Consider the following 126264-nt stretch of genomic DNA (forward strand, 5'->3'; position numbering starts at 1 on the left):
GATGGTAAGAGCCTGACTCCAGAAAATGAATTTATTTACTGCCTTTAGGCTGTAGAAGGAGAGCTCTTTCTATTTTTACCGCTCTTTAATTGCCTTCAACTAAAAACAATTTTTATGTCAAAGCATATTTTGAGGTGACATATTCTGTTTTTTTTGGTGTGTGTGTGTGTATGTGTATGTATGTGTACATATAAGAACTGGCAATTAAGTTCGCAAACTTGTTGCAACGATGTTGCTAACCTTTTTTGATATCAGAGGGATTATTCATCATGAATTTGTACCAACTGGACAAATAGTGAACCAAGTTTACTATTTGGAAGTGCTGAAAAGGCTGCATGAAAATGTTAGACAACCTGAAATTTTCGCCAACAATTCATGGCTCTTGCATCACGAAAATCCACCAGCTCACACAGCACTGTCTGTGAGGGAGTTTTTAGCCAGTAAACAAATAACTGTATTGGAACACCCTCCCTACTCCCCTGATCTGGCCCCCAGTGACTTCTTTCTTTACCTGAAGATAAAGGAAATATTGAAAGGAAGACATTTTGATGACATTCAGGATGTCAAGGGTAATACAACAGCTTTGAGGGCCATTCTGAAAAAGAGTTCCAAAATTGCTTTGAAGGGTGGGCTGGGCATTGGTGTCAGTGCATAGCTTCCCAAGGGGAGTACTTTGAAGGTGACCATTCAGCAGTGAGGTATGTAGCATTTTTTTAGGATGGGTTCGTGAACTTAATTCTCAGACCTCGTATATTATGAAATTTCAATTTCAATCTCAGATGCACTCTGAAATTGTATATGAAGGAGGATACATCTCCAACTGATGAAAGCTGTTACTTCTGGAAAGAAAATGATTGATCATGAGGTAATTGCTGGGAACTCATTTAAATATTTTCTACTTTCATATTTTATAACTTTTTTATAATCATCAAACTTTTTTTTCTCTATGTAGTAGTTTTCTGTCACAGTTCACTTTCAGGACCATTCAGGTTGCAGACAGATTGGGTTGTGAACTGGGCTAGTGCTTTGAGGGAAAGAATTTATTTTCATTTGAGGGACAGAATTCATTTTCTTCTCATGGTTTCTATGTGACCCTATGGTCACACCTTGGGACTGGTATCCCCAAAGAAGGGGCTAAATTTGTGGCTCACTGTTCACCGAGATTTTAGCTGTGTTCCTCTACTATATGTTCAAATAAAGTGATTGCTAGGCGTGTTTTCTAAGGTGAAGAGTATTGCCACGTGGACTGAAATTCAGACCTTCTCATAATTAAATTGTGAATCAAAAGCAAATCAGAACTAATGAAGGGAATATAAATTAGTGACCTTCAGTCTTCCTCCTGCAACCTCCTCTTCTCCACTTCCATCCCTTCCCTCCCTCTATCTGTGTCCCCTGTTGTGACCCCCGTCGCCCCACCCTGTCACCTTTGGCCATCCCCTAGACGTTATCCTCCCCTCTAAATGACTATATTAGACTTCTATGCTGTTCTCTTCCTCTGTTGTTCTCTTGTTCTATCCAGTGCACTTGAGACATCCATCCTATGGAGCTGCTGTCTGTCCCCTGGCCCCAGAACCCTCAGCCCACCCCATCTTACCTCCCATCACCCCAAAGCCTCCATCGTCCATACCTACCTTTCCCCTTGACCTCTATTTTGTCCCAGCCCATTCCAATGACTTCAGTGCATTTCCGGTGTCCTCAATGTCCAAACACCCTCACATGCACCCACCATGATGTCAGGTGTTCCCAGCTCCCGATAACCCTGAAGCCATTACCCCAAATCCTACAATCCTTGACCCTTTCTCCTGGGCCTGTTATCCCACTGATGCCACTATTCTCCCAGCTCCCTTCTCCTTCCACCCACTTTGTCTCATCATGTCCCACCGTTTATTTCTATTTGGAAAACTAACCCCCCTGGGACTCCATTCACAACCAAGTATCTCCCTTCCATCTCTGTGTTCTCTAAACCTTCATAGGCATTGAGGTTTCTGTGACTTTTACCACCTTGGCAATTCCCCCAATCCCCTTCATTCCCTTGACCTCCTTTACTCCCTTGTCCCCTCAACAACCGATACACCCCACATTCTCAACTTCCATGCACATGATTCCTTTTGTCCCCTTACAGTCTTTTACTTCAAAATGTCCTTTCACTTTGTATGAATTAACATTAGAAATTTCGAGTACATAAGCCTCGATTTCTCCACATAAGAGTAGTTTAATGTATCTGTTTACCTCACAGAATTCTTAAACGAATTCATGCCATAGGGGAGCTTAGAACATTGCCCGCCACATTTGAAGGTCTCCATTGTTCCCTGATTTTTTTTTTTTTTATATTGGGGAAGGGGAACAGGACTTTATTGGGGGAACAGTGTGTACTTCCAGGACTTTTTTTCCAAGTCAAGTTGTTGTCCTTTCAATCTTAGTTGTGGAGGGCGCAGCTCAGCTCCAGGTCCAGTTGCCGTTTCTAGTTGTAGGGGGCATAGCCCACCATCCCTTGCGGGAGTCGAACAAGCAACCTTGTGGTTGAGAAGACGCACTCCAACCAACTGAGCCATCCGGCAGCTCAGTGGCAGCTCAGCGGCAGCTCAGCGGCAGCTCAGCTCAAGGTGCCCTGTTCAATCTTAGTTGCAGGGGGCGCTGCCCACCATCCCTTGCGGGATTCGAGGAATTGAACTGGCAGCCTTGTGGTTGAGAACCCACTGGGCCATGTGGGAATCGAACCGGCAGCCTTCGGAGTTAGGAGCATGGAGCTCTAACCGCCTGAGCCACCGGGCCGGCCCCTGTTCCCTGATTTTTTAATGACTATCTATGATTTTGTAATTCTGTCTTGTTCAATCCAAAGCTGCCCGGGCCTGTGACTTATGTGTTTTCACTTTCTGATCTATGCCTCTGACTACCTCTGTCCATCTCTGTCTCCCTCTGTCAGTTTCTGTCTCTATGTATTGCTCTGTCTCTATCTCTGACACTCTGTCACCTGGCATCTCCAAGGAAGAGGGAGGTTTCTATTACATTGTTCACTCAAGCTTTTACCTCTGGCTCTTTACCATATATTAAATTGAAGGGACAGTCAATTCAAGGGATAGTTTATATAAGTAATGTTTTTGTCTCATGGGCTCAAATTAGAAACCATTCACAATTAAGTTGTGAATGGAATATCGGGATTAATGAATAGAGGAGTGTATCAGTGATCTGCAATCCACCCTTGCAATCTCCATCACCCCTGCCTCCATCTCTTCCTCCATCTCTATCCTCAATTGTGACCTCAGTCTCTCCACACCTGTTATCCCTAGAGATCCAAGAGACCTAAGTCTCTCCCTCCAAAGGACCCTTCTAGGCTTCTGTATCGCTCTCCCATGTCCATCCTGTGCATTTCAGGCTTCCACCCCATGAAACCTTTTCTCCTTATTTCCAGAGCCCTCACCCCAACTCTCCTCTCCTTCTATTGCCCCCAAACTTTTCAACCTTCCTTCTCTCTTGCTCTTTACCCTCTCCCCACTCCAACTATGTTAGCCCATTTCTTGTGTCCCCTATGTCCACTGTCCTATGTCTTGGTCATCAGTTATCCAGTGTCCTCAGTTTCCTCATGACTCTGCACCTATCACCCCCAACCGCACAATCACTGACTCTCTTGCCGCTATCCTCCCAGCTCCCTGGACCCCCTCCAGCCACTTTAACTCACACTTCCTGCTGTGACCCCAGGCTGCATCTTCCCTTCCCACTGCTTGCCTCTGTTTGCAGCACTAAATACCCCCAGGACCGCCATTCACAACCAAGCCTCCCCCTTCCACCCCTGGATCCTTTAACCCTTCACAGGCATTAAGATTTCTTTGTTTTTTCCTTGCCTTTTCACTGCCTTTTATCAGTTAACCCCCCACCACCACCGTCTCTGTTATCCCCTTCATTCCCATGGTTTCCTTCGCCCTCTTAGCCCCTCACCTGACATAGTATCCCTCCCCCATTTGTTAGCTTCCTCGCACACTCTTCCCCCTGTGCCCTAAAACCCACAGGGCATCCCTCAGTGACATTTAATGACCTTGTGCCTGATAGCCCTGTTGTGTGTTGAATTGTGAGTCTCAAATAAATATGATTGTGTCCTAACCCCAGTCCCTGTGATGTAACCTTATTGGGCAGTAGGTTTAATCAAGTTAAACTGAGTAACAATGGATTTGGGTTGGCCCTAATCTGATGACTGGTGTCCTTATGACAACAGGGACATTTGGACACACACAGAACACTGTGTGACAGTGGAAGCAGAGACTGGAATGATGCATCTACACCCCGAGAAGGGGCACAGACTGCCAACAGCCACCAGAAGTTAGAAAGAGGCAAGGAAAGATAAAGTATGGGCCAACCAACACCTTGATTATAGACTTCTAGGAACCTCCATAACTGCAACAGAATAAATTTATGGTGGTCTAGCCACTCAGTTTGTGGTAATTTGTTCCAGAACCCTAGGAAACCTCTCTCTTCCCCTGCCTCCCGTGTTACCCCATGCCCGCAGACTCTCAGCAGCCCCGTCTTATCCTTTTGCTCCCTTTCGCCTGTGCTCTCTTCCTCACTCCCGTTTTCCTCACCCATGCACTGTCCCTACCCAAACTCTCCAACGTTCACACCATGCCTCTAGACCTACAGTAGCGATGTTCACAGTGCCACATAAGTGCTGCTTGTTGTGAAGACAGTCCTTGTGGGGTCCGCTGTGTTGGAAGGAGTATGGGGCTGAAAGAGATCTTGTATGTAGGACTCTAGAGGACGGTCGTGCGGGGCGTCCGGCGGGGTCTCAGCTCCCGCTCCCCACAAGAGAACACAGGATACGGTGAGGCCAAAAAGGAACACCCACGGAGCCATAGATAGGGGAGTCATACCACTATATTCTCACTGGCGGCTGGGTTGGAGACACAGGAGGCAGGAGTCACACTATCCACAACTACTTCTCTCTGTCAACCAACCTCACTTGCTAGCTGCAATCCACCGTACTAACTGCAATCTGCTCTTGCTAGTTCAGCCACCATTTTCTTGCTAGCTCCCAATTTTTCTGCTAGCATAGCCACAGCAGTTATATTAGTGGCCAATGGCTCACTGGTTACAGCTGACGGCCAACTAGCCACAGCTGATGGCCATGCAATCACAGTTGATGGCCATTTACTACCTGAGCCAGCACCTTTCTATGTGAGGCTGAGAGCCTGGAAACTGCTTTCTGGGGCTCTGTCCCCACAAGGACTGTAGTCATTACTATTTTTCACATACAAACACTATGGAGATACATGTCCTCATGTGATGGAGGTTCTTTGAATGTAAATGTGACTGTTTGAACTTGTGTCATTGTGTGTTTCATTATGATTGTGTATGATGTGGGTATGAGTGTGTATGTGGGGTGTTGTTTGCATGTCTGCTTTTGAGTGTGTGACTGAGGGTGTATAGGTGACAGCATGATTACATACATTGTGTATTTTGTGTATTTAATGCTTGAGTGTTAATGCATGTTTATGTTTGTATCTCTCCATGTGTACATGTGGTCTGTATGTATGTGTATACAATATGAGTTGTCCCCAATACACCTATAACCCATGATTTAGAAAATGTGGCATTGGTGGCATTAAATAGTGGATGGGTGTCAAATGTGGATTTGTTGGAAAAGAGAAAGAATTGAAGTCACGTTTTGTATTTGTTTAATAATTACAAAATGATGTCTATGACAAAAACCTGCATGATACTGTGGTAACCATTCCATGCTCTCGATCTGATTAAGTAGAATTAGCCTGATTTTTTTTAAAAAATGGTAAAATCTGCTCATTCAGCCTTCCATTCCTAGTCTTTTGTATGTGAGAGAGAGACTCTTCATAACACTCTCTGTCTTTGTGAATGATTGTTGTGTTTAGAATTCCTATTAATCCAGGAATCAATATTGTTAGATTATAGTTTTCCTCCAAATATCCATATTATTTAATGCCCAAACTAATTTGTATTGAGTTGTGCCAGTGTCAGTTATTGTCATGATTTCATTTTGATTGTTCTATCACTGGAATTCCTTCTTAATTTATCTGATTCCTTTCCTCTGCTCATTAATTAAATTATGATGGAGCCCAGTGGTCTGAAGACTAGAAAAGAACTCCATCTGAATTTTCCAGGGGAGCATAGAATCCAGTGAAATACATGAGTTGCTGCCCGTCCCTCACATGTCAGACCTCAGCATTGTCTGCTCCCCTCATGGGAGAGCTTTTTTCCCTCCAGAGATGATGGAAAAGAAAGTTTCTCCCAAATTAACAGTCTCATTGGAGCTGTGGGACCTCATAATAGAAACTTGTGACTGTTTTTGGGTAATGAGAAACTGAGAATAACGTTCTAAGAAATATTCTTGGCTCCCCAAGCTCGTAACCTCCTTGTGTCTCTTTAGTCTTATGGCACAGGGTTGAATATTTTTGTAATCTCAATATGTAATAACATATATCAATATCATTTGGTCAAACTCATTGTTTTTCTCCGATTTTTGATGCTTAATACATGGAGTCAGGTTTATAATGTTAATACAGAGAGCTATATTAAAGCATGTCTGAAGATTGAGTAAATATCCATTTTGTTCCTGTAGAAATCTAAAAGTCACAAACTCACCATAAACAACAATAAAAACTTTTCTCTGCTCAAATGTCTACTCCAGCTTTCTGTGCTCCAACTTTAATGGCAAGCTTCACCATACACCTACTTTCTCTCATTGAAAACACAAGACTGCACCCCCGAAAATCTATCTCACCCATATAGTCAATTGACATAATCACTAAACAGAGAAAAAAATCACCTACAGATTCCAAAATTTATGCCACTGGATCCAAGCCATTTTGTTTTTTAAATTTTTGATGCTCACTTGGTATCTTTTTTTAAAAATCAGCAAACCATCCTTTTGTGCTCTCCTTTGAAACATTTAAATTCACATAAGGCCATTTTCACATGCACACAATTTAAATATGCCAAGGTCCCTCCTTAGCTCCGTATTTCACAAGAATACCATCTCTAAGGTGGAATGTGCAAAACTTCTAAGTTGGCCCACAGCTTCTTTGTTACCTGAAAGTGACTTTTCCATCTACCTCAACCACAGGCCACTTCATCCTTCCATGGCTTCATTTATTTCCTTCAGTTTCTTCGGTGAGCACCTCAGAGAAGCCTCCTTGTTGATAGATTGTGTCCTAAATTCCCATGTCTAGTTAACTTCTGAAAAGTTTTAATTTGTCATATTGTAAGTTACACACTCAAGTATGTTTCTATGATCTCCACATTGTCTTAGGACCTCATGTTTTATTAATGCCTACCTCTGACCTTTTCCATTAAGGCATTAATCAATTTTTAATTATTCAAATGCATAAGAAGTACATAGCATTTCATTTAAAATTTCGATTCTAGTTTACTTTTAATTATCAAAATTAGTTTGCAGGCAAAGCTCCATGTGACGTGGTCACGCCGTGCCTGTGACATGACTGCTGACAACAGAGCTTAGGACTGAGTGACACGAGGGACTAAATGGTGGATGTTGTGGAAAACACACACTTTACATTTCTCTGCTCATGTTTGGGAATTTGTGTTTCTTATGCAGTCACAGCAGAGTCCAGATAGACTAGAGTTGTGGCTCATGAGAAGAAAGGGGCAGGCAGTTGGGAAACACACAGCAGAGTGGGGATTATTTAAAATACCAATAGAAACCTGAAAGACGTAGGAGAGGGTGTACGATGACACCAAGATGGGTGGTTCGGGTGGCTCTGGTCTCGGGGGACGTTCTGGGGACAACATGAGTCCCGTGAATGTGTTGGACCCTCTGCTGGTGCCTGTGCAGGATGAAGACCGTGGAGCCGCTGGCGCCGAGCATGGGCCCCAAAGAGAAGACATCAGAGAATAAATAGCAGTGCTGCAAACAGACTGGATTTTCTTCTTTAAAGGTAGCAGGACACTACCCTAACGCTTTTTCCCTCATGACATTGCTGCTCAACTTACCAGTCAGGTATTTAGGAAAAATTAAATTTATCCACAAAAAGCATCCAGTTAAGGAACACTGAGGGCTCCACACACTTGCAGGCTCTCACTTTTGGCTCTGCCCACCTGGCGTTCCAGGCTGATGGTGATGGATGGCCTTGAAGACACTCAGGAGGCAGGTGGTGCCCACGGACACAGCCCTGGCCACTCTCTGAACACAGAAAACAAGTTTGCATCCAAAATCATTGAGGAAATCTCTCAGCCTAAAGCCTGCCATCATTTGGGGGACTCCTTTAGAAAGAATGACCAAGGAGTTGGCCATGGTCAGGTGTTGGAGGGTCTAATCCGTGGACCTTAACCTGCATCCTGTGAGCACGGGGGAGACATAGTGGTAAAGAGGAGACCTTCCCCCAGGATTCCAACAAGAGTTTGTAACACAAATGTTATTCCTATTGCCTGACATCTGAAAGCCACTCTGGTCGTTTCCAGACGCCTGATGTTCCTCTTTCAGGGCCTGAGAACCTGCGTGGACATACGAGGTGGTGTTATGTGTGGGCAACTGAAGTCCACTATTTTGCATTTACTACTAGCTCCTCAAAAATATTTACTGCAATTTAGTGTTTCTTTTGTTAAGAGACTTCTAATCCTTGACCAAATGTTTAAATAACATTTATATGAATTACTGGTATGAACACTGCATAGAGCAAGTTTTTAAACCTTTGCAACCCTGTGATATAGGCACTTATGTGATTTTGATTTTTCAGAGGAAAATAAATTAGGCACAGAATATCAGTCCATTTGCCAAATGCACATACTGCTCAGAGCAGAGTGGCTGGGCTTATAGCAAGGACAGTGCTCTGAACCGCTTTGCTACCCTCATGAATCAAGACAGCTGGATTTTCAAATAATTCGGATCCATGTTTAGCTTTGTTCCTTATACCTTGCCATTTTATTTCAGATTGTATAGTATTTTATTATAATTTGTGTTTTCACAAGTTTTTTTTTTCCTGTATAAATATTTATAGGTCAACATCAACTGTGAAGAAAGATTTGGAGTTCTTGGTAAAGTTAGGTGAAGTATTGCCATATAATACTGCAGCAGTCTGTCCCATGACCAACTCGGATCAATGAACACAAGAGCAAGTAAATATTAGGAAAGACTTGTTTGCTTTTCTGCCAGGATCACAAGTATGGTGTCACAATAATTGAACAGTAATTTACCATTACGAAACAATATGTCATACCCTAAGATCCGGTAACATATTACCTGTTCACACCTGAGTTTAGTGAAACTGAACAGGAGGTGAGATTTGTGAAACTTGTGCATGGGATGAAGTTGTAGAGAAATGTGTGTTGAGCTTGGGCTTAATATTAACATGTTTTTAAACCAGAGAAAATATCACATGATGAATTTGAACCTGATAACTGCTGTCTGAAACAAATATGTTACCTTTCATTAAATGCTCTTTTCCTAACTTCAAGAGGGGAAACCACTCTCATCGTAGTCATCAGGCAATGGATGTTCGCAGTAGAGAAACAATTCATGTCTCCTTTAAGGTCATTGGAACTCACAGTTAGAGGAAAAGTATTTCTATTCTGGAAAACTGTCACTGAGACACTGCTTTTGCAAAGGATTATGTGATTCCAGCAAATCCACCCTATTGTTTGTTACAAGTACAGATGTATGACAACCACCCTCAATAATCCTGAAAGGTCATCTGCGATTTCTGTAAGACATACTGAGTAGAAGGTAGCTTTTAGAACTGTGTATGGTGCCAGGTGGGGACTAGACTAATTGGGGGATCACTTTGTAAATTATATAAATGTCTGACCACTATGCTGCACACCTGAGACTAATATAAAATAGTATTGAATGTCAACTGCAATTGAAAAAAAACTATGAAAAATGGATTTAAGCATCTTAAAATCAGGTTTCAGTATCACTTTGATCAAATACCAAAAAACACTGTCAGTAAGAACTGCATTAAATGTCATCAGAAGCCTTCATGGATGCTGCAGGTCTAGAGCCCCATTTCTCTCCACTAGCTCAGCTCGTGCCTGAAGAATTTTCTCCATTCCTTTGTAGCTTTGGGAGTGGAGCTCTTTGCCACCCAGAAGACTTCCTTTTGCTTGATCACTCACCCAGACCCTGATTTGCTTCCTTCCATTGCAGACTGTTCCTCCGCCTGAAACAAAAACACGGATGCCTTCCTGCTGCCAGCCAGTGGACTCAGCGTTCAGGTTGTAACTGCCATTGCCTTGCCTGTGTGGGAGGAAGGCAGCCAGACCCTAAGATAGGGGCTATGATCTGTGACCTCCCCTCCCTTGTGAAGTGCAATTATTTGACCTCTGGTGGCAACGACAGTGCAGGCTTGGGGACCTGGGAATGTTTATGGAAAAAAAAATATCCCAGGTGGTAACAATTGAAAACAGAACCTCTAGTCGGCATCGCTGAAGAGACCACTGCCAAGTTTAGAACAGGCTCCTTTTCCATGATCCCTGGAGGTGGGCAGGGTCTCCTAGAGGAAGCAGGAAGTGCTGAGGTCTGACATGTGATGGATTGGCTTGTTGCCTCACTGAGTTCTGTGTAAAAGTGAATTCTTCATTAATTTGTAGACCACTGAGAGGTACCATTTTATGAACAGAGATGGAGAAACCTGAATGCGCCCGATCTCATCTGATCTCGGAAGCTAAGCAGGGTAGGGCCTGGTTAGTACTTGGATGGGAGATGGAGAACCGGGCAAAGTACTTGATATTCCATGAGACACAAAGAGATGAACATGAAACCACTAATGCATATTAGAAATTATTGGATTCATTTGCACAACTCAAGCCAATGAATTTACGGTTAGATAATGTGGAATTTTTGTAGGAAAATGTAATTGAGCAATACTGACCCCAGTAACGATGGGATTTCTAAACAGAACAGTAGCCATAGAAGAGAGAGAGTTTTAGTCATAAATAAATGAAACCACCACCATCAGAGGGTTTAACAGGCCATGTCTGCCCTTTTGAAGGTATTAGAAAACTCTATTATTTTTACTCAGCTCCAAGAGCATTGAAGAATTACCACAGTCCTCTATACTTGTTGCTGTTTTTGAATTTTATAGAAAGGGCACTCATATTCTTTTGCAATAAATTAAGAAATGTAAAATATGAGTACAAAGCAGTCCTTGATATTTTCAATGAGCAATTCCAAAATTTGATTCTGGTTCACCATCTGCTCATCTTGGTTTTCTAGGTCATGGATAAGAGCTATTATGCTGAACCAATTCTACGTCTGTCGCACACAGACACCCCTGCTTATGCACTCACACACTCAGCCCCCATGTACATGACCCCCTGCACCCCATTGACATGCTTACCACAAACAGCTCACATTCATTCACACATGAACACAAACTCACAATCTGACGTCCTCATGAGCACACTCCACAACCACAGTGCAAGCGTGTTCATATATGGGAGAAAAGCCGTGCCTCCAACCTCATTATGACTGAAAAGTGGGACCTTTGGTACCTTTTATTCTCCTTCCGCCTGCAACAGCCTACCAGGACAGTGTGTGAAACGCGCGTCACTTAAAATGTGCTGTGAACATTGCCTCTTAGGGTGAGGTGTGTGGCAGGAAAGCTGGAGTGTTTGTGGAAGTGTGGATGTGGGTATGAGATAGAGCGGGGTAAGAAACAGCACAGAAAAAGGGGGGCATAATTCAGGGGTGCAGGGAACATAGGGTATGGGGAAATAGAGGGTGCAAGGGGAGGGCAGGGGTTAAAAGCACAGGGGTTAAAAGCCACAGAGGGATAGAGAGATAGACTGAGAGGCACAGTGTTAGAGTGAGAAACTGAGATGGGGTCTGACAGCGAATCAGAGAGATGAAGAGACAGGGGAGTGAGGGAGCAAGTATGTTGGGACTCTCTCCCTGGGTAGGTTAATGGAACCAACTTTGTCCCTGGTGACCATGATCTGAGGAATTGATGACACCTCTGCATCTTACTCTGAGGGTCCAACAATCAGTGTGACACTTCTGGCCTGACACCCCTGGAGGGCAACCCGGTCCCCTCCAGGGCGACCAGGAGATCACTGAGGGAAATGACCAGACATCACTCCCCAGAGGACTCCAATTAGTGCTTTTGACATTTGTACAGATGATGTGAGGAGAGAAAATAAAAATTTTGTAAAATCAGCTTTGAATAAAAGACAGGATAGAACTCAACAGTCCCTTAGAGGATTGGAAGCTGTCATTGGACTTGCATAGTAATGACAGGGTCTGACCCAGGGTAGGACCTGGTAAGTATGGGAAGGAAAAATAGAAAGATGGGAGAGACGAAGAAAAGAAGTTAGTTCTTACGGGGCTAATTTCCTTATTTCCTAGTTATTATCCCAAGACTCTGACTAGAGTCCAATCAGAATTGCCTTTAGAGGGAATTATGGAGAGTCCTTATATAACCCGTGTCAGCAGCTGTCCCCTTTTTTACATGGGACTCTGAGGCTGCCTTGGGAATCCAGCCTGGAGCATTGAGACTGCAGCATGCCACACGAGTCTCCTTCTACAGGCAGGCCACCAGGCCTGCTCCTGCAGTTAAGCCAGAAGGTACAATTGAGCTGGGCTTATCTGCCACCCCACAAGGGCGAGCAGGGGAACACAGGCAGAGGCAGCTGTCTGTATATCTATGCACAATTCGTGCACAAATGTGCACAAGGCACCCTCCCTCCCCTTTACCATCACCATGGCCTTGTCAGTCCCTTCCTCTCCAATACGGTGCCTTCTGGTTTGCACGTGCCATAAATAACGGTATTTGGAGATGAGCACCAGCACCCCTCACTATGCCATCTCCCAAATAGTAAATTTACAGTGTTCAGAACACAGGGCCTTCCTACAATAAAGTTATTCTTCAGTCAGAAAGAAAAGCTCAGGGCCTATAGTTCCAATCCCTTGGCCTTCTCAGATGGGTTCTGTCATTCCCTTCTGGCTCAGTGCCTGGCTGGGCTGTGGCTCCTACTCACCCGGCTATAAAAACTCAGTGCCAAACCAAGTCCCTCACCCTAGTGTGTGGAGCAGATGGGGTATCTACCAGTCAGCCTGCTTTGCCGGCTGCAGTAGCATGGTCGGGATTTTCTGGTGCAATGGGATGGGGTAGAGGACTCGGGCAGCCAAAGTAGCTTAAAATCCAAGGTCAAGGGTGGGAGTGGGCCACCACATGTGTTCCATACTTTGTGTTCCTGCATTAACTTTTTCTCAGCCTCTGCCCTGCTCTAGTGGAAGAACTTCCAGTAACAGGACAGGACTGCCAGGCCATTCTGGCCTTCTTGCTAAATCAAATAGGTTTCTAAAAAGTGTCATTGAGCAACTGAAAGTAAAAATTCAAAGGAAGCTGCATGTATGAGCCTGAGAAAAGGGATTGTGGTTAGAGGGTGTCAGTGGAATCGGGTGACTCGACAGGTAATGAGCTCCCCATCAACAGAAGTATGTAAGGAAAGGCTAGAAAACCATTTATCAGGGAAGACCTCTTCCAAACCTGAGATTATCTGACACTAATTCAATCTCTTCCCTCCTTAATTCCCTTTGCCTTTTTCTTTGCAACTAGCTGCCCCCCACCCTTTTCCATCCTCCCACTATACTGTTTTTGGCTCTTTCCTCCACAGCATGAATTGTACAATTGGCTGTCAGCCTGCAGTTTTCCGTGTTCTCTCATGAAACCCTGATGCTAAGTGGTCACCAACTTTTCCTAATCCTACCTGTCAGGTGTCTCCTGCACCCGCCGCCCCTTCTGCATGTACATTACCACCGCCCTGTTGGGCCCCTCCTCATTGCTGGCTTGGACTAGTGTACTACTTACCTAACTGGTCTCCCGGCTCAGGATCGCCTTTGTAACAATACTTCATCAACTAGAAGATAAGATCTAGACACTGAACTGGGTTTGCGTTTGTCCAGCATGTCTGCCCTCAGCCATTCTCCTCAGCTGTACCTCCTCCTTTCAGTTGCTGGTGTTCAGCTTTCCCCATACAACACGTGGCTTTTCATACTTCTCCCTCCAGCTGGACAACTCCTACTGACCTGTCAATACCCTACTCAAATTCCCCCTCCTCTGTGAAACCATCTGTCCCCTCCTTTACCTTTGGGATTCTTTTTTTTAAAGATTTTATTGGGGAAGGGGAACAGGACTTTATTGGGGAACAGTGTGCACTTCCAGGCCTTTTTTCCAAGTCAAGTTGTCCTTTCAATCTTAGTTGTGGAGGGTGCCGTTCAGCTTCAAGTTGTTGTCCTTTCAGTCTTAGTTGTGGAGGGCGCAACTCAGCTCCAGGTCCAGTTGCCATTTCTAGTTGCAGGGGCCACCATCCCTTGTGGGACTCGAGGAGCTGAACCGGCAACCTTGTGGTTGAGAGCCCACTGGCCCATGTGGGAATCGAACCGGCAGCCTTCGGAGTTAGGAGCATGGAGCTCTAACCGCCTGAGCCACCGGGCCAGCCCCTACCTTTGGGGTTCTTGCCTCTGCAGTCTTGGTACCCATCTTTCCTGGAGGCACTTGTCTCATTTCACTCCAGTGAGCTGCTAAAAGTATTTATCTTCTGCTCTGATCTGTGACTTTCCTGAGCAAAGACTGGCATCCAGCAGAGCTCCATAAATGTCCAGGAATGCGCAGACGGAAAGAAAGATAATAAAAAGGCTGAGTGGCTGCTCTCAAGGAATTTCAACTTAGAATTGAAATCATTTGTTTCCTCTCCTTCCCACATCCTGTATCTTTTGGAAGCAGCAATTTTTTCTGAAAGAAGAAACATGCATCATTTATTTTCATTTTCAAAGATTTCTTTTGCCTTGCTTTTAACATTTAGATTCCTGGCCAGTTATTAACATTTTTCTATAGAGAAAGTAAATCACTGTGGAGGAGGGAGGAACTGATTTTTTAAAATTAGATGATAAACAATTTATGTGAGTGGAAATTAATATTTTTAAAGGGATTGGCCTGGAGAATGGTTAAAGTTAAAGCTATTCATATTCATGACAGCAAGTTCATTAATATTTTAATATTCAAAAAGTTATAAATCAGTTTTGGTGATTGTCCTGTTGTAAGGATTAACAGCATTGGCTAGTATCCTGAGACCGAAGGAGTCTCTATTCCAAATATTCTGACCCAAAATTTGTCTTAAACATTGCATCGCCCCGTATCTTGCACGTACAAGAGTCTTACTGAATAAGAGCCTAACCAAGCCATGGCTGTTCCCTGCTGCTGAAACAGCAAGCTGTGGAATGCAGTTATGGGATGGCGAGCTTCTCCACTTCCTCTGGGCATAGTATTTACTCCCTAGATACCTGCCTTTTCCTCATATCACCAGAGACCTCATATCGTCCCCTGGGTTGCAGGCAAAGCAAGGAGGTTACCCCCTGCAGTCACAAGGCAGAGACTGGGGATGCCCCAGGCCCCGGGGCTGGGGTCGGGGTAACATTTCTCCCCCACAAAGGCAAGTGGATGAGAGACTTGGGACACAGAACCACCCATATCTTGGAAAGGGGCCCTTGTGACAGTTTAGCCTTACAAACAATCACAACCGTAAAACTTGAAACAGCAGAAAGCTTTTCCAAGAGCCTGTATGGGCCAGCAAATGGGCCTTCCCCGTATCACTCATGCCCATGGCACCTTGGCCCAGGGTCACAGGAATCTCAGGCCACTATCCAAAACTGAGCAAAAAACAACTGCCATCTCTGAAATCTCTGCTGCAGTGTTTTGAGAATGTGCAACTGGTGGGTTATAGTCCTAGTTTGTTCACTCTCCTCTCTCCTTCCTTCTTGTATCCATGCTCTCAAAAAAACCCATCCATAAACTAAAGTCTTCCTCCTCTCTCTTTCCCATTTCTGTTTTTCATATTTATCTCATCACCATCTGCCAGAGTCCTCTGCCTTTCTGGGTATGAATGCAGCCATGCTTCTGATAGGGTAGGTAGATAAATAGAAATGAGCAGGAAAAGCCAAGACTTAGCCCCGGTTAGGAAGCCCCTGGCTGCAGCTCTTACTCCTACTTGGGTCAAGACCCCTTGCAGCTGCCCTCACTTAGGGCACCGAAGCCTTGCTAACCCAGCAGGATTCCAGGTTCACACATACCCCGAAATCAAAGATATGTTGTTAGAAGCCAGAGAGAAAGAGAAACCATCCTGCTTCTCAGGACCATTTTTAATGAGCTTCTCATAGAAATTATGGGAAATTAACAGGTTCATTCTTATGCTTATGCTCCAAGAAGCAACCTCGAGAACCAGAGGGACAGGACACCTCAGTAGAGAAAGAGAAAGATAGCTGAGAGGAGGAGGACAAGACAATTCTACCCATAGAGAGAAAAACCCTCACACAATGTAAGGAGGGGCTGCTTCCCTCTGGGGTCAGCCCACTCCAGGTCTCAGAGTGTACTTGCTTTGACTAATCAACTTCCTGTTGTTCTGTGCTGCACAAACTCTGTCTCTTGACTGAATTCTTTCCTTCAAGAAGACAAAGAGCTAGGGTTCAATGTCATTGCAGGTAACACTTCCACTTACAAACCCAGCCCCGTGTATATTATCTAACTAATCCTCTCAATGACCTTGGGAAGGAGGTGTTATCTTTATTGCATGATTACAGATTAGTCACTTGCCAAAGGTCACACACAACACGGTGGCACTGCCATTGGAATACAGGGTCTGTCTGACGCCAGACCCAGTGTCTTCCTCTGTGACTTCCCCGTTTAGGATCCCCACCTGTTTTGTACCTGAAAGGACCCCCATGCCTCCACTCCTGTTGGGTCACCCCTTACAGTCTGGCCCTGCTGCCTATCCAGCCTCCGCCTCCCAGTCCTCCCACCTCTTGAAGAACCACTTGCTATGGGGTTTCCTGACACACCAGCTTTCTCTTACCTCCTGGCCTTTGCATGTGCTGTTCCTTTTATCAGGGATGGTCTTTCCCTAAGCCCTTCACATGCATAACACCTCCTTATCCGCAGCTGAGAAGCCTCTTCCCACCTGTCACTTCCTCCAGGACTGTATGAGCATCCCTCCCACAGAGTCCCCCCACCACACTTGCTGTCTCCTAGTAGGGCTCGAGGCCCTGTGCTGGGACCAGGGGTGATCATATCACTGTCTTAAATAGCACTTGGCAGTTGGGTAGATTAACTGGTGCTGTTTGTAATACTAAAGACCAATCCTTCCTCATCTCTCACCACTTTCTAGCTTCCATCAAGACTTGTGAAAATTTCCCCTAACTCAGTTAGATGTGCATAAATCACCAAGCAAATAATTCTGATTATAAGGAAATCTGGTTAGTGTTAGTGGTTTTCCCATATTCCTTCCTGCTCTGGTTCGGGTCCTGTTTTTTTTTGGTTTTTTTTTTTTGTTTTTTATTGTTGTTGTTCTTATATGTCTTTGAGTGATAGCATTGGAAGTTTCCAAGACTACATTTAATAAACAATTTTTAATTCTTCTCATTGCATGACCAGGAGGGGTGACAAAAAGACTGCAAGTTAATTTTGTAAGCTTCCCTTGGTGTGAACATGTTGTCCAGATTGTTTCTGTATCATTCACTTTCAGAAGTAACTATTCCAACAGAAAATGTGTTGTCACACTGTTCACTGACTTCTGGACATTGTGTCCTTTCGATGTACTGAAAACATTGACTAAAAAGAAAGCTTATAGCACTAACCAGTAGAATGTTGACAGTCAATACAAGTCCAGCACAGCAACTTGTAAGAGACTAATGATGGGTGATTGATCTATGCCCCCATCCAGAGGACACATATTTTTATGTTCCAGCAGAGCCCCCAGTGGGTTCCATGAGGGGAGGGGACGGCACCAGTGTGGGCACACACAGGGAGTTTGTCATTGAGTGTCATGGCTCTCAGTCCTGGCTGCACATTAGAATTGCTTGGGAGCTATTAAAAGATGAGGCCTAAGCCCATCCTTAGAAATTTTTATTTCCTTTTCAGTTGGGAGGCCGCAGCATCAGCATTTTTACCCCTCTCAAGTGTCTTTATTTGTAACCAAGGTTGAGAGCCACTATTCCATTACAGTGTCCCCACCTTGGTGCTGCTGACAGTTGGGGCTGCATCATTCTTTGTTGAGGGGACTGTCCTGTGGACTGGAGGGTGGTTAGCAGCACCCCTAGGCGCTACCCTCCAGATGCCAATAGCAGACTCCCCATATATGAAGCCACAATGTCTCCAGATATTTCCCTAGGTCCCTGGGTGGGGCAGTATCATTTCCCCCCTGCCGCCCCCATTGAGAACCACTGCCCTAGGAGAAGGGATGAGTTCTTAAGTTTTTCTCTTTGTATAAACAGGTCAGCATTTGAGCTGGCACTGAGCACTCACCCCTTGATTTCGTTTCCTTCATCACCATTATTGTGTTCACCCACGGTGAACATCAAGCTGGAGGTTGGAGACACCCTGTCAGCATGTTACATGGAAGAAACCAATGGATTGCTTGTAGCCATGTCTGCCCTGCAGGTCTACTGACTGTGGTCTAAACCAAGGTTTGACAGTCTGGCCATTTCATATACAAATCTGGAATTCTGGCCTCTCTGAAAGTCGGACGATGACTAACATGGTACCTATAAGGTAGCGATTGGCTAGAGACGAGCAGTGGCTGGTTGAATTCATGCGTGTGGGGACAGAAGCCAGTTAAAAACAGGAGAGGAGGAAACAGTGAGTGTAAACAGCTAGAAGAGTGTGGCCGTTAAGCTGTGGTCAGGGGGAGAAGTTTCCTCTCCCAGGCAGGGAGAAAAGTGGCAATTTGAGTTAGTTGCGGAGAAGTCCTGCTTCCTAGTAAAAGCAGATGTGGACCGGTTCACAGGTGTGCATTAAACTGCCAAGTTCCACCTACGGTGTCTTGTACTGTGCTGTGATAAGATGCTCAGGGAGGGATGTGGGAGACCCGGTGTTACCCCAGCAGCACAGGGTCTCCTCCAGGAGAGTGATGAGGGTCTCAGCAGTGGGGCGCTAGGCTGCCCCTCAGAAGGGAGGGCTGGCTCAGCTGGGGAGGCTTCACCCCGTGAGATGTCAGCGCTGGACTGTGAAGAAAAGCCAGAGGTCTCTGGGCAGAGCAGAGCTTCAGCACCTCCCAGGGCTTACAGTAACTGCCCCAGTTACACAGACACCTGCTCTGGGCAGAGGATCCAGCCGTGTCTCTTCAACATCGGCCCCTGGGTGAAGCCCTGTGCAGGGCACAGCCAGAAAAGATGGCCCTGTTGGGCTTTTGGATACCCCTGCAAGCATCCCATGTAGCTTTATGGGATAAGAAAACCCCATCTCTGTGTCCTGTGAGGACAGAAAAGAATGGAGAAGAGGAGGGAGAGCCTGGGAGAACTGTGAGGGGGAGGTTGTTTGACCCTCAGGAGCGGTCACCTCGTGCTGTGCTCTGAAAGCTGAATAGCCCTGCAAAGAAAAGCAATGAATCATTTATGCTTGTTTTCGCTCTGTATTCATTAAAGGCCCTACACTACTATTATTCAACCTTAATTGGCTTGGAGCTCATTGGGCGTGGCAGCCGCTGCCCCTCCCTGTGCCATACGAAGTTCCCTGCGCCTGAGCGAGAGCCGTGCCTGGGAACAGGGGTGGCTGGATGAGAGTCCGGGAAGGTCGGATGGAATACGGTGGCTTTTCTTTGTCTCCTGTGAGATGTATTAACGCACGTGCTCGCTGGGCCTTAGCTCCTCCCGGCGATCACTCTTAGCTCCTTGGCACCTGTTGGCCCTCTGCTTTCTCAGCCACTGGAGAACTTGCTCCTCAGCGCGCCCTCTTGTGGCCCCACAGCGGAACCGCAGCAACAGGCGGTTACCCGACTTCGTTTCATACACTTCCGTGGAGCTATAACAGCATGAAAAAGGACAAGTTGGCAAGTAATAACACTGTGAATTCGGCAATGCTTTATCTTATTGTGGAAGCACGATTTCCTCTCCAATTGCCTGGGGGGCATATTTGTCTGTGGTGCAGCTTACCAAGGGATTCGTGAGCAGGGAATTGAAATGCCCAGGAGACAGGGAATCAGCTCTCATCCTATAAATCAGGGGTGTCCAAACTTTTTTCAACGGTTTTCACCAAGGGCCATATGCGGTAAAATACACAAACACCTGGGCCACTCACTCGAGTTGAAGTACGTATTGCCTCACCTGGTTTATATAAGTAAACTAAATATATTTTTGGAATTTCCTGCAGGCCAATTAACAATGGATTGCTGGCCGCAGTTTTGACACCCCTGCTATAAATATTCCTTTATTTGCAGGTTTGCAACCTCCTTCAAACTATTGTTCACTCCGGCCTAATTAATGGGATGCTGTGGAATGCATAGTTACGCTGTGACAGCTCCAGTGATGGATGGCCTTCGATTTAGAGACTGGAGATGCCCTCCCTCCCCAGTTAAAAGGGCTGAATGCTTCCTTTCAGAGTCTCACCCACTGTGAATGTCTCATGCCGTCCTGCCTGAGGATACGACCCCGGTTCCCAGAAGATGCCCCAATCCCAGTGCCTAGATCTTCCTCAGCTTTCTGTGTGTAATGTGTGTCCACAGAACGATTGGGCCAATGGCAGAGACACCCTCGGTTGTCATCCTATCAGGTAAGCTTATCAGATCCCCCACGGACCTGACAGTCAGCCTCGCGTCCTCCTTCACACCTGGGGTGTGTGGGCAGGTCTCCTGGAGGTCACAACTTTCCACACCATGCAAGTGTGATGAGCCAGCTTCACCAGGCTGATAGGATTCAGTTACATTAAGTGGGGACATCACATCAAAAGATGTGGGTCCTGCCTGCCTCCTACAGAGGCGTGGGTCCCGCCAAGACCACGTGAGGCATTATTGTGAGTGTAATGCAGTGATTGACCTTGTACAAATAGATGGTTGGAGAGCCACCCATAATGTTGTGTTCCCTGTGTCTATGGACCTATCCTGGGGCAGGTGAGGCACCCCAAAGGTGAACTACAGTAGTCCCTCGGTTTTCAGACGTCTCCATTGACGAACATTTCAGTTTACCAATGCTGTAAACCCGGAAGTAAATGTTTCGGTTTTCGAACACGCCTCGGAAGTCGAACATGTCACGCGCCTTCCACTGAGTGCAAGATCTTGAGGCCTAGCTGTCAGCTGTTGAGTCCTGAGCACCAGCGCAACCCGGTGACTGTGTGCAATCAATCTGTGCTCATGTCATCTCAGGAGCCCTCTGCCAATCACCCCTTGCTGTGAGAAATGGATAAAAGCTGCAAAGCCAAGAGAATCATTAACAGAACAACAATAGAGGTGAAGAAGGAAATTATTTTCAAACATGAAAGTGGTGTCTGTGTATATGATCTGGCAACGCAGTTTGGTATTGCCAAATCTATAATTTGTACCATCTTAAAAAATAAAGAAGCCATTAAAGGAGCTAATGTTGCAAGAGGTGTTAAAACACAAGACAAAGAACACAGACAATTGAAGAAGTGAAAAAATTGCTTTTCATATGGATAAATGAAAAGCAGTTGGCTGGTGACAGCACTTCTGAGCACATAATTTGTGAAAAAGTTTTACATTTGCATGCTGACCTCATCAAAACCACCCCTGGAACAAGGGCTGAGAGTGATATTTTCAAGGCAAGTAGAGGGTGGTTTGAAAAGTTGAAGAGGAGAAGTGGCAAACACGATGTGGTGACACATGGGGAAGCTGCCAGTGCCAGCAAAGAAGAGGCGACCAATGTGTTTTGGAATTTAAAGATTATGTAGAGGCAGAGGGTTTCCTTCTCCAACAAGTTTTCAACTGTGATGAGACAGGCCTCTTTTGGAAGAAAATGCCAAAGAGGACCTACCTAACAAAGGAGGAGAATTCATCGCAGGACACAAGCCCATGGAAGACAGGCTACCCCTTCTATTTTGTGGGGATGCAAGTGGGGATTTTAAGTTGAAGCCTTTGTGAGTCTACCATTCTGAGAACCCCAGGGTATTTAAGAAAAACAATGTCATGAAAAGTAAATTGCATGTGATGTGGAGGGCAAACAGCAAAGCTTGAGTAACCAGGCAATTTTTTATTGAGTGGGTTCATGAAGTGTTCGGGTCAAGTGTAAAAATACCTCCAAGACAAAAATCTTCCAATGAAGTGCCTGCTTGTTATGGGTAAAGCTTCAGCTCACCCCCCAGGCTTGGAGGACGAGTTGGTGGAAGAGTTCAGTTTTATCAGTGTAAAGTTTTTGCCCCCCAACACGACTCCTCTCATCCAGCCCAGGGACCAGCAGGTCATATCTAATTTTAAGAAGCTTTACACCAAAGCAGTGTTCCAAAGGTGCTTTGAGGTGACCTCGGACACAGAGCTAACCCTCAGAAAGTTCTGGAAGAATCGTTTCAATATCCTACATCTCCTAGACAAAGCATGGAGGGATGTGTCTCACAGAACAATGAAGTCAGCATGGAAGAAACTGTGGCCAGAAGCTGTCCCTGGACGTGTATTTGAGGATGTTGAAGAGGATGCTCCTATTGTTGAGGACATTGTGTCTCTGGGAAAGTCCATGTGCTTGGAAGTGAGCAGTGATGATGTGGAGGAGTCAGTGAAGGACCACAGGACTGAACTCACCACAGAAGAACTTCAGAACATTCTGACGGAGCAGCAACAGCGGCAACTGAGGAATTGTCTTCGGAGGAGGAGGGAAGAGAAAGTGTTTCTACTGCGCTGATCAAAGAAATGTGTGCAAAATGGGTTGAAGTGCAAATTTTTGTTGAAAAATGTCACCCTGATAAAGCTGCTGTAAGTCATGCCACTAACACTTTCAATGATGATGCTATGTCTCACTTGAGACAAATTTTAAAACATCAGAAAATGCAAGTGTCAATTGAAAAATTTTTAGTGAGGAAAAGATCGAGTGAGTCTAAACCAGGTGTCAGTGGTGTAAAAAAAATCAAGGGAAGGAATGGCAGGAGAAGAGTCACCTACAGTGATTCTGGAAGAGGGCCACAGAACACCTGAGCAACAGTCACCTGTTGTGATTATTGAAGGGGACCCCCCCCCCCCATCCAAACCATGACTATCATCATTGCACGTAAGAAAAAATTACATTTTCATTTTTATCATCTACAGTACTGTTTTTACATTGTGTTTATTATTGCTTTTACAGTGCACTATATTGTGTTTATTACTTTCATTGTGTATCATTTTATGGATCTATGGTATCATTAGATAGTAAAATTCATGCTAAATTGCTGTTTTAGGGGTTGAGTTTGAAGGTCTGGAACAGATTAATCCATTTTGCATTACTTTCTATGGGAAACCGTGCCTCAGTTATCAAAAGTTTCAGAACTCGAACGGTCTTCCAGAACAGATTATGTTAGAAAACCGAGACAGCAGTATACATTAAACTATACTTATGTGGAGAAATTGAGGCATATCTATTTGAAATTTCTAATGTTAATTCATAGTGAAAGGACATTTTGAAGTAAAAGACTGTAAGGGGACAAAAGGAATCATGTGCATGGAAGTTGAGAATGTGGGGTGTATCGGTTGTTGAGGGGACAAGGGAGTAAAGGAGGTCAAGGGAATGAAGGGGATTGGGGGAATTGCCAAGGTGGTAAAAGTCACAGAAACCTCAATGCCTATGAAGGTTTAGAGAACACAGAGATGGAAGGGAGATACTTGGTTGTGAATGGAGTCCCAGGGGGGTTAGTTTTCCAAATAGAAATAAACGGTGGGACATGATGAGACAAAGTGGGTGGAAGGAGAAGGGAGTGGCATCAGTGGGATAACAGGCCCAGGAGAAAGGGTCAAGGATTGTAGGATTTGGGGTAATGGCTTCAGGGTTATCGGGAGCTGGGAACACCTGACATCATGGTGGGTGCATGTGAGGGTGTTTGGACATTGAGGACACCGGAAATGCACTGAAGTCATTGGAATGGGCTGGGACAAAATAGAGGTCAAGGGGAAAGGTAGGTATGGACGATGGAGGCTTTGGGGTGATGGGAGGTAAGATGGGGTGGGCTGAGGGTTCTGGGGCCAGGGGACAGACAGCAGCTCCATAGGATGGATGTCTCAAGTGCACTGGATAGAACAAGAGAACAACAGAGGAAGAGAACAGCATAGAAGTCTAATATAGTCATTTAGAGGGGAGGATAACGTCTAGGGGATGGCCAAAGGTGACAGGGTGGGGCGACGGGGGTCACAACAGGGGACACAGATAGAGGGAGGGAAGGGATGGAAGTGGAGAAGAGGAGGTTGCAGGAGGAAGACTGAAGGTCACTAATTTATATTCCCTTCATTAGTTCTGATTTGCTTTTGATTCACAATTTAATTATGAGAAGGTCTGAATTTCAGTCCACGTGGCAATACTCTTCACCTTAGAAAACACGCCTAGCAATCACTTTATTTGAACATATAGTAGAGGAACACAGCTAAAATCTCGGTGAACAGTGAGCCACAAATTTAGCCCCTTCTTTGGGGATACCAGTCCCAAGGTGTGACCATAGGGTCACATAGAAACCATGAGAAGAAAATGAATTCTGTCCCTCAAATGAAAATAAATTCTTTCCCTCAAAGCACTAGCCCAGTTCACAACCCAATCTGTCTGCAACCTGAATGGTCCTGAAAGTGAACTGTGACAGAAAACTACTACATAGAGAAAAAAAAGTTTGATGATTATAAAAAAGTTATAAAATATGAAAGTAGAAAATATTTAAATGAGTTCCCAGCAATTACCTCATGATCAATCATTTTCTTTCCAGAAGTAACAGCTTTCATCAGTTGGAGATGTATCCTCCTTCATATACAATTTCAGAGTGCATCTGAGATTGAAATTGAAATTTCATAATATACGAGGTCTGAGAATTAAGTTCACGAACCCATCCTAAAAAAATGCTACATACCTCACTGCTGAATGGTCACCTTCAAAGTACTCCCCTTGGGAAGCTATGCACTGACACCAATGCCCAGCCCACCCTTCAAAGCAATTTTGGAACTCTTTTTCAGAATGGCCCTCAAAGCTGTTGTATTACCCTTGACATCCTGAATGTCATCAAAATGTCTTCCTTTCAATATTTCCTTTATCTTCAGGTAAAGAAAGAAGTCACTGGGGGCCAGATCAGGGGAGTAGGGAGGGTGTTCCAATACAGTTATTTGTTTACTGGCTAAAAACTCCCTCACAGACAGTGCTGTGTGAGCTGGTGGATTTTCGTGATGCAAGAGCCATGAATTGTTGGCGAAAATTTCAGGTTGTCTAACATTTTCATGCAGCCTTTTCAGCACTTCCAAATAGTAAACTTGGTTCACTATTTGTCCAGTTGGTACAAATTCATGATGAATAATCCCTCTGATATCAAAAAAGGTTAGCAACATCGTTGCAACAAGTTTGCGAACTTAATTGCCAGTTCTTATATGTACACATACATACACATACACACACACACACCAAAAAAAACAGAATATGTCACCTCAAAATATGCTTTGACATAAAAATTGTTTTTAGTTGAAGGCAATTAAAGAGCGGTAAAAATAGAAAGAGCTCTCCTTCTACAGCCTAAAGGCAGTAAATAAATTCATTTTCTGGAGTCAGGCTCTTACCATCCCAGAGATGGCACCAGAGGAATCTGCAAGCAAAAATGTTAAACTTATCCTTAAAAGGACTACCCAGCTACACTGATCGTAAGGTCCTTTATCTTGACAATTCTTCACAAATTCACTGTTTATCTAAATGGTGTCCTGGTCACTTCTTTGGGTCTTCATCCTCTCGTCAAGACTTCTATGTACATGTAAAAATTTAACAAATTTGTATCCTTTCCTCCTGTTAATTTATCTCATGTCAGTTTCATTCTTAGGCCCAGCCTCAGACCCAAAGAGAGTGACAATTTTCCCCGCCCCACACAAACATTCAAATGGTACGTATTTGATTCACTATTCACACAAATACTATATCAGACTTACTACGAATCAAAATTCTTTTTTAAATCAATGATAACGAAGGCCATGTTTGCATACCACTAGAAATACACCCAATGCATTTGCTAAAACTGGACACTAATTATGAATAAAACACCTAATGGAAACATTGTTTATACACTTAGATTTGAAGGTGCCTGTCTGCCACTATCACACACATCTGGGAATGTGGACTGTTTCTTTGGGTGTAGGTGCATTACCTGGGTGCTTCTGGGATATGAGATTGAGCACCATCGAGAAGGAACAATCTCAGTGTCGGTGGATAATTGAAAACCAGTTGTCGCAAATGGACAGAAAGCCCAAAATTCCACAACTGTGTTCCCGCACATCCCGCGTTTCATTTTGGAGCATTTTTGTCATCTGGCTCCTTTGTGTTTCCCCCAGGGAAAGGGTGGCCTGAGGACACAGATTTCCTTCCTCCCCTTACCCCACTCACATGCGCCCATGACACACCAGCACACTGCCGTCACTTAACCAGAGTTGATCCTTGGTAACCACTCACCACAGCGCATGGCCTAGAAGAGTTTCCCCACCAAATGCTGCCCCTGCACACCGAGGGCTTCCGGCCCACGATACCCCTCCCACAGTCCAAACCTGCAGTCATGTGCTCCTCCATTCCATCCAGCTCTCTGGACCATCAGCATCCAATTCCATCTCAAGCAGGTGCTCCTGAGATCAGAGTTCAGGGAGCTGGGACCAAAACCCGCAGCACAGACCAGACCTCCTTTCAACCTGCATTTTTACTCCCAGGGTTTTTCACACCCTCTCCCATTTCTACCTTTTCCTTTTGCCCAAACATTCACGCATTCACACACTGGAACCCCTCAAGGACCTAAATCCAGCCCCTCGAACAAAGCCCACAACCCGAGAGCAGACTAGGGATTGGGGACAGGCCACCGAGAATCACCATATGTAGTACAGACACATAAGGTGCCCATCAGTCCCAACTATAGATTCACGACTCTTGTGAGGTTCCTATAGTTTTCAATTCAGTACTTTGTTCCGTAGAGGAAAGAGGTCATTATAAGTTACAGAAAATTACTTCCCAAACACTGTTTCCTGACAGCCTCTTGAGAATACTTAGAAGTATTTTCAATTTGCAGATCCTTACTCTACTTCCAAGTACTATTGAATCAAAATAGGGGTGGAGATATGATTTTAAAATGGGGCAACACTATTTATCACCTCAAGAAGGGGAAAACGAAACATCATAAAGTTTCTTCTTTATACCAACAAATCCCTAATTATTCCCTTGAATTTCATGTATCATTTGTGCTGAGTTATATCATAGGATTTGAAGATACTTGAACATATATTAATTATAAGATTGTTGGGTTTTTTTTGCTGAAAATACAAAAGACAGTGTCTGTGACGTGACAGTGCAATACAATGGAAATTTACAGGACACAGGACCCACTGGAAGGAGCTGTGATTTCCCCTGCCTGCACCGGGCCCAGGAACAGTGACCTTTAACCAGTTCCTGTCAGTGCTGACGCGGTCCCCAGACCCATTTTAGGAGCAGCACAGTAGAGAAAGCAGTCACAGCACACCTGAGCCCCTCACACCCCCATCTTATCTCAACACAGCCAACTTCTGTGGAGTTCCCAGCAGTTTACTGTTCATTCCCAGTGAGGACCACAGTCACCGTCCTGAAGGATGACAGGCTTTGCTGGCACTTCCAAGTTTACAGGTTAGTAAAGGCAGGAACGGCTCAGCAAGTCTGTTAGGAAAACATCATGTACGTGTTCATTACGTGTGTTTGAGCATCAAACATGTGCTCATAAGTCAGTTACGGTCACTGTGTTGGGACCCTCCCCATGTTATGTCAGTCAATCCTCATGACACACTGGGGTGGGCACGAGGTGTCCCATAATCACCATGAGCACGTATCCTGGGCCCTGACGTCCTTTTCCTCCTGGACCCTATCAGTGACTTTTAACGATGCCTGTATATTGTAGGAATTAAATAAGACAGATGGCGGCATACAAAAAGGAGGGGTGGATCAGAAGTTCAGATTTTCATTGTTGTGTTGACACTTTCTTTGTAATAGGACAGACAATGTTTAAGCTCAGACGTAAAAGCCAAACAATTTTCCTAACTGGGTGTACCTTTTACACTCCCATCAGCAATACCGGGTCATTTCAACTAGTCTACATCCTCACTAACATTTGGTGTTATAGGATTTTTTGTTTGTTTGTTTTAATTTTAACCATCTTGAAACTAGGAATTGGCCTCTCACTATTGTCTCCGTGGTGTCCAGCAGGAATGGATAAACATGTATATGTGAATACATAGATATGAATATTAGTCAGCCTTCAAGAAAGGACATCCTTGGGGTGGCCAAATAGCTAAGTGGTTTGAGCGCGAGCTCTGAGCAACAAGGTTGCTGGCTCAATGCCCGCATGGGATGGTGGGCTGTGCCCCCTGCAACTAGGATTGAGGACGGCGACGACGTGGAGCTGAGCTGCACCCTCCACATGTAGATTGAAGGACAATGACTTGGAGCTGATGGGCCCTAAAGAAACACACTGTTTCCCAATACGCAAAAAAACACAAACGACTTTTTTTTTAAAGAAAGCACATCCTTCCATTTGGGGCAACATGGGTGAACCTAGAGAACATCATGCTAAGTGGAAGAAGCCAATGCAGAAAGGCAGATACTATATGATCTCACTTATATGTAGCATCTAATAGAGCCAAACTAATAAAGCTGAGTAGAATTGTGATTGCTGGGACCCACTGTGGGGAAGTAGGGGATGTGGGTCAAGTAATACAGGATTCAGTTATGCAGGAGGATTAAGTTCCGGAGACGTAAACTACAGCACTGAATTTGCTGAGAGAGCGCACTTTAGATGTTCTCAATGCACACACAAATCGTAACTATGTGAGTTAATGGGATGTTACTTAGCTAGACTGTTGTAATCATTTAATAATGTACACAAGTATTTACTTTTTTGTAACTTCAACAACTACGTGTTTCCCCAAAAATAAGACCTCACCGGACAATCAGCTGGGGTCTTATATTAATTTTTGCTCCAAAAGCCGCATGAGAGCTGGTTGTCCGGCTAGGTCTTATTTTCCAGGAAACACGGTACTGGATCTGCAGGAATGCAAAGCTGGATGCTGGGTGAATGCTCCTTAATCACAGGATTTAAAGAGAAAGAAAGAAGTCAAAATAGTCTTTTGCTCCCATTAGCCACTATGGGGGTTCCAGACTTGTGAGCACCAGCCCTGAGACAGGAGGTGGAGCCACTCAAAATGTGACCTCCTCTCAGCCCTTCAGTGAGGGGGGACTCCCAGTTTGGGACCAGACCTGAAATTAGCCTCAGCAGGGTGGATCTGGGCGGGGCTATGGAGGGAGATGGCACAAAGCTTCAGATTTCCCTGCCTCTCAGGACTTCCAGATCTGTTTCGCCTAAACCTGCCAAACAGAAACTTAACTCCAAGAGTTAAGTGACTATTTAGTCACTTCCTTGTCTATTTGATCAAATAAAATAAAAAGCAATTTAACATAAACATTCAGTATTTCATGGGACAGTTATAAGAAAAAGGAATTAATTCTTAACAAGGTAATAAAAGACTACTATTAATGATAAAAACTCTTCTGCTTTGGATGCCATTTTCTCTCATTTAAAATTTTCAGTAGCCTCTGTTAATATCACACTTTATTTCACAAAGATGCAATTTCAGATTCTTGGTCATGTTTGGAAGCCTCAAAGTACCATTCAAAACAGGCATTCCACTTAGTTTCACCAATTTTAGTGCAATTATTGTCCAATTAGGCTTTCAGAAAATTGATAGGGGAGTGCCCCCCACTATAGGAATTTTAAGTCTCCTTTTCCTTACTTTCTTAGCTCCCTAGTTCCTGATTTTAATCACCTTTCAAATTAGCTTTTTAATCTAGAACGGAAGAGTGTTTCTAGCCTGAATCATAGGAAGTCTCCTACCCCTGCCTCAGATAACTACCCCGGAACTTGTGATCTGTGTTTATTGTAATCATTATGGCCCAGCTCCTGGGTGAACACCTTAGTGACCGGATTAACCAGATGAAAAGGCCACAGGCTCCATGAACTAAACATAACTTCTATGATACAGCCACCTTGTGTCAATGGCGTTGGGTCCTGCTTTAGGCCTACACTTTTAACTCTGTTTAACCAAAATCTATCTCTCCTCATCTAGGGGCCAATGGAATACAAATGATGCCCCAGCAAGACTTCCAGTACATCCCATCCAAAAAGGTCAATATGGCCTTCCTGGCAGATCACGAGACCCCTTCACTTCATCTAAGATAAGATAAGAGCTCCGTGAATCCCCAATAGGTAGGGAGAACAGCCACATTCAGAAGGAAGCAGATACAGAGGCGAGACCTCCTGCCCCTCAACTTCCCATAGAGATTTATGGGGATCACGCCTCTCAAAGGAAAATGAGGCAGGCAGCTAGAGAGAGGAATGGGGTCTCCAAACATTCCTGCACGTTTAACACGACCTACGGAAAGCGAACACCCAGAAGAGCTCCCCTCCACGCCCAAATCTTTCCCATATCCACTATAGCCATCAACCACTATGTGGAAGCTAAAGGATACTAAATATCTAACTAGATTAGACTGGTTACTCACACCTGTGCCTCACCATAGTCTCATTATACCATTATTATAATATCATACATATACTCAGAAGTTCATTAATTTAATTATAACAGACTGAATTCTGGGAAGGAACATGCACAGTCTGAAAAAGATGAGGTAATTGCCTCCTGCCAATCAAGTGATCCTATACCTAGAGAGGACTAGAGCTTTCTAGAAGAGAAGGAAATAAAAACTCCTAGTCCTCACCAGTCAGAGCCTTTTGAGCCACTCTGTTGCTCGGGCACGCGCCTATCTCTTTGGAGTATACTTTCTCTTCTAATAAACTGTTCTTTCACCAATGTATTTCTGTTTCTTGTTCAAGTCTTTGCCTAAGACGCCAAGAACGTGGACACCACACCGAGTAGGGCCTGCTCTGCGGTAACAAAATGATGCCTGGGAATCTCATATGTTCCTAGAAGTGGCAAACCATTTTCTGAATAACTTTTAGCTAGATCTGTCCATTTAGTTAAATATGAGCATGAAAATGGCACAAAGTCTTTAACCCAGTATTTGGCCTGTGTCCCATGTGGAGGTCGGACGGTCTTAAATATTTAGGTAGCTGAGGTCCCACTTTTCAGAGAATTTTCTCTAGAACAAAGGGCCCGAGAGGGTTTACAAGCGCTCAAGCAACCTGCAGGTCAGATGCCAGCCAGCCTCACTCTAGATCGGTCTGATCACAGAGGACCACGATAATTCAGAAAGAGGTAATGAGCCTGGGAGCTAGCAAGAATAGGTTTCAAGATTAACCACTTAAGATCTGAGTCCCCTGCGGACACTACACCTGCGGTCTGAGAAACACCCAGAGAATTTTTGAAGGAAGCCAACCTTGACAACAGTTCTCAGACTGGGCCAGCCGCAACTGTAAACAACTGCAAGGTGACTAGTCCCCTGCATCCAGCATAAAAAATATAAAAACCCTACATTCCCTTCCCTAGGGGCAGCCATCTTCTTCAATCACTGCCACCATGGGCGTTCTCTCTGTGCCAAACCTTCAATAAAACTTTCTTCGCTTTCCTACTTTTGAGTCTTGTGAATTCCCTCACCTTCTATGAATGGCCAGGGTTGAATTCTATGACGATACAGACCAGGCTTAAGACTAAAAGCCAGTTCTAGGAAAATAACCGACCGGCGGAGAATCCAGGTACAGGCTGAGACGAGCGGCATTCCTCTCAATGAGAAGACAGTCTAACACCGGGACAAACTGACTCCTTTCAGTAGAAATGTTCTCTGAACTTTCAACGGAAAACTAATACCCACTAGGTATTAAAAGGATTCACTGGGGAAAAGGAAAAGGAGAAACGGACAAAGGGCTGCACCCAGCACGTGCACACAGGGCAGCACGTGCATTCCGGTGTGTCTACGACGGAGGGTAGGTAAGGCCGGGCGACAGGAGGTTAGAACCAGCGAGTTCCACTAGGGATGCTCAGGAGCTTCCGAGACCAGCTCCTGCCCCAGGTCTCCCCAATGATCAGTCTCCTTAAAGTCCCAGTTCATCTTTGCCACTGTAAACCCACCTCACGTAATACTTCACTGGCACCTGACAGGCTTACAGGTCAGTAAAGAGTTCGTTTTCTTCTGTTTTTAATTTTTATTGGGGGACAGTGTGTTTTCCCGGGACCCATCAGCTAAACTTCGAGTCCTTGTTTTCAATCTAGCTGTGGAAGGCGCAGCTCACTGACCCACGTGGGCATCAACCAACAACCTCAGTGTCATGAGCACTGCGCTCCAAGCACTCGGCCAACTGGCTGCCCAGTAGAGTTTAAGAGGGAAAAGGAGGTGCAAGGCGGGGCCTGCCGGGTCCAAGGACAGTAAGTTGAGGGCAGGACACAGCCCCCGGGCCATTTCAAACCCCAAAGGAAGCGCCGGTTCCCTACGGACACACCTCAATTTAAAGAGGGAAAAGCTGGCTGCGGAGACCACCGAGTCCATGGCGACCTTAGAGCCCTGAAGGGTTGTGCAACGCAGGTGAAAACGAGAAAACGAAACTCAAGCTCAGCACTGTGAGCTCCGCTGCCGAGCACCCGCTCCCGGGCCTGTGCTCACCACGTCGGCAGGAAAACGACGGAGACTCCGAGGGCGGGGCGAGGCGAGAGGCCCGACCGGCGCACGGACGCAGGGGAAGCGCGAGGGAACCGAAACCGGCGAGTGGGTGGGGCGGCCGTGAAGCCAGAAAGCCCCCCTGCAGGGCCACGACCCGGAGGACGCGTGGGGGGTGGGGCCGGGGCGGAGCGCGAGCAGCAGGGGGCGGGGCCTGCGCGTGACGGGCAGAAAGCGAAATGAAACTGGCCTAACGGCGGGACCTGAGAGGTGCGCGAGCGGCAAGGGGGCGGGATCTGGTGAGAGGCCCGTTCCGCGGCCGGACTGCGAAGAACGAAACCAAAAGCTGGGCCCCGAAAGCGGGCCGAGGAGCGGGCGGCGCTGGGAGTTAGCGTCCCCGCCCTTGGCTACCAAGGTTTCTCTTCGGGTTTTGGAATGTGTCTCGTGCATCCGAGTTGCTTCCTGCCCGCTTTAAGTTACTATGTGTAGCAGTTTTCAGGTAAAAGATAAGAGTTATATTAGACACTTGTGTTGGAGACTAAGATGTTTTCCTAAGTTGAAACTGTTTTAAGTCAAAGGCTATTTTTGCCAGCGGGTTGCACGGACGTCCTGCTGATGCAGCTGCAGCAACTCGGAGGGAATTAGGATCTCCGTGAGCGGGTGGGTGTGGGAAGAAGGGGTGGTATCCAGGAACATTTCCGCAGTTAGAATTCATGTAAGCAGCTTAATTAAACAAGAACTGCAATTGTCTACAGGGATTACGAACTAGAATGTGAAATACAAAACTCTCCCTGGGTAGAACAGGCAATTTCATACTGACACCAACAGAACAGCATTTCCTTTTCTATTCCCCATTCACTATGGAGGCCAAGACTCAACATTTCACACGAGTCCATGTCTATGCAATGTCCAGGAGAGGAAAATCCGTAGCTACACAAAACATAGTAGTGGATTTCAGAAGAGCAGGGGAAGGGGAAATGGGAAGCAACTGCTTCATAGGTAAAGGGTTTCCTATGCAGCTGATAAAAATATATCAGAACTGGGTATGATATTTGTACTACATTCTTTAGTACAATATGAATTTTACTTTATTTAACATGGCCAAGCTTATATTACTTGAATTCCAGTTCAAAACAAATAAAGATATATAAATTCCTTTAACTTATCTAACACGCATCAGTCAGAATACTCACTCTAGCCCACTTAATTTTTGCGTATCACTGATTCTCTCATTTTCTATCAAAATGACTCCCTCCCTGTCCACTGGATGAACTGTGGTTTGCTTCCAGGGATGGTTGATATTCGAGGATGTGGCCATCGAATTCTTTCAGGAGCAGTGAGAATGCCTGGAATCTGCTCAGAGGGCCTTTTTCCAGGTACATGATGTTGGAGAACTGCAGGAACCTGCTTCTCTCTAAAAATCGGTGACTGTTTGTGGGTCTCTGTGTTTTCCTCTGTGAGTCCCTTGGGAGGTCGACTTGCTTGTCTGAGTTCCACATCCCTGTTCCTGAGAGAGTTACTGAAGCTGTTTTGATTCAGGAGGAAAGGCTTCCTCATGGGGCCTATGGACTCTATAGACTTCTCCTCCCAAGTTCTGCGCATTTGACGCTTGATTAGTGCTGGATGTGCAACGTTAGGATCAGGAAAACTTACGGATACTTTTAAGACTGCCTGATTCTGTGTTTTACCCTCGTGCTTTTGATTCAGTAATTGTTGAAGAGAACAGCCCTCTGCAAACTTAACAACCCCTCAGCATTCAGAAGGAAGCAGTCAGTTCAACAATTTCTGAAATGCTTTCCTAGACCCGTCTCTAATATTCTCTCTTCATAGCTGAACAAAGAGGTGGGAATGTGCTCTGGAATAGCATTCTATATCATGTTCCATTTTTCTTTATAAATGGAAATCTCTCTTCTGCTAAATATGATCTGCACTTTGAAATAAGGGGAAAAACCATGGACCTTTAAAGTGAGAGATAAATCAAGGCAGGTGGGAATGAATGGAGCTGTGAACACAAGTAAGAGCACAGACGGGCACAGAGTAAGCCACGCCACTGCTGGTGCGGAAAGTCTCATGAAATGGGAAAGTTCTTGGGAAATAACAGTTTGTTTCTTGGGAGCTCTCAGAGGAAGTCGAACTCAATTAACGCTGCTTTCATGAACGAGTGAATGCTTTTTCCCACACACCCTTACTCAGACACTACTGCCTGCTCTGTCCCCTCTCAACAGGAACACAGTGAGCAGAGAATGTCCTCTCTCGAGAAGCTGCTAGGAGACACTCACTGGGAACGGGTATTTGTGTTGAGTTGGACAGGTGGCTGTAACGTACTCAGATGAGCTTGCTTTCTCAGGCTTTATGCTTCTGGAAATGGGTTCTTGGGAGAGCAACCTCAGTGGTTGTTAAAAAGGTAAATTAAACAGCCTCACCTCAGACCTGGGTGATCTAATGCCTCAAGGCATCTCCTGTGTGGTTTCAGAACTACCATCTCCTGTGTCCCACCCCCAGGGATTTTCAGTTTGTGGTGGGGCCCTGCATCAATGTCTTCATGGAGTAGCCAGGGATATTCTAACGTGAGGCCAGTTCAACACGGGAGGACGCCTGGGACATTTCTGAGAACTGATTACATGGTCTGGGCCTTAGGGAAGTCTCCATGGGGGATCCTGCCCTGCTTATGTTTTGGGTGGGGGACCATCATTTTACCCCCCATGCCCTAGGATGTAGCTAATTTGTAGGTGTCTCTAGCAGTCAAGGGCACCCAAATACTGGGGAGGGGACACTGACATTTTGGCCTCCATGTATGAATTCCAGATGTGCACAGATTTTTTTCAAGCCCAATAGCAGTGGAAGTACAGTGAAACCATGCAGACCCTCACTGGCCATGGGGAGGCCTTTGGCTCACTGGGAATGTGCTAGAAGGTCTCTGGAGCAAAAGGAGAGGCAGTAGAGGGTGTAGGAACAGGATCAGAGTGGGACAGAATATGTTCCTCTGGGACAAGAGAAAGAATTCTGGGCTTTCTAAAAATCATTGCCATTGAAGCAGATTTTCCCAAACCACACTTTAAGGGGGTTTCCTCCTTGACCTTTTAGCTCTCTCACCTGTGTCATCTGCTTTGTTTATTCGCACCTACCAGGGTGGAAGACTAGTGTCTCCTGTCTTCACTTCTCAGGGCTTTTTCCTGTGCTCCAAATATGTGGCCAAGTGTGGATCTGAGACAATGACACTTATTTATTATAAAAAGGAACGTGTCTCTGTGTGGACTCTACAATTTCTACCCAGTATTGTGCTCGGTAGAGAGGACATTATAAAAGGACATAGAAGATTATTGCCCAGTTTCCTAACAGCCCTTTTATGACGCTTAGACAGCATGTTCAATTTACAGATCTGAACTCCACATCTAAGTACTAACATGGACTCAAAAGTAAGGGGGTGGAAATTGGGGTTTATGATGTAGGCAATACTTTATGACACTGAATTTCTATGATTGTCCCTAATGTAAAGTGAAGGATGCAGATAGCCTCACAAAAGGGGAAGGTGAAGGTCAAGATGAAACATCATCAATATTTTACACCAACAAACCCCAAGTAGCTTTCTTCACAGAGGGTCACAAATTCAGTCATGCAAAGCAGACACTCCCAAGAGAAACTGGACAAATAAAAGAAATTGAAACCTGTGTTTCAGTTCTGGAAGGAAGGGTAGGAGTTCTGGAAGGAAGCTCCCCTCACACAGGGAGACAACGTTCCTGCAGTTCTCCCATCACGTCCATGTACAAATCCCACTGAGAGGCCCAGACATTCCTACTGCTCCTAAGGGAATTCTAAGGCCACATCCCTGAATATCAAGTCCCTGAAGTAAATAACACATTGACCAAGTGGCCATGAACACAGTTCATAACTTTACCAACGATGAAAAGACAAGATTAAGAGAAATGGTTCTGACTCAGGTGAGTTACCTGAAATATAAAATTACATTTTTTTCAACACAGTAAAATTCTCTATTATTTTCTCTAACTGAAACACAATGAATGACATGGATGTAAAAACCAAATATAGATAATACACTCTGGGGAAGATAAAATATGTAATTAAGAGTTCAATACAGGCACATATACATTTTTGAGTGTGTATATGCCATGTGGGCAACTCGTGATGGGTTTGAAGCATATTTCTCATAATGTGCACAGCAATGAACTGGAGATCTTACTACACTGCAGGTTCCGTGTAATTCATGGGTAGGGTCTGCATTTCTAACATGCTGGCCATTCACGCTTATGCCTCAGGTATCAGGGTTACACTTTTTACTACGAAAGCAGTAAAACGCATGGGAAGATGTAATGACTGACTTGGAAAGGAAAGGGCTTCACAGCAAGAACAGGTTCTTCTGTAATAGCAACAATGGGGGATCATTCCTTTCTGAACACTGGAGAGCCTGAGACATTATTCTCGCTCTTTCAGATATTAATGCATAAAACTAGAGAAATACTCTAGGAGAGCAATATTATTTTTCTTTAAGAAGAATGTTTGTAGAGGGGTGTCCGGATGGCTCAGTTGGTTAGAGCGCGTGCTCTTAACAGCAAGGTTGCCAGTTTGACTCCCACATGGGATGGTGCACTGCGTCCCCTGCAACTAGATTGAAAACATTGACTGGACTTGGAGCTGAGCTGCGCCCTCCACAGCTAAGATCGAAGGACAACAACTTGACTTGGAGCTGATGAGTTCTGGGGAAAACACACTGTTCCCCAGAAATATACACTGTTCTGCTTCCCCAATAAAATCTTTAAAAAAAAAAAAAAGAATATTTGTCCAATATCCAGTAAATAGTAGAACCTGGGATTTAACCTAGTTTTTCTGACCTAGAGTTTATCTACAAGGAAGAATCATGCAAGGCCAATATTCAGAGAAAATCATCAACAAATAATTATAGCAGATTTTGCAAGTGAAAAGAGTAATGGAAACAACAATGTACCAAAATGGAATGGATCAAGTAACTTTTACATTATATGTGTACACCCATATCTTTAAAAAGTCATGATGTGGGCCGGCCTGGTGGCTCAGGCAGTTGGAGCGCCGTGCTCCTATTGCCAAGGTCGCTGGTTCGATTCCCACATGAGCCAGTGAACTGCGCCTCTACAGCTAAGGTTGTGAACAACAGCTCTCGCTGGAGCAGGGCTGCCCTGAGCAGCTGGAGTTGGCATAAGCTGCTGTGTGCTGCCGTGGGCTACCATGTGCCGCTATGAGTGGCCGGTGGCCAGTGTGAGTGGCCGGCAGCCGGCGAGAGGTGCCCTGAGCTGCCGACCAATGACTGGCAACCGACTGCCTCAGCCGGGGGGGAGTGCAAGGCTCATAATTCCAACATGGGCCTGGGAGCTGTGTCCTACACAACTAGACTGAGAAACAACGGCTTGAACTGGGGGGAGGCAAAAGGGGGGGAGTCATGATGTACTTGGTAAAAATGACGGAAAAATTTTAATGTCACTGAAATTAAATATTTTCAATTAAATATATGCATCTATTTGTGGATGAATTTTTGTGTGTTTAAAAAATACTATGGGGACAAACACGCCCAATGATATAAACTCATATAAAAGCTACTGTTTTTGAGTGCATATGTCACTGAAAGTTTTTTAGTTATCATTGTGCTGGGTTCTAAATTGTGCTGAGTTCTCTCTTAGAATTTGCAGACACTTGAACATCTATTAATTATGACTCTTACTTTCTTCTTCTGAAAACACAACAAAGACATGAAAAAGAGTATGTCAGACATGACTTTGGAATAAAATGGAAACTTACAGAACTGAGGCCTGACTGCCTTACAACCTCCAGTTGAAAAACCAGTATCTGTAGCAAAGGTCAGAGCCTTTGTTTTCCAAAGCAAAATCAAGCAAAGACAAACTCAGAAAGGAGTTTCCAGAGTAAATATCATGGTTTATACAGAACACTCAGTAAATCTCCCAAAATCTTATTAGTGAAAATAGGAAAACTGTTACCATTATAGAGGAAGAATGGGGCATACAGGACCTGAATCAAGTGGATGAAGGTAACACCAGCTGTGAGGGGACAAACTGGTGTGGGCTGCCTGATGCACATGGATGAACCCATCATCTGTCCTGTTATCATTGGGGAAAAGTGAATTATGACATGGATCTAATCACAAGGAAACAGGTGCTTTATGCTTATTTTAAGCCACATGGGACTCCTATATCTGCTAACCTTTAGTTTAGTTTAAATAGTCTTTCCTTAGCATTCTAGACAGTCTTTCTATTGTGTGTATTTGTGCATTTTCTGAATCCTGGTCTCCAGCAGAGCTGAGGGAGCATCCAGATGGAACCTAAACACGAAATGTTCTCCTTCACTGATATCCCAGAATCCAACCCCATCATCCATGCGAATCTTGGCTATCAACACACTCCTATGCCATCCTGTCACAAAGGGAACCCTTTCAATGTTGCAGGTCAGTAGTTGAAGATGTAGGAAGTCAGGATGGAGAAGTGGACAGAAGGTCTGAGACATAGGGAAGAATTAATCTAAAGACCTGGCCTTGACTATCATAAGAAGAAAAAGAGGGAAAAAACATGCTGAAAATATATTGGTTAGCTAGAAACGTCGTAAGAAGTTATGGTTTGCAAGTTCTAAATACATGACATTAATGGGTGTATAAAAACCCTGAATTGAGACACAATACTTGAGAACCCGTCGTTTCTATCTCTTCTTCCTCCTCAGTGACATGGGGAGTCAGGCCTGCACCTTGAGAAGCTGAGTTGAAAGCACCAGCAGAGCCTTCATCTGCTACCACATCCACAGGCAGGACCCTGAAATGCAGAGGCCCCCCTCCCTGTCCTCGGTCACAGGAGAATCAGGGGCAATTATCTCCTACATGGAATCAAACAGAGGGTTCCATCCTGTTGTCAGGTGCCCTCCTTCCCCACACCCACAAATCCTGGTACAGATGGGGAATGTGGGGTGCATGGCCATGCCCACCTTGCAAGCCCATGTAAGGCAGACTTCACCTCCCCTTGGACCAAAGTATGGATTCTAATTATATTTCCTGTGACAGATAAATTAGCATTTGTTAAGCAGAGAGTCTTCAGTTGGATGCTGAGCCCACAGTTCAACAAAAGAGCACAGGGAAACTGAAACAGACAAGCTTCTTATCCTCACAATCCTGCAGGAAGGACACAGCATGCCTGGAAGGGCCACATGGGGAGGCCGAGGCAGGACGCACCAGAGAAGGGCAGGACCCAGGGCACATGCCTTTATTAGGTTTTACAGGACAAGTGATTTGGGGTTCTCCAGCTCAGTCCAAGTTGGTCAATTGAAACGAAAAACAGCAAGGTTTTGGTAAGCTCTGCAGGGATCTATCCAGGGGGTATACAAGGCATAGTCCTTCAGAGGCGGGGGACACTTGCTCACAAGGGCTGCTGGAGAAGTAATAACGGGAACTTACATTCACTTGTGAGTCTGTGACCTGTTGTCTGCACAACAGTGTATGCACTAGTGGAAGGGGCCAGTGTCACTTCAAGACAACTTGGCTACACATCATGGATTCTAAGGCAGCAATATGGTAGTTTAGCTAAACTCTCTACAGCACTAATACTTTATTTTAACCATCGTAATTCTCCAGTAGTAACAATCAGGAAAACAGGGCACAATATGTAAGTTATGGGGAAAATAGCCTCACGTTATTTGCAGATTACGGCCACAGGGAAAAGGGATTCCTAGTGCTGTCCTTCTACTGCATCACCAAACAGTGCACTGATGGTCACACCCATGATTCAGGTGGGAGAGGTCAGCGTTGGTGGCAAGATAACACGTCATTCATTACACATAGGGTTCGTGTATTAAAAGGCATCTGCCTTTATTATAAAAATGTAAGTTCACACATAGTCTAAATAAAGCATGGCAAACCACCTGTAGGGTCCAAGGATAAAATACAGACAAGTGGTTAAGGAGCTTTCTGGTTCTTATATAATGATCTTACAGCTCTGTTTTCCATGGCTCTGCAGACTGAGGTTCACTGCTTAGGAAACATGGATGTATAATTAGGAACTTAGGGATGAGTTGTCTGTAGTTTCTCAGTCATCTCTGAAGAGGTCTTTATTTCAACCACATTAAATAATACTAACTACAAAGACACATCAGAGCTTTAATGAACCGCCACCTATTTTGCTTAAAGGACAAGTGGAAAAACTCAGAATATTAAAATTAGTTAAAATTCAGAATATTCCTGTCTTACACTAATGCGGAGAACGATGTCCTGAACACCTACCTGACAGTGACTTACATCAATGTTCTAAGTCAACCAAACAGCATCTCCACTTAGATTTCTTCCTACATTGTGTATTACAGTGCCCTCAGCCTTCCAGGGAGAAGGCGATCTGAGTGAATCCCACCCAACATACAAGGGCTCTCAGTTCTTTGAGGCAGCAACAATCAACCCATGATTCACACACACACACACTAGGTGCAAAAATATAGTGTCAAGTGACTTCATACTGGAATCACATTAACATTTGCTTTGAAAAACTACCTCATGTAATGCCAATATACAAAAATACAGTGATGGTAATTACACCTGTCCAACATCCATCCCTTTAATAAGTTGAATCAGATTAACAAGGAAGATTTCTAAGTTTTTTAACATTTGCTTATTTATTATAAGTACTCTTACAGTAATCTGTCAAAAGTGTTCTTGACTTACTACATTCTCATATCAATTCTCTGATATTTCAGAGCTGATTTTCGATTAAGCACCTCCCCATATTTTTTTACATCTTTAAAGTCACTTTGTAGCATGAATTTGGTGGGGTATTCTGAAGTATATATTTTCAATGAAGGTCTTTCATCATGTATAAGAAATGAAGAATTTCTCTCCAGTACATATTCTCAGTTATTGAGGGAGGTTGTAGTTCCAGCAATAAGGTTTTACAAATTCTTCACTTTTCAAGTTTCCGTCCATTATGAATTCACATGTGTTGAGTAAACTGTGAACAATGATAAAGGCTTTTCCACATTCTCTACATTTGTAACGCTTTTCTCCAGTATGAATTTTCTCATGTGCAGTAAGATTTGAACGGCGGTAAAAGGCTTTGCCACATTGATCACATTTGTAAGGTTTCTCTCCAGTATGAATTCTCACATGTGTAGTAAGTTCTGAACAGTGAATAAAGGGTTTTCCACATTCTCCACATTTGTAAGGCATCTGTCCCGTATGAATTCTCTGATGCTGAGTAAGACATGAACTCCGAAAGAAGGTTTTACCACATTCTCTACATTGGTAAGGCTTCTCTCCACTATGGATTAGCTCATGACTAGTAAGATGTGAACGCTGATTAAAGGCTTTACCACACTGTTTGCATTTGTAAGGTTTCTCTCCACTATGGGTTATCTCATGTCTAGTAAGATGTGAACGCCGATTAAAGGCTTTACAACACTGTTTGCATTTGTAAGGCTTCTCTCCTGTATGAATTCTCTCATGTACAGTAAGATGTGAATGCCGAGTTAAGGCTTTGCCACATCGCTTACATTTGTAAGGTTTCTCTGCAATATGAGTTTTCTCATGTCTGGTAAGATTTGAACGCCAATTAAAGGCTCTGTCACATTCTCTACATCTGTAAGGCTTCTCTCCAGTATGGATTTTCTTACGTCTCTTTAGACTAGGTAATGGAGTAAAGACTCTCCAACACGGATTACATTTGTAAGGTTCCTCCAAGGTGTCAATATTCTCAAGTTCAGTAAAATTTAAAGATTGGTTCAAAGATTTGTCCCATTCACTACATTTGATTGTCTTCTCTACAGTAGGATGACTCTGATGTATAAGATTTAAGCTTTGATCTAAGACACTCCCACATTTACAATGGTTCTCTGGAAAGTGAGTTCTCTGATGCTTATTAGGGTTTGACCCTTGTTTAAAGTTTTTCCAAGATTCATTGAATTGAAAGCTTCTCTCTCCATTACGTGTACTCTGGTAATCATTGAAGACAGAAAGACCTCTAGTGAGGGCTGCAATTTCATTAAACATGTAAAGTTGTTCCCAATTAATTTATGATACCTATGGAACCATGATGCTTGTATGGAAACCCTCCCACCTTCAAGAAAATAGCAGAATTTGTAATAAGGAGGAATTGTTTCTTGGTGAAAGAATAATGACTCCCTGGTTAAGGGACTGTCAGATGTAGGATATTCAGAATTTCTATCTTCATTTTCAAATCTCAGGTTTTCAGAAATTTTGACTCAATGTTTAATCCAACCCTACATTTTAAATGACTCAAATGATTATTCACACCATGTGTTATGGGACTTGCCAGATATTCCACATTTTCTTACAGAGAATATACACCTTTACAAAACTCTTTTCTATCTTTACATTTAGAAACACGTTGTTCTGCAAATGTAACTGCCTTAAAGTGATGGTTTTCCCAAGATGTCTTATATATTTGATCGCATTTGGCCACAGGGATTTTATTATGATTAACGGTCCCAGTTTCGTTATGTCCATCATAATCTCCCTTCGGCCCTTGATACTCCCCTCACATCCCCACTTTTTCATTAAAGGTAGATACTCAAGGTCACACCTTCGATATCTTACCAGAAGCATTCTGTGGAATGAATCTTCTATGTCCGGTTTTGGCAACAAGCCCTGGGTGTCCGCAGAAGACAGAGCTGAAAGGCAGCAAACAAATGATCACTCTTTCAACAGTCAGGTAAATTCTACCATAAAAATTTAATACTTATTATAGGACTTAGGAAGATGGCACAAGAGCTAGCACCAAAACTTCACTCCTCCATGGTTCAGTACTGATGATTTCACAAGGGAGTTCAGAGTTCACAGCATGCCCAGGAGAGAGTCACATCAAAAAGGAAAGAAAACTTGCTTACATTTACTGATAATAGCTGCTAACCCTCCCTGGCACACCATGACAATATTGTGAGAAACGCCAATTCCCAGTTTCTTCTCAGGAGGGAAACGGCTGAGTATACTGTGTGTCCAAAGGTCTCCCCTCATCACAGCTGCCTGAGGGGGTCATTTATCTTCTGCATCACACCAAGTGCTAAGGGAATGGCAGTGCAATGTGAATGCATTGTGGTGGCCACTAAGAAAAATGGTGAGTAATTGTTCAAACACCACAAAGACTGCAGTACTGAAGACAAACATCAAGAATAGGAAGGTACCACTGCCTCTGAAGAAGAAACGGAAAACATTTTACAGTGGAATATTACGCACAAAAAACACGGAGAACACATATTCCTAGAATAGGATTGACAGGCCTCAGAATTTCAAGTATAGCTGCCTGTTATTTGTGTCCTCCTGTACAAAGCAAGTACAAAGCCTGAGATGGTGACTGTTTCTGCTCCCAAAGCTCAACAAAAGGTCACGAGGCTTACAAAGAACAGAAAAACATGCTACAATCACAGGAAAAACTAAATCTCCACACACTGGCCCTAAATTAACAGAGCTATTAATAACCTGACCAAGAATACAAAATACTTTTTAAAACGTTTTAAGTTACCCCCATGGTAACCGCAATACAATAGCTATACCAGACACACAAAAAGTGAGAAAAAGTCGGAAGCATGTCACTGCCATATAAAAATCAAAGGCACAAAATGGAACAGACTTAAGAGGGGAAAAGTGGGACAAAAGAGCTTTAAAAAAAGTGCAAAAAACAATCTCAAATGGTTATAGTAGTCCCTCCCTCTCGTTAATTAGTTTAAATAAAAACAGATAAAAGTCCCCCAATCAAAAGACATATGTTGGCTGAATGGATTAAAAAATAAAATCCAACATCTTTTGTCTGCAAGAGACTCATTTTAGACGTGAGGATATAGGACATAACTAAAAGGATGGGAAAAGGCATTCCATACAAACGGTTACCAATAAAAAGTACGAGTGGCCATACTAATCAGAGAAATACACAGTAAATGTCAAAAACTGTCACAACCCAAAGAATGATATAACATAATGATAAAAGGGTGAATTCAACATGAAGCTATAACATTTTACTCATGTAAAAATCGGTGCAGCAAAAACAGTATGGAGGTAAAACAAAAAGAAAACAAACAAAAAACAGTATGGAGATTCCTCAAAAAAATTATAAACACAGCTACCATGTGACCCAGTAATTCTACTTCCAGGCATTTATACAAGGAATACCAAAACACAAATTTGAAAAGATATATACACCCATACATCCACTGCAACATTATTTACAATAAACAAGATGTGGAACCATTTTACACGTCCATCGATAGATCAATGGATAAAGAACATGTGATAAATGTCCACAATGGAATGTTTCTCAGCCAAGAGGAAGACGGAAATCCTGCCAGTGGCAACATCAAGGATGAACCTAGAGGGTACCATGCTAAGTGAGGTAAGTCAGACACAGAAAGACCAATACCATACAATTTTGCTGATACGTGGAGTCTAAAAACTAAAAGTGAAAACAACAAAACCAACCAGAGAAAGATTCACAGATACAATTTACCGATAGTGGCTAGAGAAAAGAGGGTCATAAAGGCATAAAAAGGTGAAGGGTATTGAGAGGTATAAATGTCTGATTATGAAATGAGTAAGGCAAAGGATGTAATGTAGCATACAGAATATAGTCAATGATATTGTGATACCTTTGTCAGGTGACACATGGATACTTGACTCAATGTGGTGATCACTTCGTAAGATATGTAAATGAAGAATCACATTGTACGACTGAATCTAATAAAACATTGCATGTCAACTATACTTTAACAATAAAAATAAACAAATACAATGGTTTATCACATTTTGGACCGCAATGAAAATTTTAATATCTTTCAACTGTTTCAATATTTGTAACAATCATGTATTATTTTTATAATGTAACAAACACCAATAATGAAAAACAAATTGAGAAAAAAGGCCATCTTTGATGGCTGTACAATTAAGAACAAATTAAAAGATTTCGTTAGAGTTGACATAACATTGTCAGAAAATTAATACCGTATTTTGCTGTGTATAATGTGCTTCCATGTATAATGCGCACCCATGTTTTTTCGCCCAAACTTTCACGGAAAAAATCTTTTTTTGAATTTTTTAATTCAAATTTTTATTTGTTTACATTTCTGTATTTGTGGGGGGTTTTTTGTATTAAAAAGGAATTTAGCATTTATTTTTTAACATATCATGGTACAAGAAATTTTATGTAACAAATAATTAAAAACACAAGAACAGATACAAGGAACAAGAAAGTTTATGTGCAAATTTACGATATTTACCCATCGTAGAAGGCCTAGAACTCTTCCTCCTTGCAAGTTCATTGTAAGTTCAACAAAACTGATTATCATATTCCAGGGTATCAGTTTGCATATGGACATGGTTATTGATTTCTACACTTACACTTTTAACTCATAAGCATAAATAAATGAAATAAAAACATTTATATATAGAGGGTGCTAAAAAACTGTATACACATTTTAAGAAAGGAAAACTGTATTAAAATTGTAATACTCAACATAGACTGATAACAAAAGATGAATACAAGTCACGTTTGACTTCTGCAATTACAAGAGTTGCTGAAAGTGGTTACCATCAGCATCCAGACACTTCTGATTATGGCAAACTACTGCTTGAGCAATGTTGACCAAAGTGTCCACTTGTATACATTTTTTTGGCACCCCTGGTAGATACGGAATTAGTACTACCCATATATAATATGCATCCTTATTTTTCCTCACAAATTTGGGCAAAAGTGTCATTATACATGGCAAAATACGGTATGTGAACTCTTCTCCATCTAGCACGTGACTCATTATGTGTTTATTCCAGGAATAAACACACAGCTGGAATTATAATTTAAATGTCATTAAATGTAAAGTAAACTTAATTTTATACCTCCAGATTTTTTCCAAGGCAAATTCTTTTTTTTTTTTTTTTTTTTTTTATTGGGGAAGGGGAAGAGGACTTTATTGGGGAACAGTGTGCACTTTCAGGACTTTTCTCCAAGTCAAGTTGTTGTTCTTTCAGTCTTAGTTGTGGAGGTCGCAGCTCAGCTCCAGGTCCAGTTGCCGTTGCTGGTTGCAGGGGGTACAGCCCACCATCCATTGCGGGAGTCGAACCGGCAACCTTGTGGTTGAAGGGCGCACTCCAACCAACTGAGCCATCCGGGAGGCAGCTCAGCTCAAGGTTCCGTGTTCAATCTTAGTTGCAGGGGGCGCTGCCCACCATCCCTTGCGGGACTCGAGGAGTTGAACCAGCAACCTTGTGGTTGGGAGCCCACTGGCCCATGTGGGAATCGAAACAGCAGCCTTCGGAGTTAGGAGCATGGAGCTCTAACCGCCTGAGCCACCGGGCCGGCCCGGCAAATTCTTAAACAAGTTTTTGTTTTTGCAGTCCATAATATTAAGTTCTGATCTCCCATGTTTGAAACCAATTATTAAGGAGCAAAAATGAACACGTCATCCTCATCAAGAGTAGAACATGAGAAGCCACAGACTGGGAAAGAATATTTGCAAAAACATACCTGTAAAGGTCTGCTATACAAAGCATACAAAGAAGTCTTAAAACTGATTGATGAGAAAACTACCAACCTGATTGGAAAATGAGCCAAAGCCCTAAACAGACAGCACACTAGACAAGATACACAGAAGGCAAAGTGATGTATAAAAAGATGCTCCACATCATGTCACCAGGGAAATGCACATGAAAACAACGAGAATGAAACACACAGCAAATTAAACACCACTACACACCTATTAGGAGGGGCCAGAACCCAGAACACGGACGACACCAAGTGCTGGTGAGGACGTGGAGCAGCAGGAACTCTCACTCACTGACGGTGGGAACACAAAATGCTGCAGCCTTTTGGGCAGTTTGCTGGTTTGTTCAAAAGTACACACACACTAACCATACTGGCCAGAGTCCCCACATGCATGTTCATAGCAGCTTTAGTCATAATTTCCAAAACTAGGAAGCAACCAAGATGTCTGTCAAGACCGGAATGAATGGATGAGTGAACGTGGTGCATACAGAGAATGGAATATTATTCATCTATAAAAAAATAAGCTATCAAACCGCGAAAAGACGTGCAGGAAACGTAGACACATATTAAGTGAAAGAAGCCAATCTGAAAAGGACACATGCTCTATGATTCCAGCTATGGCATTATAGAAAATGCAAAATGATGGAGACACTTGAAAAATCACTGGTTGTCAGGGCTTATGGGAGACAGTGATGAACAGGCAGAGCACAGAGAATATTCAGGGTTGTGACACTAGTCTGTATGACACTATAATGGTAGATACATGTCATCGTAAATGTGTCCACACCCACAGAATGGATAGCCCCACTGAACCCCAAGGTGAACTATAAACTCTGGTGGACAATTACATGTCAATGTAGCTACCTCTATGTAACAGAGAAAACACTTCTGGGGCATGGAAAAGGGGAAGGTTTGTTTGTGGGAGGGGCATATGGGAATTCTCTGTAACTGCTACCCAATTTTGCTGTGACGTAAATCTCCTCTTAGCATAAAAGTCAATCTCAGACTTCTGCTTCTCTGAAATATGGGATCTCGGTCCATGGAGTTGAGTGGTTCATTACACTCATGCAAGAACATAAATGTTTGTATCCACTACTTAACAAACACAATAGCACCGCACACCAATTAAAATGACCACCATCAGGGAAACACAAAATATCAAGTATTGGCAAAAATATGGAGAACTTGGACCTCTATGCACAGTTGGATGAAATATCAATTGACACAAACACTATGAAAAACCATATGGCCAACCCAGTGGCTCAGGCGGTTGGAGCTCCATGCTCCTAACTCCAAAGGCTGCTGGTTGTATTCCCACATGACCCAGGGGGCTCTCAACCACAAGATTGCCGGTTCGACTCCCACAAGGGATGGTGGGCTGCGCCCCCTGTAACTAACAATGGCAACTGGACTTGGAGCTGAGCTGTGCCCTCCACAACAACGATTGAAAGGACAACAATTTAACTTGGAAAAAATCCTGGAAGTACACACTGTTCTCCAATAAAGTCCTGTTCCCTTTCCCCAATAAAATCTTTAAAAAAAAAGAAAGAAGAAAAACAATATGAAGGTCTCTGAAAAACTTAAAAATAGAATCGTGCTATGAAGCAGCCATCCCACTTCTGGGTACATTTCCAAGAGACTTCAAAGGAGGCTCTGCAAGAGCCATGTGCACACACATGCACACTGTAGCGTTGTTCACAAAAGCCTGTAATAGTTGGAAACAACACAATTGGCCATCGATAGATGAACGGGTGAAGAAAATGTAGCATATACATACAACGGAATATTATTCTACCTTGAAATAGAAACAGATTCTCTAACCTGATACAAAACAGAGAAACCTGAAGACATTTCAGTTAAAATTCATGAATCACAAAGACACAGATACTATAAGAGTCCACTTCTGTGAGTCACCTAATGCGGTCCTCCTCATAGAACAAAAGGAACGCGTGGGGTGATGGGAAATGAGGAAGTGCTTGTTTAATGGGTATTGAGTCTAATTTCCAAGATAGAAATTTCCAGAGGGCAGTTGAACAACAACGTAAATATACTTAACATGACTGGACTGTACAGTTACAGAGGGTACAGTGTTAGTCACATGTCTTTACCAGAATTGAAAATGAATAAAAATATCTAGAAGAGATATAGTTATGAAACATTTCAAAAATTACCTTCCTTTTAAAAAAGTGGTTCTTTCATAGAGAATATAAAATCAATAGTAAATAGATGTGAAATTAAGACTGTTACCACAACTACTTAACTACACAGGATAAGAAAAGCACTGACCACAAACTAACAAAGGAAATAAACAAGATGAGTTATGCACAAAGTCGGGGTAAAATGATAGACACAAACACGCACATAATTTTAATGGCAATACACATACACCTGATTCTTATGCGAATCAAACCCCACATGGTCTTAAGTGTGCTGAGCTGAATACTGTCATTGACATTCATAATATATAAGTAACAACCAAAACGCAAGTAACTAAATTTGAGGGAACTACCATGAGAAAGGAAATGCACTGTTGTGGAATTGCAGAATGACAATAAGAAGCAATGGGTTCCACGAATACTTAACACTACACAGATGTACTATTGAAGAGAATCCTTCTATAGACCTCAGCCTCCACTGTAAGTGTGGCCCCATGAAGAGCAAGCATTCTCAATCATTTGAATGTGTTGTAGGGCAGGCACTTTTCACAGACAATGCATTAGAATCATTCATAAACAGCTCTAAGGAAAAATTTTAATAAATAAGCATGCAAATTACATTGGAGAAATAATTAGGTTATTAATATATTGCTACTATTCTTACAGAAAATATATAAGCTGTAATGCATTATATAGAGAACAAAAAATCCCTTCATTTCTCAAAAAAGGAACAACAAAAATGTAAAACATCACAGAATCAGTGATCCATAAATCAACATTTGAGATTAAAGTACACCAATATCGAGAAACATGCTGAGGAAGGGAGATGACAAACCTCATGATTACTTTTTGCCTGAAGTAAATGGAAATCGAGAAAGCAAATATTTTCCGAAATATGAGAACCTAATAATTCTACAACTCACTTCTTATTGAAGGAGTTCATTTGAGCACCTTGTTATCAGCACTTCTGAAACTAAAACCACTAATCTGACAAAGATCTAATCAGAAAGTGAAAACATACAAGACAAGCCCAGTAAACTTTGGACTGAAAAAGACACAATTATAACACGACAGTCATTAAGAAATCAGGGAACAATGGAGACCTTCTTATATGGTGGGCAATATTCTAAGCTACCCCACGGCATGAATTCATTTAAGAATCCTGTGAGGTAAACAGATACATTAAACTATTCTAACATGGAGGAATTGGAGAGTAGATACTCAAAATTTATAATGTTAGTTCATACAAAGTGAAGGGACATTTTGAGATGAAACCGAGATTGAGATGTTCTCCCTTCCCTTTAAGGCAGTGCCTTGTGCTATGATAAAATTACTGAGTCTAAATTTTGTAGGGTCATGTTTGAAACCACCTTAGGATTAGAAATTATAAAGCAGAAAACATGAGACATGTGTCTCCAGTGCCCCTGGGATTTCTGCTCCAAATTCCAGGAACTCCACCATTTGCTTCACAGACTTCTTACAAGAGGCAAGAACGGAACATTAAAAATGGCTTCAGAGAGAATTCCTCAGCTAGAGCAGATTTTCCCCGGCCCTGGACGCAATGGAACAATAGCCAGACCACGGTGATGCCCACAGTCCAGGGGGAGGACTTCAGCCCTCACTGCAATGGGACCCAGATCACGGAGCAGGAGGACCGTCCCTAGAGGATGTAGGAGCACGGGACGTGTTGGACAGGACTGTCCCTCTGTGACAGCAACAGACAGAAACCTGGGCTTCTCACATCCTTTCCACTGAAGCGGAGCTTCCCAAACCACATCTTGAGGTCTGGCTCCTCCAGGACCATTGACCCGCTCACCTGTGTCATCTGCCTCCTTCATTCCCACCTACCTGGGTGGATGGACACTGTCTTTTTTCGCTTCACATCCCAGGCCTCCTTCATGCTCTCCAAAAAGATGACCAGGTCTGGCTTAGAGACAGCAAGACCTGTTTATTAGAAAAAGGAACATGAATTTTGATGGAGATTCTCCAATTTCCAATCCAGTACGTGCTCAGTTGAGAAGAAAGACATTGCAGAAAATTGGAATATTCTAAAAAGGATTCCCCCAAAACACTCTTTTCTGACAGCACCTTTACTGGACAACTTGGAACGTTTTCAGATCCTGAGTTCCACTGCAAGGGAATCATGAAGACTTCTTTTCTACACCAGCAAACCCCCAATTTGCTACTTTTCTACACCAGCAAACCCCCAGTTTGTTCCTCAGAGCCAGGATCTGAAACTCTACCACACAAAGCAGAAGCTCCCAGGAGACGCTGTACTGATACTGATGAAGGAAACACAACCCTGCGGTGGGGTAGGAGTTCTGGAAGGAAGTCACCCTCACCCAGGGAGCACAGGTTCCTGTAGTTCTCCAGCATCACATCCACGTACAGTTTCTGCTCAGCTGGGTGCAGACATTCCCACTCCTCCTGAGAGAAATCTAGGGCCACATCCCTGAATGTCAACTGTCCCTGAAACAAAAGACACATTTACCACATGGCCACAGGCAAGGTCATTATGTGACTCAATATGAAAACAGAGTTAAGAGACCTGGTTTTGACCTAGGAGAGTATCTAGAACTAAGCAGTAAGGTCACTGACGGTAATATTCTCTAGCACATTTTCCAACTCTGAGAAAGGAGGAGGACCTATGATCCACAAACAACTGTATCATACAGGATACATTGTGTACATTTCGTGGTTGGAAATGTCTTGCTGAGTTAGAAATGAAAAATACTTCTCAAATTTTCACGTGGACAACAAGGAACTGGACTGGTGTAAAAATGCAGATTCCGACTGAGGAGTTTTGGGGTGGGGCCTGAGTTTCCACATTTAACAAAATCACTTTTGAGTGTGGCTGACGCGGTGCAGATTTCGGGCTGGGGCGCACTGGCAGGCGATTGAAGGCGAAGGTGAAGCTGAGCTCAAAGGGGCTCATTCCTGGGCATGGCTCCCATGGAGACCCTGAAAGGTGCAGGTGGTCCGCTTTAAGAGCCCAGCTGTCCATTACCAAGAACTCTATTAGTTTAGACGGGGCAATTCCTTTACATAAACAATTAGAATGAAACAACCTTTGGATGGTGAATGTGGCAAAGCAATGGCACCACAACAGGGGCTTCCGGACAAAATTAAAGTAGAACCTGACAATGCTCAAGAGTATGGACGTGCCCCAAAGGCAAAAACTCAAGAAAGTGAACTGAAAATTGGTGCTGTGCTTTCAGTTAATGACAGTCCTCTCGAGACATTTTAAATTCAAAGGATGTGATCACAACCCAATTTGAAAATTCTTCTCCCAACAAAGATTTCTGCAGCCAGTCATGCCTTTCTTCTTACGAGCTAAAGAAAAAACCTGTTGTTACCATATATACCAACAGCATTTCAACTAAGTGCAGCATGTGTCAGAAGAAGGCTGATATTCGATTTGAAGTTAAATATCAAAATGTGGTACATGGTCTTTGTAGTGATGCTTGTTTTTCAAAATTTTACTCTACCAGCAACCTTATCATGAAATGTTGTGAGAACTGTGGGAGCTATTGCTATAGGAGCTCTGGTCCCTGCCAGTCCCAGAAGGTTTTCACTTCAACAAGTGTCACAGCATATAAGCAGAATTCAGCCCAGACTCCTCCATATGCCTTGGGGAAATCATTGAGGGCCTCAGCTGAAATGATTGAGACTGCGAATGACTCAGGAAAAACAGAGTTCTTTTTCTGCTCTGTTAATTGTTTATCCGCTTACAGAGTTAAGACAGTTATTTCTTCAGAAGTCCAGGTTTCGTGTCCTACTTGTAAAACCTCAGCATCCCTCAATATCACCTAGCCATGTCCAATGGAACGATATACAGCTTCTGGAGCTCCAGTTGTGTGGTGGCTTTCCAGAATGTATTTAACAAGCCAAAAGGAACAAACTCCTCAGCAGTGCCCCTGTCTCAGGGCCAAGGAAGCCCGCACTCCGGGTCAGCGGTGTCAGAAGGAGGAGGTAGCACCTCTGCCACTTCCGCCAGCGTCATCAGTGGCTCTGCAGCAGCGGGCCTCCAGTCTCCTGCCGCAGAGGCCCAGCAAGTTGCTCCTGCCCATGCAGTTGTTAAACTCAAGTGTCAGCACTGCAACCATCTGTTTGCCACAAAACCTGAACTTCTTTTCTACAAGGGTAAAATGTTTCTGTTTTGTGGCAAGACTTGCTCTGATGACTACAAAAAGAAAAAGAAAAATAAAGCTATAGCAGTGTGTGACTACTGTAAACTACAGAAAATTATAAAGGAGACTGTACGGTTCTCAGGGGTTGATAAGCCATTCTGTAGTGAAGTTTGCAAGTACCTGTCTGCCCGTGACTTTGGAGAACAGTGGGGAAACTACTGTAGGATGTGTAGTTATTGTTCCCAGACATCCCCTAATTTGGTACAAAATCGATTAGAGGGCAAGTTAGAAGAGTTTTGTTGTGAAGATTGCATGTCCAAATTTACAGTTCTGTTTTATCAGGTGGCCAAATGTGATGCTTGTAAACGACAGGGTAAACTAAGTGAGTCCATAAAATGGCAAGGAAACATCAAATGTTTCTGTAACCTATTTTGTGTCTTGGAGTTTTGTCATCAGCAAATTACGAATGACCCTGTTTCACAAAGAAAAGTAAATATTTCTAAGGCACCAACTGTTTCAGTGGCGCTGCCTTCTGCAAGGACAAATACAACGCCAGTTATAACCAGTGTGGTGTCATTGGCAAAAGTAGCTCCTGCCCAGCCCGCAGGGAACACTAACAGTGTTTTGAAAGGTGCAGTAACTAAAGAAGCAGCAAAGATCACTGAAGATCAACGACTGCTATTTTTGAAGAAGATGAGCCAAATGTGGGCGGCTGTTCCATGGTGGCCCAAGATGGACAGTGTGTCTGCACATTAAGTCCGCAGTGACAAAAAATGAGAAAAATGAAACCACAGTGGATTCATTCTAGAGCAAGTCTTTCAGAGAATCAGACCAGCTTCACCATAATGTGGAGAGAGCTTGTCCTAATTTGATACCTCTTAACTCTCCCATTATGTGTGTTGTTGGAAGATGGTAGTAATAACTTCTGCTTAATTACTTTCAGGCAGTATACTACATTAGTGAACTGTCATTAAATTAACTTGGTAATTATTTGTATATTATATACTATACATTAAATTATATTTTAAAATTAAAAAAATCACTTTTGATTAGTGACACCAATATCTCTGGCCCATGTGTCACATTATTCAATAGCACAGAGGAAGGAAATGGAAAAATTCATATATGATAGAATTGAGAGTTTTATGGAATTTACACTTCTCCTAGAAGCATAGCAACACAGTCCTTTTTGAAAACTTATTGTATACTAGAGAGCGTTTTGTTTTTAGATATTAATTCATAATGAACATAAGTAATCTGAGAAAGATATTATTCTTCCTCTTGATGAGACTATTTTGTGAAGCATCCAGTAAATGGTAGAGGTTGGGTTTTATTCCAAACTGTCTCTAGAATTTATCAAAAAGGTCCAGACCAATATGCATAGACAAACCTCAGGAACATTCATAGCAATTTCTGTAACTCAGAAGAAGAGAAACAAGTTAAGCAAGTAAGAAGAAAGAATAGCTCAAATAGTGTTAAGATTTTATGCACACAGGCACACAGACATATGGGGAACTGTGTACACATTAAAAGTGACAGAAAGAAATTTTCACGTCACTGAAATCACAATTATTTTAATTGTGTATAGCTCATAAATTTCTCTGTGCATGATACTCTTTGTATTTTATAAACACAACAGGGAGAAGAACACACAATTTTCTTTGCAAAAATTTTTGTGTCATTTGTGCCAAGGTATACATTACAAATTTACCACTCCGACACCTTACTAATATGATTCTGTAAACTTTCTTAAAAACACAAAGAGTGATGAAGTAGAGAATGTCTGTGACATGAGTGTGGAATATAATAAAAATTTACAGGAACAAGGCCTGACTGATGAAAGCATCCACTCCAAAAGCCAATTATCTCTAGTAAAGAAAGCTGAGGGCCTGCAATTTCCAAATCAGAGAAACTGAGAAAAAAGGGAGCTTACAGATGAAATGTGATGGTTTTTGCACATCTCTCTATAAATCCCTCCAGATCCTTACGTATGATAAAAAAAAAAGTTAACTTTATAGTGAAGACAGGACCTCAACCAAGTGAAAATCAGGTGGAAGGAACAAATGGTATCAGCTGACTGAGACACGAGGAAGGACACACCATCACTGCTGTGATGTTACCAGCACAAATGAACAAATAAGGAAATCATCATGTGAATCTGATCATAAAAAATTAGTTTTATGGAAATGTCAACGCAGAAATGTCTCCCCAGTTCGAGACTCTAATAGTGCATTTAAACAGTAAGTCTTTCTTACCAATCTAGTGAGTAAGACGCTTCCAATTACCCTTTTCAAAATTTTTTTATACCTTTCCGGGCTATTCTGAGCACTGAGGCATCCTGGGTCGTCGTGCACATTCTTACCCCTGTTCTACAGCCCTGACGCTGTAGTCACAGGACATACACCTACATCTCCCTTCATCGGGACACCGAGCATCTGACCCCACCTAACAGGGACCTTGGACACAACCACCTTATTAGGTGGATTTGTCACAAAGGAGATGATTTCAGTACTTGACGGTCAGTAACTCACAGTGGGAATTCCTCATGTCCTCAGGGAGCCTAATGGACAGAAGGCAGAGAAGGCTCTGGGAAAAGGGCAGAGTGTTTCTACCGAGCTGACCTTGACTCTCCTGAGAAGAAAAGGCAAAAGTAAGTAGTTGAAAAGAACCTTGCTAGGCAAGAACATCAGAAGTAGAGAATTAAAGGTGACAGGTTCCAAACCCACATATTTTAGGAGGAAAAGTGGACACAGCCTGTGACCCAGGACGGAACGCTTACCTGAAAAGCAGCCATTTCGTCCTCGTCCTCCTGCTCTGGGTTGTTTCCTCAAGAGACTTTCTGGGGAGGAATCACATCTGCATCTTGAGAATGTGCCTTCCAGGGCGTGGTGCAGGCTCATTTATGTACTTCCGCCACACTCACAGGCAGAAAGACCTTGAAATGCTGAAAATGCCGCCCTCTCCTGTCCTATGTCCCAGGACACAGTCAGGGACAAGGAGCTCCTAAGTGAAGACAGAACTGTGAGTTTTTTCTTTCCTGTCTTCCGGTGCCCTCCCCTCACACAGACGTCTACAAATTCCCACAGCAATGAGAATGTGGGCTTCTCTCTTGGACCCCACAAACTGAACATAGCACGAGATTACATCCCCTGGCCAAAACCTGCTCTCAACTCAGAACCCTGTCCAGGAGCCCAGAGTTAATCCTTGTCCTCACCTGAGAGTCACATGAAACCTCATTAAAATAACAACAATGCTCCACCCAGACGATTTGTCCTACTCCCAAGGGGAGGGCACAGGTCACATCACTCCTTGAAATCCCCAGGTGACATAGGAGGAACCAGATGGGAACCTTTTAGCTGCAATGAACATGCAGGTCCCTGGGGGATCAGGGCCCATTCTAAGGAGTTATCTTTCTGGAGGTCTGCAGGGGGCCCAGGAAATGGCAACTTTAAGTCTCCCTGGGGGAGCTGACTTGCTCCCCAGACCTGTTTCCTGTCACACTGGGCTACAGATCTCAGACTCTGCACACCTGATAGCTTTAGGGAGTGTGAGGGGTTGGGGAGGAAACTTCTACAAGGGCTGGCTACCTAGGTGGATTTCTTTCGTCTTTTCCAGGAAATCACAGAGAATTAGTTACAAACTGTAAAATAATGAACACACATTTTGGTGCTGAAAACTCGAAAAAAGGGTTAACTATGGAAATACACTGATCAAATTACTTCACCGTGAATAGATGGGCTCCATGGGAACCAAGTTTCAGGTCTGTCCCGTCCATCACTCCACCATCAGAGAATGGAAAAGAGGGACTTGAGGGTACAGCCACTTGGTAGCTCCCAGCTCACTAACAAAACACTTAAAAGGAAAACAAAAGCTGCTGAATATCACACTAACTCACCAAACTAGGTTCTCACACACACATCCTCACCAAATGCACACTGAAGAAGCCTAATATTATTAACAAGTACCAATGGATGTTTCAACATGATAAAGAGTAGAAAGAATGCAGGGCTTCTCATGTACACTAGACACAATGTTATTAGAAGGGAAATTGATTTGAGATTTTTTTTTTACTGTAATTACTTCTAGGGTCAAAGTTTAAAAGAAAATTAAGATTACCTCATATTTAGAAAAGAGTAAGAGCTGGTAATGCAATGTCACCAGAGCTTATTTCAGAAGTTAATGACTATTACAAAATAGTTAAAATTAGGCAGACTAAGATTTATCTCAATTTGCTTTTTTTTAATTAAAACAGTGAATCAAATGTAGGAGAGGTAGAAAGGAAAAAGTAAATTCCATGTAAAAGAAAAAAGGATGCAATGCTTTCAATAGTCCTTGAAAAGTTATCATGTGGTGACAGAGTAGTCATTTCTCATCCCAGGTCACGTCACTCATGCCACCCCAGGAAATGAGAAGGGACGCATGACTGACTGACATAGGTCTCCCCCCTCTGGCTCTATGAGGGTTTCACACGGAAGCCATTGGGTGATGAAATTAATTATTAAATGCATAGTATTATTAAACTGGAATTTTGTAATTCTCATTCTCATCTGTGTGACTGAAAATGCAGCATGTATTAAATTAAATCAACTATAAAGCCACCAGTCATATATCATGACTTCATCACCCACATTCCACCAGCTCACTGCTCATCCAGGTGGGGGCTCCCCTTCTTCCTCTGCTATTATGTATTCCTGTCCATGGATCTGTGTGTCCCTCTTGTCCTGGATTATCTCCACTGCTGTCCTCTCCTGTCCCCTCTGTCCTCTCCTGATTTCTCCTGTCGATGAAAAAGATCCAGTCTAAAAGAAAGCTTATAAGATTTTATTTGAGTGAAACTAATGAGAATTGCCTAGAAGTAAAATCTCAACAGAGAAAATGCTCCGCAAATTATGGTTTGCAGTTTATTTTATACATAGAATCAAAGGAGGAGGGTTACATGAAATCCACTGGTGGTAGATTAAGGGGGTGGCAGGATACAAAGTGGGGAAATCTCTGGGATTGGATAAAAGTAAATTGGAGAGATAGGTACTTCTTTTAGTAAAAACTACCTTTTAGGTGGGTGCAGGACAGTTAATAGTTCTCATAGAGATGTTAATCAAGGGACAAGAATAATAATGAGGCATTCTGTAGTTTCCTGCTCTGGTCTGGAAAAAGAGATTACTGACATTCCAAGGATGTCACGTTAGGTGCAAAAAAACAAGACACTTAGGTGACACTTCACTTAAAGTGAAGATTGACTTTATGAAGGAAGCTTCAGGCTAAAGACGTGACTTCCCGCCATGACCCACCTTAGTTATGATTTTTTTTTAGGTTCACGCCATCTTACGTGTTTTTTTTTCAGTTTCCCGACCTTGTCAGGATTAAACTGGTGGCCCCTTTTCCATCTTCAGTTCCCCTTTTGGTCATAAATCAATCTGAAGGATGCATTGATGACCAACCTTTGGCTGGATAGTCTGGTCCCACGGTGCTAGGAGGGCTCATTCCTAGCAAGTGTCAGCCTTTGTCTTGCTGAATGTTGGACCATTGTGGGTGGGGCAAGACCATAACCTTAAATGGCAGTCAAGGCCGAATTATTTATTTATATTTAAAAGAAAATGTGAGCAAATGGGAGGCAGTCAGATCCTTTATGTCTAAATTAAATACTTATTGGTAATTTCTAATCTTTGAGCTAACATGGTCCAAGTTTTTTTCTTTTTTTCTGTCTGTCTTATGTTTTTTTTGCATCTAGTATAACATGTACAAACTAGGACCAAGAGCAATGGTATTAAACCAGTAACACTGATTAGGAGCAGAAAATGTCCAATATTAGACAAGTATGAGTCTGAGGGAAGCAAACACCTATGAAGACTCGATTATTTCAGGATCTAGAAGTACAAATTTGTATTTTGGCCAATTAGTTTCTGTAAGGCTTGCTGTGAGATAATGAAGCTAAGAGAGTCAGGCGGGTTGAGAAAGGTGAGTGCTTTCTTCTGCGCCTCCGGGCGAGGCTCACCATCTGCAGAGGGGCCGGTGAAGTCGCGCCCAGGGCAGAGTGAGGGAGGCATATATGCGATTTTTGGGGTGGGGGTTGGCTGAGTGAGGTGGCAGGTGGGCAGGCACCCCCCAGTGCAGATCGGGTGTGAGCAGATGCATCCGGAGTTGTTTATCGCACCAAAGGTCTGCTGCTTCTTCGGGGAAATGCCAGTTTCCCTCATGCGAGGAGGGGTCTGACTTGGCAGAGCGGTATGACTTGGCTCCTGGCCACTTTGATCATGCCGGTAGCGGACCTAACACCCTCACATCCTCGTTCTGCCGCTTTCCTGGCCGGCCCTTCAGTCACCGCTCACACAAAGCCCCTCCCCACGAGAGGGGGTGACCTGGTGACACCCCGCGGTGTTCCCTCCTAAGTCCCATCCCCCTGAACAGTGTGCTCTACCTGGGATTCGGGGCCTCTTATTAAACTGGGGCGAAGGGGGTTGCAAGTGGCGGAGAGGGTCTGCAGAACCCCAGCCCCGGGGGGAGGCGGGGCTCCAGGGGCCGCGTGGCGGGGCTGGGGGAGGGGCGCCAACGGCCGGACTCCATCTCCTGAGTCCATCTCCCAGGACTTCACGCTGCGCGTGGGGGGCTGCCCGGTGGAGGGAACACAACGCGGCAGGAGAGGTCTACGGGCCCTAAGGTGGAGAAACCAAGGGGAATGGCCTTAGTTTACACGGATACTCTCTCTTTTTATCTTGAAGAGTCTGGTTAAAAGTTAGTCATTGTTTTTATATTTTCAAAATACCAGCTCTTGGTTTCAGTGATCTTTTGTATTTTTTTTTTTTTTTTTAGTCTCTATTTCATTTATTTCCACTCTGATCTTTAATATCTCCTTCCTTCTACTGATTTTGGGCTTTGTTTGCTGTTCTTTTTCCAGTTCCCTGGGGTGTAAAGATAAACTGTTGGTTTCAGATTTTTCTTATTTCTTGAGATAGGCCTGCATTGCTATGAATTTCACTCTTAGGACTACTATCACTATATCCCATAGATTTTGGGACATTGTGTTTTCATTTTCGTTTGTCTCAAGGTATCTTTTTTCCTTGATCTTATTGTTGACCCTTTCATTATTTAGTAGCATGTTAGTCTCTATGTGTTTGTGTTTTCCAGATTTTTTCTTGTAATTGATTTCTAGTTTCATACCACTGTGGTCAGAGAAGACGCTTGATATGATTTCATCTTTTGAAATTTATTGAGACTTGTTTAGTAGCCTAACATGTGGTCTACCTTGTAAAATGTTCCACGTGCACTTGAAAAGAATGTATATTCTGCTGCTTTGGGGTGAAATGCTCTAAAAATATCACTGAAACCCATCTGGTGTAGTGTGTCACTTAAGGACACTGTTTCCATGTTGATATTCTGTCTGGAAGATCTGTCTATTGGTGTCAGTAGGGTGTTAAAGTCCCCTATTATGATTGTGTTACTGTTGATCTCTGCCTTTATGTTGGTCAATAGTAGCTTTATATATTTAGTTGCTCCTATGTTCAGTGCATAGATGTTCACTAAGGTTATGTCCTCTTATTGGATTGGTCCCTTTATTATGTAATGTCCTCTTTGTCTCTTATTATAGTCTTCATTTTAAAGTTTATTTTGTCCGATATAATTATTGCTACCCTAGCTTTTTTCTCATTTCCATTTGAATGAAATATCTTTTTATATCCCTTTACTTTTAAGTCTGTTGCTGTCTTTTGATCTGAGGTGGGTCTCTTGTAGACAGCATGTGCATGGGTCTTGTTTTCTTATCCACTCAGCTACCCTATGTGTTTTGAATGGAGCATTGAACCCACTTACACTGAAAGTGATTATTGATAGGTACATAGTTTTAGCCATTGTATTATTCATATTTTTGAACTTAGCTTGTTTTCTCCTTTCCTCTGCTTAAAAAAGTCCTTTTAACATTTCTTGTAATACTAGCTTTTTCTTGTCTGGGAAGCTCTTTCTCTCTCCTTCAATTATAAAAGACAGCCTCGCTGTGTAGAGAAGTCTTGGTTATAGGTCTTGTTTTTCATCACTTTGACTATTTCTTGCCACGCCCTTCTGGCCTGCAAAGTTTCTGGTGAGAAATCTGCTGATAGTCTTATGGGAGCTCCCTTGTAATCAACAAGTTGTCTCTTGCTGCTTTTTAGGATTCTCTCTTTATCTTTAATTTTTGCCATTTTAATTAGGATGTGTGTCATGCAGGGTCTTAGCTCCCACTGCCCGCACAAGAACACAGGATATGGTGAGGCCAAAAAGGGACAACAATGGAGCCATAGATAGGAGGGGTCATACCACTATATTCTTGATGGTAGCTGGTCGAGACACGAAAGCAAACATCTACCAGTACCCCAACGAGGGGTCTTCCTGCACCCGTCTCACTGGAAGCTGGGTGAGACACAGGAAGTAGGATCCACACGATCTGCAATCCGCCATGCGTTTGCTATCTGCACTTGCTAGCCGCAGTCCACGTTGGCTTCTCTGTCAACCAACCCACAACCCCTTGCTAACTGCAATCCATGCTTGCTAGCTCAGCCACAGCAGTTATATTAGTGGCCAATGGCTAACTGGTGACAGCTGATGGCCAACTAGTCACAGCTGAATGCCATCTACTACCCGAACCAGCACCTTGCCACATGAGGTTGAGAGCCTGAAAACTGCTCTCTAGGACGCTGTCCCCCAATGTGTCTTGGTGTGGGACTGTTTGGGTTCATCTTGTTTGGGACTCTGCACTTCCTGGGCTTGTATGTCTATTTCCTTCACCAGGTTAAGGAAGTTTTCAGTCATTATTTTTTCGAATAGGTTCTCAGTATCTTGCTCCCTCTCTTCTTCTGGTACTTCTATAATGTGAATGTTGTTACATTTGATGTTGTTCCACAGGTCCCTTAAACTATTTTCATTGTTTTTTATTCTTTCTTTTTGTTGTTCTGATTGGGTGTTTTCTGCTACCTTTTCTTCTAAATCATTGATTTGATCCTCTGCTTCATCTAATCTGCTGTTGATTCCTTTTAGTGTATTCTTCATTTCAGTTATTGTAGTCTTTATTTCTGACTGGTTCCTATTTATGGTTTCTATGTTCTTCATTATGCTTGCTCTTTGTTGAAATTCTAAGTTCCTTAAGCCTTCTTATAATCAGTGTTTTAAACTCTGTTTCTGGTAAGTTGGTTGCCTCCATTTCATTTAATTCTATTTCTGGAGGTTTCTCTTGTTCTTTTATTTGGGGTATGTTCCTTTGTTTCCTCATTTTGGTGCCACCTCTGTGTTTGCGTCTATGTATTAGGTAGCTCTCCAATGTCTCTGTCTTTGCTAGGTGGCCTTAGGTAGTATGTGTCCTGTGTGGTCCAATGGTGCAGTCTCCCTGAGCTCCTGTGTGTGCATTCCAGGAGTGTCCCTTGAGAGTGTTGTGTGTGTTTTCCTGTTGTGGTTGAGCCTTGATTGCTTTGACGCATCAGTGGGTGGGATTAACTCCCAAGCTGACTGTGAAAATTGGCTACACCCACAGTGTATGAGCTGCTGTGTGGGGGGCTGACCCCTCAGGAAAGGATTTGCCCCAGTGGGCTCTTGTGCTTTTTGAGACCACCCTTTGGATGTGCCACTTGTGGGGCTAAGCAGGTAGTGCTCTGATGTGTTCTGAGGCTAGCCTCTGGGTGTGTTGTTTCTGATTTCTTTGGAGAGGCTCCGTGCAGGCCAATTTCAGCCTTGCTCCTGGTAGGAGCCACAAAGCTATATATGGTTGGCTGCTGCCTGTACTGGTCCTGGAGGCATGTGGGAGTGGCCTCACTGTGAACCAAGACCAGCGGCCACCAGTAATGAGCCTGAGACAGGAAAGCAAAAGGCCCAGGGCCCCCTAGGCCTACTGCCACCAGCTGGCTGCCCATAAGGCCCAGCTGTTGGAAGAGCCACCTTAGGTGCATGGGCCTGGTGGTTGACCCATTTTGAGAGTGCCCTCAGTGATGCAGCACTAGTTGGATGGGGTGGAGTCCAAGGGAGTCACAAGATGTGTCCGGTGGTTTTTATAGTTAATGCAGATTCAGTTTTTACGCCTGCCTTGTGACCACTTTGCAAAATGCCCTTAGAACACTGCAGCTAGCCACTGCTTGCCTCAAGTTGCAGAGAGCTGCCCAAGAGTGGCTGTGATGCATGTTTGGGCTCACTGTACACCAGCAAAATTTCCCCGGGCCATCATGAGCTGTCGGCTGCTATAAAAGTCCTCTGAGGCTTGAAGGGGCAAGACCAGCCAACCAGGTGCTCAAAGTGCTCCTGGCAATGCAGCTCTAGGTGTGCAGGGGTGGTATTCCAAGGAGCTAAGGGGTGTGGTCGGTGGTTTCTACAAAGTAAATGCAGTCTCGGCTCCCAGTGATGCTGGTCTCATGACTACACTGCAAAAGACCTGAGAACACCAGTCAGCCACCACCTGTCTCAGGCCCACAGGTTCCTCAAAGCTGCCCAAGGGACACCGTGGTACAGGTCTTGGGTTACCACCCATCAGCAAACGTTTCCCAGGTCACCAATGGCCCACAGCTGCAGCAAAAGGGCTGCCACAGCCTGTGGGGTGGGGCCAGCAGCCAAGCAGTGAAGTGTCCCGGGTGACATAGCACCAGCTCTATGGGGTCAGAGACCCAGGGCATCACTAAGGTTGTGGGCATAAGTGGATTCTGCCAGACCGATGTGGTCCCAGACTTGGCCTTTTGGGGGCGGGATTAAGACTGAAAAGATAGTGATCTCCTGAAGGCCATGTGTCAGGCTCCACACAGGGACAATTACCCTCCAGCTCCCGCCCCCTCTCCTAGGCCACACAACTGTTCTTCCCCACACATTTCTGGGCTTCCCGAGCTGCCATCCCTCCACCAAAGACCAGATGAGTATTTGCAAGTGAGTGAGTCTGTGTGCAGACTCTATCAACAGGATGTCTGGGCAGCCAAATGGCTCAGTTATTAGAGCGTGTGCTCTTAACAAGGTTGCCAGTTTGACTCCCACATGGGATGGTGGGCTGCACTCCCAACTAGACTGAAAATGGCGACTAGACTTGGAGCTGAGCTGAGCCCTCCACAACTAAGATGAAGGACAATTTGACTTGGACCTGATGGGTCCTGTGAAAAACACACTGTTGCCCAATAAAGTCCTGGAAATACAGTTCCCCTTCCCCAACAGAATCTTAAAAAAAAGAAAAGAAAAAAACAGAGGGCGTCTGGCTTTCCAACTGCACTCCACCCCACTACGAGGGCAGACAGAGTCCTCACTGATTTTGACTGCCAGATGACATGGGAGCTTCTCTTCCTAGCACAGGACCACTTGGCTGGGGAGCCCAGTGTGAAGCTAGGACCCCTCCTTCTTCAGGAGGGACCTCTGCCACAGTATCCCTCTCGGTGTTCAACCATTATCTGTGGGCTTGGGGTCAGCCCACTTTGCGTCTTTCCCCCTCCTACCAGTGTCAATATTGCATCTTCTTCATATCCTTAGTTACAGGGGTTCTGTTCAGTTTGTCTTCAGATGATTCTTGAGGTTGATTGTTCTATAATTTATTTGTAATTCTGGTATGATCCTGGGATGCAGTAGGCTTAGTGTTTACCTAATCCATCACCTTGAACCTCTCTCCTCCACTGCTCATTTGGTATGAATTACCCTATATTAGAGGTATAAAACTGTTGGTACAAGTAACGTGATTCACTCAGGGTTATGAAAAATGATTAACTTTATTCATGAAATTGTGAGACCTAAGACATATTCACAATAACACAGGCCAAAGGTAATATCAACACTTGAATGTGAATCACACCCACGCACACACTATTCTGGTTTTGATTTAAGCTCCCCTCTGAGATGACTGCTCTCTACAATTCCCAGAAGAAATACAAATTTTTCATTACACTTTTATATATCAGTTATTGCCATTTAAGTCACCATTTCTTCTGCATTGTTTGTACCGTGTAATCACCCCCCAGTAACCTACCACTCCTCCCATGAAAAGCCCAGCTGCTCACTTAACATCCGCCTGTTTCATGATCAGCTGACAGAGCATTCTTTCCTATGACCTACAGGGGCCTGTCTAGAGACGGGCACCCTGAGCCTAGAAAGTATGAAGACTAAGAACATAGTTTTACATTTCCCTTGCCCTTCCTGATGCTAATTTATACAATATATGAATCTGATACTCAGTGTCCTTGTTTTTCCAGGGAACATGGATATGAATGAACCATGCCTAATGAAGTAGGTTGTTTTGTTGTACAAAAGTGTAGCAAGGAAGGCATATGTTCAAGAGACTCTGAACTTCAGATTTAAATTCATAAATAGCAATTTAGTCTCTTCCAGAAAACTCATGTAACTAAATATCATAGATACTAAAGATAATGGGCTGTTTGTGTGCATCCTTGTTCCTGTGGTATACAACATGTCATGAGTTTTAACATAGCTTGATTTGTAAATTTTCCATAGTATGTAATGTCTCAAGTTAATCTCAGAGTTCTAGACTTATTCCTAGTATGTATTCTTGACCATGTGGTCGGTAGTGAGAATTAACTAAAAATTTTACTATGTTCAATATATTTGTAAGGATTCTCCCCAATACGAATTCTTGGGCAAATCCTGAGGACATACTGTTTCTTAGAAGTACTTCCATGTTCAGAATATTAGTGTAGTTTCTGTCCTGCATGAACTCTGTCATTACTCCAAAGCTGTAGACATTTGGTGAAGAGCCTATGACATTACTCCATTTGTAAGTTTGCTCTTCAGTATGAATCCTCTGATGTCCCACACTTTCGTTCTTTGGGTAAAAGCATTAACACGCACACTTTTGTGTGGGTTCTCTCAAAGACGTACATTCTGATGTCTCGTGAATTGTGAGGCTTGGATAAAGGTTTTGCCACATACATTTACATAATTATGCTTCACTATGACGTCTTTGTTGTTGCGTAATACTCAAACTCAAAGTAACGGCTTTGCACTCTTTGCACCTGTGAGGTATGGCTCCAACAATTCCCAACCTTTGACTCTTGGGTAAAAACCTTGCCACACATTAATTTGTGCAGTTTCTCTCCAGAATGGATGTTCTTGTATCTAGTAAAGAGTGAGCTCTGATTTAAACTTTTGCCATACTCACTCTATGTGCAACTAGGAACTATTGAGTGAATCTAGAGTTTAAGACGATACCTAAGAGCCTTTCACTCCAGTATACTTGTAAGGTGTCTTGCCAGTGTGGAGTTATCTCATGGTAAGTTAGGCTTGAACTCACACTAAAGGCTTTGCCACTCATTACATTGTCAAGGTTTCTCACCACTGTGGATTATGTGATGTCGAGTTAGGTGTGAATGAAACCTAAAGGCTCTGCCACACTCATCACATTTGTAAGGTTTCTCTCCACTATGGATTATCTGATGTCTAGTTAGGGCAGACAGCTCACTAAAGTCTTTGCTACACTCATTACATTTGTAAGGTTTCTCTTGACAATGAATTACCTGATGTCTAGTTAAGTGTGAACGCACATGAAAGGCTTTGCCACACTCATTACATTTGTAAGGTTTCTCTCCACTATGCATTACCACATGGTAAGTTAGGCTTGAACGCGCACTAAAGTTTTTGCAACACACATTGCATTTGTAAGGTTTTTCTCCACTGTGGACAACCCAATGTCTAGTCAAATGTGAACGCATACTAAAGGCTTTGCCACACTCGCTACATTGGTAAGGTTTCTCTCCACTATGCGTTACCACATGTGTAGTTAGGCTTGACCGCTCAATAAAGTTTTTTCCACACTCATTACATTTATAAGGTTTCTCTCCACTATGGATAAATTGATGTCTAGTCAGGTGTGAACGCACACGAAAGGCTTTGCCACACTCGCTACATTTGTAAGGTTTCTCTCCACTGTGCATTACCAGATGTGTAATTAGGCTGGCCCGCACACTAAAATCTTTGCTACACTCATTACATTTGAAAGGCTTCACTCCAGCACGAATTCTCTGATGTGCAGTAAGAGCTGAACGCTGAGTAAAGGCTTTGCCACACTCTTCACATTTGTAAGGCTTCTCTCCAGTATGAATTCTCATATGTACAGTGAGTTGTGAACGCTGAATAAAGGCTTTACCACATTCTCTACATTTGTAAGGCTTCTCTCCAGTATGAATTCTCTCATGTCTAATACAACATGAACTCCAACTAAAGGCTTTACCACACTCTCTACATTTGTAAGGCTTCTCTCCAGTATGAATTCTCTCATGTCTAGTAAGTAATAAACGACAACTAAAGGCTTTACCACATTCTTTACATGCATAAGGTTTCTCTCCATTATGAATTCTTTCATGTCCAGTAAGATTTGAACGCTGAATAAAGGCTTTACCACATTCTATATATTTGAAAGGCTTCTCTCTAGTATGGATTTTCCTATATTTGTTTAAACTAGATAATCGACTAAAGACTCTCCCACATGGATTACATTTGTAAGGTTCCACCCCAGTATGAATATTCTCAAGTTTGGTAAGTTCTACTGATTGGTTCAAAGGCTTGTCATATTCACTACATTTGTTTGACTTCTCTATAATATAACTACTTTGATGTACAAGATTTGAGTTTTCATCAAAGACTTTCCCATGTTTACAATGGTTCTCTGGAAACTGAATTGTCCGATGTTTATTAGGATCTGACTCTTGTTTAAAGTTTTTCCAAGATTCACTGAATTGATAACTTCTCTCTTCATTACACGTACTCTGGTAATCAACAAAGACAGAAAGGCCTTTAGTGAAGCCTCTAATTTCATTAAACATATAAAGTTCCCAATTACTCCATACCTATGGAACCATAATGCTTCTACCAAGATCCTCCCACATTCATGATTATTACAGAATTTGGAACAAGGAGGGAGTATTTCTCAATGAAAGAATAATGAAACCCTAGTTAAGGGATTGTTAAATTGATCAAATTTAGAATTTCTATCTTCATTTTTAAATCTGATTTTTAGAAGTGTTTGACTGAATATTTAATCTAATCCTACATTTGAAGTGATTCAAATGATTATTCATGGATTAGGTAAATTCTCATATACTCCACATTTCCTTTCAGAGAATATACATCTTTAGAAAATCATTTTCTGAAACAAGTGATCTGCTAATGTAACTGCCATAAAATGATGGTTTTCCCAAGATGTCTTATATCTTTGATCTCTCTTGGCAACAGGATTTTACTATGAGTAACTGTCCCAGTTTGGTTACGTCCATCATAACATCCTTCTGCCCTTCACACTCCACCTCACACTCCCAATCTTTCATTAAGTGCAGACTGTCAAGGCAGCACCTTCCATTATCTTACCAGTAGCATTTTGTGGAATGAATCTCCTATGCCTGGGTTTGGCAACAAGTCCAAGGCGTCCTCAGAAGGCATAGCTGAAAGACACCAAATAAATTATCACTCATACTACACACAGGTAAATATACATAAATTCTAATGTACAAATTTAATACTGATTACAGGACTTAACAAGATGGCATAAGAGGAAGCACCAAAACTTCCATCCTCCATGGAGACATGAACTTAACAACAATTACTGACCCACTAAGCTTTCTGAGTACTCAGAAACCATGCTCAGGAAGGCAAACCACCATAGATGAGGCACATCAAAGAGGGAAGAAAAGTTGCTCATATTTGCCAACAGTAGCTAATAGCTGTTCACCCTGCCTGGCACACATGACAATGCTGTGAGAAAACCCCAATTGCCAATTTATTCTCTGGAGGGAAACAGATGAGTGTACTTCGTGTCCAATGGACGTGCTTTTTTACAGCCACCTGAGGAACTAATTTATTTTCTCATGACCGAGTGCTAAGGCAATGGCAGTGCACTGTGAATGCATTATGGCAACTGCTAAGAAAAAAGATGAGTAATTCCCTATTTCCCCGAAAATAAGACCTAGCTGGACAATCAGCTCTAATGAGTCTTTTGGAGCAAAAATTAATATAACAGCCAGTATTATATTAATTATATTATATTTTACTATATTATACATGGTCTTATATTATATAAGACTGGTTCTTATATTATAGCAAAATAAGACTGGGTCTTAATTTTTGCTCCAAAAGACACATTAGAGCTGATTGTCTGGCTAGGTCTTATTTTTGGAGAAACACGGTTATTCAAATGCCACAAAGACTGCAGTACTGAAGACAAACATCAAGGATGCCTGCCACTGCCTCTAAAGAAGAAACAGAAAACATTTTAAAGTGGAAAATTACACTAAAAAAACACTGAGAACAAACATCCCCAGATCCGGTTTGGCAGGCCTCAGAATTTCAAGCACAGCTGCCGGTTGTATGTGTTCTCCTGTACAAAGGAGGTCCACAAAGCCTGTGATGGTGGCTGTTTCTTCTCCCAAAGCTCAACGAAAGATCACAAGGCATACAAAGAAACAGAAAAACATGGTCCAATCAGACAAACAAACTAAATCTCCAGACACTGGCCCTAAATTAACAGAACTATTAATTACCTGACCAAGAATTCAAAATACATTTTCATAACTTTAAAATTATTAGTTTAGGGTGGCAGGTTAGCTCAATTGGTTAGCGCACAACGCTTGTAACACTAGGGTTGCCAGTTCAATCCCTGCACGAGCCTACGTGAGCCGTGCCCTCCACAACTAGATTGAAACAACTACCTGACTTGGAGCTGATGGGTCCTGAAAAAACACTTAAAATAAATTTAAAAAGAAAAAAAAAAGTATTAGTTTAAAAATATTAGTTGAAATGAAAACAGATAAAACTCCCCCAATCAAAAGACATAAATTGGCTGAGTGGATTAAAAAATTAAATCCAACACCTTCTGCCTATAAGAGACTCATTTTAGATGTGAGGACACAGGACATAAGTAAAAATATGGGAAAAGTATTCCATACAAAGGGTTACCAATAAAAAGCACAAATGTCTATACCAATATCAGAGATATACACACTAAGTGTCAAAAACTGTCACAACACAAAGAAGGACATTACACAATGATAAAACAGTGAATTCAACAAGCTGTAACAATCACATGTATGTAAAAATTGGTGCAGCAAAAACAGTACGGAGGTTCCTCAAAAAAATTACACACAACTACGACATGACCCAGCAGTTCCACTTCCAGATATTTATCCAAGCAGTACCAAAATACTAATTTGAAAGATATATGCACCCCATACATCTACTGCAACATTATTTACAATAGACAAGATATGAAAGCAATCTACATGTCCATGGATAGATCAATGGATAAAGATCTCATGAATGTACACAATGGAATGTTATTCAGCCAGTGGAAAGATGGAAATCCTGCCAGTGGCAACATAATGGATGGACCTAGAGGGTACTACTGTGTTTTCCCAAAAATAAGACCTAGCCAGACCATCAGCTCTAATGCGTCTTTTGGAGCAAAAATTAATATAAGACCCAGTCGTTTTTTAATATAATATAAGACTGGGTCTTATATAATATAAATGTACTATACTATAGTACAGTACTATATTATAGTACTATAATACTAAGTATAATATAATATTATAATATAATATAATATAATATAATATAATATAATATAATATAATATAATATAATATAATATAATACCAGGTCTTATATTAATTGCTGCAAAAGATGCATTAGAGCTGATGGTCCGGATAGGTTTTATTTTCGGGGAAACACGGTATGCTAAGTGAGATAAGTCAGACATACGATTTCACTGATATGTAGAATCTAAAAACTAAAAACAAACACATAAATCAGAAAAAATTCAGATACAGACAATTTACTGATTGTTGCCAGAGAAGAGAGGGCCATAAGGAAAGGCGAAAAAGGTGAAGGGGATACAGAGGTATAAACAACTAGTTATGAAATGGGTAAAGCACAGGATGCATTGTAGCATAGGGAATATAGTCAACGATGTCGTGAGACCTTTGTCAAGTAACACATAGATACCTGACTCAGCATGGTGGTCACTTCATAACATATGTAAATGAAGAATCACCATGTTGTACAACTGAAACTAATATAATATTCCACATCAACTATGCTTTAATAGAAATAAACAAATAAATAGTTGATCATATTTTGGCCGACAATAAAATTTTAATGTCTTCCTACTGTTTCAATTTTTGTAACAGCTTGTATTATTTTTTTTTTTGCCAGATGTACTGCCGTCCCTGCTTGTATTATTTTTACAATGCAGAAAACACCAAAATAATGAGAAAAACTTGAGGAAAAAAAAAAGGCCAACTTTGATGGTGCTATACAATTAAGAATGAATTGTATATGAACTATAATTGAAAAATTAAATTTATTTTTAAAAATCCAATGAATGAAAAGATTTCATTAGAGGTGACATAATATTGTCAGAAAATTTTTCTATAAACTCTTCTCCATCAGCCCGTGACTCATTATGTGTTTATTCCAGAAATGAACACAGCTGGAATTGGAATTTACATGTTATTAAATATAAACTTAATTTCATACACTTCAGATTTTTTTCACGGCAAATTCTTAAACAAGTTTTTGTTTTTACAATCCATAATATTAAGTTCTGAAATCCCATGTTAGAAACCAAATATTAAGAAGCAAAAATAAATGAGTCATCCTTATCAAAAGTACATGAGATGCCACAGACTGGGAAAGAATATTTGCAAAGACACACCTGTAAAGGTCTACTATGCAAAACACATAAAACACATAAAGAAGTCTTCAAACTGACTGATGAGAAAACTACCAACATGATTGAAAAATGAGCCAAAGCCCTAAACAGACAACACACTAGACAAGATATACAGAAGGCAAAATGATATATAAAGAGATGTTCCACATCATACGTCACCAGGAAAATGCACATGAAAACAACAATGAAAATTAAACACACAGCAAATTAAACACCACTACACACCTATTAGGAGGGGCCAGAACCCAGAACATGGACAACATCAAGTGCTGGTGAGGACGTAGGGCAGCAGGAACTCTCTCACTGCGGGTGGGAACGCAAAATGCTGCAGTCTCTTGGGTACACACTTTGGTGGTTCTTACACAAGAAATTGTGCTCCTCAGTAGTTACCTAAAGAGTTGAAAATGTTTGTCCATCCAATAGCGCACACGTGCATCTTCATAGCAGCTTTATCCATAATTTCCCAAACTAGGAAGCAACCAAGATATCTGCCAAGAGGTGAACTAATGACTGAATATGGTGCATACCGACAATGGAATATTATTCAGTGCTACAGAGAAATACAGTATCAAGCCACAAAAAGGCGTGGAGGAAACCTAAACACATATTAAGTGAAAAAAGCCAATCTAAAAAGGACATATACTCTATGATTCTAGCTATGACATTCTAGAAAAGACAAAATGACAGAGACAGTAAAAAGATCACTGAGGGCCAGGGTTTAGGGGAAGGAACGATGAACAGGCAGAGCACAGAGAATATTCAGAGCTGTGACACTACACTGTATGACACATCATCATAAATGTGTCCACATGTTCAGAATGGACAGCCCCCACAGTGAACCCCAAGGTGAACTATGAACTCTGGGTGACAATGACATGTCAATGTAGCTTCATTTATGTAACAAATGTACCGCTGGGAAGGGGAAGGCTGTGCATGTGGGAGGGGCATGTGGGAATTCTCTGTAACTTTTCCATTTTGCAGTGACCTAAAGTGCTCTTAACATGAAAGTCACCCTCAGTCTTCTGTTTCTCCGAAATATCTGATCACATGTCCGTATATCTTTACAGTGGATCATTGTGCTCATATGAGCACATACATGTTTATATCTGCTATCAAAAAAAACAACACAATTATCACTGCACACCAGTTAGGAAGACCACTACCAAAGAAACACAAAAAAATATCAAGTGTTGGCAAAAATGTGGGAAATTGGAGCTTTATGCACAGCTGGATGAAATATCAATTGGTGCAAACACTATGAAAAACGATATGAAGGTCTCTCAAAAAATTAAAAATAGAATCGTGCTATGATGCAGTCTTCCCACTTTTGAGTACATTTCCAAGAGACTTCAAAAAGCCTGTAATAGGTGGAAGCAATCCAAATGGCCATCGGCAAATGATCGGGTTTAGAAAATATAGCATATACATACAACGGAATACTATTCTGCCTTAAACAGAAACAAATGCTCTCACCTGATACAGCGCAGACAAACCTTGAGGACATTTCAGTAAAGCTCACAAGCCACAAAGCACAGACACTATAATTCCACTTCCGTGAGTCACCTAATGCAGTCCTCCTCATAGAACAAAAAGGGTAGCAGCCAGGGGCTTGGGGTGAAGGGAAATGACAAAGTGGTTGTTTAATGGGTATTGAGTCAATTTTGCAAAATGGAAATTTCCAGGTGCACAACAGTGTGAATATACTTAACATGAGTGGATTGTAGTTACAGAGGGTAGAATTTGAGTCACGTTTTTACCAAAATTGAAAATGAAAAGTAATTATCTAAAAGAGATAGTTATAAAACATTTCAAAAATTACCTTCAATTAAAAAAAGTAGTTCTCTCACAGAGAATATAAAATCAGCAGTAAATAGATGTGAAACTAAGACTGTTTCAACAACTACTTAAATATGCATGATAAGAAAAGCACTGACCAGTAACCAAAGAAATGAACAAGATGGATCATGCACAAAGTTGGGGTAAAATGATACAGATAGACATGAATATAATTTTAACAGGCAATAGACAGATGCCTGATTCACATGTGAATCAAACCCCACATTGTCTTAAGTGTACTGAGCTGAAAACTGTCATTGACATTCATTACATATATGTAACAACCAAAAATGCAAGTAACTAAATTGGCGGAAAACTACCATAAAAAAGGAAATGCACTGTTATGGAATTGTAAAATGAGAATAAGAGGCAATGGGTCTCACAAATTCTTAACACTACACAGATGTACAATTGAAGAGAATGCTTCTATAGAACTCAGCCTCCACAGAGTGTGGCCCCATGAAGAGCAAGCATTCTCAATCATCAGAATACATGTTGTAGGGCAGGAAAATTTCACAGATGATGCATTAGAATCATTCATAAACAACTCTAAGGAAAAATTTTAATAAAATAAGCATGGAAATGACATTGTAGAAATTTATTAGGTTATCAATATATTGCTACTATTCTTACAGAAAATATAGACTGTAATGCATCACATAGAGCACAAAAAACCCCTTCATTTCTAAATAAAGGAACAACAAAAAAGTTATCAAATATCCCAGAATGAGTGATCTATAAAATAGACATTTGAGATTAAAGTACACCATTATTGAGAAACATGCTGAGGAAGGCAGGTGACAAACCTCATGATTACTTTTTGACTGAAGTAAACGGAAATTGAGGAAGCAAACGTTTCCCGAAATATGGGAACCTAATAATTCTACAACTCATTTCTTACTGACGGAGTTCATTTGAGCACCTTGTTATCAGCACTTCTGAAACTAAAACCACTAATCTGACAAAGATCTAATCAGAAAGTGAAAACATACAAGACACAAGCCCAGGCAGCTTTGGACTCAACAAGAAAGAATTATAACATGTTAGTCATTAAGAAATCAGGGAACAGGGCCAGGCCGGTGGCTCAGGTGGTTGGAGCACTGTGCTCTTAATGCTGAGGTTGCCAATTGGATTCACACATGGTCTAGTGAGCTGCACCCTCTACAGCTAAGATTGTGAACAACAGCTCTCCCTGGAGTTGGGCTGGTGTGAGCAGCCGGAGGTTGGCGTGAGCTGCCATGGGCTGTCGTGTGCTGCCATGAGTGGCTGGTAGTCAGTCAGCATGAGTGGCTGGTGGCCAGCAGCCAGCAGCCAGCGAGAGCTGCCATGAGGTGCTGTGAGCGGCTGACCGACAACTGATGACCGACTGCCTCAGCTCATAATACCAGCATGGGATAAGGATCTGTGTCCTATGCAACTAGACTGAGAAACAACAGCTTGAACTGGCTTGAACCAGAGTCGGGGTGGGGTGGGGGGGGGAAGGTGGAAGAAAGGGGCGGGGGAAGAAATCAGGGAACAATGGAGACATTCCTATACAGTGGGCAATGTTCTGAGCGCCCCTATGGCATTAATTCATTTAAGAATTCTATGAAGTAAACAGGTACATTAAACTATTCTAACATGGAGGAAGTGGGGAGTACAGACTCAAAATTTCTAATATTAGTTCATAAAAAGCAAAAAGTACATTTTCAAGTGAAACCAAGATTGATGGTTTCTCAATTTAGGAGGTGCCTTGTGCTGAGATGAAATTACTGAGTCTGAACTTTGCAGGGTCATGTTTGAGCCTCCTTAGGATTAGAAATTGCCAAGCAGAAATTGTGTGACATGTGACTCCAGTGTCCCTGGGATTTCTGCAGCAAATTCCAGGACCTCCACCACTTCCTTCACAAACTCCTTACGTGAGGCAAGAACAGAATTTTAAAAATGGCTTCAGGGAAGACTGTGCTACTGAACCACACAGAACACGTACTATATAAGTCCACTCTACTAAGACCGGAAGACATAGCAACCCTACCTAATACATAGTAACAAATAAAGGGAAGAGGCCAAAATGGGGAGACAAAGAAACATGTCCCAAATAACAGAACAAAGCTCCAGAAAAAGAACTAAGCAAAATGGAGATAAGCAATCTATCAGACACAGAATTCCAAACACTGGTTTATAAGAATGTTCAATGATCTCAGGGAGAACTTCAACAGAGAGGCAGGAAGCATAAAAAGGAAGATGGAAACCATGAAAAAGAACCAGTCAGAAATAAAAGACATAATAAAGGAAATGAAAAATATGTTACGGGGAATCAGCAGGACATTACATGAAGCAGAGGATCCAATCAGCGATGTGGAAAATAAGGTAGCAGAAAACCCCCAACCAGAACAGCAAAAAGAAAAAGGAACCGAAGAACTGAGGAGAGTTTAAGGGGCCTCTGGGACAATATCAAGCGTACCAACATTTGCATTATAGGGCTACCTGAAGGACAAGAGAGAAAGCAAGGAATTGAAAAATTCCTTTATTATTTGAAGAAATAATGACAGAAAACTTCCCTAACCTGGTGAAGGAAATAGATATACAAGTCCAGAAAGCACAGAGTCCCAAACAAGATTAAATCCAAAGAGGTGAACACCAAGACACATCATAATTAAAATGCAAAAGGTTAAAGACAAAGAGAGAATCTTAAAAGCAGCAAGAGAAAAGCAGTTAGTTACCTACAAGGGAGCCCCCATAAGACTGGCAGCTGATTTCTCAACAGAAACTTTGCAGGCAAGAAGGGAGTGGCAGGAAATATTCCAAGTGATGAAAAGTAACGACATACAATCAAGATTACTCTACCCAGCAAAGCTATCATTTAGAATTGAAGGACAGATAAGGAGCTTCCCAGACAAGGAAAAGTTGAAGGAGTTCATCACCACCAATCCAGTATTACAAGGAACCTTAGAGGGACTCTTAAGATGGGAGGGGGGTAAGGATGAGTGAAAAGGGGAAGGGATTAAGAAGTACAAATTGGTTGTTACCCAGTAGTCATGGGGATGTAGGCTATAGCATAAGGAATATAGTCAATAATATTGTAATAACTAGGTATGGAGCCAGATAGGCACTAGATCTATCAGGGTGATAGATGGGAATGGGGCGGGGGTCAGGGTGAAAAAGGTGAGTTTAGTAAGAAATACAAACTGGTAGTTAATACAGTGTGGGGAATATAATCAATAATGCTGTAAAGACCATGTAAGGTGCCAGATGGGCACTGGATTTATCAGGGGGATCATGTCATAGACTATGTAGATGCCTGACCAATGTGCTATACACCTGAAGCTGAAGTAGAATAATACTGTCAACTATAACTAAACATGTAGGTGTATATAGTCACAGGATGTGGAGTACAACATAGGGAAGGTAGTCAATGGTATTGTAATAGCTATAAACTTGTCAGAGGGGTAGTAGCTTGGGGGGTGGGTTATCACTTTATATGGGGTTTAAATATATAGCTATTACATTGCTTTGTACACCTGAAACTAACAAAAAATAAAATAAATAAAAATGGCTTCAGGGAGAATTCCTCAGCTAGAGCACAGATTTTCCCCGGCCCACGAGGCAATGGAACAACAACCACACCATGGCGGCCCCCACAGTCCAGGGGGAGGACGTCGGCCCTCACTGCAATGGGACCCAGATCACGGAGCAGGAGGACCGTCCCTAGAGGATGTAGCACAGGACGTGTTGGACAGGACTGTCCTCTGTGACAGCAACAGACATAAACCTGGGCTTCTCACATCCTTTCCACTGAAGCGGAGCTTCCCAAACCACATCTTAAGGTCTGGCTCCTCCAGGACCATTGGCCCGCTCACCTGTGTCATCTGCCTCCTTCATTCCCACCTACCTGGGTGGATGGACACTGTCTTTTTTCGCTTCACATCCCAGGGCTCCTTCATGCTCTCCAAAAAGATGACCAGGTCTGGCTTAGAGACAGCAAGACCTGTTTATTAGAAAAAGGAACATGAGTTTTGATGGAAATTCTTCAATTTCTAATCCAGTATGTGCTCAGTTGGGAAGAAAGGACATTGCAGAAAATTAGAATATTCTAAAAAGGATGCTCCCCAAACACTCTTTCCTGACAGCACCTTTATTGGACAACATAGAAACTTTTCAGATCCTGAGTTCCACTCCAAGGGCATCATGAAGACTTCTTTTCTACACCAGCAAACCCCCAATTTGCTTCTTTTCTACACCAGCAAACCCCCAGTTTGTTCCTCAGAGCCGGGATCTAAAACTCTACCACACAAAGCAGAAGCTCCCAGGAGACGCTGTACTGATGAAGGAAACACAACCCTGCGGTGGGGTAGGAGTTCTGGAAGGAAGTCACCCTCACCCAGGGAGCACAGGTTCCTGTAGTTCTCCAGCATCACATCCACGTACAGTTTCTGCTCAGCTGGGTGCAGACATTCCCACTCCTCCTGAGAGAAATCTAGGGCCACATCCCTGAATGTCAACCGTCCCTGAAACAAAAGACACATTTACCACATGGCCACAGGCAAGGTCATTATGTGATTCAATATGAAAACAGAGTTAAGAGACCTGGTTTTGACCTAGGAGAGTATCTAGAACTAAACAGTAAGGTCACTGACAGTAATATTCTCTAGCATGTTTTCCAACTCTGAGAAAGGAGGATGACCTATGATCCACAAACAACTGTGCAGACTTTCCCTTTTCTGTAAGATAAGTTCTCAGGCATCAACACAGGCATATGGATTTTTTAGTGTTGTACTTGTATCATACAGGATACATTGTGTACATTTTGTGGTTGGAAATGTCTTGGTGAGTTACAAATGCAAAGTACTTCTCAAATTTTCACGTGGACAACAAGGAACTGGACTGTTGTAAAAATGCATATTCCAACTGAGGAGTCCTGGGGTGGGGCCTGAGTTTCCACATTTAACAAAATCACTTTTGACTAGTGACACCAATGTGTCTGGTCCATGTGTCACACTATTCAATAGCACAGAGGAAGGAAACAGAAAAATTCATATATGAGATAGAACTGAGTTTTATGGAATTTACACTTCTCATAGAGGCATAGCAACACAGTCCTTTTTGAAAACTTATTGTATACTAGAGAGCTTTTGGTTTTTTAGATATTAATTCATAATGAACATAAGCAATCTGAGAAAAATATGATTCTTCCTCTTGTATGAGAATATTTTGTGAATCAACCAGTAAATGGTAGAGGTTGGCTTTTACTCCAAACTGTCTCTAGAATTTATCAAAAAGGTCCAGACTAGTACACATAGACAAACCTCATGAACACTCATAGCAGTTTCTTTAACTCAGAAGAGAAACAAGTAAGAATAGCTCAAAGTGTTAAGATTTTATGTGCGCAAAGAAACATATGAGAACTGTGTGCACATTACTAGTGACACAGAAGGTAATTTTCACGTCGCTGAAATTACAATTTTTTTTTTTTAAATCACAATTATTTTAATTCTGTAAATATCATAAATGTCTTTGTGGATGATTCTCTGTATTTTATAAACACAGTAGGGAGAGTGTTTATAAACACAATAACATAAAATAAGAGTTGTTTCTTTGAAAAAATTTTCACACCTTTTCTGCTGAACTATAAATTACAAATTTACCTCACTTCAACACCTAAATAATATGATTCTTGTAAACTTTTCTTAATTAAAAAATTTTTAAAAAAAAAAATTGAGTAACTATGTTTTCTCCAGGACCCATCAGCTCCAAGTCAAGTCGTTGTCCTTCAGTCTACCTGTGGAGGGTGCAGCTCAGCTCCAAGTCCAGTCACCATTTTCAATCTTAGTTGCAGGGGGCGCAGCCCAATTGAACTGACAACCTTCTCGTTAAGAGCTCGCGCTCCAATCAACTGAGCCATCCGGCTGACTCTCTGCCAGCTCGTTGTCTTCAATTTAGTTGTGGAGGGCGCAGCTCACTGGCCCATGTGGGAATCGAACCAGCAACCCTGTTGTTAAGAGCTCGCACTCTAAACAACTGAGCCATCCGGCCTCTCCTAAACTTTCTTAAAAACACAAAGAGTGATGAAGTAGAGAATGTCTGTGACATGAGTGTGGAATACAATAAAACTTTACAGGAACAAGGCCTGACTGATTAAAGCCTCCACTCGAAAAGCCAATTATCTCTAGTAAAGAAAGCTGAGAGCCTTCATTTTCCAAAGCAGAGAAACTAAGAAAAAAGGGAGTTTCCAGATGAAAAGTGATGGTTTTTGCACATCTCTCTATAAATCCCTCCAGACCCTTATTGATGATAAAAAAAAAGTTAACTTTATAGTGAAGACAGGACCTCAACCAAGTAAAAATCAGGTGGAAGGAACAAACGGGTATCAGCTGACCGAGGCACACGGAAGGACACACCATCACTGCTGTGATGTTATCGGCACAAACGAACAAATAAGGAAATCATCTGAATCTGATCATAAAAACATTAGTTTTATGGAAATTTCAATGTACATATAGCTCCCCAGTTCTGTGACTCTAATAGTGCATTTAAATAGTAAGTCTTTCTTACCAATCCAGTGAGCAAGTGGCTTCCAATTACTTTTTTTCGGAACTTTCTGAACTATTCTGAGCACTGAGGCATCCTGGGTGCTTGTGCATGTTCTTACCCCTGTTTTACAGCCCTGACACTGCAGTCACAGGACACACACCTACACTTCCCTTCTTCAGGACACCAAGCATCTGACCCCACGCAATATAGGCAAAAGCGAACACAGCCTGTGACCCGGGACAGAACGCTTACCAGAGAAGCAGCCATTTTATCCTTGTCCTCCTACTATTTTGGGTTGTATCCTTAGGAGACTTTCTGGGGAGGAATCACATCTGCAGCTTGAGAATGTGCCTTCAAGGGCATTGGCACAGGCCCTTCATCTGCTTCCTGCAAACCGACAGGCACAAGGACCTTGAAATGCTGAGGTCACCCTCTCCTGCCCGGTGTCACAGGACACAGTCAGGGACAAGGAGCTCCTAAGTGAAGACAGAACTGTGAGTTATTCTTTCCTGTCTTCACCTGCCCTCCCCTCACACATACCTCCACAAAGTCCCACAGCAATGAGAACGTGGCCTGCTCTGTTCCCACAAACCGAACACAGCACCCCGCTACCTCTCCTTGACCAAAGCCTGCTCTCAACTGTCAGAACTGTGTCCAGGAGCCCCCAGCTAATCCCTGGCCTTGCCTGAGAATCACCTGAACACCTCATTAAAACGACAGTGATGCTCCACCCAGACCTCTGATCCAACTCCCAGGGGGCGGGTGCTGGTTATATCACTCCTTGAAATTCCCAGGTGACATAGGAGGAACCAGATGGGAACTTTTAGCTTCAGTGAGCATGCAGGTCCCTGGGGGATTAGGGCCCACTCTAAGCAGTTGTTTCTGCAGGTCTGCGTGGGGCCTAGGAAATGGCATCTTTAAGTCTCCCTGGGGGAGCTGACTTGCTTCCCAGACTGTTTCCAGTTGCAATGGGCAACAGATCTCAGACTCCAGCAGGCCTGAGAGCTCTGGGGAGGGTTGGGGTGGGAACTTCTAGCAGGGCGAGCCCCTTGGGTGGATTTCCTTCCTCTTTTCCAGGAAATCACAGAGAATTAGTTACAAACTATAAAATAATGAAGACACATTTTGGTGCTGAAAACTTGAAAACAGGGTTAACTATGGAAATACACTGATCAAATTACTTCACTGTGAATAGATGGGCTCCATGGAAACAGACTTTCTGGTCCACCCCATCTATCCGTCCACATTTTCAGAGAACATACAAGAGGGACTTGAGGGGACAGCTACTTGGTAGCTCCCAGCTCACTAATTTAAGAATTCATGGAAAAGGAAGGTAAAAGCTGCTGAATATCAGACTAACTCACCAAGCTAGGTTCTCACACAGACATCCTCACCAAATGCACACTGAAGTGGCCTAATATTATTAATAAGTACCAGTGGACGTTTCAACACGATAAGGAGTAGAAAGAATGCAGGGCTTCTCATCTAAACTAGACACAATGTTATTAGAAGGGAAATCGATTTGAGATTTTTTTTTTTTTACTGTAATTACTTCTAGGGTCAAAGTTTAAAAGAAAATTGAGATTACCTCATATTTAGAAAAGAATTAGAGCTGGTAATGCAATGTCACCAGAGCTTATTTCAGAAGTTAATGACTATTACAAAATAGCAGAAATTCAGCAGACTAAGACTTGTCTCAATTTGCTTTTTATAAAAACAATGAATAAAATGTAAGAGAGGTGGAAAGTAAAAGTACATTCCATGTAAAAGAAAAAAGGATGCAATGCTTTTAATATTCCTTGAAAAAGCATCATATGGTGACAGACTCAGTCATTTCTTGTCCCCAGGTCACGTCCCTCATGCCATCTCAGGAAATGAGAAGGGACCAATGACTGACTGACAGAGATCTCTCCTCTCAGGCTGCATGAGGGTTGCAAATAGGAGCCATTGGGTGATGAAATTAATTATTAAACGAATAGTCTTGTTAAACTGGAGTTTTGTAATTCTCATTCTCATCTGTGTGACTGAAAATGCAGCACGTGTTAAATTAAATCGATTATAAAGCCAAAACTCAATATATCACGATATCATCACCCACATTGCACCCGCTCACTGCTCATGCAGGTGGGGGCTCCCCTTCTTCCTCTGCTAGTATGTACTTCTGTCTATGGATCTGTGTGTCCCTCTTGTCCTGAATTCTCTCCAGTTCTGTTCTCTCGTGCCACCTGTTCTCTCCTGATCTCTCCCCTTCTCTCTATTCCCATCCCTGCACTTGTTACACAAAACCCTTGAAAGTTCTTTCATCTTCAGTTGCTTTCTCCCAAATCTGTTTCATTGCTCCCCATCTTTCTCCCGTGATGCTTTCCCCGTACACTGTCTTTCCTGTTACACTGGTGCTCAGACTCACTGACACCCCCAGCTTAGCTCTCACAGCTGCATCTCCCTCTGGTGTGTCACCACCCCCTCCTTTCTGTTCCTGTACTCGGCTCCCCCAACTCTTCTCCTAATCTCTCTCCTCTAAAGTGCCTTGTCCTTTGTTGCCCCCACTTCTGCTAACCAGGGGCCCCTCTCCCTTTAGGTTCCCCTTCATCTCTCTGGAGCTCCCCCTTCCCTCTGTATTTCTCCATTTTCTTTATCCTCTGGCTACTTCTCCGAGTCACTCGTTCTGTCTTACCGTCGCTTTACAAGTCCCTCCCACATCCTGTTTTGCCTCCTCTTTACCGACCCGCACTGACCGTTCTGCCCTCTCACCTGTCTATTCCTCTCATTCTGTCTCCTTCTCGTGACCCCCTCACACCCTCGTTCTGCCGCTTTCCTGGCCGGCCCTTCACAGTCCCCGCTCACACAAAGCCCCTCCCCACGAGAGGGGGTGACCTGGTGACACCCCGCGGTGTTCCCTCCCAAATCCCACCCCCCTGAACAGTGTGCTCTACCTGGGATTCGGGGCCTCTTATTAAACTGGGGCGAGGGGGGTTGCAGGCGGCGGAGGGTCTGCAGAACCCCAGCCCCGGGGGGAGGCGGGGCTCCAGGGGCCGCGTGGCGGGGCTGGGGGAGGGGCGCCAACGGCCGGACTCCATCTCCCAGGACTTCACGCCGCGCGTGGGGGGCTGCCCGGTGGAGGGTTTTAAGCAGGAAAACAACGCGGCCGGCGGGGTCTAAGGGCCCGAAGGCGGAGAGACCAGAGGGAGGACGGCCTCTGATTACCCGGAAACCCCCGCGGACCCTCTACCGGGCAGCGAAAAGCTCTGGTATCGGGACGTCTCCGCAGGACGCGGGACTCACCGCTGTGGGGGGCGCTGGTGGGGGACTTCAACGTCCGTAGTGACTCCCAGGCGTCACGTGTGCGGGACCGTGGACTGAGACGCCCAGGTTTAAACTAGAAAGACCGAAAGTCAGGAACACACCAGCGTTATCTTCGGTCCTGGAGAGCAGCTTCCCGGTAGGCAACAAACTGCCCGCGCGTGTCGATTGAAACTCTGGCCGGGGGCGGGTCGTAATTCAATCACTTCTAGGAATGGGCGGGGCGTGTATAGTGCGCAAGCCTCGAGGGAGACCTCTGGAGGGTGGGCAGCGAGGAGAGCGGTGGGGCCGGCGTAGAGGCAGGGGCGGGGCTTCTGCTCCGGCTCGCTGTCTAGGAGTCTCTATTTTCCCAATTTTGAAATCTGTTGTATTTCTTTCCTGTCCTGTGAAGCAGGGCTCCTTCCTGTCTATTTCCAGTTGATGTTTCAAAGAGTTTAAGGTAAAAGCTTAGAGTAGTGTGCTTAAAACTGAGATGTCTACGTTTTAACAGGTGTAAGCGGTTTTAGTCAAAACGTTTTTGCCAACGAGTGGAAACCCATTCCAACCATCGTTGGATCCAGGAACGTCTCCTGCAATTAGAATTTAATTAACGAAGGAGTGCCGTTGGCAGTCCTGAGGATGCATACCTCCATGTGAAAGTAAAAAATTGCCTGAGGCGTGTGGTAATTTAGGTCACCAACTATTCCGTGTTTTTTTTTAAGTATAACTTTTAAAAACTAAATTTAAATTGCTTTGTTCTTTATACGTAATGTCAATGAAAAAACATCCAGCCTAATGTTAAGTCCTGGAATCGTCCCCCCTCAGACAGCCAGGACACACACGATAATGCAAGTCACACAGCGAGGTTTATTTCCAGCCAGCTGGAGTCCCCGTCTCTGCCCGACGCAGCGAGTTTTAACAAGGACCACCAGCCCTTAAAGCTAAGGGTTTTTATATCGTTTCTAAGGCACTCAGTAATTTTCCATAGTTTTAGAGAGTACAGGTTAAACTACAATTCTCACATAGCTAAGGCATTTAGTAATTTGTTTATAGTCTTAGGGAGTACAGGTTGAGCTATGCTTAGGGAGTACAGGTTGAGCTATGCTTCAAAGAGTTTATAGATAAGCTACAAAAGCCTCCATAGCTTCAGAGAGCAGGAGATAAGCTATTAGGCATCTGGTCTCACATAACAATTAGGCCATTAGGTTATTTTAAGCTCAGGGCTGTTAACCCTATCTTAACCTTAAGGTAGCCCTTCTTATGCTAAAGTAGCAGTTCTCATGCTAACAGTCTCTTACATTCCCCTCCTCCCCCCTGTTTGTTGTTCATAATGAGGAATCTTGCTCATTTACGGGGCAGCCGAGGTCTTCAGGGGCGGGCACTCTTTCATATTGTTGTCTGAGGACCATGAGCTGGACAGTATTAACACGATCTTTTACAAAATTAATAAGCTTGTTTAATATGCAAGGGCTAAAGGTTAAAATAAGCACAAGTAAAAGAATTGGGCCCACTAAGGTTGATACTAAAGTGGTGAACCAGGGGGATCTATTAAACCAAGTTTCAAACCAGTTTTCTTGAGCTTCTCTTTCACGTTTTCTCTTGGCTAGCCCTTCTCTAACTTTTGCCATAGATTCTTTTACTACTCCACTATGGTCAGCATAAAAACAGCATTCTTCCCCCAGCACAACACACAATCCACCTTGTTGGAGGAACAACAAATCAAGTCCTCTTCTATTTTGGAGTACTACTTCGGATAGGGAGGTGAGCGACTTCTCTAAATGACTAATAGAGGTTTCTAGTCTTTCTATATCTTCATCTATGGCCGCTCTCAGGGAGGTCATTACTGATTGTTGAGTAGCTAGGGAAGCTATGACGGTCCCGGCTCCGGCTATTCCTAAACTGAACAGAGTGGCAATGATTAGTGCAGTGATGGGCTCTCTTTTACTTCTCACACTTGTGTCACTATCCCAATGCAAATACATACGCTCCTCAGGGTGATAGAGGACACGGGGCAATACAGCTACCAGGACACAGAATTTATTGGGGGCATTGAAGACCGAGGTAGATAGGCACAGGGTGAGGCCAGTCTTTGAACATATCCACCATCTATTAGTATTGGGGATGAACCACTTAGTGTTACTTTTTCAACTAGGGGTGCTGTCAATGGAGGCACATAGACTTAGCTTAGCCTGGGGCACTTTCCCTAGACAGGTTCCATTGCCGCTTACTAGTTGCAGGGTTAAGCCAATTTTACGATCCCCCCATGAACACTGAGAGGGGTTCTTACTGTTAGAGGCGGTGTAAGTGGCATTAAGCCCAATGGCCTCATAGAACGGGGGATTAACGTCATAGCACAGCCAACAGGAGGTTGTGAGGTTAGGACTGGTGGCATTAAGGGCCTCATATACAGTGCGCATCAGTTTCCGTAATGAGTCTTCAGTAGCCTGCGTAACAGGTGTCGAAGGAGTTACAGGGGTATCTGGCTGGGTTCCTTTGACCTTTCTTGTGGCGTCTTTATCTCTTGATATCCCTGGGGTCTTGGTAGGGACAAGAGGGGCCAGTACTTTATTTTGACCTACCTGAGTGCTAATTGTTTCGACCGATAGTCAAATAGTCAGAAGACCGCCGGGGTGGGGGCCCATCCATGCCCAACGACCTATATCTAATTGGAACCCCCAAGTTAATCCTGACAACCAACCACGCTCTTTCTGTGCCGCGTCTTGGTTAAATTGGACACGTACCTGGGGTACCTGGTTGTGGGGGCCCCTAAAGGAGAATTTGACTAGATCCTTGTTCCCAACGTCCCACTGTCGAGGCCCGTCATAGGAGGTGACACAACTCCAGCTACCACAATAGTAGCGGTCTGGGCCGCCACAGGTTTTCCAATTGTTTCTGAGGTTTCCCAGACAAGCCCAAAACCCTTGTGCACTATGTTCTTGAGAGGTGACGATCAAGGCCCGCTTGGACCTGACTGAGTAGTCATACTGCTGTCCACGTTTAAAGCCAAAAATGTCACACAGGTCAAAAAACAATTCTGGCCACCACGTGTTGATTGGGGTAGTATGTGTAGTGCTATTAAGGGTCGTTTGGGTCTGTCCGTCCGTTAGGGTCCAGGTTAGCTTATGGGGTTGGTGTGGGTTGATCCCTGCGTAGCTCTTCTCCCAGATGTTGAGTAGAATTAGGGCCAGCAGCCACCCCATCGTTGGCTGATACAGGGGGCTTGACGGTTCCCCGAGGTCTGAAGAGTTGCAGCTTCAGCGGGTTATCAGGGTGCTGCTGCGCAGTCCACTCTTTAGCTTGTGTCTGCTCCAGGTGGTTGGCTCGGCACACGTGAGAGTGATGGACCCAAGGCCCGATGCCATCAACCTTTAAGGCAGTGGGGGTAACCAGAATAACCACATAAGGACCTTTCCATCTTTCCTCCAGTGTTCGGGACCTGTGTCTCCTTACCCATACCCAATCCCCCGGAACGATGCCATGTTCCGGGTTTGGTGCGTCTTTAACTTCATACAGGGAACGCACTAGAGGCCAAATCTCATGCTGGACCCCTTGCAGGGCTTTTAAACTGGCCAGATAACTTGGGGCCGCATTGGGGTCCAGATCCGAGAGAGTCCGGGAAATAATGGGGGGTGGTGCCCCGTATAGAATTTCGAAAGGTGTCAGACCATGTACATATGGTGAGTTCCGGACCCGGAAAATGGCATAAGGTAAGAGGGTCACCCAGTCCCCGCCAGTCTCGATGGCCAGTTTGGATAAGGTCTCCTTTAAAGTCCGATTCATTCTCTCTACCTGCCCTGAGCTCTGGGGATTATATTCACAATGTAACTTCCAATTGGTACCCATAGCTTGGGCTAGCCCCTGTAGGACCTTACTGATGAAAGCTGGGCCGTTATCGGAGCTTAAAACTTCGGGGACCCCATATCTGGGAAAAATTTCTTCTAGTAACACCTTAGCAACAACTTGGGAAGTTTCCTCTTTCAGGGGAAGGCTTCCACCCAGCCTGAAAATGTGTCAACCATTACTAGTGAGTACTTATACCCACACCTCCCCGGCTTTACCTCAGTGGACACATTTTCAGGCTGGGTGGAAAAACTCGCGGACCTCCCAACTCCGTCCCGGCGCCCTTCCCCATACCCTCGTACCTGAATGTTGGGGTCCTTTTTTACTGGGTTTCATAGCCTGGCACCCAATGCACCGATCTACGATCTCTTGGATCTGAGCTGCTTGTCGGGGAAACCGGAGGCGGGCAGACTCGAGAATTGACAGCAACTTCTTTTTCCCCAAGTGGGTGGCTTGGTGCAGGTTGGAAAGAAGAAACAGTCCTAGGTGTGCCGGCAGTATCAATCTTCCTTCTGCATCCCGATGCCACCCCTGCTGATCAGACTCCGGACAGTGGTGGCTCTGGATCCAGTGCAGGTCTTCCGGAGTGTAGTCAGGTCGCGGTGGCAGGCGCGGGAGCTCGGGTGTGGGCAGGGTGAGGGCTAAAGCTGATGCTGGTGAAGCCATTGCCGCTATCTTGGCGGCTTTATCCGCTCGCCTGTTTCCTTCAGCTTCTGGAGTCCGTGCAGTCTGGTGCCCGGGGACGTGGACGACTGCAACTGCCCAGGGCATTTGCACGGCCATCAGCAGTCTCTGTATCTCAGGAAGATTGCGCAGAACTTTTCCTTCTGCTGTAACAAAGCCCCTCTCCCGGTAGATGGCGCCATGCACATGGACAGTGCTAAACGCGTAGCGGCTATCGGTGTAGACAGTCACTCGGCTCCCTTTGGCCCGTTCCAGCGCTTCCGCCAGGGCAATCAGTTAGGCCTTCTGGGCTGAGGTCCCCGGGGAAAGCGAGGCACTCCGAATAATGTTCCCATCTTGGTTTACCACCGCAGCGCCCGCCCTCCGCACACCATCTGTAATGAAGCTGCTTCCATCAGTGTACCATATCAACTCACTGTTAGGTAATGCGGCGTCCTGGAGGTCGGGGCGCATCTGGGTGATTTCCGCCATGATCTCTTGGCAATCATGCAGAGGAGCCTCCAGATCCGGGTTTGGCAGCAGGGTGGCTGGATTCAGAGCGGTGGGTTCAGCGAAGATGATCCGGGGTGCATCTAGCAAGAGTCCTTGGTAATGGGTTAGGCGGGCATTGGTCATCCACTTACCAGGGGGACATTTCAGGACCCCCTCTATGGCATGGGGGGTCACCACCTTCAGATGTTGCCCGAAAGTGAGTTTATCTGCATCTTTTACCATTAGGGCTACTGCCGTGATGATCCCTAAACACGGGGGCCAACCTGCTGCAACTGGATCTAGCTTCTTAGATAAATAGGCAACCGGACGTTTCCAAGGCCCCAGGCGCTGCATTAGCACCCCTTTCGCTATTCCCTTTCTCTCATCAACAAAGAAAGTGAAGGCTTCAGGGGGTCTGGCAATGCCAGGGCCGGGGCTCTTAAGAGGGCGACCTTGAGTTCATCATATGCCTTCTGTTGGTCTGACCCCCAGGCCCAAGGGACCTTATCCTTGGTTGCTTTATACAGAGGCTTCGCTATTTCAGCATACCCCAGAATCCACAGCCGGCAGTAGCCTGTCGTCCCTAAAAACTCGCGGACCTCCCGGGCTGATGTCGGGACTGGAAGTCTTAGAATAGTTTCTTTTATAGCCTCTGTCAGCCACCTAGTTCCTGCTTTTAGCTTATATCCCAGGTAGGTGACTGTTTGCCTGCATATTTGAGCCTTCTTTGCACTGGCCCGATAGCCCAACTGCCCCAGCTCCTGGAGGAGGTCTCCAGTGGCCTGTCGGTACTCGGCTTTGGAGGGGGCCGCCAGGAGCAAGTCATCTACATACTGCAGGAGCGTAACGGAAGTATGGCTCTGGCGAAACGAGTCCAAATCCTGATTTAGGGCTTTATTAAACAGAGTTGGAGAGTTCTTGAAGCCTTGCGGTAGTCTAGTCCAGGTCAGCTGCCCGGGGGTCCCCGTATTGGCATCATGCCATTCGAAGGCAAAAATATGTTGGCTGCTGGTTGCCAGGGCTATGCTAAAAAATGCATCCTTTAGGTCTAGGGTGGTGTACCAGATACGTGAAGGGGGTAAGTGACTTACCAAGGTATAAAGGTTGGGGAAGGTGGGGTGGATGTCTTCAACCCTCTTATTCACTTCCCTCAGGTCCTGGACTGGCCTATAATCGTTTCCCCCCGGTTTCTTAATGGGGAGGAGTGGGGTGTTCCAAGCAGAATGGCAAGGTTTTAGTATTCCAGCTTCTAGGAGACGATTAATGTGTGGGGCAATCCCTTTTCACGCCTCGGAGGACATGGGGTACTGGCCGATCCGGATAGGCTGGGCCAAGGCTTTAAGTTCGACTATTACTGGTGCTTGGCGGACCGCTCAACCTACACCCGCTATTTCTGCCCACACCTGAGGGTACGTTTTAACCCAATAGTCCATCTCATGGGGCCATCCTGTAGGGGGAATGTTGTAGGGTTTGTCTCGCAGGGCAAACAGGTGATGTTCATCCGCAAGAGACAGGGTCAAAATATGGAGGGGCTGTCCCTGGCCATCTAATACCTTGATGCTATCCGGCTCAAAATGGATTTGGGCCTTGATCTTAGTCAGGAGATTACACCCCAATAAGGGGGCAGGGCATTCAGGGATAACCAGGAAGGAGTGGGTCACTTGGTGGTGGCCTAAGTCCACTTGGTGCTTACTGGTCCACCGATAAGCCTTAGACCCAGTTGCCCCCTGCACCAAACTGGTTTTCTGAGATAAGGGCTCCGTATGCTTGTTCAAAACTGAGTACTGAGCTCCTGTATCTACCATGAACCCTACTGGCTTCCCCTCCTCATATGCAGTTACCCAAGAATCAGGGAGGGGAGCCGAGTCCCGTCCCCTCTAATTACTGTCCATTCCCGCCAGCAGAACTCGTGCGTCTTGCCCCGTCTGGCCCTGGCGCTTGGGGCACTCCCTCTTCCAATGTCCATATTCTTTACAGTAGGCACATTGTCTCCTATCCAGTCGGGGCCTCGGTCTCCACAGTCGGGCTGGCCCGGCCGGACTCGGTCCGTCCCTGACTGTGCTTTGTACACCTGCCAACAAGATCTTGGCCATCTCCCTCTGCTGCCTCCTAGTCTCCCTACTCTGATGTTCTCTGTCTTCCTTTCTGATTCATTCCTGTAATTCCTGATTTTCTTTCCTAATTCTATCCTCCCTTTCTTCGGGATCTCTCGAGTGTTGGAGACTCTTTCCGCTACTTTCATCAAATCCCGAATAGACATTTCTCCCAGTCCCTCTTGTTTATATAATTTCTTTCTAATATCTGGGGCAGCCTGGTTTATAAAGGACATAATGACAGCCGACTGGTTCTCCTCTGCCAGGGGATCTAATGGGGTGTACTGCCTATAAGCATCATAGAGGCGCTCCAAAAATACGGCCGGGCTTTCATTTTCCCCTTGTATTATAGCTCTTACCTTGGCCAGATTGGTGGGGCGGCGTGCCGCCACTCGGAGACCTGCCATAAGAGTCTGGCAGTAAACTCGAAGACGCTCCCTACCTTCTGCATTCCCAAAATCCCAATCTGGTCTGTTCAGGGGAAAGCGCTCGTCGATCAGGTTTGGTAAAGTCGTTGGCCGTCCGTTGTCGCCGGGGACATTCTTTCTAGCCTCGGTGAGGATCCACTCGCGCTCTTCGGTGGTGAATAAGGTCTTAAGAAGCTGCTGGCAATCATCCCAAGTGGGGCTGTGCGTGTGCATGATAGACTCAAACAGGTCAGTTAAGCCTTTCGGGTCCTCAGAAAAAGAAGGCTTTTGGGCCTTCCAGTTGTACAGATCACTGCTTGAAAAGGGCCAATACTGGTATGCACGTTCCCCATCCGGACTAGTCCCTCCTAGGGCTCGCACGGGGAGAATTGGCGCCCCCGCGGAGGTGGAGGAGGACGGCTCCTCATCTGGGGTTTCTTCCCGGTGTCTACGAGACCTCAATCCCCTTGCCGGTCCTTGGGCTGGGGCCAGGGGAGCCGGTGTAGAGGGAGCCGTTGACTAAGGAAGCTCAGAAGCGGCGGCGGCCTCAGGCTGGGGCAGCACCACAGGCGTGTAAGGGGGGGGGGGTTTCTTCAAAATCTAGGTCTATCAAGGAGGGATAGATGTTTGACCCTTCCTGTAGGATGGGTTTTTGGGTCGGCTTCTCTGGGGTTTTCGGGCTAGCCGTGGGCTCCGCCGGCTGGCGGGAGGGTCCTGAAACAGTCAGGACCTTAGGGGGATCTTCCGGCTTCTCGGGGGCAAAGGGTTTAAGCCAGGAGGGAGGATTCTCTACTAAGGCTTGCCACATCAGAATATAGGGATATTGGTCCGGATGGCGCCGATTAACAATCTCTCGGACCTTCTTAATGATGTCTAGGGAAAAAGTCCCCTGGGGGGGCCAGCCCACATTAAAAGTCGGCCACTCTGCAGAGCAGAAGGTATTAAACTCAGTAATCTGGGGACCTAAGGAAGTAGCGGTTTTCCACTGTAAAGGTCACCAGAAAGGAAAAGACACAGTAGCTGAAGGAAACCGTCAGCAGAAAGAGGGATCAAAATGGCGGCATGAGATGAGCCTCTGTAAAACTCCCCTGGAATTTACAACTAATTGAACAACAATAACTCCACAAAGGACTCCGTGCACAGCATACAGGCAAGACGAAGAGGCCCACTACTGAATTCACCTAAAGGTGGGCGAATCATGCTAGCAGGGGAGGAGGGAAGGGAGAAGTGCGGAGACGGAGCCGCGCGGGCACAGGACGCAGACCTAGCTCAGTGCTCCAAGCTCACTGCATCCGGAACTACCGCAGCTGCGGGAGAGGGAAGAACTCAGACTGCTAGGGCTCCGCTTATGGCCCACAGGGCTGAGGTGGCAGCATATAACACGGCTGAACCCAATGCTCACGGCAGAGACCTCGGAGAAAAGACTGAGAGAAGAAGGCTCAAAACGGTGGTTTAAGCCCTCACTGCCAAGCAGAGAATGGAAGCCTTAGGCACTGAGACTAGCTGCCCCCTCCCTACCCCCCCAGAGCACCCCCACCGCCCACCTACCCAGTGCTAGAAGCGGAACAGTAGCAGTGTCATATCAAAAGAACAGAACAGAATATTTGCTGTTCTGAGAACTGTGGACCGCAGACACAGATTCGCAGCCCAACTAGTTCCAGCAAAGGGGAGGGAGCTGTGGAAGCAGGACCAGCTGTGGTGGTGGTCATTGTTCTGGGCCACCTCTCACAACTCACCCCCACCCCTGGCCCCACCTATCTGGGCGGATCCCTGCAGGAGTAAACAGAACTGCTGAAACACACGGGCTCTGAATGTGGTACAGGAAGAGCTTTGGAACTTCAAAAGCTCTCCGCATACCCACACTGACACTGCGCCCTATGACCCAGGCCAACTATTAACAGAGGAGAAGCCCATCTCCCAGGGAATCCCCGCATTGTGTGAGAAGCTGGAATAGTGCAGAGAAAACATAGCACTACCGTGTGAGAGAGACAAAAAAAGGCTGCAGTCGGAGAGAAAATAAAGCACTCCACCAACAAGAACTGGAAAACAAAAGAAAACAAAGAAAACAAAAGAAAGACCTCTTCCTATCAACCTGTTGCAGAAGTCACTCCTGTAAATGTCTAGGAAGAGAAATAATAAATCAGTAATTGCCATGAATAATCAAGGCAACAAGACAGCTCAGAAAGAAAGTGAAAAGTCTCCAGAAAAGGAACTAGAGATATGGAAATATGTGACTTAAATGACAGAGAATGCAAGATCGCACTTCTGAAAAAACTCAAGGAGATGCAAGAAAACACAGAAAGGCAGTTTAATGAACTCAGAAACACAAACAAAGAACAACATGAGCATTTTACGAAAGAGATTGAAATTTTAAAAAAGAACCAAGTAGAATTTCTGGAGATTAAGAACTCAATAGAAGAAATTAAGAATGAAATAACCAGCTTAGGTAGTAGAGTTGACCAGATGGAGGAAAGAACCAGTGACATCGAAGATAGAAACCTGGAAATGACACGGATGGAAGAAGAAAGAGATTTGAGACTGAAAAGAAATGAAAGAACTCTACAAGAACTTTCTGACTCCATCAGAAAGAGCTATATAAGAATAATGGGCATACCAGAAGGAGAAGAAAGAGAGAAGGGAACAGAGAATATATTCAAACAAATTGTCAATGAGAACTTCCCAAACTTGTGAACAGAACTGGATCCTCGAATCCAAGAAGCAAATAGAACACCTAATTACCTCAATCCCAACAGGCCTTCTCCAAGGCACATTGTATTGAAGCTGTTTAAAATCAACAACAAAGAAAGAATCCTCAAGGCAGCCAGAGAAAAGAAGATGGTAACTTACAAAGGAAAGCCCATTAGATTATCATCAGATTTTTCAGCAGAAACTCTACAAGCCAGGAGGGAGTGGAACCAAATATTCAAACTATTGAAAGAGAGAAATTCTGAGCCAAGAACAGTGCCTCCGATAAGGGGCTAATATCCAAAATATACAAGGAACTCATGCAACTCAACAACAAAAAAACAAACAACCCAATTGAAAAATGGGCAGACGACCTGAAGAGACATTTCTCCAAAGAGGACATACAAATGGCAAATAGACATATGAAAAAATGCTCAACATCACTGATCATCAGAGAAATGCAAATAAAAACCACAATGAGATATCACCTCACGCCAGTCAGAATGGCTATCAACAAGACAAATAGTAACAAGTGTTGGAGAGGCTGTGGAGAAAAAGGAACCCTCATACACTGTTGGTGGGAATGCAGACTGGTGCAGCCGTTATGGAAGGCAGTGTGGAGTTTCCTCAAAAAGTACGAATAGAATTACCATATGACCCAGCAATCCCTCTCCTAGGTATCTACCCAAAAAATCTGAAAACATTTATACATAAAGACACGTGTGCTCCAATGTTCATTGCAGCTTTGTTTACGTTGGCCAAGACATGGAAACAACCAAAATGTCCTTCATGTCCTTTGATAGATGAATGGATAAAGAAGTTGTAATATATATACACAATGGAATACTATTTGGCGGTAAGAAAAGATGATATAGGAAGATTTGTGACAACATGGTGGGATCTTGAGAGTATGATGCTAAGTGAAATAAGTCAGACAGAAAAAGCAGAGAACCATATGATTTCACTGATATGTCGTATATAAACCAAAAACAACAAAAGAACAAGACAAACAAATGAGAAACAAAAACTCATAGACACAGACAATATTTTAGTGGTTACCAGAGGGTAAGGGGGGTGGGGGGTGGGAGATGAGGGTAAGGGGAATCAAATATATAGTGATGGAAGGAGAACTGACTCTGGGTGGTGAACACACAATGGGATTTATAGATGATATAATACAGAATTGTACACCTGAAATCTATGTAATTTTACTAACAATTGTCATCCTGGTAAATTAAAAAAAAAAAGAAAAGAAAAGGAAACCATCGGGCGGATGCAGCCGCAAAACAATCAGCAAGAGGACAGGCCAAACTATCCAAGATACTGATAGCTCCAGAGCTACCTCCAACCCCAAAGTGTACCACCCCAGAGATGGATTGGGCAAAACAAGAAGGGGGAAAGCTTACGAAGGAAGGATGGTGGGTACTCCCCGACCAGAGAATTTATGTGCCAGAACAGTTGGCATATCAGGTCATTTCTCCAACGACATGACCTTACCCACCTGGGAAAACTGCCCTAGAGACCTTGTTGGGCCAGTGTTTCATAAATCCCCGACTGTCATCTCTTTGTGCCTCAGTCTCCCAGAGCTGCATCTCTTGCGCCCAAAATAATTCCTGACAAGATCCCAGCTGGCCAGCTGAAATCCAATGCTGTGGCCAAATACCTTTTGAAGATTTAGAAGTAGACTTCACAGAAGTGGGGCCCAGCAAAGGAAATAAATACCTCTTAGTCTTCATCTGCACCTTCTCAGGTTGGGTTGAAGCATACCCTACTCGCCCTGAGACTGCTTGGGAAGTAACAAAAGCCCTTCTCAGGCACATCATCCTACCACATGGGATGCCACTGACTATCAGGTCTGACAATGGCCCAGCCTTTGTAGCAGAAGTAGTACAAGTATCCAAGGCCTTAGGCATTAGATGGAATCTACACACAGCCTACCGACCCCAGAGCTCAGGGAAAGTAGAACGCATGAATCGGACCCTAAAACAGATTTTGGCAAAGCTATGTCAGGAAACCCACCTACGCTGGCCAGACATTCTGCCCTTGGCTCTCTTATGAGTACACTATACTTCCAGAGTGTGACGGGCCAGCCGCCACAAGTCGATCAGTACCCGAATGGGGGAGTGGGAATGAATAAAAGACACTCACACAAATGATGATGCGATCGATCGGACTCCAGTGATGCTGAAGCGCCGAGTTTATTCTTCTTCACCAATATATGCAGTTTGAGTACGTGCAACTTATCAAAGAAAGTATGCATTATCTTAGCAAATGTAAATTTTTTAACTTTTACATAGAGGATACAAAATTCACTGAAACTCTCAAAAGTAATTATCCTATCAATTACCCTGATAGCCATCAGTCTTCTGTGTCCAGGAACTGGCCGCTCCCACATTCCTCAGTAGCTTGCAAGCTGCCCCCAGGTGCAGGCAGAGACAATGCCTCAGGGGGAGGAAACAGGTTAAGCATAAACCGAGCCATTCTGTAAGGCTTAGAGTTATCTGTAACCATGGCTCCCCACACCAGAGCACAAATAGGGTTCTCCCCTTTTGAGATACTATACGGGAGACCACCCCCACTAATAAGTCCCAAAGGGAATCTGCAAGAGTTTTGGAATTTAGAAATTCAAAAACAACTACAAGGACTAGAATCAACTGTCCTTAAGGTGCACAAATAGATGGCAGAAAAGATACCCATTTCCCTGGGAATAACAGTCCACCCCCATAAGCCAGGAGACCAAGTTTGGGTCAAAGATTGGAAAAAAGAGCCACCCAAACCAACCTGGAAAGAGCCCTACTCAGTAATATTAGCCATGCCTACAGCCATTAAATTTGCCAGGCCAGGTCGCCTGGATCCACCACTCCCGAGTAAAGGCAGCCCATCTCATGTCTGGGGACACATCTAGCTGGGAGGCATGCACTGACCCAAACCACCCCCTACGGATCACCCTCAAGAGGATGACAACCCCACCCGAAGAGGCTGCCATCTGAGGACATCACCACAGGACTGATGGACTTTTCCTGCTGGGTGGATCCCACAAAAGGGCCCTGTATCCTTACCTACATATCATAAATAGCAATCTTCCTTGTCTTCTTTTTCTTCCTTTTCACCCACCTCTGCATCCGCATCTGGTAAGAGAAGACTCTAAGTTAACAGGATGCACGCCCTGGCTTCACTCTTCCTGATATATCTGTTAACAGTTGGTATCAGTGGATCCCCTCCCCCATGTAAATGTCAGGACACCCCAGCCTGGAGGGAATGCCTGCCAAATCCTTAGTGGCTGTTCAGGACCAGGTAGACTCCCTCACAGCTGTAGTCCTACAGAACAGGAGAGAATTAGACCTTCTCACTTCAGAAAAAGGAGGGCCCTGCCTCTTCCTGGGAGAAGAATGCTGCTTTTATACCAATAGGTCAGGCATAGTCAGGAATATGGCCCAGTGGCTATGGGAGCGGATTGCTAAAAGGAAACAAGAACTAGCAGACTCTTGGAGTTCTTGGACTAACCTTTGGGGTTGGGCATCTTATCTGCTCCCATTAGCAGGTCCCCTTCTTAGGATCCTCCTAGCCCTCCTGTTCGGCCCCTGCATGCTCCACTTACTAACCCATTTCCTCTCCTCCCACATAGAGGCTATTAAGCTCCAGATGATGCTACAAACCTGATCCCCAAGCTGCCGCTATGACCCCTTGGATGGCGAGGAACCCTGAACCCCCTTCAACATCCCTGTTCAGCAGGAAGTAGCCAGAGATCTCTTTGGCCCTCTCCCCACCACAGGGAACCTCCCCGTTCATGTTCTCTATGGCTGCAGGAGCAGCTTGAGAATCAAGAGGGGAGAATGAGAAGGAACAATCCTGTCCCCTCTGCCTCTGTCACCCTCCCCCACATCCTGCAATTCCACAAAACTCATGCATCAGCCAACTGCCAAAACGTCGTTCAGGGGGAGGTCCTTAGGCCACCCAGAAGTGTACCTGCATAAAATCCAGGAGCAACCGGGTCTCGGGGCTCAGCCTCTGGAGGTGACTCCGCTGGACCAGCACCTGTGCTGAATAAACAGGCATTTCCTAATCCTCCCAGAGCGTTCAGTCTGCCTTTTTCCCCCTGCTGTTCAGTTTCTTCTATAACACTATGGAGTGTAACCTCACTGAGTGATTTGATCATAAATTCCTAACTGGGCAGATCATGGTGGGTAGTCACGCCCCAGGCATACAACTTTAGTAAAGGGTTTTCTTTACCTTAAGTAAGCCTTGTTGGTTGTTACTATGCATCTAGGTTAACACACCTTTAAAATAAACATAACCACCTGCGAGAGAGCAAATTTCTCAACTCACCTGTAATTCGATCCCCGCCTTGCTTTCTTCCACTTTTTTGTAATCTTCCTTACCTTCCCTACTTAATTTCAAATGCATAAAAGAAACTGCAAAACTCATTCTCCGGAGCATTTGAGATCTTGCTGCTGGGCAATTATAGTCAGTTTTGGCTCAAATAAACGTTTATATTCTTTCCAGGTTTGGACGTTTCTTTCCTTGACACCCTATAAAGTATATAAACTCTTTAGAAGATGACTGAATTTGCTTTCGCTTAAAGAATACTTTTGCAATTTTTCTAGGTGCATTTGATGGGGATGTCTTTTACATGACCCTGAAGAAAGTAAAGCCTGATTATCAAAGTTCCAAAGGTCTCCTTTTGATGGGGGAACTGACCTAAAATGGTGGCCCGAGTGAAAAGGGAAGTCCCTAAGCCCCAGCCCACTTCTGCATAACCCCCTCCAATTGACACCCCTAGCCAATCACCAGATGACACCTACCCCTTCCCCGACTCAAGGAAGTACCCAACCTGTAAAAACCTGCTCAAAACCTTGCTAGGGGATCAGTATTTGGGAAAGATCCCACTGAGCCCCTGGCATAATACAGCTGACCTTCCTAACTCTCAGTGCCGGTTGGGTTCTTTCTGATCCTGGTATCCTGCATGCTCCACTTACTAACCCATTTCCTCTCCTCCCACCTAGAGGCTATTAAGCTCCAGATGATGCTACAAACCTGATCCCCAAGCTGATCCGTAACATTCTTGGTTCCCTGACCGGGAAACCCAACCGCGCTGGCCCCTTGAGCCACTGGTTTGGTTGAGAGTGGGCCATAGGGTGGCGGGAGAGCCGAGACAGGGCTAGGCGCACCCTGCTTATTTCAGCAGGCCCGGGACCAGTGACCTCCCACCGGCTCCAGCCCATGACTCCCTGCTGGACCCCCAGTAGAGAGAAAGGATAGACAGTCAACCAGGACATCAGACATGGTAAGACCCTGGGGCCCGGACCCAGTTCAGCCTGCCTAAGGGCAGAAGGGGAGCCTGATCACCTCCCACTGCATCCCACTTTGGACTCCAGTTGGGCCATTCCGGGGCAGGGTGTCTTTCCTCCCTGAATGAATGTGTGCATGCTTGGTCCCAAATGGGATTCTGTGTGGATCCACGGCCTGTCGGCTACGGAGCCCGAGTGAGCCCCAACCTGCATTCCGAAGGTAGCGTCATACAGCATAATGGTGATTCACACTCTCGGAGTGCGACCGGGCCCAGGACTTATATGGGCACACCTTAGCCAAGACGTACCCAAAGTTCCCACGAGGGGCATGGCCAGGCAGGTGCCTGATTGAGATCCTTCCCATGTCTATGCGACACTGAACATCATGGGAGGGAGTCACGGGAAGCCCACGGTTCTAGACTGCATGTTAAAGAATTTTAGGAAGGGTTTTGGAGGCGACTACAGGGTCAAAGTGACCCCCAGACGTCTCCGCACTTTATGTGAACTGGAGTGGCCTAGTTTTGGCGTGGGATGGCCCTCAGAAGAGAATCTTGACATCCCCACGATTCGCTGAGTCTACATAGTTGTCACCGGGACCCCAGGACATCCAGACCAGTTCCCTTACATTGACTCATAGTTAGAAATAGCCCGAACACTTCCTCCTTGTGTACGGTTCTGCTCCAATAGTAAGGGAGAGTCCAGGGTCCTTGTTGCATGGAACCCATGAGGCTGCATCCAGAAAGACATGACTAAGACCATTTACCAGGGAGACCCCCACGAAGAGCCGCCACCACCTCCCTATGCACCACGGCCAATGGCTGGTGCGGCCCCACCACTTCCAGACATGCCGCTTCCAGCCTTGGCCTCCCGTGGTCCCAACCCAACCAGCCCAGAGCCCGACTTCATAGGATTAGCGGGAATTGAGTCGGACTGAAGAGGACCGGGCTAGTTCGAACTCGGCCCCCACGAGCCCACAGTTGACTTAGATGTAGGGGGCCAAACAGTGACTTTTATGGTAGACACCGGAGCAGAACACTCAGTGGTTACCACGCCGGTGGCACCGCTCAGGGACCGCAGAATCACCATAATGGGAGCCACCGGAGTTCAAGCTAAGAGCCAACCGTTCTGCGAGGCTCAGACTTGTAAATTGGGAGGACATACTGTGTCGCACGAATTCCTCTACTTACCAGACTGTCCAATCCTGCTCCTGGGACGCAACCTCCTTACCAAGTTAGGGGCACAAATCTCCTTCGAACCATCAGGCTAACCCACCATGTCACTGCAGCCCCTGTCAGAAGGACTTATTCTGTCTATCACCACCCCAAGGGAAGAAGAATGGAGGCTTTACGGGACTGGCAGTGTAGAACAGAACCCAGAAGCCTACAGGGCCAATTTCCCAGAGGCTTGGGCTGAAGATAACCCGCCTGGGCTAGCAAAATATAAGGCCCCAGTTTTGGTGGAACTGAGACCCAGACCTCAACCCCAATGGCTACGCCAATACCCCATCTCCAGGGAAGTTCGGGCAGGGATTCAAAAACACCTCGCCTGTCTCAGAGCAGCAGGGATACTCGTAGAGTGCCAGTCGCCATGGAATATGCCCCTCCTGCCGGTAAGGAAGCCTAGTGGAGAATACCGGCCAGTACAAGATTTAAGAGCGGTAAACCAAGCCACAGTCTCCGACACCCCGTAGTCCCAAATCCGTATACCCTCCTCAGTCAGCTGCCCCCGGAGGCTGGATGGTTCACCTGCCTGGACCTGAAAGATGCCTTCTTCTGCATTTGGTTGGCACCCCAGAGCCAATCACTGTTCACCTTCGAATGGACCGATCCTGATACCGGCCAGCAGCTCCAGCTGACATGGACTCGGCTCCCACAGGGCTTCAAACACTCCCCAACCCTCTTGGGGAAGCACTAGCCTCAGATTTAGCCACCTTCCCTCGAGAAGAATACCGCTGCACTCTATTGCAATATGTGGATGATCTGCTCCTGGCCTGTGCCACCGAAACCAAGTGCCAAACCGCGACACGGGCACCCCTGTCCCATTTACCTGAGATGGGGTAGAGAGCCTCCTGGAAGAAAGCCCAGCTCTGCAGAAACAAGTACAGTACTTGGGCTTTGTCATCTCCAAAGGACAGCGGGCCCTCAGCACCGAGCGGAAGAAAGTCATCACTTCCCTCCCTCGGCCCCCAAACCGGAGGGCACTCCGTGAGTTCCTCGGGGCCGCCGGCTTCTGCCAGATCTGGATTCCTGGCTTTTCGGCAATAGCCCGGCCCTTATATGAGGCTCTAACTGGTCAAGAGAAAGCCCCCATGCTATGGACAGAAGATCCAGAACACGCCTTCCAGCAGCTCAAGAGCTCACTTGGACAGGCCCCAGGCCTTGGGTTACCTGATGCTGAGAGGCCATTCCACTTATTCATCCATGAGAGAGACAAAATAGCCTTAGGACTGCTGGCCCAAACAGTTGGACCATGGCTCCATCCCCTTGCCTACCTCTCAAAGAAATTAGACCCTGTAGCAGTGGGTTGGCCACCATGCCTGCAGGCCCTAGAAGCCACTGTGATTCTCATCAAAGAGGCAGACAAGCTCACCTTAGGCCAGAGACTCATAGTTAAAGTACTCCACTCGGTCACCACCTTAATGAACAGTCAAGGACCCCGATGGCTGTCGAATGCAGGGCTGACTCAGTATCAGGGGCTACTCCTGGAAAACCCTCGGATCTTGTTAGAAACTGTGTGCGCCCTGAACCCAGCCACTTTCCTGCCAACTGAGGACGGGAATCCAGAACATGACTGTACAGAAGTTATCAGTGAGGTCTATGCCACCAGACCCGACCTCCGGGACAGCCCATATCCTAACCCGGACCTTACTCTGTATACTGATGGCAGCAGCTTCCTGAGGGACAGAAAACGTCACGCAGGGTATGTGGTAACTACCACAGATGAGGTACTCGAGGCAGGGGCACTTCCATTGGGATGGTCGGCCCAACGGGCAGAACTATGGGCACTAATAAGAGCCCTTACTCTATCCGAGGGCCGAAAAGTCAACATCTAAAACAACTCTTGGTTTGCCTTTGCAACTGTCCATATCCATGGGTCTATATACAAAGAAAGAGGCCTTCTGACTGCAGGGGGGAAAACTACTAAAAATAAAGAAATCCTTAAGCTCCTGCAAGCCATTTGGCTTCCCCAGCAGGTTGCAGTTATTCACTGTCGGGGCCACCAGAGAGGCAGTGAGCCCTCAGCAGTCTGGAACAGGCTTGCCGATACTATAGCCAAATCAGCGGCGATGGGAAGCCCTAGTGAACTACTCTTGGTCACTGACACCATCACCACGTCCCTCCCGCGGTACACAAAAGAAGAACTCAGATGGACAAAGTCAGAAGGGGCCACCAGATTGCCACAAGTGTGGTGGCAACTGCCCGACAGAAGACTTAATCCCAGCCCTCCTAGGTCCTCAAGTAACCGCTGAAAATCACAAGTTAACCCACTTAGGAAAAACTGCTCTCGAGGGCCTCCTAGCCAAAAGCTTCTACATTAGCCGGCTGTCAGCTCTTTGCAAGTCCATCAGAGAATGCTGCATCACTTGTGCAAAGAACAATCCAAAGTCCGGCCCCAGCCCCATCCCCGGGATCCAGAGAAGCTGTGCTGCACCTTTTGAGGACCTCGAAGTCAACGTCACTGACATGACAAACTGCCTTGGTAGTAAGTACTTGCTGGTCCTGGTCTGTACCTACTCTGGGTGGGTCGAAGCCTTCCCCACTCAGACTGAGAAGAACCACGAAGTAGCTAAGGTCCTCCGCAGGGAGATTATCCTCCGCTACAGGATTCCACTTTCTATCCGCAGTGACAACAGGCCAGCTTTCATAGCAGAACTCCTCCAGATGGTAACCAGGGCAATGGGCATCAACTGGAGACTCCATACAGCATACTGACCACAAAGCTCAGGGAAAGTTGAACGCATGAACCGTATCCTCAAGGAGACATTAGCTAAACTCCACCAGGAGACCTCCCTCAGGTGGGTGGACCTCCTAACATTATCCGTCCTTCGGGCACGCTGCACCCCTGGCAAATCTGGATTCTTTCCCTTCTAAAGTATGTTTGGGAGGCCCCCTCCCCTGCTAACCAGCCTCCCTGGCGACATTCGCCAGCTGGGGTTCTCCAGCCTCCAAAACCAGATGGCCACACTAGGCAAGGTCCTCATAGATGTACGTGCTTACATTCTGGAAAGGGCCCCCATTTCCCTTGGGGCCCCGGTACAGCCCTTTACCCCAGAAAATCAAGTCTGGGTCAAAAATTGGAAGCGCAAGCCCCTCTGACCCTGATGGACAGGCCCTCACATTGTCATACTTGTTACTCCCACCGCTCTTAAAGTTTCAGGCATCGCTCCGTGGATCCATCACCCTTGAGTTAAAAGAGCCCAGCCGGAGGATGACACCTGTATCACCCGGCCTGAAGCGGCCCGTCCACTCCGTCTGACCCTCAAGAAACAGCCTGGATGAGCCTCGCCATCGTCTGCCCGGCCTCCATCTTCACTGTCATTGGACTCCTATTTCTAGCCTTTGCTGATCCTCTTGGCTCCTACCCCTGGCCGGCCCACTCCTCATGATCCTCCCCCTTGCTACCATCGGGCCATGCATAGTTAATGCTGTCATATGTTTCATAGAGATCTCAGTCACCTGACAGGCTACAGCCCAGATCCTTGCCCTGCGGAGTTATCGTCCTCTTAGCTAATGTGATGATCTCTAAGTTGTTACCCCTTACGATCATCAACAGGGGGGACATGATGGGGAAACTGACCTTAAAATGGTTCCCTGCCACGTGGAACTGACCTAAAATGGTGGCCCGAGGGAAAAGGGAAGTCCCTAAGTCCCAGCCCACTTCCGCATAACCCCCTCCAAGCCACACCCTGAGCCAATCACCAGACGACACCTACCCCTTGCCTGACTCAAAGAAATCCCCAACCCATAAAAACCTGCTCAAAACCTTGCTAGGGGCTCAGTATTTGGAGAAAATCCCGCTGAGCCCACTGGTGTAATAAAGCTGACCTTTTTTGATATTAGTAAGCTTTGAACATCATAACTCATAAAAGTTGTAAGATTTCATTCCAAAATTAATATTTTGATAGTCCCTCAAGGATTAAATTATGGGTGAGAGCTTGATCAGCACTGTGGATTAAAAAAAAAAAAGATTCAATGGAAAGAAACTTCACAGGGTGATCTGATTATAAATTCCTAACTGGGTGGGTAGTCACACCCAGGCATATATAGCTTCTTTACTAAAAAGGTTTATCTTTGCCTTAAGCAGCCCTGTCCATTGTTTCTATACATCTAGGTTAACACACCTTTGAAATGCCCCTTTAAGACTCTGGAGAGCACATAATCTTAATTACCCTGTAACCCGTTCTCCACCTACAACCCCAAGAGAGCACATAATCTTAACTCTCCTGTAATCCTATCCTTGCATTACTTCCTCCCACCTCCCTGGAATCTTCCTTACCTTCCCTCCTTAATCTCAAATGAAAAAAAAAAAAACATTGCAAACCATTATTCTTGGAACCATTTATCTCAGTCTGTTGAGATCTTGCTTCCAGATGAATCTTCTTTTTGGCCCAAATAAATTTTTACAAAAATTCTCTACAGTTTTGGAAGTTCTTACATTGACAACACGCATTACACTTTTTAGATATCTCTTTGATATCTTTACTGATGTGTAGCAATATTTGACTCTGTTAAGCACAGCTGGAGGAATGAGTCGCAGGAGCCCAAAATTGGTCTATTCGAATTTATTTGGTGTGTTTGAGCTGCGGGAGGTCAGGCTAGAAAAGACCATAACCTCTCCAAGCAAAAAGGGTTATGGAGTTTCATAGGAGGGGGTAAATGAAACTGTTCCCTCTTCAATGCTTCAAGGGTTTTTTTGTTGCATTGTCTCTCTCAACAAAGGGTTTCAGGGCAGGCATGACCAAGCCCTCTGGTTCCACACCCTAGCCCCCAGGCTGCCATCTGGAATGCCCAGAGTTCCAGACACACTGATCGCTGATCGTAAGCCACTAGGAAACAAACACAAGCCAGCAGGTACAAGGTACAAAGCAAGACAAGATGGCTTTTAAGATAAGAAGGTGTCACGCGGGGTGTCAGGCGGGGTCTCTAGTCCTGCTCCCCGCATAAGAATGCAGGATATGGTGAGGCCAAAAAGGAACATCAACAGAGCCATACCACTATATTCTCGCTGGCGGCTGGGTGGGAGACACAGGAAGCAGGAAACACATGATCTGCAACCCGCTGTCCACTTGTCTCTGCCAAACAACCTCACTTGCTAACTGCAATCTGCCTCTCTGCAATCTGCAATCCACACTATGCCTTGATGGCTTAGCCACGGCAATTATATCAGTGGCTAATGGCTAACCGGTAACAGCTGATGGCCAACTAGTCACAGCTGATGACCATCTACTACCTGAGCCAGTGTTATGGATACCAGGACCGGAAAGAACCCAAGCGGCACTCAGAGAGTTAGGAATATCAGCTTTATTACGCCGGCGGGCTCAGCGGGATCCTTCCCAAAAGACTGAGCCCCTAGCAAGGTTTTGAGCAGGTTTTTATGGGTTGGGGACTTCCTTGAGTCCGGGAAGGGGTAGGTGTCATCTGGTGATAGGCTTGGGGTGTGGCTTGGAGGGGGTTATGCGAAAGTGGGCTGGGGCTTAGGCTGGGGACTTCTCTATCTGCTCGGGCCACCATTTTAGGTCAGTTTCACGTGGCAGGGAACCATTTTAGGTCAGTTTCTCCATCACCAGCACCTTTCCATGGGAAGCTGAGAGCCTGGAAAATGCTCTCTGGGGCTCTGTCCCCACAGAAGGTTTCTGCTCCTGGCCTACATATGGCCTAACAGACTCTGTTAAATACATTGCCCCATTCGTTATAATTTTAAGATTTCCCCCATAATGAATTTCTGATGATTAGTGAAGATTTTCCTCTCTGAAGTCCTTCCAAAGTTATTACCTTTGTAAAGTTGTTTTTCTAGTATGTGTAAATGATATTTTATCAAGAATGAATCATATTTTTCCATCTTTATTGCAAATGTTGGTTTTGACACTACAAAGATTCTTTTGTCAACAAAAAAAAATACAGCCTAAGAGAAAGCTTATAAAAGTTTATTTGAGCCAAACTGACAATTGCTGGGAAGCAGTCTCAACAGATTGAGAAAATGCTATGGAAGATGGCCATTTTACAACTTATTTCATACATCAGAATCAAAGGAGGAAGGTTATATGAAATCCTTTGGTTGTAGATTAAGGGGGTGGGAGAAAGCAAAGCAGGGAAATCCTGGGATTGGATAAAAAGCAAAATGGAGTGACACACACTTCTTTTACATTGGTGGGTACAGGATAGTTAATAGCATTTTACAGCACATAGAGATGGTATTTGGGAAACAAGATAACAGTGAAGGATTTTGTAGTTTCCTGCTCTGGTGTGGTGGGTTGTGCCCCCTGGGGGGTCTGGAAAAAGCGATTACTCTGACATTCCAAGGGTATGTTATCTTAGATGCAAAAAGACAGCAGACAGTCTCACTTAAGGTAAAGACTGACCTTTGTCAGGGAAGCTACAGGCGAGGATGTGACTTCCCGCCATGGCACACCTTAGTTAGGAATGTTTATGTTCACACCATCCTATGTGGTTATTCTCCTGAGCTTGTCAGGTTTAACATGTGGCCCCTTTTCATTCATATTTTTAAGAAGTGAAACTAAGGGACCCCTTTGATAGATTTCTTAACCTGATTACATTTATAATATGTATCCTCAGATTTAACTACCATTCACCCTGATGTAACTGAAAGCTAATCCAATCCTATTATGAAATCATCCTATGGATTTGTTCCTTGCATATTTTCTTTTAAAAAATACAGTGTTGGGGGGGCCGGCCCGGTGGCTCAGGGGGTTAGAGCTCCGTGCTCCTAACTCCGAAGGCTGCCGGTTCGATTCCCACATGGGCCAGTGGGCTCTTCAACCACAAGGTTGCCAGTTCAATTCCTTGAGTACCACAAGGGATGGTGGGCTGCACCCCCTGCAACTAAAATTGAACATGGCACCTTGAGCTGAGCTGCTGCTGAGCTCCCAGATGGCTCAGTTGGTTGGAGCATGTCCTCTCAACCACAAGGTTGCTGGTTCGACTCCCACAAGGGATGGTGGGCTGTGCCCCCTGCCACTAGCAACGGCAACTGGACCTGGAGCTGAGCTGCGCCCTCCACAACTAAGACTGAAAGAGCAACAAGTTGAAGCTGAACAGAACCCTCCACAACTAAGATTAAAAGGACAACAACTTGACTTGGAGAAAAGTCCTGGAAGTACACACTGTTCCCCAATAAAGTCCTGTTCCCCTTCCCCAATAAAATCTTAAAAAAAAAAAAAAAATTACGGTGTTGGGGATAGATCTGAGGGTCTTTCAAAGGTAGATTATAGAGATTATACAGTATTATGAAATATTGCCAACCATCCGTATTGGCATGAGAGATTTCAACATAGACTCATATGTTCACAGGGAAATAAAAACATGGCTCATATTACCAGCATGGGCCAGGGAGCCTTGTCCTACACAACTAGACTGAGAAACAAAGGCTTGAACCGAGTGTGTGGCGGGGTGGGGGGGGGGGCGGGGAGGCTGGAGGAAGGGGGAAAAAATAAAAGGGCTTTTCTTTTATAGGAAGGGGTCGATAAGGGTAGAAAGAACAGGGAGAAAGAGAGTGGATGTGCAGGTAGCATGAGCTACAATGAATCAAGGAATATTATACCTTGAAGTTGCCTAGTCTTAGGAGGGATTCTTAGGAGGAGGGGTTGCTTCTAATTACAGTGCTAAAGGACGAGTGTGACTGCACATGAACTTCATTTCTTTAGCACACATTTTGCTTTAATCCAAGGGTCGACTGGCAAAAAATAACTCTCCAGATAAATCCACAAGAAAAATGGTTTATTCGGGGAAAAAGGAAAAAGAAACAAAAACCGCTCCCACAGTGCAGGAATGCACACCTCCAACTTGGGGCTCCAACCAGCTCCCACGTGAAGAAAGAAAATAATGGCCCAGCTCCAAGATGCTATTCTATTTATTAGCATCCCTCCCTCTGAAGTTACCACAAAGTTCAACAGGAAGTCAGGGCTAGAGAGTCAACAGGGGGGCCCAGCTCCACCCACAGTCTTTCCAGCTCCATGGTTAAGCATCCTAAGATGTCAGTTCACTTTTATCATTCCCCCCCTCTTGATCGAGATCTTGTCTCTAAAAGATCATTGATCAACAGTCAGGTCTAATTTAGTCTCAGGTTTTCCAGTGTCCAGTCTTTTGTCCCTTGATGTCTGCCCAGCCTGTAGTCCCTTGGTGTCTCTTCAACCTTTTGTCCCTCGATGTCAGAAGGGCCTCTTCTGGGTGTCATCTCTTACATCATGGGGAAGAGTGAATGGATCGGGAAACAACTAGTGTCCAATGTCGACTGGCATCAGAAGCAGATCTTAAACAGATCAAGTTAAAGGTAGAATTAGAGCATAGCAACCTAGCTTATGTGGCAGGTGTGAACCAGGAACTCAAGTTCCGTAGAGGTCACCTGCTTTAATTTTTTGAGTTTTAGTATCAGGTCACCAGACTGTGTGCATTTCCAGTTAGGGTTTGGTGCCTTCCTGAGGTGTGACACATGTATCCAAGAGTCTATTCCTTGTAGTTTAGCAACACAGGGGTTAGTCAACAGTACATTGTAAGGACCCCTCCAGCGTGTCTGGAGGGAATCTTTCTTGAGTTATCTTTTCCAACAAAATCTCCAGGTTGTAAAGTATGAATTTTTAGTTTTTCATTTCTTGGAGAATATGGTGAAATGATTATTTGACTAAAGCATGATTATTGTTGATAGAATCAATTAAGCCTTTACAATACTCAAGTATGTCTCCTTTCACCAACAGTGAGTCAAGAGAGGCAAGGGACAGATACATAGGGCGTCCTATGATTATCTCAAAAGGTGAGAGCTTATGCGTCTCAAAAGGAGTAGATCTGAGATTTAAAAGGACTAATGGCAATGCTTTGGGCCAAGGTATTTGAAGAGATTCCATATATTTTGCCAATTGAGTCTTAATAATACCATTAGTGCATTCAACCAATCCTGAAGATAGAGTGAAAATGTTGTAGGACTGACCACACAGCACAGACTTGCTTTAGCACCTGACCAGTGAAATGGGTTCCTCGATCACTGTGTAGTTCAAGAAGAGTTCCCCAAGTAGGAATAATCTTTTCTAACAGTACTTTAGCCACTGTAGATATATTAGCTTGTCTGCAAGGGAAAGCTTCAGTCCAGTGAGAAAACATACATATCATGACTAAAACATACTTGTATCCATACATGGAGGAAGCTGTATAAAGTCTAATTGCCAGACCCCAAATGGTCCATTTGGCAATTAAAAGTGTCCCAGGGCAGTGTGAATAGGCTTCCCTGAGTTGTACTTTGGATAGCGGGGACACCTGAGGTAGGCACTTTTTGTAGCCTTATTAATATTTCCCCACCAATATTGGTGTATGAAAGCTACCATTTTTTCAGTTGACCAATGGTTTAACGCATGTACAGTTGTTAAAAGTGGGAATTTCAAACTTTCTGGTAGGACTGGTTTGTTATTTGGTTCAAGCCAGAGCCTCTTTTCCTTACTAAACCAACAATTGTTGGATTTCCAGTTTTGTTTTTTTCTTCTTCAGAAGCTGATTTTTGGGCTTCCCTGGATAGTTTTTCTAAGTCATGACTGGAAAAGATTCTCTTTGGACCATGGCAAAGGTTTGACTGTTACTAATGCTTTTAAAAGTGGCACTTTTTAGCAGAGATATCAGCCAGGTGATTTCCTTTGGCTTCCAAGGAGTCAAGTTTAGAATGTTCTGAAACCTTAACAATGGCTAAGGCATCAGTTAAAGTATAGCTTCCAATAATTTCTGTGCATGTGGAACATTTTTAATTTTATCTCCATTGGAGTTAAGGAAAGCACGTTGTTTCTATAACATTCCAAAGTCATGGGCCACCCCAAAGGCATATCTGCTCAGTATAAATGTTGACAGCCTTACCCTTTACTAAAATGCAAGCTCAAGTGAGGGCGTATAATTCATATAATGCATATAATTCATATAAATGTGCTGAAGTGGCCAGGGGCAAAGGTGCTGCCTTGATGACTTCAGAAGGAGTTACAACAGCATAACCAGCACATTACTCACCCTTGTCATTTTTTAAGTAAGAACCATTCGTAAACCATGAGAAACCAACTTTACCCATAGGAATTTTCTGCAAATCGTCATGAGGAGTCAGGAAGTGATCATTTAATGTCAGGCAGTCATGAGGAGCTTCCTCAGTCTCAGAAGGAAGACAAGTAGCTGGATTAAGGTTGTTACAATGTGAAAGGGTTAATGGGAAGCAGTTAACAAAAGGATTTCATAGGAAGTAAGGCGGCTGACTGACAGATGCTGGGTGTGACGAGAATTCAGGAAAGCTTTAACTGCATGAGGCACAGAAATCGTTAGAGGGGATCCTGCAACGATCTTCTCTGTGGCCTTAACCAGGGCAGTGGCAGCAATGGCTCTGAGGCAAGGAGGGTACACCTGAGTCATAGGGTCCAGTTGTTGGCTATAGTATCCTAGGGATTTTTGTCATTCCCCATGTTTTTGAGTGAGCACCCCAAGGGCATTTCCTTTCTTTTCATGCACAAAAGGGAAGAAAGGAATCTGGTAGTTAGCATGACCAAGAGAAGGTGGATTTATTAAACTCTCCTTCAAAGCCTTGAAAGCCATGTCATCCTGTTCCTTCCATGGAATTGGGTCAGGATGGTCATTCTTTAATAGGACACATAGAGGTTTTGACATAAGAGAAAGATTTGGGATCCAATTCCAGCAAGTAACCAACTAGTCCAAGAAAACCTCATAATTGACACTTAGTTTTCGGTCTTGGGAAACTTAGGACACCATGGAACATGTCTGGATCCAGACACAGACCTTATTCTGATATCAGATGTCCCAAGTACTGAACCTGGCCTTGGGCAAATTGTAGTTTCTCTTTAGAGACTTTGTGTCCCTTTAAGGCCAAAAGTGTCAACAAATGGATGCTATCATCCTGCGAAGAAACCTGAGAAGAAGAGCAAAGAAGTAAGTCATCCACATATTGTAACAAAGTAGAACCTTTAGGGAAAATTATATCATCCAAATTGGTCTTCAGAATCTGTGAGAAATAAGAAGGGCTGTTAGTAAATCCCTGAGGCATTACTGTCCAGGTAAATTGTTTTCCTTTCCAAGTGAAAGCAAAAAGGTATTGGCTAGCTTCATCAACTGGATGCTAAAGAACGCACTGCATAAATCAATTAAAGAATTTGCTTCCAGTTGGGATGGATGCCAGCAGCGTATGAGGGTCAGGAACAACAGGGTGTCAAGGGATGACAGTGTGGTTTATTGTTAGGAGGTCCTGGACAAACCTCCACCTCGTCCCTTTGGCTTTCTCGTGGGTAGAATGGGAGTGTTACAAGGACTAGTGCAAGGAATAATAAGACCCTGAATTATGTCATCTTCTATTATGGGCTTTACACATGGAATTCCTCCTTACTTATAGGATATTGATTAATTCTGGGCAGAGGCTTTGAAGGATCAATTTGAACCTTGATAGGAGGTGCACTGTGAATTCTGCCAATATCAGTTGAGGGTTTTGCCCATAAAGAAGATGGTAGTTGGACCAACAGGAACCATTGATCACTGTTTTCAAATTCAGTTACTGTGCTATCAGAGACAATACAAACAAAATATGCTGAAAAGTCACGTAATTCATCTGATTGGTGATTTTGACAATTACCATCAAACTCTAACATTATTTCTCCTTTTCGAGGAAAGGATATTCCAGCATGATACTTCTCTAAGAAGTCTGCCTAATAAATAAGTAGGGACAGAAGAACTAAGGAGAAAACAATGTTCATCTCTTAAGGGACCTAGACAAAAGGGAATAGGTTCAGATACATGGACATGTTGAGGTTTATTTGAAATCCCCACTTTATTATCTATAATAGTGGGGTTGAGCCCTGAGAGTGTAGCACCAGTGTCAATAAGAACAGTTATAGTTTCTTCCCCAATTTGAAGAGAAGTTTCTCCAAGATGATTAAGGGGAAGGAGAAAGACCGTATAGTTCCTCAGAGCCCCATCACTGGGAATTAGGAGGGCCTGAAAAAGATTGGTTAGTAGGCAGAGAGTGTCTTGTATACTTCAACTTACGGCAATCTTTTTTCCAATGTCCCTGTCCTTCCAGTAGTGGCAAAAGGTTGGCGTTTTCTGGTTTCTCACAGGGCTTTTCGTTTGCCATGGCTGAAAATCAGATGTCTTGGCGATCTTGTTTTTAGGGGGCTGATTTAGGGTAATAGCAAGCTCATTAGCTAAATTTACCAAGTCTAGGGTAGGCATAGTTCCCCATCCCATCCTGGATCTCTTGACCAGGAGGAAAAGGTCTTTATTTAGCCCATTGACAAAGAGTTAAAAATTACATGTGTGGAGTTAATATTTGCAGGAAGACCAGAGTTTTCCTTAAAAGCCACCTGAAACCTATTATAAAAGTCATGGACAGTTTCATCAGGCCTTTGTGAGCAAGTGTGAATTTTGCTCCAATAGATAGACTTTGGGAAAGCCTTGGGAATTGCTCAATGTAGCTTTTGAGCAACTTCCCTGGCTTCCTCCCAATAATTGGAGGTTTGTTTTGCTAAATCCCTTTCAGTATGTTCCCATCCAGCAATTCTCATCCAATGTCTAGATTGGCCTTCACCAACCAACATATGGATCACCTGGTACAAATCAGAAAACCCAGGTTTATATGCTTGAATAGTAATATCAAATTCCTCAGCAAACTTATTAGAATCCTCAGTTACCTTAGGAAAATCCTTTACAATGACTTGTAACTCAGCTTTTGTCTGGGGAATGTAGGAAATATGGGGTTTATTAAGATGTTCAGAGGGTTTAATTTTAAAAGGAAAAGTACTGATAAGTTCTGAGGAAGAAGAGCAAGGAAGAGATTTGAGAGAAGGTGTGGCTGGGGATTGAGTGGAAAGTGGGGGAGGATACAAACGAGAAGAAGATGTAGTCGGAAGTGGGGGAGGAGATGAAGGAGAGAAGCATGTTGGCACAAGTGGGGGAAAATATGTAGAGCAAGGTGGCCTTGGAGGTGGGGGAGAAGACAAAGGAGCAGTGGAGGAAGGGCAAGGCAGTGTTATAGACAAAGAGCACGAGGTTTCAGCTGCCATTCTATCTCTTTTAGAATTTTTAACAGCCTTCGTTAATTTTGAGACTTTATTTTGTAAAACAACTATAGATTTGCAGTCTTGTTTGATAGCCTCAATATACCACTCCAAATAGACATTCCATTTCTCTTTCTCAGTTACAATGCTGTTACTATCCAATTTTGTTTTAATAAAATCAAGTTTGGGAATCTCAAAAATTCCCCAAAGTGATCACTGATTTTCAAAATTACTCTCAGTCAGATCCGCCCATTTAGTGAAATACGTGCACAAAAATTCCCTGCAGGTTTTAAACATGTACTCGGCTGGTGTCCCTGGAGGAGGGACAATTTGAGAAGGCGTAGACATCAGCAATCCCATTTTTGTTTTTTTAACCCTGGGCTGAAAAACAATTCATAGCTCAAATAACCAGGAAGTCTTCAGCCCACCTCACTCTGACACAGTCTGATCACTAAGAATCAGGCCGAAGGCTGGAGCCAGTTCCAGGGAAACAGTCAACCCTCAGGGAGTTAAACTAGAGGCTAGGCTGGGTGGTAGTCTTCCACTCTCTCAATGAGATGGCAGAGTCTAATCCCAGCCACGGCAGACCAATTTCAGTAGAAATAGCTTTTTATCCCCCAAAAGGGGCATTAGGTGAAGCCAGTCTTTGTCTCAAAATATATGTCGTGCGGGAGACCCTGCTCGCTGCGCCATTTGTCGTGCGGGGAGGCCTGCGGGGTCTCTGCTCCCGCTCCCCACATAAGAACGCAGGATATGGTGAGGCCAAAAAGGAGCACCCATGGAGCCATAGGTAGGGGAGTCATACCACTATGGTCTCACTGGAGGCTGGGCCCACTGGACGCGCGACCTGCCGTCAGCCTTTCCGCCAACCGACCGGCGACTCTCCTCCACTCTCCTCGACTCTGTTCCTCCCCTCTCTTCCGCTCTCCTCGGCTCTGCTCGGCTCCTCGGCAATCCTCGGCTCTCCTCCATAGCCGCAGCAGTTATACCAGCGGCCAATTGGCTAACCGGCCACAGCTGACGGCCAATCAGCCACAGCCGACGGCCATCCACCACCCGAGCCAGTACCCCTCCATGTGAGGCCGAGAGCCTGTAAACTACTCTCTGGGGCTCTGTCCCCACAATATAGCTTGTTTTCCAAAGAAATCAAGCCAATGTACCACAGCAAGTATCCAAACATAGGCAAATAGGCCTTTAAAGCATTCACACACACACACACACACACACACAGCAACAAACAAAAACAAAAAAATTTTTTTTCAAACAATTCCCATATAAAAACCTAGAGAGTGCCAGATGCAGAAGCCCGTTGGCTCAAGTCCAGCAGAGAACTTACCCCACAGCTCTCTAAGCCAAAGAGCAAAATATTGGAGCTGCAAATGGCTCAAATAGGTACCTGTTTATAGTTTGCTCACCCGCCAGCAGCCGCCAGAGTTCTATTCTTCTCTGGATCCCGAATGAGCGCCCGAAATGTCAACTGGCAAAAAATAACTCTCCAGATAAATCTACAAGAAAAACGGTTTATTCGGGGAAAAGGTAAAAGAAACAAAAACCACCACTGCAGTGCAGGAATACCTGCAACCCAGGACTCCAACTGGCTCCCACATGAAGAAGGAAAATAATAGCCTGGTTCCAAGATGGCTATTCTAGTTATCAGCCTCCCTCCCCCTGAAGTTACCACAAAGTTCAACAGGAAGTCAGGGCTAGAGAGTCAACAGGGGGGTCCAACTCCACCCACAGTCCTCCCAGCTCCATGGTTAAGCATTCCAAGGTGTCAGTTCACTTTTATCACAAGCTTGTTTTGTTTAGCCTGATAGAACTATAACTCACTTGCATTCTTTCCCCAGATCCTCCTGCCTGTACATATACTATATGTCTTCTCCTTTTAATCATTAAACCCTTAGGATATTAGGGTCTGGTCAGCATCAGACTCACTTAAGAATAACGCTTCAGGTCTATCAACCCTGACTAGAATAAAATAACCAAACCTCAAACTAGAATAAGGTTTTAGTCAAACAAAGATAACACCTTGACCTCAGTTATGTTTCAGCTCCAGACTCATGAAAGTGGAACAGCCCCATGTACTGCCCCCCCCGGAAAATGGACTGAACAACGCCATGACTGAACCAGGACCTGAAGCCATGATCAGTTGCTTCCTGCCTTAGCCCAGACCAGTCAGTAGAGGCCCCAGCTCCAGCTCCCAGAGCAACCATGATTAATGATTGTTTTCCTTATGTAATTGCTAGAGGCCACTGGGGAGCCAGGTCTTTGAGAGCACTAGCTCACCTGTGTCTCTGGACTAGGTGCCAACTCCTTAAATAAACCTTTCTTTTCTTTGCTGCAAACTCCTGCTCTGCTTGTGTCTTTTTTGGCTTGGGTGTGCCAGGCAAGTGGACTCTTTGAGTCCTCAGTAAGATGAGCCACAGTCCAGGAAGGAGAGGTTAACTACTTTGATTAAGTTTGATTAAGTCATGTGATTGAATCTGAGTTTTCAAGACACCTCAGAAAATATCTTTAATTACAAAAAAAAAAAAAAAAATAGGCCTGTTAGGCATGGCCGGAGGGAGTCGCGGGAGACGAAAATTGGTCTATTAGAATTTATTTGGTGTGTTTGAGCTGCGGAAGGTCAAACGAGAAAAGACCATAACCTCCCTGAGCAAAAAAGGGTATGGAGTTTTATAGGAAGGGGTAAATGAGCTTGTTCTCCCTTCAGTGCTTCAGGGGTTTTTTGTTGCATTGTCTCTAGCAACAAAGGGTTTCGAGGCATGACCAAGCCCTCAGGCTCCCAACCCTGGCCCCCAGGCCTCCATCCAGGTGGCCCAGGCCCACCCAGGCCCACTGATCACAAGCCCTTAGGAGACAAACTACAAAGCAAGATAGGATAAGATGGTTTCTACATTCCAGGTGCCTTCTTCAGGCCTAAGGCAAACATAAACTGGCAGGTACAAGGTAGAAAACAAGACAAGATGGCTTTTAAGATAAGAAGTTTCCTATTCCTGGCCTAAATATGGCCTAACAAGGCTGTGGGGGCAGAGCCCCAGAAAGTAGTTTCCAGGCTCTTGGCCTCACATAGACAGGTGCCTGGCTCAGGTAGTAAATGGCCAACTGTGATTGCATGGCCATCAGCTGTGGCTAGTTGGCCGTCAGCTGTAACCAGTGAGCCATTGGCCACAATATAACTGCTGTGGCTACGCTAGCAGAGGAAGAGAGAGGAGAATGGGGGCTAGCAAGAAGATGGCGGCTGGGCTGGCAAGCGTGGATGGCGGTTTGCGGACAGTGTGGTCCAGCCTCCAGTGAGAGTATAGTGCCGCCAGCGAGAATATAGTGGTATGACTCCCCTACCTATGGCTCCGTGGGTGTTCCTTTTTGGCCTCACCATATCCTGCGTTCTTGTATGGGGAGTGGGAGCAGAGACCACGCAGGCCTCCCTGCACGACAAATGGCGCAGCGAGCAGGGTCTCCCGCATGACAAATGGCGCAGCGAGCAGGGTATGGTGCCGGCCAAAGATCTCCAAAGGACGGTGGAGCAGTTTGTGCGTGTGAACACCCAGTCTGAGGAAGACCAGGAGGAGCAGCTGCCGGAGAGCTGGACCGCCGTGGAGGGGTGGGAGGACGTGGACGGTTCTCCCACCAGCACAGGAAAAGCCATGCAGCTGCTGGAGAGATGGAGCCCCGTGGAGAGGTGGAAAGATGTGGACGGTTCCCCAACCAGCACAGGCCGGAGAAAGCGAAGGTCGTTGCAGCCCTGTGGGCCGGGGAAGTTCCTGCTCAGGCAGCCCTGATGCAGGACTTGTAGTCCCAGGAGGTAACGCTTGCTGAGTCCTCCATGGGAGAGGAGGGTGAGGTCAAGGTCGTCCCTCACCTCCAGGACAGCCCTGGCGAATGACTATGGACTATGGGGAATTGCCTTCCATCCCTAATTTAATGGACAGCTTGACTGTTTGTTTGGGAACATACCACCATGTAGTGGAACTGGGGGATATTTGCTTTTGTGTCTTGACTGGCCGCCATTGAGAATATGTAAGCACCTTGATTGTGAGTCGCTGTTGTTCCAGCAGGGTACCCCGAGAGGCCCAGAGAGAGTAGCAGTGCCCTGAGAGCCCTGGCTGAGTCCAGGAAGTCTGGGTGTGCCCTGAAGATGCCCTGGCTGTGCCCAGGAGGTCGGGCTGTATCCCAGAGAGAGTGGCAGTGCCCTGAGAGACCTGGCTGAGTCCAGGAAGTTTGGCTGAGCCCTGAAGATACCCTGGCTGTGCCCAGGAAGTCGGGCTGTTCCCAGAGAGAGTGGCAGTGCCCTGAGAAATCCTAGCTGTGCCCGGGGAAACTAGTGGTACCCTAAGAAGTCCAGGAAGTCTGGCTGTGCCCAGAAGCACTGGTGGTGCCCTGAGAAACCCTGGCTGTGTCCGGGAAGACAGGTGGTACCCTAAGAAGTCCAGGAAGTCTGGCCGTGCCCAGAAGCACTGGTGGTGCCCTGAGAAACCCTGGCTGTGTCTGGGAAGACAGGTGGTACCCTAAGAATTCCAGGAAGTCTGGCTGTGCCTAGAAGTACTGGTGGTGCCCTGAGAAACCCTGACTGTGCCCAGAGAGCCTGGCTATGTCCAGGATGTTGCATTCACCCCCAGGCTCCTCGCACAGGGCCCCTCGCGGAAGATGCTTGTCGCGTAGATTGTGAGGCGAGAGCCTGTAGGGGTGGAGTGTGGGGGCAGAGCCCCAGAAAGTAGTTTCCAGGCTCTCGGCCTCACATAGACAGGTGCCTGGCTCAGGTAGTAAATGGCCAACTGTGATTGCATGGCCATCAGCTGTGGCTAGTTGGCCGTCAGCTGTAACCAGTGAGCCATTGGCCACAATATAACTGCTGTGGCTACGCTAGCAGAGGAAGAGAGAGGAGAATGGGGGCTAGCAAGAAGATGGCGGCTGGGCTGGCAAGTGTGAATGGCGATTTGAGGACAGTGTGGATCCCGCCTCCAGTGAGAGTATAGTGCCGCCAGCGAGAATATAGTGGTATGACTCCCCTACCTATGGCTCCGTGGGTGTTCCTTTTTGGCCTCACCATATCCTGCGTTCTTGTATGGGGAGTGGGAGCAGAGACCACGCAGGCCTCCCTGCACGACAAATGGCGCAGCGAGCAGGGTCTCCCGCATGACAAAGGCCTAACAAGGCCTGTATGCTAGTTTGGACTAACAGTCACAATTTCTGTAATGGCACCCTGTGACCATTATAGAAATTGCTTAGCCTAGGTCCTGTTAGATTGTGAGAAAAATAAATAACCGGGGCCCGGCCCGGTGGCTCAGGCGGTTAGAGCTCCATGCTCCTAACTCCGAAGGCTGCCGGTTCGATTCCCACATGGGCCAGTGGGCTCTCAACTACAAGGTTGCCAGTTCAATTCCTCAAGTCCTGCAAGGGATGGTGGGCTCTGCCCCTTGCAACTAAGATTGAACATGGCACCTTAAGCTGCCTCCCGGATGGCTCAGTTGTTGGTTGGAGCGCGGGGCTCTCAATCACAAGGTTGCCAGTTCGATTCCTTGAGTCCCGCAAGGGATGGTGGGCAGCGCCCCCTGTAACTAAGATTGAACACGGCACCTTGAGCTGAGCTGCCTCCTGAATGGTTCAGTTGGTTGGAGCACATTCTCTCAACCACAAGGTTGCCGGTTCGACTCCCGCAAAGGATGGTGGGCTGTGCCCCCTGCAACTAGCAACGGCAACTGGACCTGGAGCTGAGCTGCGCCCTCCACAACTAAGACTGAAAGGACAACAACTTGAAGCTGAAAGGCACCTTCCACAACTAAGATTAAAAGGACCACTTAACTTGGAAAAAAGTCCTGGAAGTACACACTGTTTCCCAATAAAGTCCTGTTAAAAATAAATAAATAAATAAATAAATAAATAAATAAATAAATAAATAAATAAATAACCAAGACAGCCGAAATAAGAGTACACAATGAGTAAGAGTTACAAGATGTATAGCTTCCATCCCTGCATGTCAAGATAACTTAGTAACAAGTGTTGTTAATGTGTTTTTCAGCCCACAAGCAAACAATCAACTGAAACCGAGGGTCCTTTGTGATTTTAATATGTAGCCCCAGCACTCCATTCAGGTTCTTTCAAACATGGCCCCTAAGCCTCTGGGCCCTTTCCTTCGCTAGTCTTTAACCCCTGAACAGGCAGAAACAATGGCCATGCCTTGACTAAGGGTCACAAGGTATGGGTTTCTACTAAGCTAAAGATAATATCATGGCCTAAGTTGTGTTTCAGCTCCTGAGCTCTAAAGTGGACAACCCCTGGCCACATCCTCAGGAAGCCAGAGTGAATGATGTGGAAGCCGACCTCAAGACCTGAACAAATTGATGAGACAAATAAAGAGTTAACATGAATGGGCTCATTATATTGTACACCTGATACTAATATAGTGCAGTGTATCAATTATACCTCAACTGATGGGGAAACTGACCTTAAAATGGTTCCCTGCCAGGTGGAACTGAGCTAAAATGGTGGCCCGAGTGGAGAGAGAAGTCCCCAGCCTAAGCCCCACCCATTTCTGCATAACCCCCTCCAAGTGACCCCTCGAGCCAATCACCAGACGACACCTACCCCTTCCCCAACTCAAGGAAGTCCCCAACCCATAAAAACCTGCTTAAAGCCTTGTTAGGGGCTCAGTCTTTTGGGAAGGATCCCACTGAGCCCACTGGAGTAATAAAGCTGACTCTCCTAACTCTCTGAGTGCTGCTTGGGTTCTTTCCGGTTCTGGTATCCATAACACAACAAAATAAGACATTTTAGAAGAAAACCACAAATCCTTGGGAGAACTTCTTTAACTCTTGCTGTTTTTCAGGATTACAAGGCTCAGATAAATTTCAGTATGGTCACTACTGATTATGACACTAAGCAGAGTTCAAAAAGAGGTAATAAAAGAGGTGGCCAGATGGCTCAGTTGATTAGCGCACCAACTCTTAACAAGATTGCGGGTTTTGATTCCCACATGGGCCAGTGAGCTGCGCCCTCTACAGCTAAGATTGTGAACAACAGCTCTCCCTGGAGCTGGGCTGCTGTGAGCAGCCAGAGGTTGGCTTGAGCTGCCACCGGCTGCTGTGTGCTGTGTGCTGCTGTGGGCTACTGTGTGCCTCCATGAGTGGCCGGCAGCCATTGTAAGCTGCTGTGTGCTGCCGTGAGCTGCTGTGTGTTGCCATGACTGGCTGGTGGCCAGCGTGAGTGGCTGGCAGCCATCGTGAGCAGTCGGCAGACGAGCTGCTGTGAGTGGCTGACCAATGACTGACGACCGACTGCCTCAGTGGGGGGGGAGGGGAGTGCAAGGCTCATAATGCCAGCTAGACTGAGAAACAATGGCTTGAACCGGCGTGTGGGGGGAGGTGGAAGAAAGGGGGAGAAAAAAACAAAACAAATGTCATGCTAGAAAAAGAGGAATATTAACATCTTAGACTAATAATAGTCCACATGAACTTGCTCAGGGATTCCGGTTATACGCCTTTGAATGGCATTAAAGGGCATGTTCATTATGGCTATGCAGTGTGTTTGTGTCACATACAAGAGCTGCCATTAAATTTTGAAAGGTGTTCCTAAAAACTGTAATATTTCTTTCTTTAAAAAAATTTTTATTGGGCAATATTGGGGAACAGTGTGTTTTTCCAGGACCCATCAGCTCCAAGTCAAGTCATTTTCACTCTAGTTGTGGAGGGTGCAGCTCACTGGCCCATGTGGGAATCAAACCGGCGACGTTGGTGTTATGAGCACTGTGCTCTAACCAACTGAGCCAACTGGCTGCCCCCAAAAAACTATAATATTTCTGAAGGGGACCGAATGGGAGTTGGAGAACGTTGAATTTCAGTTGACAGGTTAAATGGAGCTCGTGCGTCATATTCCCACACAGGATCCTCTGGACCTGAAGACAAGGGTCAGTTAGTGTCAGCTGGCAGAATGGCCTCCAGGGATCTGGCCGTAGGACTGATCTTATCAGACAACATTTGGAATCCTTGGGAATTTCTCTCTTCTTTCCCTCTTCCTTTGTTTCACTGGGTGCAGATTAAAGTCCACTGATTTGATTCTCAAGCACTTGACTGTAGCCAATTCTTTTAGTCCTTCCCTCTAAAGGAGTTCCCCAGACCATGGTAGCTTTTGGTTTGAAAAATTTCTTCAATGATATGGGATACAAACTTGTTTTCCATCTTTACAGAGTGAGGCTCCTATGGGTGCATCTTGTCGTATAATGGGTGTGGCCACATCCTTGTGAAGCGGGGAGGGGGAGCAAAGGTAGGAATCACATGGTGACAACGGAGTTGTGTAAGGGACCTGCCCTCAACTTTTCCCCAAAACTACTTTGAGCCCCCAGGTCCCTGTGCTCCCTCCCCTCCCGTGGACAATGTGGGATAACAGGACAATCTGTGGTGTGACCACCTGTGCACATGTGAAGGAAGCTTCTGCTCCCAAGAGACCTGGAGCATGAAGGTGTTTACATTATAGCTTTGTTTGCAAATGAACCAAGGGTAACAATGGAGGACAGATTAGCAAGCTGCAATGGAAATGAACAGAAGTCTTTAAACTGATGCCACAAATGCATAGTTGATGATACATGTGAAAGTCATGATATATGTTCAGTGATAAAACAGATTATAAATGAATGCACAGATCAGAATTTGATTCTTTGTTGTTTGCATGTGATTTTGTGTGACGATGTATGTGTGCGTTTGTATGAGTGTCTGCAGGACTGTTGCGTCCAGCACAACAAGAGTTGTGGGAAGCGAGGCGGGTGGCACAAGGTTAAGAAAGACAGTAGACAAGAACAGAGTGCAAGCGAGGCTAAGGGACTGCAGCCTCAAGGACTGAGCCCTGAATCAGGCTAACGCATGGCTTTTATTAGTCAGGTGTGGGGGTAAAAGAAGTAAAGCTTGTCAATCTCAAGATCTGTGAATCCCATACATTACAATAGGAAACTGATTTAAGCCAATCACCCTTGCCTGCAGGCAGCCAAACCATAAGTCTCAGGATAAGTACTTCCCCAAGGGACAAAACCTTTATGCATATGAATAGACGGAGAGCACATAATTGAATCACTTCCCCTGCAGGTTTGTGGGAAGGAATGCAGCCACGGATGCAGAGGCTCTCCTTAGCCTGGGGAAGGTGAGGTGTCCACCTCTATCGACCCTGCGAGTTCCCCAGATGGCTGTGTCTGGTTTGGGTTGCCCCCCACCGTGGGGAGTCGTACCCGTCTATGACTAGCCAGCCATATTTTGGGGCCAAACAGGGAGATGTAAGGTGTAAGCACAAAGGTGAAGCAAAGTCCCTGAAAGGATCCGTCTCATAGACTCTCCTTTCTTTAGGGGCAGGTACAAGGAGACAGACGGGTAGCCTGCTGTGTGGCAACACAGGGGTTTTATGAATCATAGTGTCACAGATTGTTGTTCCCAACCTCACTTTAGGTACTTGTATTTTCTCACATCTTGAAAGTGCACTGATTAAGTTACACTTTTAAAAAGCCTATCTGTATTCAAATATTCTTTGAGGGCTTTGAATCTTTTACAATGTTATCTCAAATAAGTGTTTCATACTCCACATATCAATGTAGTTTACTTTTTAAAAGACATTTTTAGAGCATTTTTAGGTACACAGGAAAATTGAGAATAAAATATTTCCAAAATAAATATTTCCAAAATAAAATATGGCAGAATCTTTTATAACAGAGTTTTTACATGTCCTAATTTACTAGATGGACAGTTGGGAGGAGGTGGCATTCCTGCAGCACAGCAGCCAGGGCCATCATCTGAGCAAAAACACAGCCCTGATTTAGATGCCACCTGAGGAAAAGTAGGAGAGGGACAAAGTCCCAGGCCTCTTCTACTCTCTCCAGTCTCTGCCAGGACCTCCCAGTGACTGTACTTGCCCAGTGTAGCATAGGCTGGGGAGTGGCCCTGTGTTCACTACAGAGCAGGTGACATGTGGACAATGGGTCAGAGAAATTACAAGCAAAAAACGACTGCCAGTTGTACCTTCCAGGTGGACAACTTGGATAGAAGACCAACCCACAAGAGCTCTCTCCAATACCATAAACCTCTGTCCAACGGGAAAGAGTCACACATTCTCTGTCCTGGTCAATCCTGGGAATGAGTTACTTCCCACTACTCTGAAGTCACGGTCTGCTTCAGGTGGCCTCTTGTCCTACAGATTTCTCGAGAAAGTGAAGAAACCACTGCCATATTCCTCCAATATATCCAGGGGTCCCTTTCTTCCTCCACCATGAAGTGAGAAGGACTCCTTGTGCATCACACAAGTACACCTGAGACCTGTACAGTGAATCACTTGAAGGTGGGCAAATCAGGTGAGCAGGGGAGGAGGAAAGGGTGAAGTGTAAAGACGTAGCCCAAGGGACTGCAAGACACAGAGCGGAGCTCCCTGCAGCCTTGGGAGGGGGAAGAATTCAGGCTGGAGGCGCACTCCCTCTGGCCCCCAGTCCTGCTTGAGGGATCAGCATATAAGAGGGCTGAATCCAGCATTGGGCAGAGACCTCAGGTGAGAACTGTGGTTTAAGCCCTCGGGGCCAGGCAGAAAACAGAAAACAAAGACACGGAGCCTGGCCACCTTCCCCTCCCCTCCCCCAGAGCTTGCCCAACCCCCACCCTCCCAGTGCCCAAAGTTAGAAGCAGGCTCCGGAAGAAACGGTAACCATGTTGGATTAAAGAACAAAATATCTACAACCCTGAGAACTTCACCAACAGTGCCGTGCACTCCAGCAATAGGGAAAGAGCTGTTGGGGGCAGACAGTTCTGGGCTGGTCAGAGCCACAAACACACCAGCCACCTCTCACAGGCCACACTGCCCTCACCTTTCTGGGCGGACCCCTGCAGGGCAACCAGAGCAGCTGAGACACACAGGCTGAGGATTGGACTGTAGAGGCAGCATTGGGATTTCAGAAGCTCTAGCTGTGCTGTTCTCAGCGCATTTTTGCAGGCCAGAGCAGAAACTGCACTGACTTTGTAGACCACACCCTATAGCACCCTGGAAGCCTGCCCAGCCCACTTAGAACTGCATTGCCAGGGGCACTCTGGTCGCCTGGTGGCTGGCCCCGCCTCTGCAAGCCACAGAGGAGATTTTGTATTTTACAGCAGAAGACAACCTCCAATACCCTGGGGAGATTGCTAGAGGGCATTAAGTCAAGACCTGTGCTGCAACGTAGACAGGTAGCAACAGTGTTTCCCCAAAAATAAGACCTAGACACACCATCAGCTCTAATATGTTGGTTAGAGCAAAAATTAATATAAGTCCCGGTCTTATTTTAATATAATGTAAGACTGGGTCTTACATAATATAATACTGGGTCTTATATTAATTTTTGCTTCAAAAGATGCATTAGACCTGATGGTCTGGCTAGGTCTTATTTTTGGGGAAACACCGTATCTGGACTTAGGGTATTTTTTTTTTTTTTCATTTTTCTTTCTTTTTTTCTTCTCTTTTACTTCTTTTTGATTTTTTGTTTTGTTTTTCTTACATTTGCTTTCTTTTTGCTTTTTGGTGTTTTTTTTCCCCCTGGTTTTTGTTTGTTTTATTGTATTTTTGTTTTGATTCTTTGCTGTTTGTGGGGGTGTTTTTGTGTGTATTTTTTATTTTATTGTTGTTGGTCATTTGTTTTGTTTTGTGGGGTGGTCACAAGCCTAGCACTGGTCCAGGAGCCAAGACTACACTGAATTTTTAGAAACCACTGACCACACCCTGTTGTCCCCTGTAAACCCCCCCCCCCCTACCTAGAGCTGCATTGCCAGGGGCACCATGGAGGAGATTTTATACAGCAGCAGACAATCTGTAATGGCCTGGGGAGATTGTGATGCTGAACCGTGACCCAAAAACTGCACTGCAGCCACTTCGGAGCAGGTCTTGGGAATTTGTGAGCCTGAGATGGAGGCTGGATGCAATATCCTCAGGGCACTGTACAGGTGTAAGATATGAATCGGCATTAATGTTGTAAAAACTACTGGTCACATCTCGTGACTCACTTGAACACCACCCCACCCAGCTAGTGCTACATCGCCGAAGGCACCCTCAACACTGGGTCAACCAGTCAGACACACATCCCTAAGGAGCTTCTTTCAACAGCTGGGCCTTACAGGCAGCTGACAGGTAGCACCAGGCATACGGAGCCTTGGCCTTTTGCTAAACTGCCTCAGGCCCAATATTGGTAGCAGACAGCCTCAGTTCACAGAGAGGCCACCCCACATTCCTCCAGGTTCTGCACAGGCAGAAACCAACCACATACAGCTTGGAGGCACCTACCAGGTAGCCACCAGCTGGTAACAGGCAGGGCTGAAATGGCCCTGCATGAGGGCTCCACCCAAGAGGCACCAGAAACAAAACACCCAGCAGCCAGCTTCAGACCACACGAGAGCACTACCTGATTAGACCCCCAAGCAGCACAGCCAAAAGGGGTTTTCAACAGGTACAAGAGCCCACAGGGGTAAAGCCTCCTCTTAGGGATCAGCCCTCACACAGCAGCACATTTGCTGTGGGTGTAGCCAATCCTCCTAGTTAGTCAGCCTGGGAGTCAATCCAACCCACTGACAAGCCAAAAGCAATCAAAGCTCAACTACAACAGGAGAACATACACAACACAAGGGATGCCTCTGGAACACATGCACAGGAGATTAGGGAGACTGAGCACTTTGACTACAAAGGACACATATGACATAAGGTCACCCAGCAAAGACTGAGACAGATAGGTGATTTACCTAATACATAGAAGCAAACAAAGAGTGGCAGCTAGAATGAGGAAACAAAGCAAAATGTCTCAAAGAAAATAATAGAAGAAATCTCCAGAAATGGAACTAAATGAAACGGAGGGAACCAACCTACCAGAGACAGAATTTAAAACACTGATTCTAAGAATGCTTAAGAAACTTAGTGAGAATTTCAACAAAGAGATAGCAAGCATACAGAAGGATATAGAAACCATGAAAAATAACCAGTCATAAAAAAAGAATACAAAACTGAAATTAAGAA

General features: G+C 44.7%; 4 protein-coding genes, 2 long non-coding RNA genes and 1 pseudogene across 12 annotated transcripts; 2 read left to right on the top strand and 5 right to left on the bottom strand.

Annotated features, from left to right (window-relative positions):
• Positions 1-41138: 41138 nt before the first annotated feature.
• LOC148757503 (KRAB domain-containing protein 5-like) lies at positions 41139-59903 on the bottom strand. Of its 5 annotated transcripts, none has more exons than XM_088800547.1 (6): positions 57009-59903; positions 56064-56287; positions 51497-51623; positions 51003-51098; positions 43071-43144; positions 41139-42446 (listed from the first exon to the last, which is right to left on the bottom strand). In XM_088800547.1, exons 2-6 carry the CDS (start codon positions 56076-56078, stop codon positions 41373-41375), a joined length of 1386 nt encoding a protein of 461 aa, XP_088656673.1. In that variant the 5' UTR covers positions 56079-56287; positions 57009-59903; the 3' UTR covers positions 41139-41372. The 5 variants fall into 5 exon arrangements, with proteins under 5 accessions (XP_088656673.1, XP_088656675.1, XP_088656674.1 ...); XM_088800549.1 differs by lacking the exon at positions 57009-59903 and adding an exon at positions 55816-55915 and having other exon boundaries at positions 56064-56990; XM_088800548.1 differs by lacking the exon at positions 57009-59903 and having other exon boundaries at positions 55816-56990.
• Positions 51649-54099, top strand: LOC148757504 (zinc finger MYM-type protein 6 pseudogene; annotated as a pseudogene).
• A 5054-nt stretch (positions 59904-64957) lies between the features above and the next one.
• LOC148757505 (uncharacterized) lies at positions 64958-72294 on the bottom strand. Its single transcript, XM_088800527.1, is given in 4 exon segments — positions 64958-66516; positions 66518-67971; positions 68570-68643; positions 72156-72294. Coding segments are annotated over 3 exon segments (1656 nt in total). The 5' UTR covers positions 68642-68643; positions 72156-72294; the 3' UTR covers positions 64958-66386.
• LOC148757506 (KRAB domain-containing protein 5-like) lies at positions 72186-83848 on the bottom strand. 2 transcript variants are annotated; one of them, XM_088800612.1, is made up of 5 exons: positions 83559-83848; positions 80529-80752; positions 78127-78253; positions 77638-77733; positions 72186-72320 (listed from the first exon to the last, which is right to left on the bottom strand). In XM_088800612.1, the coding sequence occupies exons 2-5, from the start codon at positions 80541-80543 to the stop codon at positions 72310-72312; spliced, it is 249 nt and encodes an 82-aa protein (XP_088656738.1). In that variant the 5' UTR covers positions 80544-80752; positions 83559-83848; the 3' UTR covers positions 72186-72309. The 2 variants fall into 2 exon arrangements, with proteins under 2 accessions (XP_088656738.1, XP_088656737.1); XM_088800611.1 differs by lacking the exon at positions 72186-72320 and having other exon boundaries at positions 72328-77733.
• Positions 83849-84402: 554 nt separating this feature from the next.
• Positions 84403-95771, bottom strand: LOC148757507 (uncharacterized). The gene is made up of 4 exons (XM_088800727.1): positions 95759-95771; positions 91781-91923; positions 87698-91569; positions 84403-86921 (listed from the first exon to the last, which is right to left on the bottom strand). Exons 1-3 carry the CDS (start codon positions 95769-95771, stop codon positions 90388-90390), a joined length of 1338 nt encoding a protein of 445 aa, XP_088656853.1. The 3' UTR covers positions 84403-86921; positions 87698-90387.
• A 1098-nt stretch (positions 95772-96869) lies between these two features.
• Positions 96870-104655, top strand: LOC148757508 (uncharacterized). The gene is made up of 2 exons (XR_016022207.1): positions 96870-99019; positions 103395-104655. It is a non-coding gene; the product is annotated as an uncharacterized LOC148757508 (long non-coding RNA).
• Positions 104656-107956: 3301 nt separating this feature from the next.
• LOC148757509 (uncharacterized) lies at positions 107957-123841 on the bottom strand. 2 transcript variants are annotated; one of them, XR_016022206.1, is made up of 2 exons: positions 114690-123841; positions 107957-108509 (listed from the first exon to the last, which is right to left on the bottom strand). It is a non-coding gene; the product is annotated as an uncharacterized LOC148757509 (long non-coding RNA). The 2 variants fall into 2 exon arrangements; XR_016022205.1 differs by having other exon boundaries at positions 114671-123841.
• Positions 123842-126264: the final 2423 nt, after the last annotated feature.

This window comes from Rhinolophus sinicus, chromosome 8, assembly GCF_057876585.1.
Source record: "Rhinolophus sinicus isolate RSI-liver-muscle chromosome 8, RSI-T2T, whole genome shotgun sequence".
Taxonomy (NCBI): Eukaryota; Metazoa; Chordata; class Mammalia; order Chiroptera; family Rhinolophidae; genus Rhinolophus; species Rhinolophus sinicus.

Coding starts and splice junctions, on each gene's coding strand:
- LOC148757503 (XM_088800547.1), bottom strand. Junction 43,145..51,002: donor GACAGTGTCCATCCACCCAG/GTAGGTGGGAAT, acceptor GCTGCCTTTCAG/CTCTGTCTTCTGCGGACACC. Junction 42,447..43,070: donor CATTCCACAGAATGCTTCTG/GTAAGATATCGA, acceptor AATGATTACCAG/AGTACACGTAATGGAGAGAG.
- LOC148757506 (XM_088800611.1), bottom strand. Junction 77,734..78,126: donor CAGGAACCTGTGCTCCCTGG/GTGAGGGTGACT, acceptor TCTAATAAACAG/GTCTTGCTGTCTCTAAGCCA.
- LOC148757507 (XM_088800727.1), bottom strand. Junction 91,570..91,780: donor AGCCGGAAGATCCCCCTAAG/GTCCTGACTGTT, acceptor GAGCTTCCTTAG/TCAACGGCTCCCTCTACACC.